This window comes from Zea mays, chromosome 3, assembly GCF_902167145.1.
Source record: "Zea mays cultivar B73 chromosome 3, Zm-B73-REFERENCE-NAM-5.0, whole genome shotgun sequence".
Classification (NCBI taxonomy): domain Eukaryota; kingdom Viridiplantae; phylum Streptophyta; class Magnoliopsida; order Poales; family Poaceae; genus Zea; species Zea mays.
Window position 1 is genome coordinate 19,761,228 of NC_050098.1, and position 143,331 is coordinate 19,904,558.

The 143,331-nt window shown below is 49.5% G+C and overlaps 5 protein-coding genes and 2 long non-coding RNA genes across 13 annotated transcripts; 4 read left to right on the plus strand and 3 right to left on the minus strand.

Annotated features, from left to right (window-relative positions):
- The first annotated feature begins 25,663 nt into the window (after positions 1-25,663).
- On the plus strand, positions 25,664-27,746 carry LOC100382383 (Protein ASPARTIC PROTEASE IN GUARD CELL 1). The gene has a single exon (NM_001175128.2). It carries the CDS (start codon positions 25,838-25,840, stop codon positions 27,356-27,358), a length of 1,521 nt encoding a protein of 506 aa, NP_001168599.2. The 5' UTR covers positions 25,664-25,837; the 3' UTR covers positions 27,359-27,746.
- Positions 27,747-33,331: 5,585 nt separating this feature from the next.
- On the plus strand, positions 33,332-48,608 carry LOC100279241 (uncharacterized). Its single transcript, NM_001152262.2, has 9 exons — positions 33,332-33,527; positions 33,667-34,734; positions 34,843-34,987; positions 35,492-35,563; positions 46,207-46,275; positions 46,658-46,726; positions 46,845-46,922; positions 47,464-47,672; positions 48,033-48,608. The coding sequence occupies exons 1-9, from the start codon at positions 33,449-33,451 to the stop codon at positions 48,146-48,148; spliced, it is 1,905 nt and encodes a 634-aa protein (NP_001145734.2). The 5' UTR covers positions 33,332-33,448; the 3' UTR covers positions 48,149-48,608.
- A 6,405-nt stretch (positions 48,609-55,013) lies between these two features.
- Positions 55,014-71,331, plus strand: LOC103649797 (MADS-box transcription factor 51). 2 transcript variants are annotated; one of them, XR_004857088.1, is made up of 5 exons: positions 55,014-55,630; positions 64,510-69,675; positions 69,922-69,977; positions 70,059-70,155; positions 70,876-71,316. XR_004857088.1 is itself a non-coding variant. In XM_008675509.4 (5 exons), the coding sequence occupies exons 1-5, from the start codon at positions 55,413-55,415 to the stop codon at positions 70,948-70,950; spliced, it is 525 nt and encodes a 174-aa protein (XP_008673731.1). In that variant the 5' UTR covers positions 55,034-55,412; the 3' UTR covers positions 70,951-71,331. The 2 variants fall into 2 exon arrangements, 1 of the variants encoding a protein (XP_008673731.1); XM_008675509.4 differs by having other exon boundaries at positions 55,034-55,630; positions 69,597-69,675; positions 70,876-71,331.
- Positions 60,476-72,028, minus strand: LOC103649796 (uncharacterized). 6 transcript variants are annotated; one of them, XR_004857091.1, is made up of 5 exons: positions 71,682-72,028; positions 69,903-70,526; positions 69,479-69,631; positions 61,174-61,232; positions 60,476-60,740 (listed from the first exon to the last, which is right to left on the minus strand). It is a non-coding gene; the product is annotated as an uncharacterized lncRNA (long non-coding RNA). The 6 variants fall into 6 exon arrangements; XR_002750267.2 differs by having other exon boundaries at positions 60,476-61,232; XR_004857089.1 differs by having other exon boundaries at positions 69,903-71,975.
- A 26,233-nt stretch (positions 72,029-98,261) lies between these two features.
- Positions 98,262-99,413, minus strand: LOC103649798 (metallothionein-like protein 2A). Its single transcript, NM_001346781.1, has 2 exons — positions 99,234-99,413; positions 98,262-98,847 (listed from the first exon to the last, which is right to left on the minus strand). The coding sequence occupies exons 1-2, from the start codon at positions 99,296-99,298 to the stop codon at positions 98,685-98,687; spliced, it is 228 nt and encodes a 75-aa protein (NP_001333710.1). The 5' UTR covers positions 99,299-99,413; the 3' UTR covers positions 98,262-98,684.
- Positions 99,414-104,511: 5,098 nt separating this feature from the next.
- Positions 104,512-105,706, minus strand: LOC111591153 (uncharacterized). The gene is made up of 3 exons (XM_023302081.1): positions 105,667-105,706; positions 105,319-105,478; positions 104,512-105,224 (listed from the first exon to the last, which is right to left on the minus strand). Exons 1-3 carry the CDS (start codon positions 105,704-105,706, stop codon positions 104,831-104,833), a joined length of 594 nt encoding a protein of 197 aa, XP_023157849.1. The 3' UTR covers positions 104,512-104,830.
- A 1,194-nt stretch (positions 105,707-106,900) lies between these two features.
- LOC103649799 (uncharacterized) lies at positions 106,901-107,790 on the plus strand. Its single transcript, XR_002268315.1, has 2 exons — positions 106,901-106,937; positions 107,012-107,790. It is a non-coding gene; the product is annotated as an uncharacterized lncRNA (long non-coding RNA).
- Positions 107,791-143,331: the final 35,541 nt, after the last annotated feature.

The following is a 143,331-nucleotide window of genomic DNA, read 5'->3' on the forward strand; positions in this document are numbered from 1 at the left end:
ACTTGTTAAAGACCCTATATGCCCTTGTGTTTGAGTCATAACCAAGTAAAAAGCCTTCTACAGTTTTAGGAGCAAATTTAGATTTTCTACCTCTTTTAATAAGAATGAAGCATTTGCTACCAAAAACTCTAAAATATGAAATGTTGGGCTTTTTACCGGTTAGGAGTTCATATGATGTCTTCTTGAGGATTCGGTGAAGATATAACCGGTTGATGGCGTAGCAGGCGGTGTTGACCGCTTCGGCCCAAAACCGGTCCGGTGTCTTGTACTCATCAAGCATGGTTCTTGCCATGTCCAATAGTGTTCGATTCTTCCTCTCCACTACACCATTTTGTTGTGGCGTGTAGGGAGAGGAGAACTCATGCTTAATGCCCTCCTCCTCAAGGAAGCCTTCAATTTGAGAGTTCTTGAACTCCGTCCCGTTGTCGCTTCTTATTTTCTTGATCCTTAAGCCGAACTCATTTTGAGCTCGTCTCAAGAATCCCTTTAAGGTCTCTTGGGTTTGAGATTTTTCCTGTAAAAAGAATACCCAAGTGAAGCGAGAATAATCATCCACAATAACTAGACAGTACTTACTCCCGCCGATGCTTATGTAAGCGATCGGGCCGAATAGATCCATGTGTAGGAGCTCCAGTGACCTGTCAGTCGTCATTATGTTCTTTTGTGGATGATGAGTGCCAACTTGCTTCCCTGCTTGGCATGCGCTACAAATCCTGTCTTTCTCAAAATGAACATTGGTTAGTCCTAAAATGTGCTCTCCCTTTAAAAGCTTATGAAGATTCTTCATCCCAACATGGGCTAGTCGGCGGTGCCAGAGCCAACCCATGTTAGTCTTAGCAATTAAACATGTGTCGAGCTCAGCTCTATCAAAATCTACTAAGTATAGCTGACCCTCTAACACACCCTTAAATGCTATTGAATCATCACTTCTTCTAAAGACAGTGACACCTATATCAGTAAAAAGACAGTTGTAGCCCATTTGACATAATTGGGAAACAGAAAGCAAGTTGTAATCTAATGAATCAACAAGAAAAACATTGGAAATGGAATGGTCAGGTGAAATAGCAATTTTACCCAAACCTTTGACCAACCCTTGATTTCCATCCCCGAATGTGATAGCTCGTTGGGGATCTTTGTTTTTCTCATATGAGGAGAACATCCTTTTCTCCCCGGTCATGTGGTTTGTGCACCCGCTGTCGAGTATCCAACTTGAGCCCCCGGATGCATAAACCTACAAAACAAATTTAGTTCTTGACTTTAGGTACCCAAACTGTTTTGGGTCCTTTGGCATTAGATACAAGAACTTTGGGTACCCAAACACAAGTCTTGGAGCCCTTGTGTTTGCCCCCAACAAATTTGGCAACTACCTTGCCGGATTTGCTAGTAAGCACATAAGATGCATCAAAAGTTTTAAATGAAATGGCATGATCATTTGATGCATCAGGAGTTTTCTTTCTAGGCAACTTGGCACGGGTTGGTTGCCTAGAGCTAGATGTCTCACCCTTATACATAAAAGCATGGTTAGGGCCAGAGTGAGACTTCCTAGAGTGAATTCTCCTAATTTTGCTCTCGGGATAACCGGCAGGGTACAAAATGTAACCTTCGTTATCCTGAGGCATGGGAGCCTTGCCTTTAACAAAGTTAGATAAGTTCTTTGGAGGGGCATTAAGTTTGACATTGTCTCCCCTTTGGAAGCCAATGCCATCCTTGATGCCAGGGCGTCTCCCATTATAGAGCATGCTTCTAGCCAATTTAAATTTTTCATTTTCTAAGTCATGCTCTCTAATCTTAGCATTTAGTTGAGCTATGTGATCATTTTGTTTTTTAATTAAGGCTAGGTGATCATGGATAGCATCAACATTAATATCTCTACATCTAGTACAAATGGAAATATGCTCAACATTAGATGTAGGGGGTTTGCAAGATTTTAGTTCAACAACCTTAGCATGCAACATGTCATTTTTAGTTCTAAGGTCGGAAATAGTAGCATTGCAAACATCAAAATCCTTAGCCTTAGCAATTAGTTTCTCATTCTCATTTCTAAGGCTAGCAATGGAAACATTTAACTCTTCAATCCTAGCAAGCAAATCAACATTATCATTTCTAGGATCAATGCAAACATGAGAATCTACCTTAGTAATTAATTTAGCATTTTCATTTCTAAGGTTGGCAATAGTGTCATGGCACATGCTTAGCTCACTAGATAATTTGTTACATTTTTCTACTTCTAGAGCATAAGCATTTTTAACCTTAACATGTTTCTTATTCTCCTTGATTAGGAAGTCCTCTTGGGAGTCCAAGAGATCATCCTTTTCATGGATGGCACTAATTAGTTCATTTAATTTTTCCTTTTGTTCCATGTTAAGGTTAGCAAAAAGAATGCGCAAGTTATCCTCCTCATTTTTATCATCATCCTCATCACTAGATGTTTCATATTTGGTGGAGGACCTTGATTTTACCTTCTTTTTGCCGTCTTTGGCCATGAGACACTTGTGGCCGACGTTGGGGAAGAGAAGGCCTTTGGTGACGGCGATGTTGGCGGCGTCCTCGTCGTCGGAGGAGTCGCTTGAGCTTTCGTCGGAGTCCCACTCCCGACAAACATGGGCATCGCCGCCCTTCTTCTTGTAATACTTCTTCTTCTCCTTTCTTCTTCCCTTCTTGTCGTCGCCCCTGTCACTGTCACTAGACATAGGACATTTTGCAATAAAGTGACCGGGCTTACCACACTTGTAGCAAACCTTCTTGGAACGAGGTTTGTAGTCCTTCCCCTTCCGTTGCTTGAGAATTTGCCGAAAGCTTTTGATGATTAGGGCCATCTCCTCGTTGTCGAGCTTGGAGGCGTCAATTGGTTGTCTACTTGGTGTAGACTCCTCCTTCTTCTCCTCCGTTGCCTTGAAGGCCACCGGTTGCGCCTCGGAGGTGGAAGGCTCGTCAAGCTCGTTGATCTTCTTGGAGCCCTTAATCATGCATTCAAAACTCACAAAATTCCCGATAACTTCCTCGGGGGTCATTAGTGGATATCTAGGATTCCCACGAATTAATTGTACTTGAGTGGGGTTAAGGAAAATAAGAGCTCTTAGAATAACCTTAACCACTTCGTGGTCATCCCATTTTGTGCTCCCGAGGTTGCGCACTTGGTTCACCAAGGTCTTGAGCCGGTTGTACATGTCTTGTGGCTCCTCCCCTTGGCGAAGACGGAAGCGACCGAGCTCCCCCTCGATCGTTTCCCGCTTGGTGATCTTGGTGAGTTCATCACCCTCGTGCGCCGTCTTGAGTAGGTCCCAAATCTCCTTGGCGTTCTTCAATCCTTGTACTTTGTTGTATTCCTCCTTGCTTAGGGAGGCAAGGAGGATGGTTGCGGCTTGGGAGTTGAAGTGCTCGATTTGGGCCACTTCGTCCGTGTCATAGTCCTCATCCCCTATTGATGGTACCTGTACACCATACTCAACAACATCCCATATTCTTTTGTGGAGAGAGGTTAGATGAAATCGCATCAAATTACTCCACATAGCATAATCTTCACCATTAAAAGTTGGTGGTTTGCCTAATGGGACGGAAAGTAAAGGTGTATGTTTAGGAATGCGAGGGTAGCGTAGGGGGATCTTACTATACTTCTTGCGCTCTTGGCGCTTAGAAGTGACGGAGGGCGCATCGGAGTCGGAGGTAGAAGTTGATGAAGTGTCGGTCTCGTAGTAGACCACCTTCCTCATCCTCTTGTGCTTATCGCCTTTCCGATGCGGCTTGTGGGAAGAAGATTTTTCCTTCTTCTCTTTGTGGTGAGAAGAAGATTTCTTCTCCTTCCCTTTGTTGGAGGAGCTCTTCTTCTTCTCCCTCCTTTTGGTGCGGGACTCTTCCGATGAAGTGCTCCCGTAGCTTGTAGTGGGCTTTTCGCCGGTCTCCATCTCCTTCTTGGCGTGATCTCCCGACATCACTTCGAGCGGTTAGGCTCTAATGAAGCACCGGGCTCTGATACCAATTGATAGTCGCCTAGAGGGGGGGGGTGAATAGGGCGAAACTGAAATTTACAAAAATAATCACAACTACAAGCCGGGTTAGCGTTAGAAATATAAACGAGTCCGCGAGAGAGGGCGCAAAACAAATCGCAAGCAAATAAGGAGAGTGACACGCGGATTTGTTTTACCGAGGTTCGGTTCTCGCAAACCTACTCCCCGTTGAGGAGGCCACAAAGGCCGGGTCTCTTTCAACCCTTCCCTCTCTCAAACGGTCCCTCGGACCGAGTGAGCTTTCCTTCTTCTCAATCAACCGGGAACAAAACTTCCCCGCAAGGGCCACCACACAATCGGTGCCTCTTGCCTCGGTTACAATCGAGTGTTTATCACAAGAGCACAAGAGAGAGAAAGAATGCGATCCAAGCGCAAGAGCTCAAAAGAACACGGCAAATCTCTCTCGCTAGTCACTAAAGGCTTGAGTGGAATTGGAGAGGATTTGATCTCTTTGTATGTGTCTAGAATTGAATGCCTAGCTCTTGTAAGTGGTTAAGAAGTGGGAAAACTTGGATGCTATGAATGGTGGGGTGGTTGGGGTATTTATAGCCCCAACCACCAAAAGTGACCGTTGCTGGCAGCCTCTGTTCGATGGCGCACCGGACAGTCCGGTGTACACCGGACAGTCCGGTGCCTCTGCCACGTCACCATTGCCGTTGGATTCCGACCGTTGGAGCTTCTGACTTGTGGGCCCGCCTGGGTGTCCGGTGCACACCGGACATGTACTGTTTGATGTCCGGTGCACCGGTATGGGCGATTCTGACTTCTGCGCGCGCTGCGCGCGCATTTAATGCACCGCAGGGAGCCGTTGGCGCCGCAGGGAGCCGTTGCTCCGCTGGCACACCGGACAGTCCGGTGCACACCGGACAGTCCGGTGAATTATAGCGGAGCGGCTGCCGCGCGAACCCGAGGCTGGCGAGTTCAGGAGGCCGAGCTTCCTTGGAGCACCGGACATGTCCGGTGCACACCGGACAGTCCGGTGAATTATAGCGCGCCGGCTTCCGAGAATTCCCGAGAGTGAAGAGTTGGAGTCTGAGTCCCCTGGTGCACCGGACAGGTACTGTTCACTGTCCGGTGGCACACCGGACAGTCCGGTGCGCCAGACCAGGGGTGCCCTCGGTTGCCCCTTTGCTCCTTTATTGAATCCAAAACTTGGTCTTTTTATTGGCTGAGTGTGAACCTTTTACACCTGTATAATCTATACACTTGGGCAAACTAGTTAGTCCAAAGATTTGTGTTGGGCAATTCAACCACCAAAATTATATAGGAACTAGGTGTAAGCCTAATTCCCTTTCAAACTTAATCAATGTCATATTACTAGACTCGGCATGTCCATTGGCCTGAGCATAATATGGAGATGCATTAAGAAACTTAATTCTATATAATTCAGCAAATTCACGTACCTCCTTTGACATAAAAGAAGTTCCTTGATATGTAGTCAAGGTCTGGGGAATGCCGAATCTATGAATAATATGCTCAGTTATGAACTCAATTACCTCCTTGTGTGTCATGTTCTTCAGAGCAACGGCTTCAGTCCATTTGGTAAAGTAGTCAGTGGCAACTAACACGAACTGATGCCCCTTTGATGATGAAGGATGAATTTCTCCTATAAAGTCTAATCCCCATCCTCTGAAAGGCCATGGCTTGATGATAGGATGTAATTCGGCTGCAGGGACCAACTGTAGATCGCTGATTTTTTGACACAATTGGCATCCTTTGTAGTACTTGAAGCAATCAGCTATCATGTTAGGCCAATAAAAACCAGACCTTCGCAACAACCACTTCATCTTTAGAGCCGACTGATGGGTACCACAAATTCCTTCATGTACTTCAGCCATGGCTAATATAGCATCATCTGGGCCCAAGCACTTAAGCAGGACGTCGTTGATTGTTCGACGGTAGAGTTCATCACTCATCAAAACATACTTGAAAGTTGTGCGCCGAATGTTCTTATCTGTCCTAATATTGGGATTTCGTAAATAATTAGTTATGGGCGTCCTCCAATCACTTGTATCAACTTTATTATCAGTCGAATCAATTAGGAGAACTTTCCTGGTAACCCCGGACGGTCCGGAGCCTTTGCTCGGACGGTCCGCAACCTGGGGAATTGGCCCTGCACCGGTTATCAGATTTTCAGTGTTGTGAAATCTCCCTCGCTTTATCCGATAACCTGATGCATCTTGTGCCAAATTGTTAGCTCTATGATTCCCAACTCTAGAGATATGCCGAATACTGAATTCGTTAAAAGAATGAATTATGCCCCAACATTTTTCAAGGTAACTATTTAGAATACCATCAAAACATTGATATTCTTCTAACACCTGTTGGACGACCAGCTGAGAATCACCAAATGCCTTCACATGTTTTGCTCCCACACAATTTAAAAGTTCCAAGTCGAACAAAAAGGGCTTCATATTCGGCTTGATTGTTAGTGCAATAAGTTTTCAATCGGCTAGAGAAGTCGAAGGAGACATTACTTGGTGAAACAAGCACAATGCCAATCCCTTTCCCTTCATTGCAAACCGATCCATCAAAATATAATGTCCAAGGAGTAATAGTGAGGTATGACATGTCTAGTTTATGAGTATCATTAATCCGATGTTCTACAATAAAATCTGCTACGACCTGACCTCTCATAGATTTCAATGGTTCATAGGCCAAGTCATATTCTATGAGTGCATAAGCCCACTTACCAATTCTACCACTCATAATTGGGTTATGCAACATGTATTTAATCACATCGGCTTGACCAGAAATAGTGTAATGACTAGACAGTAAATAACATCTACACTTGGTGCATGCATAAAACAAGCATAAGCATAACTTCTCAATAAAACTGTACCTCGTTTCAGCATCCACCAACCTCCGACTTAGATATGTCACCACATGCTCCTTTCCCTTAGTTTCTTGTGTCAAACAGCCCCAATGACCTTATCTTCAGCTGCAAAGTATAATCGGAATGGTACTCCTGCTCGTGGAGCTTTTAATACAGGAGCTGAAGACAAGTATTTTTTAATGAGATCAAATGCTTCCTGCTGCTGTGCCCCCAAGCGAATTCGGCATCATTCTTAAGCCGAAGGATAGGGGTAAAGGCATCAATCTTCCCGGCTAGGTTAGAAATAAACCTACGTAAATAATTCACCTTACTGAGAAACTTCTGCATTTCGACCTTGTCGGGGACCATAATTAGGGGTACCCTCAAGGCTCCTAATTCTCAGCTGGTAACCCCCATCAGCACAAAGCTGCAAAGGCCTGATGGGTGCGATTAAGTCAGGGATCGGTCCATTCGAGGGACTCGATCACGCCTCGCCCGAGCCTAGCCTCGGGCAAGGGCAGCCGACCCCGGAGGATCTCCGTCTCGCCCGAGGCCCCCCTCCAGCAACGAATACATTTCCGGCTCGCCCGAGGCCCTGTCTTCGCCAAGAAGCAACCCTGACCGAATCGCCGCGCCGACCGACCAAATCGCAGGAGCATTTAATGCAAAGGTGGCCTGACACCTTTATCCTGACGTGCCCCCTTCAGTCGACAGAGCCAAAGTGACCGCAGTCACTTCGCCGCTCCACTGACCGACCTGACAGAAGGACAGCGTCGCCTGTGCCGCACTGACTGCGGTGCCACTTGACAGAGTGAGGCTGACAGGCAGTCAGGCCCGGCCTCAGGCCCCATTGGAAACTCCGCTCCGCCCGACCCAGGGCTCAGACTCGGGCTAAGCCCCGGAAGACGGCGAACTCCGCTCCGCCCGACCCAGGGCTCGGACTCGGGCTAAGCCCCGGAAGACGGCGAACTCCGCTCCGCCCGACCCAGGGCTCGGACTTGGGCTCAGCCGCAGAAGACGACGAACTCCGCTTCGCCCGACCCCAGGGCTCGGACTCAGCCCTGGCCTCAGTCGACGGTCTCCGCCTCGCCCGACCCAGGGGCTCGGACTCGACCACGGCCACGGAAGACAGACTCGACCTCGACCTCGGAGGAGCCTCCACATCGCCTAACCTAGGGCACGGACCGACCACGTCGACAGGAAGCGCCATCATTACCCTACCCCAAGCTGACTCAGGCTACGGGGAACAAGACCGGCGTCCCATCTGGCTCGCTCCGCCAGATAGGCAATGATGGCGCCCCGCACGCTCCGTGACGACGGTGGCTCTCCGCCCCCTTACGAAAGCAAGAGGACGTCAGCAAGGACTCGACAGCCCCGACAGTTGTCCTTCCGCCAGGCTCCAGCGCTCCTCCGATGGCCACGACACCACATGAACCGGGTGCCAAAACCTCTCCGGCTGCCACGACGGCATGTACTTAGGGCGCTAGCTCTCCTCCGCTAGACACGTAGCACTCTGCTACACCCCCCATTGTACACCTGGATCCTCTCCTTACGCCTATAAAAGGAAGGACCAGGGCCCTCTTACAGAGGGTTGGCCGCGCGGGGACGAGGACGGGACCGGCGCTCGCGTGAGGCCGCTCGCTCCCTCTCCCGCGTGGACGCTTGTAATCCCCTACTGCAAGCGTACCCGACCTGGGCGCGGGACGAACACGAAGGCCACGAGATTTCCACCTCTCTCACGCCCGTCTCCGGCCACCTTTCTCCCCCCTTCGCGCTCGGCCTCGCGCCGACCCATCTGGGCTGGGGCACGCGGCGACATTTCACTCGTCGGCCCAGGGACCCCCCGGTCTAGAAACGCCGACAGTTGGCGCGCCAGGTAGGGGCCTGCTGCGTGTTGACGAACAGCTTCCCGTCAAGCTCCAGATGGGCAGTCTCCAGCAACCTCTCCGGCCCGGGACGGTGCTCCGTTTCGGGAGTCTTGAGTTCATGTCCTTCGACGGCAGCTACGACATGATACTCCTTCCACCGCCGTGCGACGACGACAATGGCGGCCGACAGCCCGCCCACCGGCGGCGGAATCGACGACGTCTTCCCCGCGTGGTGGAAGAACAACATTCGAGCTCACCCCGTCCTCTCCCCCGCCGACGGAGGAGGAGGCGGGGCAACCAAAGCCAAGCAGGAGGCAGCACCTCGTCGGCTGTCGAGCGAGTCGACGGCGCCAGCGCCCCAACTGGGGGTGCGTCGGGCATCGACCTCGCGTTTGAGACGAAGACGAGAGTCGTCTCCCCGCAACACGCCGATTCCGAGCAAACGGACGACGCCAGCACGCTCGCGAAAGGCTTGCTGGATGTCACCCTCGTACCTGAGACGACGGTGCAGTCAGTCCCCGACGTGACTTCATCACCGCCCGTCGACCAAGAGGTACCGACCGATTCCCATCTCGCGCCCTTTGGATTCAGCCTCGACCCGCCAAGCGGCTTCGCTTCGGCGGATGCTCTCGTAGAGGCGAGTCCAAACCCTCTGGGGTATCGTATGCGGTCACCCAGGGACCGGCTGACGGACGTCTCGACCTACGGGCCCTCGGGGTCCGAGGAAGATGACGAGCCCGATGTCTGTTGGGATTTCTCCGGACTTGGTAACCCCAGTGCCATGCGGGACTTCATGACCGCGCGTGATTACTGCCTTTCCGACTATTCCGACGGAAGCCGCAGCCTCGGCGACGAGGACTGCGACCCAAGCCACGAATGTTTCCACGTCGATCTAGGGGTCCCTCCGAAGGCAACCACCTCAGTATGCCGGAGGACGGTGATCTCCCTAGGCCGGTGCCTCGCGTTGACATCCTACGGGAGCTAGCTGTGGTCCCCGTTCAGGCGGGGGGCCATGACCCACAGCTCGAGCAAGTCCACGGGGTGCAGGCCAGGCTCGACGAGGGAGCAGGAGCGCTTCAGCCGATCCGCCGGGACGTCGGGCAGGAATGGGCGGGCCAACCTTTGGCCAGAGAAATGCGTCATCTACCCCAGGGCTTCCAACACCGCATCGCCGACGATGTCAGGATGAGGCCGCCACCCGCTTCCAATGGGGTCGGCCAGAACCTGGTTGCAGCAGCAATGCTTCTCCGTGCGATGCCAGAGCCATCAACCACCGAGGGGCGGCAAATCCAGGGAGAACTCAAGAATCTCCTGGAGGGCGCCGCGGTCCGACGGGCCGAAAGCTCCGCCTCCCGAAGGCAGAGGCACCCCTCGGAACATCGCGCCGTGACTTCCCGATTCATGCAGGAAGCCTCGGTCTACACCGGGGGCACGCGCAACACAGCACCTGCGGCCCCGGGACGCCTCGGCAACGAGCACCATCACCGCGACCGTCGGGCCCACCTCGACGAGAGGGTGCGCCGAGGCTACCGCCCCAGGCGTGGAGGACGCTACGACAGCGGGGAGGATCGGAGTCCTTCGCCCGAACCACCCGGTCCGCAGGCCTTCAGCCGGGCCATACGACGGGCGCCGTTCCTGACCCGGTTCTGACCCCCGACTACTATCACAAAGTACTCGGGGGAGACGAGACTGGAACTGTGGCTCGCGGACTACCGGCTGGCCTGCCAACTGGGTGGAACGGACGATGAAAACCTCATCATCCGCAACCTCCCCCTGTTCCTCTCCGACACCGCTCGCGCCTGGTTGGAGCACCTGCCTCCGGGGCAGATCTCCAACTGGGACAACCTGGTCCAAGCATTCGCCGGCAATTTCCAGGGTACGTACGTGCGCCCTGGAAATTCCTGGGACCTCCAAAGATGCCGACAGCAGCCGGGAGAGTCTCTCCGGGACTACATCCGGCGATTCTCGAAGCAGCGCACCGAGCTGCCCAACATCACCGACTCGGATGTCATCGGCGCGTTCCTCGCCGGCACCACCTGCCGCGACCTGGTGAGCAAGCTGGGTCGCAAGACCCCCACCAGGGCAAGCGAGCTGATGGACATCGCCTCCAAGTTCGCCTCTGGCCAGGAGGCGGTCGAGGCTATCTTCCGGAAGGACAAGCAGCCCCAGGGCCGCCCACCGGAAGATACCCCCAGGGCGTCAACTCAGCGCGGCACCAAGAAGAAGGGCAAGAAGAAGTCGCAAGCAAAACGCGACGCCGCCGACGCGGACCTTATCGCCGCCGCCGAGTACAAGAACCCTCGGAAACCCCCTGGAGGTGCCAACCTCTTCGACAAGATGCTCAAGGAGTCGTGCCCCTATCACCAGGGGCCCGTCAAGCACACCCTTGAGGAGTGCGCCATGCTTCGGCGTCACTTCCACAGGGCCGGGCCACCCGCGAAGGGTGGCAGGGCTCACGACGACGACAAGAAGGAAGATCACCAGGCAGAAGAGTTCCCCGAGGTCCGCGACTGCTTCATGATCTACGGTGGGCAAGCGGCGAACGCCTCGGCTCGGCACCGCAAGCAAGAGCGTCGGGAGGTCTGTTCGGTGAAGGTGGCGGCGCCAGTCTACCTAGACTGGTCCGACAAGCCCATCACCTTCGACCAAGCCGACCACCCCAACCACGTGCCGAGCCCGGGGAAATACCCGCTCGTTGTCGACCCCGTCATCGGCGACGTCAGGCTCACCAAGGTCCTCATGGACGGAGGCAGCAGCCTCAACATCATCTACGCCGAGACCCTCGGTATCCTGCGTGTCGATCTGTCCTCAGTCCGGGCAGGCGCTGCGCCTTTCCACGGGATCATCCCCGGGAAGCGTGTCCAGCCCCTCGGACAACTCGACCTTCCCGTCTGCTTCGGAACACCCTCCAACTTTCGAAGGGAGACCCTGACGTTCGAGGTGGTCGGGTTCTGAGGAACCTACCACGCGGTACTGGGGAGGCCATGCTACGCGAAGTTCATGGCCGTCCCCAACTACACCTACCTCAAGCTCAAGATGCCGGGCCCCAACGGGGTCATCACCGTCGGCCCCACGTACAAACACGCGTTCGAATGCGACGTGGAGTGCGTGGAGTACGCCGAGGCCCTCGCCGAGTCCGAGGCCCTCATCGCCGACCTGGAGAGCCTCTCTAAGGAGGTGCCAGACGTGAAGCGTCATGCCGGCAACTTTGAGCCAGCGGAGACGGTTAAGTCCGTCCCCCTCGACCCCAGCAGCGACGCCTCCAAGCAAGTCCGGATCGGCTCCGAGCTCGATCCCAAATAGGAAGCAGTGCTCGTCGACTTTCTCCGCGCGAACGCCGACGTCTTCGCGTGGAGTCCCTCGGACATGCCCGACATACCGAGGGATGTCGCCGAGCACTCGCTGGACATCCGAGCCGGAGCCCGACCAGTCAAGCAGCCTCTGCGCCGATTCGACGAAGAAAAGCGCAGGGCCATAGGCGAGGAGATCCACAAGCTAATGGCAGCAGGGTTCATCAAAGAGGTATTCCATCCCGAATGGCTTGCCAACCCTGTGCTTGTGAGAAAGAAAGGAGGGAAATGGCGGATGTGTGTAGACTACACTAGTCTAAACAAAGCATGTCCGAAGGTTCCCTACCCTCTGCCTCGCATCGATCAAATCGTGGATTCCACTGCTGGGTGCGAAACCCTGTCTTTCCTCGATGCCTACTCCGGGTATCACCAAATCAGGATGAAGGAGTCCGACCAGCTCGCGACTTCTTTCATCACGCCCTTCGGCATGTACTGCTATGTCACCATGCCGTTTGGCTTGAGGAATGCGGGCACGACGTACCAGCGGTGCATGAACCATGTGTTCGGCGAACACATTGGCTGGACGGTCAAGGCCTACGTCGATGACATCGTAGTCAAGACGAGGAAAGCCTCCGACCTCCTTTCCGACCTTGAAGTGACATTCCGATGTCTCAAGGCGAAAGGCGTGAAGCTCAATCCCGAAAAGTGTGTCTTCGGGGTGCCCCGAGGCATGCTCTTGGGGTTCATCGTCTCCGAGCGGGGCATCGAAGCCAACCCGGAGAAGATCGCAGCCATCACCAGCATGGGGCCCATCAAAGACTTAAAAGGCGTACAGAGGGTCATGGGATGTCTCGTGGCTCTAAGCCGCTTCATCTCACGCCTCGGCGAAAGAGGTCTGCCTCTGTACCGCCTCTTAAGGAAGGTCGAGTGCTTCACTTGGACCCCTGAGGCCGAGGAAGCCCTCGGGAACCTGAAGGTGCTCCTCACGAATGCGCCTATCTTGGTGCCCCCAGCTGCCGGAGAAGCCCTCCTGATCTACGTCGCCGCAACCACTCAGGTGGTTAGCGCCGCGATTGTGGTCGAGAGGCAAGAAGAGGGGCATGCAATGTCCGTTCAGAGGCCAGTCTACTTCGTCAGCGAGGTACTGTCCGAAACTAAGATCCGCTACCCACAAGTTCAGAAGCTGCTGTACGCGGTGATCCTGACGCGGCGGAAGCTGCGACACTACTTTGAGTCTCATCCGGTAACTGTGGTGTCATCCTTCCCCCTAGGGGAGATCATCCAGTGCTGAGAGGCCTCGGGTAGAATCACAAAGTGGGCGGTGGAAATCATGGGCGAAGCAATCTCGTTCGCCCCTCGGAAGGCCATCAAGTCCCAGGTCTTGGCGGACTTCGTGGCTGAATGGGTCGACACCCAGCTCCCAACGGCTCCGATCCAACCGGAGCTCTAGACCATGTTCTTCGACGGGTCGCTGATGAAGACAGGAGCCGGCGCAGGCCTACTCTTCATCTCGCCCCTCGGGAAGCACCTACGCTACGTGTTTCACCTCCATTTCCCGACGTCCAACAATGTGGCTGAGTACGAGGCTCTGGTCAACGGGTTGCGGATCGCCATCGAGCTAGGGGTCCGACGCCTCGACGCTCGCGATGACTCGCAACTCGTCATCGACCAAGTCATGAAGAACTCCCACTGCCGCGACCCGAAGATGGAGGCCTACTGCGATGAGGTTCGGCGCCTGGAGGACAAGTTCTACGGGCTCGAGCTCAACCACATCGCCCGGCGCTACAACGACACTGCGGACGAGCTGGCTAAAATAGCCTCGGGGCGAACAACGGTTCCCCCGGACGTCTTCTCCCGAGACCTGCATCAACCCTCCATCAAGATCGACGACACGCCCGAGCCCGAGGCACCCTCGGCCCAGCCCGAGGTACCCTCGGCTCAGTCCGAGGCATCCTCGGCACGGCCCGAGGCACCCTCAGCTCGGCCCGAGGCGCCCTCGGTTCAGCCCGAGGCACCCACGGCCCCCGAGGGTGAGGCACTGCGCGTCGAGGGGGAGCGAAGCGGGGTCACGCCTAACCAAAACTGGCAGACCCCGTACCTGCAATATCTCCACCGAGGAGAGCTACCCCTCGACCGAGCCGAGGCTCGGCGGTTGGCGCGACGCGCCAAGTCGTTCATCTTGCTGGGAGATGGGAAGGAGCTCTACCACCGCAGCCCCTCGGGCATCCTCCAGCGATGCATCTCCATCACCGAAGGTCAGGAACTCCTACGAGAGGTACACTCGGGGGCTTGCGGCCATCACGCAGTGCCTCGAGCCCTTGTCGGAAACGCTTTCCGGCAAGGATTCTACTGGCCGACGGCGGTGGCCGACACCACTAGAATTGTCCGCACCTGCGAAGGGTGTCAGTTCTACGCGAGGCAGACCCACCTGCCTGCCCAGGCTTTGCAGATGATACCCATCACCTAGCCTTTTGCTGTGTGGGGTCTGGACCTCGTCGGCCCCTTGCAGAAGGCACCCGGGGGCTACACGCACCTGTTGGTCGCCATCGACAAATTCTCCAAGTGGATCGAGGTCCGACCCCTAAACAGCATCAGGTCCGAGCAGGCGGTGGCGTTCTTCACCAACATCATCCATCGTTTCGGGGTCCCGAACTCCATCATCACCGACAACGGCACCCAGTTCACCGGTAGAAAGTTCCTGGACTTCTGCGAGGATCACCACATCCGGGTGGACTGGGCCGCCGTGGCTCACCCCATGACGAATGGGCAAGTAGAGCGTGCCAACAGCATGATTCTACAAGGACTCAAGCCTCGGATCTACAACGACCTCAACAAGTTCGGCAAGCGATGGATGAAGGAACTCCCCTCGGTGGTCTGGAGCCTGAGGACAACGCCGAGCCGAGCCACGGGCTTCATGCCGTTCTTTCTAGTCTATGGGGCCGAGGCCATCTTGCCCACAGACTTAGAATATGGTTCCCCGAGGACGAGGGCTTATGCTGACCAAAGCAACCAAGTTAATCGAGAAGACTCGCTGGACCAGCTGGAAGAGGCTCGCGACAAGGCCTTGCTGCACTCGGCGCGGTACCAGCAGTCCCTGCGACGCTACCACGCCCGAGGGGTCCGGTCCCGAGACCTCCAGGTGGGTGACCTGGTGCTTCGGCTGCGACAAGACGCCCGAGGGCGGCACAAGCTCACGCCCCCCTGGGAGGGGTCGCTCGTCATCGCCAAAGTTCTGAAGCCCGGAACGTACAAGCTGGCCAACAGTCAAGGCGAGGTCTACAGCAACGCTTGGAACATCCAACAACTACGTCGCTTCTACCCTTAAGATGTTTTCAAGTTGTTCATATACCTCGCTCCCACGCAAAGTTTAGTCATCAAGGAAGGGTCAGCTTGCCTCGGCAAAGCCCAACCCTCCCTCGAGGGCTAAAAGGGGGGAACCCCCTCTGCGTCGAATTTTTTCCTCGAAAAAAGATCCTTTCTGCCAGAATGTCTTTCGTGCTTTTCGACTACTTCGAAAATGGATCCTGAAAACGACGGAGTACACGTAAGCAGCCAAGGCTGACCGAGCCGAGGGACTCCTACGCCTCCGGGATACGGATACCTCACTCATCACCTTCTGCGATAAGTAACTCACATTAGGATAAGTGATTCCGCGGACCGAACAAGTCTCCACGTTCGAAAGCTCCTCTGCCGAAGCGATTCTTCGAGCCTTCTCGACTGCGTCGGTGGCAGAACCCTATGGACGGATAAGAGTGCGCGTAAGCGGCAAGGCCGACCGAGCCGAGGGATTCCTACGCCTCCGGGATACGGATACCTCACTCATCACCTTCCGCGAGAAGCAACTCTCGCTCACACAAACAATTCTGTTACCGACGAAAAAGTCCAGATACTCGAAACAAGAGGAAAAGAGACGCAACTTTACAACACGGCGAGGGTGTGTTTGGGCCTCGGCGGCCGCAGAAAACACACGCTACAAAATGATCCGATCCCGCAGGCTCGGATCTTGACGGTTGAAGGGAGCAGCAGCACCCTCGGCGTCAACTACACCTTCGGCGAGGTCCGACCTGGCCTTGGACGGCGACGCGGTCCGAGGATCTCCACCCTGAAGGACGACGTCATCACCACGCCCGGGCCATCGCCGCCAGGATCTTCTCCGAGAATCCGGCCCGAGCAGGCGGCTCGGCTGGTCACCCCGAGGCCTCGTCCAGCTGTCCCCCGAAGACATCAGCCCGGCCCGAGGCCTCGGAAGATCAACTCCGGTGTCGGTCCCGCAAACGGACGACCCGGCCAGGCTCCGGCCGACGAGGTTTTCTTTTCGAGCCAACTCTGCCTCTGTTCGTGCTGACACCGCTACCCCTGGCCTCGGCTCATCGAAGAGCGACCGAGGGGTTCCTTTAACTAAGCAAGAGAAACCTCGGACGACAAGGCTGACCGAGCCGAGGGACTCCTACGCCTCCAGGATACGAATACCTCACTCGTCACCTTTACACGGGGCAACTCACGCTTGGTGAAGCGGTTCAGACAACCAACATGCGAGTCTTAGTGCTCGAAAATGAGGAAAAACACGGCTCCGTGCCCAAAATTACATACATGTTCAGGCCTCGACAGCCACAATGAACAAAAACACCGGCATTCAAAGTGTCATTACAAACGGAACTCCGGTTCCGCCTCCGCAGGTACGAACAACCCCACTCGACGGGGGGGAGCCTGCGGAGCAACAGAAGACCGACGGGCGGCTCGCCGTCGCCCGCTCCGGCAGCAACAACAACGACCCCCGCTCCGGGTGGCCGAACTGCAGCCGCGATGGCCTCAGGGCGGACGCTGCTACAACCTTGCCCTCGCCTACGCCGACGCTCGAGGGGCGAGGACAAGTACAAAGAGCCGGAGTCCCGAAGCACGGATGGTGGCGGTGATCCCGTCGGCGACGGGGACTTCTCGAGCCGCCTCCACCTCGGCACCGATGACAGGGGCCGTCAGCCCTCCGGCAGATCCCCACTCAGATCCTCCCGGACGAGTGGGGCATCGACCTCCGCGTGGAGGCACCGTACCGGTGCAAAGGCAGGACCGCCCCAGAACACGAATGCCGCCCTGGCAGCGCGCGATATCTTGGGCGGTCCTCCCGTGCGCACGGCGCGACAACCGCCTTCGCGGCAGGAGGGGGCACCGGGAGCCAAGCCGGCGAGTCCAACGCGTCGAGGCTGACGACGCCCGCAGTCGGCCAGCCCCGCGTTGTCGAAGTCCGCCCCTCTCGTAGGGCCAGTGAGCGCCCTCTCCCTCGAACGATGAAGGAGAGGCTGACCCACGAAACCGCGCGGGAGGTAGAGCTCCGGCTCAGCCCGGCCTCCACCCCAGCGAGGATGATGAACATCCTTCAAGCTGAGGGTGGGACCAAGATCGCAGCCCGGCTTGCTTCTCCCCACCCAGGAGCTGGTGGTCACCGTCTCAGGTGACCACCGGCGAGGGGATGCAGCCGGGCTGACTGATGAAAATCCTTGAAGCCGAACGATGGCTGAAAGGTACCAACTCCCACGGAGTTGCGTTCACCAGCGACAAGGCGGAAGGACTGCGGGCATCCCCCATCCGGGGGCTCGGAAGGTGGAAAGACACGATGCATAAGGGAGCGCGAAGACATGGTCGCCTTTCAAGGGGGTCACCCTCCTTTTAAAGGCGACTCTCCCTACTTGCGTCCCCAGCTGTCGTGGGCTGAGTCTTCTCCAACACGCTCCAAGGTCCTCCCCCTACGGCGCGGGGGATGGGTCCCACACGTCATGCAAGCCGGCCCGGAGCAGAAGAAGCCAAACCGCCGCGCGCGGTGCATGCAACCGCCCAGCGGTTACAAGTGGCCCTCCACTTTTGCCCAGACCAGCGGGCGAAAGGGCGGGTAGCCATGCAGGCGGCATGCAACCGCGCCAAGTGGGCGCACTTCTCCGACTTCCAAGACGCCCAGCATGGAGGCCCAGGCCCACGCGTCATGCAACCGGCGCGCCGGATGCTGCGTGCGAGCAACTGCACCACCGCCCGCGCCACTACCGTGCCTCCTCGACTGCGGAACCAATACCGCGACTGGAGGCGACCCAGCGCACGACCCAGCAGCGCCAGCCTGGCGCGATGGTCAATGCGGCCAAAAATGGGCCGGCAGTAATGGCGGTGGCAGGCGGGCAGGAGCAGCAGTCACGTCGTCAGCCAAGCTTACGTCCCATCCGGGGGCAGCGAGAGAACCCTCTCTCACGGCGTGAAGACGACACGCCCGTGTTCCGTTCCTCGAACGGCCCGCGCACGCGCAACGGCCGCCCCGCGAACCACTCGCCCCGTCGCATTAACTCCGCGGCGGGACAGGCGGCGCCTCTGGCAGGGGAAGCGAGCGACGCTTCACCTTCGCCATAATGACCGCGTCGAAAAAGGTACGCCAGGTTGTTCAAATTCCGCATCCTTTTCCTTTTCCTCTTTCTCTCTCTTACAACAGGGACCGGGAAAGGGGGATACCCCGAAAAGGATCCTTCCCCGTGAAGGAACCAGGCTCCGAGCCTCCCTACTGATCAGAGGTTCGAAGGCTGGCCCCTCGGAGGGGTTCAACAGCCGCCTCAGAGCGCGTGGGCTCCACACCCACTACTGGTCAGAGGTTCGAAGGTCGGCCCCTCAGAAGGGTTCAACGACCGCCTCAGGGTACTCGGGCTCCGCGCCCACTACTGATCAGGGGTTCGAAGGCTAGCCCTCGAAGGGTTCACAGCCGCCTCAGACACAGAGCGAGGGATGACCATGGGTACGTTCGATACATAACCAAGGCTCGGGCTGCGCTCCCGAGGTACCCTAGGACATTTCCGAGACCAGCGGGAACGATCTTGTAACGGAATCCCATCAGAGGGAGGCATCGAGCCCTCGGACCCCGTCGACTGGGGACCGGGTCCGGCAGATCACCCGCAGGTACTTTTGGGTGCGTCTCTGGGCCTCTAGCCGACCCCTAGCAAATGGGGCACGGACGTCCGCTCGGATTACCCGCCAGCAGCTCACCAGAGACACCATGTTCGGCGCCCACCGAGGGCAACATGGCGCTTTCCCCCCCCCCCACCTCCTTGCGGAAAGGCGACGTAGGGGCGTATGTAAAAAAGTCGAGTCTGTCCCTGATCGTCCTCTCGCCCTATGCAGAGGCTCGGGGGCTGCTCTCGCAAACCCGGCTCCGGCCAAACCGTTGACAGCGTCAACATACCAGCCCGAGAACTTGGAACCCGACCGTGCACCCGGGCTACGGCCAGCTCGCATGAGGGAACAACCAGACCAGCCAAAGCATTGCGCGAGACATTAAGACCTCGGAGGAGTCAAACCACTCCTCCGAGGCCTCGGGGGCTACACCCGGCGGGTGCGCTCGCGCGCACCCACCGGAACAAAACGCAACCGAGAAAGGCAGGTCCCCTTGCGAAAAAGTGCGACAAAAGCCTCCAAGCGAGCGTCAACACTCCGTTCGAGGCTCGGGGGCTACTGTCGGGGACCATAATTAGGGGTACCCTCAAGGCTCCTAATTCTCAGCTGGTAACCCCCATCAGCACAAAGCTGCAAAGGCCTGATGGGTGCGATTAAGTCAGGGATCGGTCCATTCGAGGGACTCGATCACGCCTCGCCCGAGCCTAGCCTCGGGCAAGGGCAGCCGACCCCGGAGGATCTCCGTCTCGCCCGAGGCCCCCCTCCAGCAACGAATACATTTCCGGCTCGCCCGAGGCCCTGTCTTCGCCAAGAAGCAACCCTGACCGAATCGTCGTGCCGACCGACCAAATCGCAGGAGCATTTAATGCAAAGGTGGCCTGACACCTATATCCTGACGCGCGCCCTTCAGTCGACAGAGCCGAAGTGACCGCAATCACTTCGCCGCTCCACTGACCGACCTGACAGAAGGACAGCGTCGCCTGCGTCGCACCGACTGCGGTGCCACTTGACAGAGTGAGGCTGACAGGCAGTCAGGCCCGGCCTCAGGCCCCATTGGAAACTCCGCTCCGCCCGACCCAGGGCTCGGACTCGGGCTAAACCCCGGAAGACGGCGAACTCCGCTCTGCCCGACCCAGGGCTCGGACTCGGGCTAAGCCCCGGAAGACGGCGAACTCCGCTCCGCCCGACCCAGGGCTCAGACTCGGGCTAAGCCCCGGAAGACGGCGAACTCCGCTCCGTCCGACCCAGGGCTCGGACTCGGGCTAAGCCCCGGAAGACGGCGAACTCCGCTCCGCCCGACCCAGGGCTCGGACTTGGGCTCAGCCCTAGAAGACGACGAACTCCGCTTCGCCCGACCCGAGGGCTCGGACTCAGCCCTGGCCTCAGCCGACGGTCTCCGCCTCGCCTGACCCAGGGGCTCGGACTCGACCACGGCCACGGAAGACAGACTCGACCTCGACCTCGGAGGAGCCTCCACATCGCCTAACCTAGGGCGCGGACCGACCACGTCGACAGGAAGCGCCATCATTACCCTACCCCAAGCTGACTCAGGCTACGGGGAACAAGACCGGCGTCCCATCTGGCTCGCTCCGCCAGATAGGCAATGATGGCGCCCCGCACGCTCCGTGACGACGGCGGCTCTCCGCCCCCTTACGAAAGCAAGAGGACGTCAGCAAGGACTCGACAGCCCCGACAGCTGTCCTTCCGCCAGGCTCCAGCGCTCCTCCGACGGCCACGACACCACACGAACCGGGTGCCAAAACCTCTCCGGCTGCCACGACGGCATGTACTTAGGGCGCTAGCTCTCCTCCGCTAGACACGTAGCACTCTGCTACACCCCCCATTGTACACCTGGATCCTCTCCTTACGCCTATAAAAGGAAGGACCAGGGCCCTCTTACAGAGGGTTAGCCGCGCGGGGACGAGGACGGGACCGGTGCTCGCGTGAGGCCGCACGCTCCCTCTCCCGTGTGGACGCTTGTAATCCCCTACTGCAAGCGCACCCGACCTGGGCGCGGGACGAACACGAAGGTCCCACAATCCGAATAGACTTGATTCGGTCAGGGTCTATCTCTATACCATGTTCATAGATGATAAATCCTAAAAACTTACCAGCCGACACTCCAAAAGCATATTTACGTGGGTTCATTTTCAAACCATATCAATGTATTTTATCAAAGGCTTTGCGCAAATCAGCTACATGAGAACTAAACTCAGCCGATTTGACTACAATATCATCAATGTAGACTTCCACAGTGTTTCCCTACAGCTCATGGAAGATCAAATTCATAGCCCTTTGATAAGTAGCACCAACATTTATCAGGCCAAATGTCATGACAACCCATTCAAATAAACCAATGAAGCCTGGACAATAAAGGCTGTTTTAGACGCATCTTCTTCGGACATGAAAATCTGATTATATCCGGCATTACCATCAAGAAAACTAATAATTCTATTCTCTGATGCATTATTGATTAACGTGTCGGCTATGGGCATGGGATACTCATCTTTAAATTGTGAAAATCAATGCATACCCTAAGCTTACCTGACTCCTTCTTCTCCACCGGCACAATATTGGAGACCCACTCTGCATATCTGCAAGGTCTAATAAAATCAGCTTCTAGCAGCCGGTGGATTTCATCCTTGATTCGTGGGAGAAGGTCTGGACAAAATGTTCTAGCTTTCTGCTTGAAAGGTCTGAAACCGGACTTAATGGGCAGTCGATGCTCTACAATCTCTCGGCTTAATCCTGACATCTCAGTGTAATTCCAAGCAAAGCAATCCGAATATTCTTTCAATAGAGCGATCATTTCATTTCTAGGATTGGTCTCCAGGGTCTTGTTTACAAAAGTCGGCCTTGGAGTTTTACCATCTCCTATGTCAATCTCCTCCAAAGGATCGGCCGATGTAAACCCCTGTCCTAGTTTATCAATATATCTGAATTCCTCTATCATGTCTCCCACAGAGGAATCAGATGATATTTGTGTGATGGCGGACTCTCCGGTCTCGGGGGCCGGATTATCCGTAACACTGTCTTTACGCTGTGGTAGATGTTCGGTCTTAAAGTTCGAACTGTTTTCTGAAAGACCAGACCATCCAGCCTTAGAAGCCAAACTGTCTGTGACCAAATACTCATGAATTTTGTGTGTACTCATCATTTAAACTTTATTTAGGATGTAGCTGATTCTCCATCGGCTCTAGCATTACAATAATGAAAACCTTCTTATCTATACTTATGAATTGATAATCAGAAAAATATACTCCTGTGAGACATGTAGCAATCTCATAAGCCCAGAGTACAGGGGCATCGGCCACAGCGATATAGGCCGATACATCAGCATGTACTTGTTCTATATCATCGCCTACCCATTGTATTAACATTTGATGTAATGTAGAAGGTATACATTGGTTGGCATGAATCCAATATCCGCCTAGGATTAGACTATAATTTTCTTCTACATCAGCGACGAAGAATGCAGCAGCAAGGGTCTTAGTTCCCATGGTTAATTCAACGAACGTGACTCCCCTGGCTTTGATCGAACTATTAGTTCCAACACCGCTGAGGGTCATGTTGGTCTTGACAAGTTCGTCATCTTGTTTACCTAATTTTCTGTACAATGAATAAGGCATTAGATTTACAGCCGCCCCTCCATCTACCAACATTTTAGCAATCAGTATTCCATCAATGTGACCGCACACGAAGAGCGGTTTTAAATAATTTACTGATTCCTTTGGTTTAGTAAAGGCGGCTTCTTTAGGACCAAAATCAAACTGGACAACAATAGGTTCATCGTCGCCGACAATAGTACAATCGGCGGAAAATGTAATAACATTTACATCCATACCTGGGCGCTCTGGAGAAGCTTCGTAGTCGACCATGTCTTCTCCCAGTAGGTCGTCCTCCTCCATTGGTGTTGGCACATCGTCGGAGGCGTCCTGGTGTGGTGCGGACGGTCCAGACTCAGGAATCGGACGGTCCGCGCCTGGTGCAGATGGTCCAGCCTTTTTAGCTGGGTTGTCTGCCATACCTGTAGGGTGTTGCACAAGTGCTGTTTTATTTTCTATTTTTGTGGCTGTTTGCTTTTCCTCAACGACCTTTGGTCTCCATTTCTTTTTGCGGTGGCGGGTACTGTGGATGTGTGTCATTGAATATCTTTTTCGCCTCCTTTTTCTGGTTCTCTTTTGCTCTTAGGCATTATAATTTTCGCTTTTGGGACCGTGTCAATCCCGCTGAGCACCATCGAGGCATGGAGTATTTTGGATCGACTGTTTTGATGGTAGCTGTATCTTCTTTTTTGGTTGTGTTGGCCGATTCACCAAAGATCATCGGCCCTTCATTATCTTCCTGTATGATGACATCTGCAGCACCTATTTTGATGATATCCTTTTTTGTTGTTCTTTCGGTCGCTGCAGGTATATGCCCCCCTGCTGGATTGGTCGGCCTTTGAGGCCGAGCACTCCGGCAATCTTGTTGGGTCTGTGTCTGGTGACCAGATTGAGCGACGCTCAATCGGTCTTATATTGGAGGTGTCAACCTGTTGAATACAGATGTTTGGGGTGCCCCCAAGCGGGGTACTGTGGCATCCCAAATGGATATGGTGGCATGCCCCACATTTGATTTAGGACATATGGTGGAGGTAAATATGTGTATGGATATGGCATAGGTGGATAAGGGGGTGGAGGTGTCCATGTAGATATGTTAGGTCTCAATTGGACAGTATAACCTTCCATTTCTTCGGATTGGTGGGGTGGTCCAATCGGTCTTACCTCTCATGAATGGGCGAGCGAGGTTGCTTTGCTGGCCGGTCACTCGGGCCGACCTTCGTTTTCACATATTTGGATAATAATTGATCGGCATAGCCCGGATGATGATGCTCGGGACCCACGCTGCCCACGTCGTCCGCCATAAAGAAAGAATACACGCAACCAGGCGATCCTGGGCCCCACGACCGCAGATAACTTTACCTGGGTAAAACGTTTGGTTTTACCATCGCCCGGTGGCTCATTTCTGAGGAAGCCATCACTGATCGACCCCCTCTTTGGCCTATAAAATGAAGAGGTTTGCCCTAGACGAACGGACGCGCGTACGAGCAACAGACGGACCGAGACGCGAAGACGAAGGACCGACGAATAGGAGGAGAACACACCGATGACCCAGAGGCCGGAGCCCTGTCGCCCAACCAAGACTTAGTTAGGACTCCACTCTGTAACCTTTAGCTCCACCTCCACCACGACTCTCTCGCTCGCTTGTAAACACTACTTTGAGATTTAGCGTAAGTCGTCGATAACCGAATATAGAGACATTTTACATAAATCAATATAAATTTTACGTTCACCGTACGTCAGCTTGCCCTACTGCGTCAACATGCGTCGGGTGCGCAAAACTTGAAGTCTCGTGGTATGACGAGGGAGAACATGACAATATCTAGGAATGTGCACATAGAAAACTGCAGGATCCATGTACAATACAACAGACCAGGTGAGTCAGCCAGCCACCGCTATGGGGAGCTAAAGCTTGATCGAAGCACTACCTGGCTGTCTGGTGTCTGCATCAATCAATTACTATAATAACAAATCTAAATCTAGTCGTCTGACCGAAGACTCACTATGTTCTTTTCCTATTGAAATATACACATGCGAATGCACCGGTGGTCGCGTCCCTTTTTCTTTATACTCATATATCATCTCTCTCTCTCTCTCTCTTCTTTTGCTGTTGGCTTTTCCTCTTCGACTAGTGAATTGGTCTGACCGACTGAGCGCGCGACCATGTGTTCTTGTTGGCACGCAAACAAGTCGAGGAGCTTTACTTTACCGGGCTACTGGAAATCATGGCGTGGGCTACCCCTACGCATGCATTTCGCGGGAGCATGGTGTGGTTGGCCTGATCCTGCAATTTCTGCGGGATGATGCAAGACAGGTAGGTAAACGGCGGGGCGCAGCGCATCACGACACCGCGCGATCCTTGGATTTTTGTAGGCAGTGTGGCAGGCAATGCTCGAAATCAATACTACTACTACTACAAATGTAGGTAGGCAAGGCATTTGTTTCTCGTAACTGAAGGCACTTCGATCGCGTTCGTTAGCTTGGGAGCACACATGGCGCCAACGCATTTTTCAAGTGCAGAATCTCTGTGGCCCGCATTTGAAGCGTGGGATGTAATTTTTTTCTTCTTTCAGTGAATAAAGTTAAACTGGTTCGTTACGAAACTTTTGTGAAGGATTCCTGTGGGGTGGAGATATTGGACAGTGGCAGTGTGATTTTTAGCCCTCAGAAAACCGCGAACCAATCAGCAACCGCTGCGGGTTGTTTCCGCTGCCTGAGGAGCGAGCAACCTCGTTACGGTTTGAGCACTGCTAGTAACATAAAACATGCATGCAACAACAGGATCGCAGGACACATCACATGTTTACACTTAACGCGTGGTGCAGTGCAGACTGCAGAGTACGGTGTGTGTGTGGGTAATTTACGACCATGGCCGCACCACGCGACAGTAATCCTGTACAAAGATTTGTACTACTAAAATGATGATGATTCTGTAGCGTCCTAAACCCCCTACGACCGAAATGATTACTCACACCCTCCGCCTCTCCCGGTCCCGGCCAAGAGCGTGCCGTGCCCTCCTGCTCCTCTGCCGATGTGCCCCCGTCCCTGCTGCTCTGTCTGTCCCCCACCCCACCGGCGCCACCGTCACCAAACCATCCCCCTTCCTGCAGTTACACACCATAAAAGCTCCCCCGCCCCGCTCGCCGCCGCGGGGCGAAGCGGATTAATCCAGCACCGAAATGACGTGATCCCCATTCCATTCACCCTCGTCGTTCGTCACTGCACCTGCCGGCTGTGCCGCCCTTGAAAAATCCCACCACCTTCCTCGCCCTCCAGGCCTCCACTCATTCCTGCCCCCGACACTCCCACTGCCACCAGTCCTCTCACCGCCAGGCGCGGCACAATGCAGCCGCCTACCCTTCTCCCGCTAGGCGCCGTCGTGGTCGCCATCCTCCTGCTCGCCACCGCCCCGAGCCCCGCCGTCTCCCGCCACCGCCACTCGTCCGCCGCGGACACGGAGACGCTCGATGTAGCCGCCTCGCTCTCCCGCGCCCGCGCCGCGCTCTCCACCGACGCCGTCTCGCTGCACCAGTCCGCGGCCGCCGCCGCCGGGGCGAAGCGCTCCCCGCGAGCGCGGGAGGGCGGCCTCACGCTGCGGCTCCACTCCCGGGACTTCCTGCCCGAGGAGCAGGGGCGGCACGAGACGTACCGCTCGCTCGTGCTCTCCCGCCTCCGCCGCGACTCGGCGCGCGCCGCGGCGGTGTCGGCCCGCGCGACGCTGGCGGCGGACGGCGTGACCCGGCTGGACCTGCGCCCCGCGAACGGGTCGGCGGTGTTCGCGGCGTCCGCGGCGATCCAGGGCCCCGTGGTGTCCGGCGTCGGGCAGGGCAGCGGCGAGTACTTCTCCCGCGTGGGCATCGGCAGCCCCGCGCGGCAGCTGTACATGGTGCTGGACACCGGCAGCGACGTCACCTGGGTGCAGTGCCAGCCCTGCGCCGACTGCTACCAGCAGTCCGACCCGGTGTTCGACCCGTCGCTCTCCGCCTCCTACGCCGCCGTCTCCTGCGACTCCCAGCGCTGCCGGGACCTGGACACCGCGGCGTGCCGCAACGCCACGGGCGCCTGCCTCTACGAGGTGGCCTACGGCGACGGCTCCTACACCGTGGGCGACTTCGCCACCGAGACGCTCACGCTGGGGGACTCCACCCCGGTCGGCAACGTCGCCATCGGGTGCGGCCACGACAACGAGGGCCTCTTCGTCGGCGCCGCGGGGCTGCTGGCGCTGGGCGGCGGGCCGCTCTCCTTCCCGTCCCAGATCTCCGCGTCCACCTTCTCCTACTGCCTCGTGGACCGCGACTCCCCGGCCGCGTCCACGCTCCAGTTCGGCGACGGCGCCGCCGAGGCGGGCACCGTGACGGCGCCTCTCGTGCGCAGCCCGCGCACGAGCACCTTCTACTACGTGGCGCTGTCGGGCATCTCGGTGGGCGGGCAGCCGCTGTCCATCCCGGCCTCCGCCTTCGCCATGGACGCCACGTCGGGCTCGGGCGGCGTCATCGTGGACTCCGGCACCGCCGTGACGCGGCTCCAGTCCGCCGCCTACGCGGCGCTCCGCGACGCCTTCGTCCAGGGCGCGCCGTCGCTGCCCCGGACCTCCGGGGTGTCGCTGTTCGACACGTGCTACGACCTGTCGGACCGGACGAGCGTGGAGGTGCCCGCGGTGTCGCTGCGGTTCGAGGGCGGCGGCGCGCTGCGGCTGCCGGCGAAGAACTACCTGATCCCCGTGGACGGAGCCGGCACCTACTGCCTGGCGTTCGCGCCGACGAACGCGGCCGTGTCCATCATCGGGAACGTGCAGCAGCAGGGCACCCGCGTCAGCTTCGACACCGCCAGGGGCGCCGTCGGCTTCACCCCCAACAAGTGCTAGCCTAGCCTAGCCTAAGCCTGCCTTCTGGCTAACCGTGCCCTGTTAGCCACGGTTGTCAGTAGTAATGACAAGCCGGTGTTTAATTAGCGGGAGAATGATTAGATGGGGTAATTAAGCGGTGGGCCCTGCCGGGTCTGGGGAGGAGCGAAAGGCAAAGGCGAGGACAGATGATGCCATTGCCATGCCAGCCTGTGTCCGGCGCGATGGGTCCAGCTCCAGCAGTGTTTCTCTCTTTCTCTCGAGTATGCGTGCGTGGAGCCTTGTCATGACGAATTAGATCGTGGGGGCTCCCAAGTTAAGAGTATTTATTTTTATTTTATTTGCTATGTCAAGAAAATGGAAGTTTCCATCCAGCGGAAAAGATCACACATGCATGCTTTTCCCTCCCTCTGGGCCGTGCATGTACACCACTGGGTTGGCACAGGACAGCAATTGGTAGAGCGAAGCGGTGTCGTCGGCGGCGCCTCTTCTCATGGGACCCTGGTAAACTTTGCTAGGCACCGGCCGGGATTGCGTCAGGCTGGCTGTTGCTTTTAACCTCCTTCCTACTAGCACGGCTTTACGCCACGCAACTTCACTCGTGCTTTCCTCCACAAACATCGCCGGAACTGATAGAGAGTATTCGCTGCCAAGTGCGAACTTCGCACAGAATTCTTTTTATATAAAATCAGAAGTTACCGCCCGAACTAGCAGGGAGGAAGTGGATGAGATCGAAGGAGGCCCTGCGCTGCCGCTGCTGGCTGCTGCGTCCGGTCAGTGTCCCGCCCTGAGCAGGGGGGGCCCTCTCGGTTTCCTTTCATTTAATGGTGGTTGGTAGCCGTTACTGTTGGGGCAGCAGACCAGCAGTCTTGAATGCACCTGCTGCATGTGAGCCGAGCCCTCAGCGTCCCAGATGCCGTGGGGCTGGGGGGGAGCTGGGCTTTCCACTCCCCAAAGGATCAAAGAGACACGTCGTCTCGTCGAGAACTCACGGGTGCCGTGGCTGGCTAGCCGCCACGTGTCATTCTAACGATCCGATACCGTTGGTTTTCTGCTAGTACTGGATCCTTTTTTTTATGCCAAATTAAACTGCCTGCAAAATTCGTGCGTTCCAAACGGACTCCTGTAGTTATATAAGTTATTGTAACAACGTTAAACCTTGCATGTACTAATCGTTTGAGAGTAAAGTAATAATAGTATTCGTCAGCCACCACTTTGTTACGAGCAGACTAATCCCGCGCCGCTCACACAAGGCGCAGTCGCAGTCGCAATCGCAATCGCACGCAAATATAGGATTACTGCCGAGCAGCAGCACGTTCTGGTGAGGAGAAAAAACTGCAGCGCCAACCGCCAAGGAGGGTAGGTGGCACGTCGCTAGCAACAATCTTGTTGAGCGCAAATAATTAGTGGTCACGCGCTCGCTCTTGCGGTCGATGATGTCGCGCATCCCGTATTCCCGGCCCAACCGCCTACTAGTACGTACGTACGTACGTACGTACTGTACGCATGCAAAGAAAATGACAGCGCGCGAGAATTTCGAAACAAACAAATCTTTTAAAGAAACGCCCATGCATGCATGTGGAGTTGTGGACTGTGCCCGTGTGCCGACCGACGACGTGCCGTGCGGTGTTATCAAGAAGCAGTGCCCAAACTGATCCACGGGTCGATTCTGGTGGTAGGCAAATTGTGGCAACAGTTTCCGTTAGTGCCCCCCATCCCTCTTGTTGTGACGCTCCTGCAGTCCCGTGACGCTGCTGCTGCGTCCCAGTGACTGGGACCCATTAATTTTCGTTCCAGTTCCAAGAAAACGGTGACTTTTGTTTGGACGGAGACGGAGAGAGAGAGGGTAGGTCGGCGTCGCTAGGTGGAACACGCGCGCAGTTACTCTCTGACGGCGAGATAAATAAACCGGCTTCAGGGCAAAAAAATAACAAATATAATCCTCACAAACGGATGTTAAATATGTAACCGAAAAACGACGCTCCGTTGTGGGACCGACGATGCAATTACAGAAGGGTGGTGCTGCATCATGACGCGGCCGCCACGGCCATATATGGCCGCCGCTTGGTTACGTTTGCAGCACGCCGTGTATCTAGCGAAGGACGATGGAGCAGGAGAAAGCGAGAAGCACAGCGGCGGCACGCCGGCACTCCCCCCCCCGCCACTGGCCACACTGCATGCACGCACCCAGCTGGCCTGGCCAGGTCCCCATCGTGCTCGATGTCCTTGTTCTCGAGTCCACCACACGCCGGGGGTCGGAAGTCGGAACGGCTCTCTGGAAGGTCCGTCGACAGTCCACCGACACACACCACCAAACAGCATGTCCGGTCCCCACCCCGTCCGGTCCGTCGAGGGGCAGGCCAGCTTTGCTTGCTCAGTTGCTCGCTCCTGCCTTTTCTGATTTTCTTCCCCTCCCCTCCGCCCGTTGCTTTCGGGTGGGGAAAAAAAAAAGAGAAACCTTTCGACTCTCGTGTCCAGGGCTGAGCACGAGCTCCGAGGCCCCAAGTCCGGCGGCCGAAGACGCGGGCGCCGGCGGGGTGGAGGAAAAGGAGGAAGGGGTCGCGCACGCCCCCAGCTTGGTGTTCCTCGCTCGCACAGCTGCGTCTGCGTTGCATCGCGCTGGTGTGGTGGCTGGACGCTTCTCGAGTCTCGATGCTTCACTGCTACTGCTGGTTGTGCAGGCACCATTTCGCCATAGAGGGGCCGGGGCCGGACTCCCCCGCCCAGCCCAACAGGGAACAGGCCCAGGCGGATGTTTCTTCACGGGCCGACTGGCCTGATTTGCTGAGTGGTATGGTAGCAACTAGAGACATGATGACTATATCATGCTTTGTGGCCCAGGCTAGTAATAACTCCCGTGCTCGATAAACCGAGCAGAATTTCGTTCGGCAACGGCAGTCTATTTGAAGGGCCAGTTTTTTCCCTCAAAAAAAAAACGAGACAACGTGTGCAGGAATTATTAGACGATCTTTTTGGTAAGCGAAAGAGAGTGGGAACCGAAATTGTGTTCTGGATAATATGGATGGCTGTGAGTCGTTTTTCTCTCCCTGCCTGCGAGTCCCGGGCTTCATCTCATACGGGAAGTTGATGTGGTATTCATAAATCATAAGGCCCGTCTGCTCTGATGAGTCCTTGGATCGACATGGCAATGCGGCCAGTCCTGTTGTGGAAGGCAGCCAGCCTGGAACAAGTGCGAAACGGAGGAGTTACTACTGTACTGTACTTGGTAGTACTGTACACACGAGTGCATACCCGGCAGGTCATGGCAGACACTTTCCGCGTCTTCGCCGCCCGTGACTGTACGGCGCGCCAAGGATTGCTGTTAGTGTTAGATCCTTCGCTATTTTTTATTTGCTGCTCATTTCTCAAACCTGTCTCGTTGTCTGCTACTAATCTAAGTTTATTTATTTTGGTCCTCACTCGATGGCACGCACGTAGGAGAAGCTCTTTCCCTTTTTTTTTCCCAACATTTCAATCGAACATGGTCCATCACGTGATTAATGGTAATATATGACGTGGTTGCAAAATCCATGTCCATGTCCGCGTAGCTACACTGTCATCTCTAAACCACGGGTTGCTCCTAGGGATGGCAACACATAATTTCCCGTCGGGTTTTAGCTCCTCAAACCTGTCCCAGTGACGAAAAAATTCCCCCGTGGGGATCCCCACGAACGCTTGCGGGGGACATTTGTTCCACATCCTCGTTCCCCGTGGGGATAAATCCCCGTCGGAGATCCCCATCCACGCTTTAATTATAATTAAATCGTACTTCATTTGTTATTAATGTAAAACATTGTCACTTATACACACCGTTAGATGTAAAAATCATTATGTGCGCATTAAAATCAATGTATTTATACAACGGGTGATCTCTTGGCAAGTTAATTCTTTATTTTTATCATTAACTATTACATAAAAATATTGTCACATGTAAGTTTAACGGGTCCCCACGGGGAACGGGGATAGAGAATGTTTCTTCATCCCCGTCCCCATTTACCCGTCGGAGGAGAATTTTCCCCGTTTATATCTCCGTGGGGGAGAAACTTCCCCGTCCCCATCCTCTAATAGAGGAATTCCCGGTAGGGAATCGGTGATCGGGTCTCATTGCCATCTCTCTTGCTCTCGTCCAATCCACGTTTTTTTGGGCTGAGTATTGTACTCTCAGGTCTCAGCTGGGACGGAGTTCTTGGCTGCCTGATGATCAACCTGCACATAAACCATCAGTATACTATACCTTTGGCGCGGCCTTCAAACGTCTGGTACAAGGTAGGCCTTGCTTGCGGTCGCGCAGAACCTGAGGCCCGCTCCAGCGAGAGCTCCTAAAGCCTCCTGTACTCTAAATATAGAGGATTAAACGGTTCTCTACGCTCTCCAACAGCGTCCTCTAAACGGTTCTCTAAATTTAGAGGACAATACTGGATTATCTATATATAGATTTTCTCTAAACAGTTCTCTATACATTTGAATACTTTAAATAACCGATTTAGCAAAACTAAAATATGTACAATACATTTAAGAAATACATTTAAAAGTATGACAAATACGTATGTACAAAAAGTAAAAAATAAAAAATTGTCTCTAATATAGTTATTTGCGTATAGAGGACGTTGTTAGAGAGAAAGGGGATATAGAGGATGAAATATTTTAGAGGAGACTGTAAAAGACGAATATAGAGGATTGATATAGACGACGTTGGCATGAATGCACGTCACGGGTCGGCGAAGTCCTCTAGGACACAATTTGCTCGGTGTGACGCCCTGAAGTCAGACTTGGGAGAAAGAAGTGGGCACACTTGAGTGAAGGCTTAAGCTAGTAAGCCCCGTTTGATTCGTTTAGTTTGAGGCTAAAGTTTAGTTAAGAGATTAAAATTTAGTCTCTATATTTTGTAGTTATAGGGACTAAAAGTACTCAAAACATATTAAATGAACCATAAGATGATTAAAATATTCTTAAACATTCTTCCACAGTTAGTGCAACTGAAATAATATAGGGGTAAAAGTAGAATTTATATGATCTAGTTTCTTTTAGTCACTTCTCAAGGACTAGAGACTAAAACAATTTACTTCCTACTTTAATCCTTAGAGACTAAATGAGACTGGTGGCCGGTGGGGTTGGTTTGGTTGACGCTTGACGCGCGGCACGAACAAGAACATCTCCCCCGCATCACTGCGCACGTCGCGGCTAATTCTCGGACGCGGCGAAGGCGAACGGTCCGAGAGGGCAAAAGAAAGCAGTAGTAACGCGCCAGCCGCTGCTCTGCTTCGGCTGCTGGGTTATTACTATGAGTCTATGACTATGACTGCCAAGTGCCAACCACGGACACTACTGTGTTTTTTGACTGTTTGGGTGCGGGCGTCACGGTTGTGGACCGGTGGTTTGTGGTTCTCGTGACACGGCCGACGTCGAGATCTACTTGCGTTGCGTTGCGTTGCGTGGGCCAAATCCCTCGTGTGTCCGTCGCCGCTCCAATTATTTCGGCTAATCGCTCTGTCCCCCACCCACATCCACCGCAACCGCAAGCCCAGCTGTTATTATACGGTGAAAGATGCTGATGGCAGTGATTCTTCACCACCTCCGCTTCCGCTTGGTATTTTCTTGTTTTTATTTTTTTATTTTTACAGCACTCTGCTCACCAGCTCACGTGAGCTCTCCATGCATGCAAAGCAATGCAAAAAGCTGGCTGATTACACTTGATCCTGATCCAGCCAGAGAGCTGAGACCGGGGACGGGAGGAGAGGATCGACAAGGGAGAGCGAGCGGGCTGATTAGCGCATCAAAAAAAGCTGGCTCAGATTCGCGACACCCATGGTTCTTCAATGTCACCGCATCGCCTCCCTGTCTGTCCGCTTCCGCCGCGCCCGATTCCTTCCCCGATCCCGCACGGCCGTCCGATCACGGATCATCGTACGGGTACGGCGTACGCCATCAGGTTCCAGCGTTCTTCCCCCCGCTTCACCTTGTCCCCTTCCCTTCCCCACCACTATTCCTCCACCACCTCCATCCGCCACTCTAAAGTCTCCAAGCTTCCCCACTCCACCGCAGCGAAGAAATTTCTCTACCCCCGCAACCCCCCTAAAATCCTCGTCGCTACGACAGGGGATCCCTCCCCCAATGCGGCTGCTCCCGCTCCTCCTGCTCCTCCTCGCCGGCGCCGGCGCCCGCGCCTCCGACGACCCCTTCCTCTCCGGCGGTAGGCGCTCCCTAGCTCGGCCCCTCCTCCCCCTTACATAATACAAGTTTTTTCGTTCGATTCGCGGCTGCAATGCAGACGGCGCGAGCGAGTGCTAACGCCGTGTGGTCTCCTCCGTCTCTCCCCGGGCCGGGCGCAGCGGCGAACCACAGCTACAACATCGACTGCGGCGGCGCGGCGGACTTCACCTCGGCCTTGGGGCGCCGGTGGCTCGCCGACCGGTTCTTCTCCGCGGGCGGGGCCGCCGGCATGGTGGCGGAGCCGCACCGCTTCCCGCAGCCGCAGGAGCGCACGCTCCGCTTCTTCCCGCCCTCCTCGGCCGGCAAGTCCTCCTGCTACTCGCTCCCGCTTCCCCCCGGCCGCTACTACCTCCGCCTCTTCTCCGTCTACGACAACTACGACTCCAAGCTGCGCACGCCCTCCTTCGACGTCTCCGCCGCCGCCACGCTCGTGCTCTCCTTCCGCTCGCCCTGGCCCGAGCCCGCCGCGCGCTACGGGGCCTACTCCGACCTCATCTTCCCCTCCGCCACCGAGCCCGCCTCCGACCTCTGCTTCTACTCGCTCTCCACCGACGCGCCCGCCGTCGCCTCCATCGAGGTCTCCCCCGTCCACCCGCTCGCCTACGACGGCGCCACCACCGGCGCCGACCTCGTCCTCGTCAACTACGGCCGCGTCACCTGCGGGAACAGCCTCTTCGGCCCCGGATTCACCAGGGACGCCGACGCCTTCTCGCGGGTGTGGCAGGCGGACGTCGATTTCCGGAACAACGACCTCAGCTACGACGCCATCACTGCGGGCGGGAGGAAGGTCTTTGGCAGCAACCAGCCGCCCAACTACTTCCCCACCAAGCTGTACGAGTCGGCGGTCACCACGGGCGGTGACGCCGCCAATGAGATCGAGTACCTCATGCCGGTCGACACGAGGCTGTCCTACATGGTCTGGCTCCATTTCGCCGAGATCGATGCTGGGATCGGCTCACCTGGCCAGAGGGTGTTCGACGTAGTGCTGGCTGGGGAGAACGTCACGAGGATCGACATCTTCAAGCAGGTCGGAGGCTTCACGGCGTTCAAGTGGACCTACATTGTCAAGAATCTGACAAGCTCGACGTTGAGCGTCAGGCTTGTGCCAGTGGTGGGACGGCCGATTCTGTGCGGCCTTGAGAATTATGCGATGGTGCCACTTGAGATGAGGACAGTGCCGAGCCAAGGTGATCAATTCTGAAGATTTTTGGCTGGACTGCTCAATATATTAGGAGCCTACAAAATTGCCCCCTACTACCTCTGCCCCTCTCAGCTTCTTGCATTGGTTTTTGCAGTGGCTGCAATGAAGGCGTTGAAGGAGTCGCTGAAAATTCCTGCCAGGATGGGTTGGAATGGTGACCCTTGTGCACCGAGGGCATGGGATGCATGGGAGGGAGTTACTTGCCATCGCGGTGACAAAGGGCTTGTGATAACACAACTGTAAGTACCATTCTTCTCCGGATGCTGTTTTTATTTGCAATGTGCTTTATTATGAGCATTTCTGCTTGTCATCTAGGGGTTATTGGGTTTCCATTCTGGTCACAAAACTGCACTAACGTGACAGTGAGCATTTTTCATAGAATACATTGGATTGACTGGAAAGGAGATGTTTAACAGACAAGCACATATAGAAAAAAAAACTCTAATACTCTATCTACTTGAACTTTAGTATTTGTTAGTTGCACGTTGCACTGAAATGTCTAACTGCATAATTGTTAATTTGGTTGCTTGAGTTACAGGTCTTTCGGTTATTTAATTTGAGTGCTTGTAGCTGCCAGTGTCTTGTCTATAATATAATAAATTATGTACATCGGATTATTGGTATCAGTATGTGAGGTTGAATGGAAGGGCCTGTGGACTATTTTACTTGATACAGTATTCTGGGTTGAAAGGTTCAAATGCTTGCGGTTATAACTTGTATGATGTTGCTGTTGCCCTCTATAGGGATCTGGCGAGTCAAGGACTAAAAGGTTACATCACCGATGAAATAAGTCATCTTAAAGACTTGGTAAGCTTGTAAGTATCATTCCACACACCAGTTGAAAACAATTTTGACCCATGTCATCCTTGATTTTTAGTTTTTTGTGCCTATGTATAATCTTGGCTTTCTGTTGATAACATAGCTTACATGCGGTTTTCGATTACGTGCATCTTAGCTTAGCTCTGTTAGGAGTCTTTCTATATAAGAGAAAATTAAATAAATAAATTGTCATCTTTGTATAGCAGTTTGTGTCATCTTAGTTTAGCATTGTTATGAAAAATCTGACAAAGAATAGTAGTGCAGAACATCACCCGTGGAAGTGAATAAAAATTGAAAATGTAAGTTAGATAAAATCAAGTGCACCTAGCTACAACATGAAAGTTTATCAAGCAGTTGTAGTCTGTAGACCACTAAAAATAGCAATCATTGACATGGACATGCATGATAACTGTTGGGGACTTGTTCTCAAATGCTATGAATTAAGAACAAGGCAACATAGAATGTTAAATGATACTGTCCTTCGTCCGCGAAGCATTATTCCTTTGAGGATAATGGATCTTAGACGAAGGTTGATAAGCGTCTTATTACGAAGTTGAACCTTCGTAATAAACTTTCAATAAACGTTGTAGAATAATGTAAAATAAAAGGTAAGAATGAATAAATGATTCACAGATGCATTATATAATATTCACTTAATATATTGAATCATAAAATACAATGATACCTATGCCTTGACAAAGGTTGTATTCCGAGAAATGCGATTGCAAATGTCAGAAAAATGCGTGAACAGTAACGGAATACTGTTCACTATTTATAGGCACAGGACGCAGCCTGTGAGGAATTACAAGTATGCCCCTTATAAGAACTTACAACGTTGACTCAGACCTTTATGGACTAAAAGGTCATTCTATCTTTAAGTCGGTTTGTAATGCCGAAGCTCTGCGAAAAGGCACCTTCGGCTATCTTGTGCGAACAGCTTCATCCGAGGATCACTTCTTTCTATAAGACCTTCGGCGACGAAGCATAGACCCAACAGTAGCCCCTTTCGCGGTGCTAGATCGTTTTTCGTAACGAGCTTGATCCGTGAAAAAAGTTTCTTAAGCTTCAGAGCGCCGAAGGTCTCAAAAAACACCTTCCCTGAGCTCGTTGTCGAGAAACGATTGGATTTCCCTGCGCGCAGCGGCCCCACCTTGCAGAGTTACTGTTCGGTCACTGCGGTCCACCGTACAGCGAGTGCGAGCGGGTGTCCGCCTGGTGCAAAACTCCTGGCACTTCACCTTCTTACCTGCGGCACTATATAAACAGACGAGTAGGTGTGAAGTTACCACAACATTTACTGCTATTTGCACTGTTTTGCTGCCAAAATTTTTAACCATCGCCGAAGCTTGTTTGTCAGATTTGAACGAAGCTCCATCTTGAAGCCTGCTTCGGAGAAAAAAGTATCAAAGTTTCACAAGTTCATAATTAAATGGCCAGAGTTCGCTCTACAGCTAGGGTTGAGCGTGAGGGGGACGAAACTGAAGCTTCGGAGACTGTGCCCATCTCCGAAGCGATGCAGCGCTCCGGACTGGTGACTGCGGAAGAAATGCCTGCTGCCGAAGCAAACCCGACAGCTGCCGAAGGAGAAGGGAACATTGCAGAAACCGACTCCGAAGATGACTACCGTATTGCCATGCCCAGCAAACCCAGCCACCTAGACTTCGGAAAATCGACTGTTTCAAAGGTTGATCTCGCCAAGATGGTGAAAGCAGGTTTTTTCAGTGAAGATCAGAAGAAGCTACTTCGCTTCGGGGGAGAAGAGACCACCCCGAAGCCAGAGAAGGACGAGGTTGTCATCTTCAAAAGCTTTTTAAAGGCTGGGCTAAGATTCCCTGTTCACGAGATTGTTGCGGAGATATTGAAGAGGTTTGGCATCTACCTTCACCAGTTAACTCCTAACGCTATCGTTAGGCTTAGCGTTTATATTTGGGCCCTCCGAAGCCAAGCAGTGGAGCCTTTTGCTGACAGTTTCTGTCGAGTTCATGAATTGCATTATCAAACAAAGGCCAGAAAAGATGGGCTTCATGAAAACTTCGGTTGCTACAATTTTGCCTACCGGAAAACCGCAAAGTTTCCTGTAATCAGCTACCGAAGCAAATGGCCGGCAGGCTGGAAATCAGAATGGTTCTATGTCAAGGTTGATGAGGACAAGGAGAAGCTTGTGCAAAGTCCACTCGAGCTAACTTTCGGAGAAACCCGACCCCACTGCAACATGACACCAGAGGGTCAAACTCAACGGGCAATGGATGAATTCAGAATCATTGCAGAGCATATTGGTACCAGGGATCTGGTTCAAGAATTCTTAGCATTCAAAGTCTTCCCTACTCTGAAAAAATGGGAAATGCCAAAGTTAAAGGGGGAGAAGAAGGAAGGGGATCTTGTCCGGCTTCCTTACCACTTCAAATTCAAGAAATATTTTAAGAAGCCCTGCCAAGAGTGGCTGGATACAGTTGAGGTGATGTGTAATGAAATTCTTGGAAATTATTCGAAAAAAGAAGATCAACTGATGACAGCAGCCTTCGGCACCCGTCCGAAGCGAAGGCTGAACCGAGTGCTTGATGCACTGGGTTTCGAATATCCTGACTATGCGCAGCTGAACAAGGGTGCTGAGGGCCAGAGAAGAAAAAGAGCGGCCGAAGCTTTAAACAAGGATGAAGAACAACCACCAAAAAAGAAGAAAATTGTCAAGAGAAAAATATCAACTCCAAAGCGAAAACTATCCGAAGAAGAGGGGACCCCCACACCACCTTCTACTAGCGACGTGGAGGAAATTCTAAAGGTAATGACTGAACCCATGCCCACGAAGCTAAGTCCATTAGGGCCTCGACTGACGAAGCTTTTTCAAAAGGTGGCGGAGCCGGAAAAAACGAAGATAGCCAAAGCGAAAAGGCAAAGAATTATTGCCGTAACAGAAGTTATTGACAAGACGCCACCGAGGGCGTCAATTCAGAAAACACCAGCTGTTGAGGGCACAGAAAATGTCGAAGTCGCACCTTCGGAGATCGCGGCTACCGAAGCCGCTACAGCCGAAGATGTAAACTTAGAATCTACTATTGAAGACATCAACAAAATTTTAACAGACATGGCTGCAGAAGAAGCTGCCACCACTGCTGAAGAAACCATGGCCACAGTGCCTGGGAAAGGGAAAGAAATAGCCGAAGACACTTCGGACGACGAAGCCTACTCATTTCAAAATTTAGTCGGGCAAAAACTGTCGAAGGCCGAAAAAGAAGAGCTTAAGGAATACGCCAAATCTTGCGGATACAAGCCAGGAGCTCTTCTATTTGGAGGCATTGATGATGAAAAACTGGGCTGCATCCGGGACTCAGCTGGGGCTAAGGTCATCGGTACTCTATCAAAGAGTATCGGTTTTCCGAAACTAGAGACAGACATCAGCCGCTACCGACGACAGCATATCGTCGGCAGCTTATTTTATTCCAATTTCAAGGTAAACAATCTTTTCTCTGTTCCTTATTGCTTTGGATAATGAAAATGTTACTAACGAAAACTGTTTTTGTGCAGAGCATGCTACTGAGCAAAGCTCTGAAGATGCAGCAGGATTTGGAGGACAAAAAACACGAAGCTATAATTGGAAATTTAGAGAGCAAAATAAAAGAACAATCAGCCATCATCGAAAAGAAAGACTTCGAACTTCAATCAACCGAAGGCTTGCTGGCAGAGACCGAAGCTAAAATATCAGAATTGAATTCGAAGCTTATCGGTCAATCAAAACAGTTTGAACAAGAAAAGCTAGAGCTTAATTCTAAACTTGAAGCCGAAGTCCAAGCCAACTCAAATTTGAAGAAATCATTAACAAGCCTTCAGGATAAATGTTTGAATTTTAGCAACAATTGTATCCAACAACTAAAGAAGATCTTTTACTCAGTTGGAGCCAGCAGCGGGAAATTTACCCCTTCGGATGAAGATTTACCAAAAGCCTTCGATCATATCGAAGCTGAAATTGAAGAACTTGACGAAGTTATAGCTGGGCACGGTGACTTCTGTGCCTGGGTAGCTTCTCGGGGTACTGCTGCAGCATTCCTGAAGGCTGGCTGCGAGCATGGAAAGATTGTCAACAGGCCCAACTTCGCCCTGTCTCCATCAATTCTCGACGACATTCCTGACCTCGCCCGGAGCATCTCAAATAGATTCATAAAAATGATATGGACAAAAGGCGGGCGAGAGAAGGCTGGGGACGAAGCTCGAAGTCATCTTGAACCAGTAAGAAATCATACTTTGTACTTACCTTCTCCTTCACACTTGATTTTTACTCGGGATACCTTGATTCATGTAGGATGACGAAGCTGAAGGTGATACTTAAAGGATATGCCGCCGAAGCAGAAACCTGACGAAGATTAATAGGAGTAGACTAGAAAAAACTCAGGAGAATTTGTAACAACTTTTCGTAAATACAATTAATCTATTCTCAAGGAACTTTGTTCATACCTTGTAATATATTCTTACCCTTTTATTGAGACGCTTTGATGTGGACGAAATCAGTATTTTGAGCCGAAGGCGAAAAAACACCTTCCCTTCTTTTCGTACACAACGAAGCATAAAAGACCATTTCTTCTTTTTGCCAAAGCTTTTCTTTTTTGTACATGACGAAACATAAAAGACCGCTTCTTCCTCTTGCCGAAGCTTTTTCTTTTTTGTACATAACGGAACATAAAAGACCACTTCTTCCTTTTGCCGAAGCAACCACTTAGGAACACAAATGCTATGAATGAATGCTTATGAATGCAAATGCTATGATGTAATGTGCGAATGAATGTCCAAAGCATATAACCGAAGCCACACTCAACCATTATTTCCTTGGAATCAACCACACATCAGCTCTGCATTCCCTTAGGAACGACTTTGGAGCTTCCTCGTCTTTTACTTAGACGGTATAAACTCTGCATTCCCTTAGGAACGTCTTTGGAGTTTCTTCGCCTTTTACTTAGGCGGTATAAGCTCTGCATTCCCTTAGGAACGTCTTTGGAGCTTCTTCGTCTTTTACTTAGACGGTACCAGCGTTGACTTTTCGCTGAGAGCTCTGCATCCCCTTAGGGACGTCTTTGGAGCTTCTTCTCTTTTTTCTTTTTCAGTTTCTGCACTCGATGGTGCGTTCTCAGCTGTTACATTTACATTTTTTGGGGGATTTTGCTCTTATAAGACTAAAAAAGGAAATTACACATGATGGCCCCATTAAAAACCTTTCTCCCCCTTCGGAAAGGAAAAGGGTGCCATGAAAAAGAAAAGAAAAAACATAAAAAATTACATCATGTTATACATAGTATCGCCGAAGCTCATCCGCATTCCAAGACCTTGGAATTTCGTTGCCATCCATGTCCTTCAATCTGTACGATCCAGGCCTTGACGAAGATACTACTAAGAATGGTCCTTCCCATTTCAACTGTAGCTTACCCACTGTATCTGGGTTAGCCACTCTCCGAAGCACCAAGTGTCCCGGCTCAATATTTTTTAGCCAGACTTTTCTATCTCGCCATTTAACTGTTTCAGCCTGATATTTATTGATATTCTCCACGGCCTGAAGCCTGATCCCTTCTAAAGCATCCTTTTCCACAAGGCAAGCATCTTCGGGACCTGATTCTGCCGAAGCTACTACTCTTATTGATCCAGCTTTGGCTTCCTCCGGAGTTATTGCTTCGTCACCGAATAATAATTTGAATGGGGTAAAGCCTGTAGACCTTGATGTTGTTGTATTGTGGCTCCACACCACTTTGATTAACTGATCTGGCCACTTTCCCCTGGGTTGATTGAAGATTAACTTCATTATTCCTGTCATTATAATGCCGTTGGCCCTTTCAACGAGCCCATTTGACTCCGGATGCCTGACTGATGCAAAATGGATCTTCGTTCCAATTTGATCACAGAAATTTCTGAAAGCTTCGGAGTCAAACTGCGTTCCATTATCTACAGTGATTGCCTTCGGTACCCCGAAGCGACAGACAATATTCTGCCAGAAAAACTTTTGGACAGTGGCCGAAGTTATTGTGGCCAATGGCTTCGCCTCAATCCACTTGGAAAAATACTCCACAGCCACTATAACATATTTTAGATTCCCTTGAGCCGGTGGTAATGGACCCAACAAGTCAAGGCCCCACCTTTGCAATGGCCAGATGGGTTGTATCAGCTGTGTCAAAGACGAAGGTTGTTTTTGATCTCTTGCACATTTCTGACAACCTTCGCACTTTTGCACTAACTCCGCCGCATCCGAAGCTGCCTTCGGCCAATAAAACCCTTGGCGGAAGACTTTCCCAAGTAACGACCTAGATCCAATGTGGGATCCACACAGGCCTGCATGTATTTCTTTCATCAACTCTATACCTTCGGCTCTAGATAGACACTTGAGAAGCGGAGCGCAAACTCCATGCTTGTATAACTCCCCTTCTATCATGATATACGGACGAGCTCTTGCCTCTATCCTTTTATTATAAGCTTCGTCATCTGATAAGAGGTTACCCTGAAGGTAAGAGATGATGTCAGTTCTCCAATCTTCGCTGTAGACAGGAGATATGTTGAGGACCGCTCTTTCGAGGAGCTCCACTGAAGGTGCCTTTATTGTTTCGAAGAATACATCCGAAGGTAACGGCAGCCCCTGTGCTGCAGACTTGGCTAGCAAATCAGCATGCTCATTTTGTCCTCGAGGGATATTCTTGACAGAGAATCCTTCGAAGGAGGCTTCGATCCTTCGGACCATGTCTAGATATTTTTCAAGCTTCGGATCTTTAGCCTTGCAACTTTTGTCAACATGACCCGAAACCACCTGGGAATCAGTTTTAAGTATGGCTCTTCTGATTCCCATTGCTTTTAACTTTCGAAGACCTAGAATCAATGCTTTGTACTCAGCAATGTTGTTTGTGCAATTAAAATCAAGCTTTGCTGCATAACAAGTTTTGACTTTGGAAGGTGAAACCAACACAGCAGCCGCTCCTGCTCCGAAGGTTCCCCAAGATCCATCACAAAACACTGTCCAGGCTTCGTTGTCTTTATTTGTTTCCTCCTCCTGAGCCCCTGGCGTCCAATCGGCAATAAAGTCTGCCAGTGCCTGTGACTGAATCGAAGATCTATGAACATATTCAATACAAAATTCATTGAGCTCTGCAGCCCATTTTCCAATCCTTCCAGTAGCTTCTCGGTTCCTCATAATATCCTTCAGAGGTTGCGAAGAAGGAACAATTATGTTGTAAGCTTGGAAATAGTGCCGAAGCTTCCTGGAGGCCATCAAGACAGCATACAGTATCTTTTCCAACTCTGTATAATTTTTCTTTGATAAACTAAGGACTTCGGAAACAAAATATATTGGGGCCTGCCTTCTGACTTGACCATCAAGCTTCTCTTGGACAAGCGCTGCACTTACCGCTGAGTGCGAAGCTGCCACATATAATAATAAAGGAGCCCCTGGCATTGGTGGAGTCAGTGTTGTTAGATCTATCAAATACTGTTTCAGTTCTTCGAAAGCCTTCTGCTGGATTGGTCCCCATTGAAAGACTTCGGCCGACTTCAGCACTTCGAAGAATGGTAAATTTCTCTCTGCTGATCTGGATATGAATCTATTGAGAGATGCCAATCTTCCTGTCAATCTTTGAGCCCCCTTCTTTGTAGTTGGTGGCTCCATCCGAAGTATAGCTTCAATTTTACTTGGATTGGCTTCAATTCCCTTTGTTGAAACCAAGCATCCAAGAAATTTCCCCTTCTTCACTCCGAAGACACATTTTTCTGGATTTAACTTTAAGCCGGCTTGCCTGAAACTGGCAAAGGTCTCCTGCAAATCAACAATATGATTTTCCTGCTTCGTGCTTTTTACAATAATGTCATCTACATAAGTCAACACATTTCTGCCAATCTGAGACTGGAGGACCTTCGCAGTCATTCTGCTAAAACTTCCCCCAGCATTTTTGAGCCCCTCAGGCATTCGAAGATAGCAATACGTGCCACTTGGGGTTATGAAGCTAGTCTTCGGCTCATCTTCCTTCTTCATCCAAATTTGATGATAGCCTGAGTAACAGTCCAGGAGACTCATAAGCTCTGAAGAAGCTGCTGCATCGACTAAAGAGTCTATTCTTGGCAGCGGGAATTCATCCTTCGGACAAGCCTTGTTGAGATCTGTGAAATCGATACACATTCTCCACTTGCCATTGGCCTTCTTCACCATAACAGTGTTAGCTAGCCACTCTGGATACTTTACTTCTCTGATAACTCCCGCACCGAGGAGTCTTTTTACTTCATTGCGAGCCCCTTCGGCCTTATCATCCGACATCTTCCGAAGCCTCTGCTTCCTGGGTCTGAAAGATGGGTCAACATTGAGCGAATGTTCAATAACATCCCTATTAACTCCGCAGAGATCATTGGCTGACCATGCAAAAACATCTTTGTTGTTGAACAAAAACCTTATTAAGGTTTTCTCCTGCTCTTCAGATAACTGAGAACCCAACAACACCTTCTGCTCTGCTATATCTTCACATAAGAGCATGGGCTTCGGCTGATCTGCTGAAGCTGCTTTCTCCCTTCTAAACTTGTACTGCTCACAAGCCTCAGCTTCATCTATGTTATGAATTGCTTTTGAGTCAGTCCAGTTTCCTTCGGCCCTTCTGGCAGCTTCCTGACTTCCATGAACAGCGATGGATCCCTGATCCGAAGGTATCTTCATGCAAAGATAAGCAGGATGAAGAATTGCTTCGAAGGCATTGAGGGTACCACGACCAATAATTGCATTATAGGGGTATTCCATGTCAACAATATCGAACACAACCTGTTCGGTTCTGGTGTTGTTGACGAATCCGAAGGTTACTGACATGGTGATCTTGCCCAGTGCTACAATCTGTCTTCCTCCGAAGCCACAAAGAGGATGTGTAGCATCATGAATCTTATCTTCTGGCTCTTGCATTTGTCTGAAGGCTTTAGCAAATATGATGTCAGCTGCACTGCCTGTATCAACCAAGACATTGTGAACCAGAAATCCTTTGATAACACAAGAGATAACCATGGCATCGTTGTGTGGGTAATCTTTGAGCTGAAGGTCCTCTTGAGAGAAGGTAATAGGAATGTGAGACCATCTTGATTTGATGAAGGGTCCTTGCACCCCAACATGTTGTACTCTTCTCTGTGCCTCCTTCTTCTGCTTCTTGTTAGCTGGCTCTGAGGACGAGCCACCTGTGATCGGAAGCACCAGCTTCGGGTCCGAAGCAACTCCAGCTTGGTTGTTGAACGAAGCCATCAGCTCAAAAAGTGGAAGTGAGTTCACCGGAGGTGGGCGCCAATGTTGGGGACTTGTTCTCAAATGCTATGAATTAAGAACAAGGCAACATAGAATGTTAAATGATACTGTCCTTCGTCCGCGAAGCATTATTCCTTTGAGGATAATGGATCTTAGACGAAGGTTGATAAGCGTCTTATTACGAAGTTGAACCTTCGTAATAAACTTTCAATAAACGTTGTAGAATAATGTAAAATAAAAGGTAAGAATGAATAAATGATTCACAGATGCATTATATAATATTCACTTAATATATTGAATCATAAAATACAATGATACCTATGCCTTGACAAAGGTTGTATTCCGAGAAATGCGATTGCAAATGTCAGAAAAATGCGTGAACAGTAACGGAATACTGTTCACTATTTATAGGCACAGGACGCAGCCTGTGAGGAATTACAAGTATGCCCCTTATAAGAACTTACAACGTTGACTCAGACCTTTATGGACTAAAAGGTCATTCTATCTTTAAGTCGGTTTGTAATGCCGAAGCTCTGCGAAAAGGCACCTTCGGCTATCTTGTGCGAACAGCTTCATCCGAGGATCACTTCTTTCTATAAGACCTTCGGCGACGAAGCATAGACCCAACAATAACATGACTGGAATGACCTAAATGGCTATGATACCGTTCATGTGTGCTAGGTTGCTACGACTCTTAAAATGGAAAGATGTTTCTCAGCAAAAGTAATGTACCATTTCATGTGGATCAAGAATGTTAGGCAGTAGGGCTTGTGCACAAAATTGAATGCCTATGAAGCTTCCATTGGGGTCTGATTACTATATCTACCTATGGGAATAGATTCATAGTATCTCTCCATCTCATAAAGTTTTCACTGGACTCAGCTCCCTGGCCCTCACAATTGATTAATCATATCTCAGCTGATTAAGCTCGTTGATTGTCTTATTTTTTCTGTTAGGATAAACTATATTTATAAAGTCTTCCTCTATGAACAGTAAAAAAAATCCATTAATACTTTATAGTCCTGCCAACAGATTCTAGTTCATATGTACACTGTATTCATTCTTTTTGTCCACTTTGCTTTGAATGGTCTATTTATATATATTCATTTTTACAAACGGCAAGTACAAATGCTAAAGGATATGTTGAAATGTAAGTTATTTTGTGAATCTGTCATGCTGCCTTCTTGTTTTTGATGGATCTGCTTCGCAGTAGGTTACATTCAATATTTATTATTATATAAACAATAAACTATTACGTTTTTAACAATTCCATGTTTTCAACTTTTCATACATACTCATACATTTTCCATGAATTCTTTCATGTCTATGGAAATGCCCTTTTGGCTTATTTCTGTATTTAACAGTTTCCAGGCATCCAGCCATGCCTGTTAATGTGGTTATCTTCTTTTTGGACAGGAATTTGAGCTATAATTCACTGACTGGAAGCTTACCACCTGGTTTAGGTCAACCTTCACTTGTGTCACTGTAAGTACACGAATTATACCACTTTATAAGATGAAGGTGTGCTTTCGCTTCAGTTAACATTCTTCTGCAACATGTTTAAGATCCATGTTGCTGAAACAACTGGACAATGGCTGCTCAACATAAGACATTTTAAGATCATGATTTGTTACACTTAACCAACTTTATAAAAGTAAATAGAATATTAAATTAGTAAATGTGATTAATAGCTGTGCATGTTTTCCTGTGATTATTCTCTTGTATTTACTATTTCAGCTTATGTTTAAAATTTTAAATTCACTAATTCATATTTATCTATGATCTTGCAAACCTTGTGCTTATACAAAACCTAGTGCTCTTATACATCATAAGCTTGTTTGATATGATTGTTTCATTGGGTTCTTAGGGATATTTCATCAAATGAGTTTACTGGAAGCATTCCTGGAACCATAGGTTCATCCAAGTTACAGACTGCGTAAGTGCATTTTCAAGCTACTGTTTGAATTTGTTTATAACCTCTTTCAGCAGTTCTTTAGTAATATATGAGTATGCATGTACCAGTATAGACTTACTAGCTAATATTTCTCGTGCAGATTACTAAACAACAATCAACTCGATGGGCAAGTTCCAGAAAGACTTTACTCAATTGGCGTGCATGGTGGCGTGATAGAGTAATATATCCTTACTTAGTCTTGTAAACGAAACTTCAACTTCTTACTTGTGATGTCAGATATGGTTAGAAAGATTTACTATGCTCAGATGATAATCGTCATTATTTATTAGCCTATTTTATGCTAGCTCCTGAACAGGTCGAAGAATGAAGGGTTTAGGTTCTATCATGTTGAGTAATGTAATTATTATGGTATTATCAGAGTAGAGTAGACCAAATCTTCAAAATCATGTGCTTAGCAAAATAGGTCTGACTGTGATATTCTAGTCCTGAAAAAAAGGAACTGATGTGTGATAAAAGAATTTATTTCATAGGAACAGATGGACAAGGCTTTGTTTACTTTATCTGAGGATGAGTGATTAACTAAACTGTGCAGCTTTATTTTCAATATATTTACTATTCTTGGCACTTTTCTCCAAATAGGGAGTTTAGGAGTGCAGAGAGTTAGCAGATAGATAATGTACTGTGCTAGTTAGTACATGATTGACATATACTTGTGGTATTTGTTTTCCGTCTTTTACTAACATGTATTCTTTTGGCAGCCTCTCAGGTAATAAAGGTTTGTGTGGCGTGCCTACCTTACCTGCTTGTGCATTATTCTGGGAGAAAGGAGGGTTGAACAAAACTGGCAAAATTGCACTTGGAGCATCGTTTGGGTTTGTTCTGCTCGTCATACTTATAGTGGTCTACATACTGTGCATCAGAAGGGGGCCATATGACTATGATTTTGACTTCCCTCAAGATTTGACCTGTAAGTATGATTTAACTAACTTCCCTCCTTTTAATATTTGCTCTAAAACTTCATATGTGACTGAACTTGCCAAGTTATCTGTAAGTAGCCCCTCCGATTTTTTATATTTGACGTTTCTTAGTACAAAATTGAACTAACCAGCGTCAAATAAAAAAATGGAGGTAGTATTATTTACATTGCAGCAAAGGCAGTTCATTTCTCTTGTTAACCATTATCTTGGTTGCTATTTAGTTTATAGGAACTTCTTGCTGTAAGAAAGAAAACCATTCAGTTCTAGCTTGGCTCATATATATTTTTATGTATCTTCACTAAATCGTGACTTGATGGCACTGTCTGAGACTTGCTAAATTCTGGCTACAGCCATATCAGCAATATCAGCGAAAAGGAATAGGTACCAGAGGGCAAAATCCGTGATGCTTGCTGAGATGGAGGCACATAACCCGGATGGTTTCTACACAAACGGGAGCCCTCACTAAATGGCATGCTCAGAAGTTGGTCGCCCTGATGGCCATATTCTTTGAGGAAGCACTCACCGTGGTCTTGCATCTTCACTCAGGTTCCATGCCATGGCAGGTCCGCAGGTATATATGTTTTGAATCAATTTTGCACGTGTCACCAGCATGGCGGCCTTGCATTTTCACTCAGGTTCCATACCATACCATGGCAGTTACACTCACAGTTTGAGATATTCGAAATGTAGTTCGTGTAGCGCATATGTGCTTGTATCCTGTAATATGGGGGCATATGAGGCAGTCATTTAGTAGTTCGTGTAGCGCACCGATTCTTTTTTACTTTTGACCGAGGGGTCTCCAGATAGTTTAGCTTACGCTTGTGCTCAATGAATCATGTCAAGGCTTTCTATTGATTTTTTTTTTGTATAGAACCTGACATGGTGTTACTAACCGACTTTGGGCAGTGAGAGGTTCATTAGGTTGCATATCTTACTTGGCCCGTTTGCCTGTGAATGGTTCTTGAGTGGGCTGAGTCTTCTCTGCAGGGCCGGCTGCCGCAGAGGATTTGTTTCATCTCTTGAGTGCAGGTGTGGCCGTGTGGGTTGCCAATAATTGGTTTCAGACCGAACTGATGCCTGACTTCCATCGACGTTGCATTTTATATCATTTCGTAATATTAGCCATGAACATTCCTTCTTTTATCAAAAAAACACTTCTGGTCTTTGTAGCAACTAACAGGCAAATTACATTAATCTCACTAGTCAAATATATCCAGCCAATAATATGTTGTTCTGTCTGCATACCAACAAACTAATTGCTCACGAGATCCCGCCCACTGTGGATGGAAGCGTGCCGGGAGATGTTTAAAAGACAAATGCGTCTTGTTTGTCACCGAGTTAAGTCGGAGATAGGTGATAGAATTAGAAGTTAGATTCAACACTCTATACCGTAGTGGTTTAGTACTCACCTTGTAAATTGTTCATACTTTGTCAAGAAATAATAAAAATACTGTAGGTATCTCCTACAGTAACTTACCTAAAAAAAACTAATTGCTCCATGTTGTTAGGCTGTCCGTAGCCGCGTTCGCTAGGTTGCCCCCTCCCCTTGATCTGATGGCTACAGGAGCCCCCCACGGCTGCAAGGCCAGCGTGAGGTCGTCGTCCCTCTATTCACTACTCATTTGTACGGTGCTTTTTTAATAGGTGAAGAAAAAATGTTAATAGATGATAAATAGGGTTAGATAATGATATTTTATAGTTGTAGTGAGGTATAAGGGAAGAATATAGGAGAAACCGCTGCGGGAGATAAAAAATAGGGGATAAAATATTGATGATATGGCACAAAAAGTGATATAAGGAAAGAAATTTAGGAGGAACCGCTACAGACATTCTTAGAAACTGAAGTATAAGGGTAGGTCGTAGTAGTTCATCCCTCCTCCCTGCGATCTTGCCACCCCTAGCCTCCCCCTCTCCCCTCCCCAATGTCACCGCTGCCTCCTCTTTACGGGCTTGTTCGGTTATTCTTGTCCTCATGTGGATTGGATTGGATTGAAAAAAATATATGAAAGATTTTGATTTATTCGGGATTTAAATCCATCCAATCCTACCCAATCCACATAGATTGAGAGGAAAACGAACAAGTCCTACTCGTGCTGCCGTCCCTGTCAATTTACTCGTGCTGTCGTCCCTGTCAACCTCTCTGCTCTATGGACCATGTTGAGCTATATGCTAATAGATAACAGAAAAGAACATTTGATGGGCCACTTGTATTCTCTTCTCTCTCTCTCTCGACAAAATCAGCATTTCAAGTTAGTGAATCTCTACAGGCTTTGACCCATCAACTTGTCCGTGTACCCCTCGGCCTACCGCCTGTCAGGAAATTGTATCGGCAAGCTCGGTTTATTTGATTTGGAGGACATGCAGCATCTTTGATTATATTTACTATAACATATGCATTTGTCTCAAGAAAAAAAGTGAATCAAAACGGTAAGTTAGGAGATTTGACTGCGCAGGAGGTGCAACAAACGTAGAATATGGTCTTTTTGAACCCAAGATGGCTCCCAATTTCCCAACGCACTTGTAGTAGCTGCATGAGCACGGAAGAAGAAAAAACTAACCATCCTTTTTTAATAAAAAAACTAGTGTCTGAAGCGCGCCCCACGCGCAAGCCTAATGTTTCTGAAGTATATTTAGAATTATGATTTTGGCAATAAATATTATAGATAATATATGTAGCATATTTCATTTAATATATGTGATTGGATTATTGGAGGTTTTCACATTTTTGTAGGTAATGAAGAACACTGAACAACACTGCGAATATAAGGAAGCATTGTTAGTAGAGAGAGCCAATAGCACTGAATGACAGAAAAATAGTAATGCATTGAAATCCTGCGATGAAGAATCTTTGTAAAGGATGAATCCTTGGTGGTTACCATGCTTTGGAACGTCAAAAAAAATAAATCTTTGAACACTCTTCATGACGTCACTCTCAGTAGCAAAACCATAGCTAGAAATTGATTACTTTCATTTTTTTTGGAATAACATAAGGAAAGCTATTCAAGTATGAAGCAATTCCTTCAGATAACGCTTCAAATTACTAATGACAATGCTAAGTCTCACATTTAGGTTATGCATGCAAAAAATCTGAACTTTCTGAAAACTCACACAACAGCCAAGGACACTATTGTTCTCTTGGCAAGAATCATGGCACGCCACTTTCAGTAACAAAACCAGAAATATAAACCGATTACTTCATTTTTGAAATAACACAGGGAAAACAATTCAAGTATGAAACAATTTATTCAGATAACACTTGAAATTACTAATGCCAACGCTAAGTTTCATATTTAGGCTAGGCATGCACTCCACAATCTCAAGAGTTCAAATGGATCCTCTATTTTATAATGTTTGCAACATCTATATGATGACATGATCTGCACAGCTAAAAATACTGATATATTAGAAACAATTTTTTCACTAAGGTAATGACATATCATAGCTCGCCAAGTACTTTGCAACATGACAGAACAAAAAAATTTAATTGAACCAGACTTGCAGGAAGAAGGGGTGCTCCGGGTGCGGCACGAGCGCGAGCTTATATAGGACACAATTCCCTTACAATTGAGCAAAATAAATTTAGTGAACTGTACGAAACCTGAGACGTCGCCATCCAACGAACACGAATCAAACTATGAGCGGATGCAAGTGGATACCAATCAAACTGGTAAAGAAATTTTAAAAACTGATCAAACAAAAAACTAAGGAAATGATAAGTGTGGATGATGTACCTGCTGACCCATTATAGCCACGACCACATTCTTCTCCGCCGTTGCCTTTCGACGGTGGGTAGCCCCAGGGCCGCAAACCGGCGATATGGCGCGGGCAGAAAAAAAAAACAGATCAAACAGAAACACAAAGGAAAAGGATAAGCATGGGTGCTGGACCTGCTGACTCATTGCCGCCACGATCCGCGATCCCTTTCTTCTCCGTAGCTATCTTTCGGCGGCGCTTGGCCCCAAGATGTCGTTTGCGAAATTCAGAGAGTGTAGTCGAAGCAACAGGTAACTTTGAGACCCATCCAACGAACACGAATCAAACTGTGAGAGGATGCAAGTGGATACCAATCAAACTGATAAAGAAATTTTAAAAATTGATCAAACAAAAACACAAACGAAATGATAAGTGTGGATGATGTATCTGCTGACCCATTACAGCCACGACCACATTCTTCTCCGCCGCTGCCTTTCGATGGCGGGTAGCCCCGGGGCCGCAAACCGATGATATGGCGTGGGCAGAAAAAAAAACAGATCAAATAGAAACACAAAGGAAGGATAAGCATGGGTGCCTGCTGACTCGTTGCTGCCGCGATCCCCTTCTTCTCCGTAGCTATCTTTCGGCGACGCTTGGCCCCAAGATGCCGCTTCCACTTCCAGTTGGGTCCGGATCTCCCTCGGTGCGAGACTCGTCCATCTTGGGTGTAGTCCGCATGACGAGGGCAGCGTCCCTCCGCGCAACGTCTTCCTCCACATGAACCTCCATGGCGGTGGCAGCTAGCGATGTACATTATTCTACTCTTCCCCGTAGATACAAATTGTACTGATTTTATCTACGTATATACATATAGCTTCAGTTTAAGGTTATTAATTTTATGCTCAATACTTTACACCACTGTTGGGTTTACCTGCTCCGCACGATAGCCAGTAGCCACCCTCGCCTCTCTCCAGTGCTGCCATGGGCCTCCATCGCAGTGTTCTCCCACGCGTGCGAGCAGTCGGAAAAACAGTCGCGACCTTGTCTCCCACGCATCGGGCAGTCGGAGCCTCGCTCGCACGCGGGCCTCTACAGTCGTCGTTGCCTTCCATGTGCGCGGGCATCGGAGATGCCGTTGCCTTGCTTGCACGCCAGCACCCGGCTGTTGAAGCATCCCTTCATCTCGGGACGCGTAGTGCGTATGGGAGACATGGCCAATGGGAGCGAACTATCGCCTTGCAACGCTGAGTAGCAGAGCCGCGTCGCTGCATCAGTGAAGGTACCACTCGCCTCGCGGCGCTGGGAAAAAGAGACGCGCCGTCGTACGCGAGATGGACGCAGGCGCGTGCTCGAGAGATGGACGCAGGCGCGTGCTCGAGACAGGCACTATTAAATGGGTCGTGCCTCGGGCCGGACGCCACTACTATACTTAAAGCACCAGTTTCAACGGTCGTCATGCGTCATCTTTTTTAAAAAAGACCCTACATTTCTTCCAAATCAACTCAACATAAAATATTAAAAAGCAGTGCAGGAGATAGGGTATGTTAAAAAGCGATGCATGAGATGGGGTTTGAACCCACACCTTGATGGAAGAAGGGTGGAAGACACTGAGCGAAACTGTCTAATCAGAAGAACAGCATGCTTAGGTGTTTATAATATTGAATATAAATTGTACATATGTATATATGATTTTTTGTAAAATAAAAAAATAATCGTGTCGGGTCGGACCAGCGCTACGGACTGAGGCTACAACCCAAACACCGCATGACGCTCGTGCAGGGTTGGCCCAGGCACTATTACATGGGTCGTGCCTCGGGCAGGCTCGCTAGACACGGCCCATTTGGCCATCTATACCTCTGCACAATAATTATGATAATTATGGTCCTCGCCTCAGTTGCCATCACCTCGTTCGCCGTTCTACTTCTTTTCTCTCTCCCCTCATGCCTCCACCTCCGCGCCATCCCATTCTCGGTAGAGGCGTAGGAGGAAGCCCTGACACCGACTCGCGTAGTGGCTATTGCACGTCAACGAGGACGTTTCACATCATGCGCGCACCATCGTTTTCACCGTCGTTGGACGTCCTGTTGGTCTTCCCATCCTTCACCCTATTCTTCCTCCCCAACCTGCTGCCCCACCCACGATCGCAGCCGCGAGCCGACCGACGCTCGTCGACGCGTGTACGGGGCGAGTCGGTCATGCTTCTGGCCTTTCTCTATGTGTGTCGTTGAGGAGGACATGGTGGCGCCTGCCACGCTTAGGTTATCTTAGCGATAAGGAGTCTAGGTCTGAGATATTGGACAACTATGACCCGTAGCGTGGCAGCAGTCGGCATATGCTACGGAGTTGGTGGTGGTGTTGTGTCGTTTCGGCGGGTCCAGGGCTGGGAAGACACTCACATTCTCTCGCCCTTCTCGGACTGTCGCCTGGTGCGGGTGCCTCTTGGTTTGGAGCTGCTCTGGCTGAGCTTCTTTTTCCGCTTGCGTGCTCTCTCCCTATATATCTAGCGGTATACTACCTATGTCGGCTCCAGATGCCCAGGTCTTCGTCGTGTCCTTCTCCGGCAACGAACAGGTATGCCCACCTCTTCCCTTCCCCTCCTGCTCTACGAAACCTTGGAAGTGGGGGAGGCAAGGGATGAGTGTCTCGGATTTGCTGCCTATGATACCCGTGCGTTCATAAAAAAATATTATGCAAAGAGCGGAGACAACCAATAAAAAATCTTGAGATCTTTTTTATGGATAATTTACGTGTGTATTGTTGTGAGCCGTCGCAAGTCGCAACAAACGGGTAACCGACTAGTTATTATTAAAATTATACTTAGATCAATTAGTAAATATGTGTTATCATATTAAACTTATATTATATTAATTAATAAAATATTTTAACCCCCTCAATCTCTTTGCTCCGAAACAAGCCGCGTGAAGGAACTAAATTTTTTGAGACAAATATGGTGACAAGTTTAAATGTAATACTATATACATAAGTGTATCTCTCACCAATTTCTTGAGTCCTTTTAGGCAGTGTTTGGTTGAAGAGCCAAGTAGAACGGAACCGTTCTATTCCTATTTATAGGAACGAAGCCGCTCTGTTCTATGTTTGGTAATTTGGAACGGAGCGGCTCTGTTTTTTGTTTGGTTGCAGAGTGAACAAAACGGAGCATGACTGTGAGAGCGGGATGGGAACGGAGCGGCTCCGTCCGGTTGATTTTTTGGAGCGGAATGATTCTGGATCTGAGGAGAATATTCCCTAATTGGAGTCATTCCGTTCTAGTTACTTTGTAACCAAATAGCAAAAAAACTAGAACAGAACGATTCCATTCTACTTGGCTCTTCAACCAAACACTTCATAACATAAAATTTATAAGATTTTACGTTTTATTTGGTCTAACATGATTATTATTTTAGATGAAGAGGATAATATTGATATTATATCTTTAAATAGATTTAATATTAATACCGACATTCGATAGGCCAAACACCTCCCCGCAACTTACCGACATGAGGAAGGATCTGGAGAGTCGAGTGTGTCCTCTCTCGTTTTTTCACCAGAAGAAAAATGGTCGAGAGCGTCCTTATCCGCGCAGCTTCGAACCGCCATAGGACGGCGAGATATTTGCGGCGTGGGCGCGCGTGAAGAGCGAGTGGCTCGGGGCGCGAGTGCCGTGTGGACAGCCGCGCTCACGCGCGGGCGTGGGGCATGTCGCACACCTGCCCTCACGGCTCACGCTCATGACGAGCCAGCCAGCCAGGAGCCAGCCAAACCGCCTCCACGCCGCGTTTTCCCGATCTGGAAATTTACCACGAGAGCGTCGTGACTGCCACAAACATACGAGCACTGGGCACTGGTGAATGAACGAGAGTGACCTGACCCCCGTGCGGCCGTCCGCCGTCACCGACCGAGCGCCGGGTCCCACCACTCCCCGTCCCCAACCCCTCGCGCTCGCTCCAGCCTCCAGCAACCGCGCTCCCTGTTCCTTTCCTTCCCAGGCGGCCAGGCCCAGCAGCGTGAAGTGAGGCCAGCTAGCCTATTATCAGCCTATGGCGGCTCGGATTGGAGCGGACGGGAAGGCGATGGCACGCCGCGGCCGCGTGGAGCTGCGGCGGATCGAGGACCGGGTGAGCCGGCAGGTGCGCTTCTCCAAGCGCCGCTCGGGGCTCTTCAAGAAGGCCTTCGAGCTCTCCCTGCTCTGCGACGCCGAGGTCGCCCTCATCGTCTTCTCCCCCGCCGGCAAGCTCTACGAGTACGCCTCCACCAGGTAATAATAATTCCAATTCTCCCTCCCGCCCCGGCCTCGATCGCTCCCCTTCCTGTTCCATCCGATTTGTTGTTGCTTGTTGTGTGCTCATACCATCCTGACTGACTATTAGCAAGAGCAGTTCGTCGGCCTCCCTCGATCCCCCCTTGTCCTGTCCCGCCGCCTCGCCATGCGCTAGCTTCCAGACTGTCTCCCGCCGAGTTGCACTTGCGCGTTGCGCCACACCTTGCATGAGAGAGACTGGGAGCATGACCTGACCCCTGCCTGTCCCTGTGCGTCCACCTGTTCCGGATCTTGCCCTAGCCGTATCCGTATGCCTGCTACAGCTCCGGGCTCCGGCCGGCCGCACGGGTGTGCTGTGCTCTGCCTTCTCGCCGCTTCAGAATAGATAGTGGCCTCGCCAGCCCTGTCGCTTCTCGCCATGCGCACGTGCTTTGCGTGCGGGTGGAAGTGGGCTCGTTTGGCTTGCTACTTCTTCTAGTGCTGCGACTATTTTTTGTTTTGTTTTGTTTATTTATTACTGATTGCTCTGGCTGATGTTGGGTTGGGAGAGAGGGATTTCTCGCCGCTGCCGTCACGTACGGAGAGTTGGTTGGTTTGGACGATTATTAGTCATCACGACAAGACCGCCCTTGACTACCTTTTCCCTCAGTGCCTGGCACTGCACAACTGCTGCAGTGCTGCTCCTCGATGCCGATGCTAATCCAATCTTGCAATCCATACATATTTCCTTAAACGGAAGGTCTATACATATTTCTCAAAATGAAAGGATCCCTTGACACCTTATTAAGGGAGTGTCTTAATAAGGGGTGTTTAGGCTGTCCGCAACATATCTCCTAAGATTGGCGATTTGCATGGTAGATTACAACGTTTGGTCGTTTGCAGAGTAAAGTTTGTCTTAGAGCATCTATAAAAGCTCCTCAAAAGTCTATAAATTAAGTTCTTCATGAAAAACACAAAAAACTTGTCTTCGACGGTTTCTCTAAAGTGCTCCAACTTCTTTATAGTCATTAAAACTCTCATTTGTAGCTACAAACGGGGGCTTTTTGGGCTTCCTAGAAAACACAAACGTGCCACGCCCACACAACCTCACAATCCGCTACCACCCACGCAACCTCGTCGTCTACCTCCGTGAGCGCATCCTCCCCATCTGCGCAACCTCGTCGTCCGTTGCTGGCAACGCGCCCACACTATCCTGCTTCTACCATCTCACAACCCGCTATTGAACCTCCGTTGTCGATCAGATCTCTGCTATCGCTCGGTCTCGCCGTTGGTAGTCTCTCACCGGCCACGTCCGCCCACGTACAACCAACAACCTTTGATGGTGGTATATGTTTGGTCGTTGGACAGATGTCAAAGTCGTGGAAGAAGAAAATACACAAGTGAAACATATCAATGTGGGTCCAAGAGTGGCTTGGCCTAGTTATGAGAATGGTTGGAGAAATGGTTAAAATCTACCCTAATAATTTTTGAGATACTCCTAAAAACTAGTTTTTAATAGTTATTTGTTGGAGAGCGGTTAGAGATGCTCTTAGTATGGCCCTTAAAATCTGTTTTTAATAGTTATTTGTTGGAGAGCGGTTAGAGATGCTCTTAGTATGGCTCTGAAAGAATCATGATGCCCAAGAGGGGGTGAATTGGGCTTTTTTCTAAAAATTCAACAACAATTAAACCCTGAGCAAATATTTAAACCCTAAGCTAGAGCCCAACTTCACCTAACTACTAGCAATAAGAGAATACTACTAGAAAGATAACAATCCTAAGACATCACTTCAACTACTTGCTAAACAATTGAATAAAGTAAAATGCTTGAATTAAATGCGGAAAGTAAAACAAGGTTGAGAAGACTCCTCCAATATTTTGTCGAGGTATCGAAGAGTCGGCACTCTTTCCTAGTCATCGTTGGAGCACCCGCGCAAGGGTATCGCTCCCCCTTGGTCAAGAACTAAGTACTCACTATGAGGTGATCCTTTGCCACTCCGGCGCGGTGGATCCCTCACGACCGCTTACAATCTTTGAGTCGGGTCACCAACAAATCATCCGAGGTGATCACCGTGCTCCAAACGCTACCAAGCCATCTAGGTGATACCGATCACCAAGAGTAACAAGCAATAGACTTTCACTTTACCAAGAGAAGCTTAATGCATGTGGTGTGTGCTCTAGGTGGCTCTCACTTGCACTAATGAGGTCCTGACGTGGAATTAAGATTTTCTAGTCACCTCACTAGTCTTTGTTGTGCTTGCAATGTTGTAGCAATATGTGGTCATCAATGTGGGCAGCAAGACACTCAATAAGGTAGGTGGACGGGGTATAAATAGCCCCACTCACCAAACTAGTCGTTACCTGGCTGTTCTGCGTATGGGCGCACCGGACAGTCCGTGTGCCACCGGTGCGCCAACGGTCGTCTCCAACGGCTAGTTCTGACAGCTAGCAGTTGGGCTGATGGCACAACGGACAGTGAACAGTACCTGTCCGGTGCACACCGGACAGTCCGGTGTGGCGGCTAAAATTCTTTTTCTCCACTCGTTGCTCTCGGATTTTCTCGGGGACAGAATCACTGCCCCCGGGGCTGACTGGCACCACTGTCAGGGGGTGCACCGGACAGTCTGGTGCACATCGGACAGTCTGGTGCCCCTAAGACAGAAACCCTAACTTCGTTTTTCCTTTTGTTTTTCAAAACCGTTTTTGTTCTAACTCGTGAGTGTGTTATAGAGTGACACCTAACACTAGATGTAAGTGTGAATATGCACCAACACTACACTAGAATTCTCTTGGTCAAACTACTCATCCACAACCTCTCTTTATAGTACGGCTAAAACAAAATAGAAGACCTAATTCTATACCGAGTGTCTACAACTCCTTCAACACTCGGAATATGAAGACTTTCATCTTTTGATTCGTCGTTTCAGTTGTCGCTTCAAGTTCTCATCTCAGGGATTGTTTTCACCATTGTAGTACAACTTTCTGTAATGCGACCTAACTTACCATTTGCTCTGCAAAACACACGCTAGTCACATATAATATTACGTTGTCATTAATCACTAAAACCAACCAGGGGCCTAGATGCTTTCAGGCTCCAAGGCAACACCTTATATTATGAGACTAGAATAAAAAAGTGGTTGCATCTCATATACTTGGACGACGAGAGTTATTAGAATTCCGATATCCATGTCTACCTATTATTAAACATTTTAAGTTATTATTAGATTTTTTAGATAAAGGAATAAATATTCGGCTTCATCTTTCAACTAAGAAAATTAGACCAATTATCACAAAATTTTAGATCAAAATTCTAATTTATTCAACTCAAAACATAATTCTATATTGTTCAGCATCCAAAAGAAGTAATAAAAAATGTTCGGCAGAGAAGAAGACCCCCAACAGCGGGTATTTTAGCACACAATAAACTTGAATCCATCTAGAAATAGCACAAAAATATCACATTAGAAGGATCGATAATCATTTTACTACTAAAGCACATATCATTCCTAGTTTTCCAAGTGGCCCAAAGTACAACCAGTACAACCCCACATCCAAACATCACCAAATCATCATGTTTTTACTAATTTTCTACCTAGTCCCCAAACAAGGAATCAGAATTATTCACAAGGTTACCTAATACGCTATTTGTTATGATAATGGAGTCCTTAATGTTCCATCGGGTTCATGATAACTTCTGTTTTGGTGGAACGTGGTACTACGACTCTTATGGTGATCAACCGTGTCACTAATCCGGTTGATCTCGTTAAGAAGGCTAATCCATGTCAGTGAATCGAAAACACAAGAAAGAACTTGAAAGTACACAGCTCAACAAAAATGCTAACAATATATGTATGACTAAGATCACAAAAGTGGGGTTTTATAACCCTATAATGACAATTATTCAAAGATAATTTTTAAAAGCAAAACTTGAGTCCTAACATGAGTAGTGGCTACTAATTATATATCCTAAGGCTATCACACCCCTTGAACGTGTCCCCTAATGGGCTCTAAGACAACACATGCCTAGCCAACCAAAAAATTGTGACACAACACTAACATATTTTGAATGCTGACTTATTTCGATAATTTCATTAATTCCGGTGGAAATTAGACCTTAGATCAAAATTATTAGTTAGCTTATGAAAATATATTTCTATTCATATATTGATCATAAAAAATGGATTATGTATGTCGTGTATGTCTCGCACATCTGTTTTACTACAGGATGGTCCTAAAGGTCCACTCAGACTCAAACTCGAGTTGGACTAATGCCTTTAATTGGTCTTGGGCGTTCTTTTTGATCTTCACCTCCACACCTTCAATTACTTCATGACCCTCTCTAATGTTATCAAGCACGATAACATAATTAGATAATCTATTCCCAAAATTATCGAAAGGATCACTTACCTTTGAAAATTTAATCATCACATTTGTGCTCAAGTCATTGGACCTTATATAACGATCGGATGATTAGTAGGCGCATCTGAAGGTGTGATGTCCTTATCATCCTTCCTCAATTGAAATGGAGTCATTCTTGACTCAATTCTTCATCTAAATATGGCTTTAAATCTGCAACGTTAAAGATGGACTAACCCTAGACATAGATTCTTCTTTAGAGGTACTTTTAATCCTATTCCCCTACTTTAGCACCACTGCTCAGTTCTACCCCTCTAGTAGTAATGGATGAGGCGTTTTTAATACTAGAGAGGTGCAAAACTGATCTATGACGCTAAGCTAGGAGCATATATTTAAAAGTCCCTACCTCTACAAGTGAATGATTTCTTGAAAGACTTTGTTAGCAATGTGAATGTCATCGTCGCTTTTATGATAGGGAATAAAAGTTATCACTTCAGATAAATGATCAACCACCACAAAAATACTATCCCCCCTATTAGTTCTTTGCAATTCCAAAACAAAGTTCATATATATATATCCACCCAAGAAATAGAAGAAATGAACCAACATATACAAACCATATGGGTTCAACCGCGATTTAGCTATTTGACATGTCGTGTATCAAGCTACGAACCTCTCTACATCTTGCCTCATCCTTGGATAGAAGAAGTATGTGACCAACACTTTATCTTCTTGACATTAAAATGTTCCATCAATCCACCTCCATGTGCCTCTTGCAACAACAAAAGACGAACATAAACAAGTAGAATGCATTATCGGTTAGCTCTAAACAAAAACTCACCATGCATCACAAATTTGTTCTATATACATCTCTTTATATATATTTTTTGTCACATCCTTAAGTTCATTATTATTAACATATTGTACTTTAATATTTTAAGCCTAATTATAGAACAATCAAATTGGAACAACATAGTATATTATCTGGACAAAGCATCAACAATAATATTATCTTTTTCTTTCTTATGTTTGATCACATAAGAAAATGATTCAATAAATTCAACCCACATAGGCATGTGTACGTTTCAGTTTATTTTGACTTAGTTATTAGAGTAATTAGGAAATTCTGCATACAGTTCTTCGCCATACATAGAATAATTAAGAATGTCTATTTAATTTCTCACTAAAGTAAGCAACGAGCTTACCTTGCATCAATACACCACTAATGCAAACTCCATTAGCATCACATTGATGCTCAAAAGTCCTACAAAATTAGGAAGTTGTTGTAATAATGTGTTGGTAAGCATGTTCTTTCAAAGAGCAAAGGACACTTCTTGTTCTTTTGCTCAGTGAAACATGATGTCCTTTTTGTCAATTCATTTAGCAAGGCTATAATAGTGCTTTAATCCTTCACAAAGTAATAATAAAATCATATAAGTCCATAGAAGCTTCACACTTTTATCACGGTTGTGGGCGTTGACCGACTCTTTATAGCACACATGTTATCTTCATCTACTTTACTTCCGTGTGAGGTCACAACATAGCCAAAAAAAGATACTTATTCGATATAAAAATGTACTTCACAAGGTTACCAAATAGATGTGTAGCATATAAAACATTAAAAACATAGATGAGTAAAATGTTTTGTTAAAGATTTAGTGTATATCAATATATCACAAAATAGACTACCACAAATTTACAAATAAAAAACATAAAACCTCATCCATTAATCTCATAGAAGTGATTTGTGCACTAGTTAACCCAAAAGATATTACTAATCACTCATATGGAAGCACTTATAGAGTGTTTGGTTTGAGGAATCAAACCATCTAAATTAAGGTGGTCCATCATGGGTTCATTCCTCAGATTTGGTGGGATGACTTCATTCCTCATATTAGTACTAACTAACTATGTAACTATGAGAAAAGAGATGGTGATGGATTAACTCATTCTATTCCACAAACCAAACAAAAATAGTGAGGAGTGAGAAGATGATGGACTAGCTCATTCCTCAAACCAAACACCCCATTAGTTATGCCATATTTTTTGGACCAAAATAACTAAAACACCCTATTTTTGAACCTAAGTAACTAAAACAACACAAGAACTAAGACTGTTATATACATATTTGTGGTCTAAAATATCTTGGACTTGGTGTTGAATCTCTTTAGTCTCATCAGGATTGGCAAATCAAGCTCGCTCGAGAAGTTAATTTGGTGCTTAGTCCCTTGAATGAGTGGAAGTCCTAGAGTTATCTAAGTGAAGAACATTTATTTCTACAAAAGGTTAATGATAGAAGGTGGTTAAGTGCTACCTATATCATAAGTGAAAAATAGCACATCTTTGTATATCAGCGCATAGCACACATCATGAATCTCTACAACTTCTTTGGAGAAGTAAAATTGATGAATAGCAAGAGCAACATAATTAAGGCATAAGACAACACGCTAACATAGCTCACTTTGACCTTCTATATATATTCTTCTAGATATTGTTCCTCTTCTCTACTTTGTCTTTCTCTATTTTTAGGATATTGTTGTTTATAGGAATTTTGACTTCCATTTCTTTATGTTTTTCTTGCCTTAGAAGCACAAAACAAGTAACCATAGAAAATTTAAGTTTAAACAAGTAAAATGCGTGGCATGTGGAATTTTTAGAAGAAACATTCAAAGTTGAGGAGATTATTGTTTAGAGCTTGGAAAGATGTTCTTCTAAGCTATTTTTTATAAAACTAAATTTGCCGGACCCATCGAATTATGTTCACACTTCACAAAATTGCCACCATTAGTGGAAAGATATTGCTAAGTAGACTAGGTGGTTTCGGTTAAAAGCCGTGTTTTGATGGAGTGACGCGAGAAACCAGAAAAATCTCGCTAAACAGCCTGCAGCGCAGATGATTCTCGTCGCCGCGGCTTCGACTCAACCACGGGATTTGTACTGAGAACAGAAAATCCCGTATCACAAGTAAAATCATGATTTTCTCGATCGCTGCTCATGTCAATCACGCATATGTGAGCTGCGAAAACAAATACACCCTAAGCCTATAGGTGCTAAGTAGTGAGGTGATGGTGCCGCCCTGCAACATGGTGTCGATGTATCCCAGAAGAGATGCTAGATTTTGTTGTCAAATAGCCTTTCCGCGACCTAGAGTGAAGTGGGGTTGATGGCCCTCCCCGTCACCTCGTACAACAATGACTAACCATTGTTGTCCATTGGGAAGGGATGCATCAACACCAAGCTTGCAAAGATCCAGAAGCAAAGTGTATCATCGGTTCTCGAACTTGATACGATGTGTTATTTAGGTCCCTGAACTCAGGAAACTAGAAAAATAGACCCTAGTGCAAAATCATTCAGATCTGGATTTGCTCAAACCATATGGCGATGTGACGTGCTACATCAAATCCTTCCCACACGCATCATGTGCCTGCTGATACACAAGTCCCCAAATTTGGCATGTTATGTCACTTAAGTCTCTGAACTTGTGTCCCCAAACTTTCATTAGTGAGCTCTAAAGTAGCATGCCACGTTGGCATCTAGTTTGAGCAAAATCGATTTTAGATAAATTTGCATGAGTCGACCAACTTTTCGACCTATTTTTCTAGTTTTCTAGGTTCTGATACCCAAGTGACACATTGTGTCAAATTTGAAAATCGCTGATACATTTTACTCAAGATCCAACCATAGGGACACTCGGTCCGGCCACCATGTCATAAAACCTTGCCACATACCCTCCAAATTTGTCACCAGAGGAGGGGACCACCGCCACAAAGTTAGCAAGAGCCTTTAAATATTATTCTTATCTCTCATGTTTGGTATCTATGTCTATACCACTATATAATTGACTAGTTTAAACTTTGCAAAACCAATCCAACCAAATCACCCCCACACCCGTAAGTTTCGCTAAATCCACCAAACAGTTGCACCTAGACTTAACATATCATGGTTTAGATCACTATATAAACCCGTCTTTTTTACCCAAATCCAATGGACAATATTATTTGAATCATCCATCATACCCTGCGACCCTGCCGCCCCCAGCCTCTCCCCTCACATTCTCGTCACCCCTCCCCTTCACTCGTGCCGCCGCAATAGTAGTAGTGGGTCTAAATTCCATAACTATAAGGTAGCATTCGAAAATTATAACTTGACAAGTCCTTAGAGTGACATATTTTTAAACCATTTTTATCTAACTCTTATTTTAATTTGAAATTAATAGTTTAAAAGTTTATATTTTAGTTTGGCTAGGCCATTTGTTATGGTTGAAGATACGTATATTTTCTGTAATTTAATCTTTTTTTAATATAACTAAAGTTAACGCCTGCTATATTTTTTGCTACTAACCAACAATTGTTAATTGTTATGTATTTGTGATTCATAATTATATGAATTTAATATATATGTGATTATATGTCTAATTTAATTGTGATTGATATGTACTTTTTGTCTGATATATTGGTTTGAAAACAGTCATAGACATTCTATTTGCATGGCGCCCCGCCATCCTCTATAACCTCCACATTCTATGACCTACATGAAACTAGGCAAAAGGCGTGGTGCGTCACTTATCCATTCAAACACAGGAATTTGTTGCAATCACGGGATTGTAGAAGAAAACTACAAGATGTGATGATGCTGATGCTACATAAGTCATGCTAAAATGTCTCGTTTATTGAAGTATTGTATCTCAAATATATTATTTTTTAATTTCTTTATCTTGTAGTTTATATTTGAGATTTTATTATTATATTTAGTCACTGCACACTCTCATTAAAAGAGTAACGACCTTTTTGGTGACTAAAGATGCTTATGAAGAAGGGAGATTGCTATTAAAGATTTATGTATTACATTGAGCCCTTATACGATTTATATAGAGTACATGACATAAGAGACAAGGCAACCCATAGATACATGTGGCAATTCGAGACACAATATCTAGACTATCAAATATACTCTAACACTCCACAATCATAGAGGGAGCATGGTAGACGTTTAGACTATAGAAGTCTATATGGACTAAAATCCCCCATAGTCGTGACGTTGTCGGAGTGCAGATGCAACGACTTGGAGAAGAAACCGACGAGAAGCTGATGTAGACGATAGTTCTCTGTGTCGATGTTGAGGTAGCCTAGTACAAGGATGAACAGTTGTGGTCGATAATCTTGCAAAGGATAGTTGTGGTCGATGAAAGCTATCGAGGTCACTAAGAAGTAGGAGCCACACAAGTCGTGTGCTTGATGTGTTGTGGTGATGGTGGCGAATAGAAGGAAGCACCATAGACAAAGATGGTGATGCAGTCAAGGCAGTCAATGGAGAAGGTCGATGGCGAAGTCGACATTGTCGAATCAACGTGGCTGAGGCATGTGTGAGGTTTACTAGCTAAGCCCAAAAACACACCGGGGATGAAGGTACGCACCAGTGTTGCTAGCAAAAGACATACTAGGTAGAGGACCCCAACCATACGTCAGTGTCTAAAGTGACTAGCAGAGAAGGCCTCCGCGATAGTTGCAATGTGTAGAAGAACAACGAGGAAGCATGTGTCAATGCACCAATGGTTGTCGGTGTGGATGAAGTAGACGAGGACAGAGGACGACACTGGCAACGAGATTGTGATGGACGAAGTCAAAGAAGTAGATGGTTGACACATCTAGGGACCCAGAGTGGCAGTGGTGAGATCTGCATTGCGCAAGGAGTCATGGTGGTGCTAGAGTGTTGCAACAGTGGTGCTTAAAGAAGATGACGAAGAGCATGAACGGTCCAGGTATACCATGTGAGAGAGGCGCACAACGACGTAGTCGACGGTGATGTAGGGGCAATACAAGGATGAAAATAGGCGACGATGGCGCAAAACCCGACCAATTAGGAAGAAAAAGGGACCCACAACAACAACAAATTTTGTTACATCACCAAGTACCCACAAATAGTCCATTCTCCTAACTCAACTCACCCTCCTTATCCTCGATCAGAAGACTGAAAGAGGGAGAAAGAGATAAACCACGATCACAAAGGCTCGACTTGGCTAACAGGGAGAGGCACATAGCCTAGCACAACCAACATCCTCTTTTTCTTTGGCAGGGGTCTTAATGGCTTTGTTGCTTTTCTCCTCAAATAAATCTCCAAAGATCGCATCCATTGGATTCACTATGCAGGGGAGGCTAGGCAATGCCTCTTTGAGCTTGTCGCCTGATGTATCCTCCTAGGCGGGCTTTTTCTCGACCTACTTCGACATAGAATCAAAGTTAACAAGGTCGACCCCGAAAGGACTTAAAAATACCATGATGTTTGTTTTGTCATTACCTCAATTTTCTGAGCGTTCAGAACAAGACTCTTCAACAACAGCTCGTACATGTTCTTCAGTGGTAGGGGTCTTTGCAATGCCAGCAGGCTTCTCTGAGGCAACCTTAGAGGCCTCGACCTAGACCTTCTACTTCTCACCTTCATGGTGTTTCCTTTCAAAGCGCTTGGGTGCTAGCAACTTTTCCTTTGCCACAATCTCACTACCCTTGTATTTTGCCTTTGGCTTCAAGGACTTTGTCGGAGGGCCCCCTCTAGCCTCCTTTTCACTAATCACTCAACCCCTATCTATAATTCTTACTTTGCATTTCCTCTGCAATCTAGCATCATGATCGACAATGAGGTTGGGGTAGTCTAGATATTCTAAGTCATATGCTTTGATCACACGATTATGTATTCTCTTTATTGCCACTCACTATCGCACTAAGTAGATGATCTCTTTCACAATATAGTTGCATAAAACTTTGTTAGCAACTGTCTCCACCATAATGAGCCACTCATTGCTCGGCTTTATGAAGATGCTGAAGGGATTGAATTTATAAGGTAACTGAATCATCTCTCGAGCTTCAATCTCCTTCGTGTTGTCCTCATCTTTTGGCTTAGGTATCTCCTAGCCAACTTTCATAGGAAATACATGGTAGGCAATATGCTCTTGAATTCGTCTCTTAGCACCCTAGGGGTCAAGGGTGACAAAGCCCATGGGCTCACACGGCCTCTCCAGAATCGTCACCACGACAACACGTGGATGTCGTCTGCCCCACAACCATCACCATGATTGCATGCACAAAGGACAAAGGCATGATCCAACCGGTAGGAGAGCCCAACAACCACCATGACATGTAGAGAAACCAGCGAGCCTCTGATTTGTTGAAGCTTGACAATACAATAACGACGATGAACGCGACAAATCAGAAGGATTAGTCATGCATCCTAACTACGAGAGCGCAACTCTTGATGGAGATCAATTTCCTCGAGGCAGCGCGACGACGACAGCAGAAGGGGAAGCCTAAGTCATAGCCTAAACTCGTTATACCATGTTAGGGGGGTTTGCCATCAAGGATTGATGTATTGCATTAAGCCCTTAGGCAGTTTATATAGAGCACATGAGTAAGAGACAAGGCAAATCATGGATATATATGACAGTAGACGAGACACAATATCTAGACTACCAAATATACTTTTAACAACTTCTAACAACTAAATATAAAATATCTAAAATATTTGTTGAGAAGTTAACATATGAGAGAGAACCTATAACTGTGCAACTAATATAAGAAAAATAACATAAACATATAACAATGGGAAAATTATGACACGCTAATAAGTCACAAACAAAAATAACAACTAATTATGAAATTGACATGTAGTTGAGTATTTATACAATGATATATATAATATCGAAAGTGCTTTCGATAATATTATGTTAGTTGATCAACCGTGCTCATAACTTGGTTGGAGATAAATCATAAATTCACATTCTTTGTCACAATTTATTACAAGTTTCTATTGTCCAAAATATTATGGTTTAAACAATTCAATTTCTATAGTGCATGGGCATGATGCCTAAAAGCTTACTAGACTCTCTTCTCTTATCATTTTTTCCTAGAGCATATCTTTTGTTGCCCTAAAAGGTAAAAACCTATCACTTGGGGGTCGCTCTCAAGTTTTGAATGTATACTCCACTTATTTCATTTGTTCGATGTCCTCTCAGCTTTCATTCTCAACTGAGCATATTTAGCCTTCAAGGAAGGGAAAGAAAAAGAGGAGACAAGAAAAACTTGGCTATCAACTTCACTTATATATCAATGGAAGAAAACCAACTTCTATTGGGCAGGGCCATGTGCATCAACTAGACTCTAGCACCCCCAACACAAAACCTGTCATGAAAAAAAGGCGTGCCCATACTGTGTCTAGTAGATTCAGAACATTTGAAGATGGAAACTTCTTGTTGGGAGTGTGTGGAAGAAAACTTAGAAAGCTAAATCCAACTCGGGAAACATGGGGAAATTAATTACAAATATTTAGAAAGAGTGCAAAAAGCCCAACCAAACATTTAGCTAACGACTGCGCCTTCTTAGAACCCACCCTACACGCCCTGAAACTTCTTGGCTTTTCCACATGGAGCATATAGAGCTAGTCACTTTGACTTCTCTAGTACCTAATCATAACTTCAGAACCTAGACAGCCTAGATGGTTGTCTCGGTATGTAGTGGTCCAAACTCTACAGTCAGATACAAGGAACATCACATTACATTAATAAATATGATAGGGCATATATGGTAGAGAAAAGTCTATTATTCAAACAGTTAACTTGGACATCTGGAATCTAGATGACATCATATCGAGAACTCTCAAAGGTATACATTATCTTTCATTCATTCTTCAACTGAATAGATTTGAAGCCCATGAATGCATATTTTTTCTAATCTGTATCACCCATCGGAAGTCCATGTTTTTCCTTTAAAATCCTTGTCCATAGAAAGTCTATTTTTATTGCCTTTTTGGTTTGATCCTAGACCTTCATATAAATATCCGAACCTTTTTTCCCAGTGATCTACTTCTAAATACACACCCTTTATTTTTGAAATTATGATAACAAACCCACATACCAGATTTATCCGCATTATGATTCAAGGGAAGAAAAGGTAAAAGAATATAAATAAGGAGTTCGTAAACAAAAAATGTCCTAGGTATTTACATTTACTTGTGTAATTGCTTGATACAAGCATTTCATTGGTTATCCACTTGCGTATATGACTAGTAGCTCCTCTTTGATACAACATGTCATTTTAGGACAAAATTTGGTCAAACCTTGAAAACTACGAAGATCAATAACTTTTAAATCTTTAGGTTTGGATACATGATATATTTGCATATTTGTATAATAAAATAGTTATAAAATCTTGAAAATATATTCTAGATGATATTGGTGGTCCAAGATATGCATCAAAGACCATGTAAAGTTAGATGTGACAGATAGGTTGTATCATGGCTCAGTTCTGATGTTTTTATATGATCAAGAATATAGCAACGAAAACTCTTAAAACATCTAGAGAAACAGTGGTCCGAAACCTTTATGAGAACTAAGTAGAGTAGAATAGTAGTATGGAATGTGATGGACCAGGGCATGAACTCAATATCATGAGGAAAAAGGACATCATACTAATAAACTGTATTTGACTGTAAGATTCAGGATGTAATTCATAATAATATACTCACCTCCAATAAAACTGCCTGCATTTTTGTTCCACGTGAGGTGAATATATAGATGTTGATTGTCCAAGAGTACATTATGCAAGGAGCTAATATCATATTCATTTTTTTTCTCCTTTTTCAGCATAGAGGATACATATAACCGCTATCAGCAATTTTCTGGAGAAGGAAGGAATATAAATGACGATCGAAATAGAAACGATGTAAAGATCTTGATGTAGCTTTTACAACGCATATGATGCAGCCTACAGCTTCGCTGCTTTTTTTATCATAGTTTTAGAAAGAATGTTTTTACATACTGTGCCAGTTGCCGGCACCAACCAAAATGCTATGTTTTTCACACTATGCAGAACAGAATGTCCTGTTTGTACAGTATGTAGAATACCAGAGCAAATATATAATATTGAAATTTACGATAAATATAGCTTACTAGGGTGTTTTTGGTACAGAACAAGGATGAAGCTTCTTCAGATTTGCAGTTGATGCTGAGCAAGATTGCGACCTGGTACACACCCAGAACTCAGGATTTCCACCCACTCTGGTTTCCCATTTTTGATAAATAATCACAATTTCTTCAAACCGGCAGGTCTCCCCAGAGCAATGCTGACGAATCAGATGTAGATGAGCTGGAGAAGCTGGAAAATCTTCTGAGAAATGCTTTGAAGGATACGAGATCCAGGAAGGTACGGTATATTTTTTTTTCTTGAAATCTGAACGGTAAAGCCCACAAGCAGGACCTTGATTGGTTGCGCCTTATTCAAGTTCAGTTCAGTCCAAACTCCAAACTGTGTTGTTTGGTTAATGACAACCAAATACAATAGGGAGTGCAGAATACCAAATTTCTTTGGATGCTGCTAGTGTTTTGTTATTTCCTTTGGATGTTGCTAGCTTCTACCTTTGCGCTCTGCGTAAATTTGCTACTTTGCCTGGAAGTACTGCTGGAACGGGCAAGTACTGTTGGACAAGCTGCTACTGAACAACTGTGAGCAATGTAACCTCAGCGCAGAAATGTCAGGCCTTGCATGAAAATTAAACCCTCGTGAGAGAGCTTGATCTGTTAGGCACAAGTGGTGTAAAAAGTTAGGAACCATAGCAGGATGCCATATATATCTTACCTGTTTATTTTCTGAATAAGCTTTCAGTGATCACTGACCAGTCGGCTAGATTGCTATTTAGGCCCTGTTTCAATCTCGCGAGATAAACTTTAGCAGCTTTTTTTAGCTACTTTTAGCCATTTGTAATCTAAACAGGAGAGCTAATGGTGGTAATTGAAACTAAACTTTAGCACTTTAATTCATATAGTTAAAGTTTAGCAGGAAGCTAAAGTTTATCCCGTGAGATTGAAACGGGGCGCCAAATGCAGTTGAGTGCTATGCTAATTCCTACTATGGTATGGCGATCAGATTCAGATGTTGGCGAAACAAAACAGCGGAGCTAGTACAAGCGGCCAGAAAAGTCCGGAGCAAGGAACGGCGTGAGCACGGATCTGTCCAGCGTCCACCTACCTGGGATTGCTCTTGCTTCCCCTTGCCGATGGATGCTTGTACTGATTATGACCTTGTGGGTTGCGAGACCCTGTGCTAGCTTTGGGCCTGCCAACCTGCAGTGTCCCTGGAGGGGACGGAGCTAGTGTATGTAGTTTGATGTTCCCTTTGTGTGTTGTGATATGCAGCCTACCTAATGGCCAGAGCTTGGTGCTGCAAATCCTGCAGCTGATCTGGTTGCGTTTCATGCTTGACAGTATATACAGCATACTACTGTGTTTTAGTTCCTACAGACACTTGCTCAGATGAAACAACTGGGCTAGGAAAATCTATCGAGCAAAATGATGGTATTGCATAATAGTTCTTGGGTGTTCACTAGGTTTGTGAAACGTGGTGCCTTGACCTGGTATGTGATTTGTGCGATGATGTCGTCTATCCATGCTGGAGTGGAGTTCATGCCAGCGCGTGGTTTATATGTAGAAGTAGAAGTAGCAGCTGGCTGTCGACATGCCGAGCCACTTTGCTGTTGTTTTTGCATACCCACTGGTCTTGCCTGAACATGTCTGGTTTTCTGAAGATGTACACGACCATAACTGAATGAAGCAGTAAAAGCTGCATGTAGGTAACAACTGGGTACAAAAAGAGATGCATTTTCATATGGACGAACAAATAATGGATCGTCGGAGATGGGCCGGGTTTGGGGGGAATCGAAGAACCTCACTCACCTGCAACTACGTGCAGCGAGGCCGTGGGCGGCGAGCCGGAGAATTTTAAACCACCACAGCCGCGTCGAAGTGGCCGGCCGGGTGGCCGGCGGCGACGCGCCTAAACGCGCGCGGCAGAGTCGTCGTCGTTCGTCGATGAAAACCCACGGCCACGCGACGGCAATGCAAAACGATGGCCCTACGGCCCTATTTATCCTTCGCCGCCGCCGCCGCCGCCGCCAGCACGACACCGCACCGCTCTCGTGTCCAGGGCCCACTGCGCGCTTGGCTCCTCTCACGTCGCATCGGCAGGTGGCGGGCGCACCCCACGAAGGGACACGTCCTTCTACTCATGCGGCGAGCGAGCGGTGCTGGGCCTGCTGGCCGCCTCGGGTTCTTTCTTTCGTAGAGGGGTTCGATCGATGTGCAGCAGCACATGACATGCACGATCGCACACAATTACGGTCTTATCCGTGACAAAGCCATAATTTTATCCGGCTCCAAGAATACCACGGTTTATAAAACATTGTTTCGATAGTTTACAATTAGATAGCTAATTATTTTTTTATTAGACCAATTAATATAATGTCTTTAAATTATCTGTATAATTAATTATTTGATTAAACTAATTCATATGATATATTGAAAAAAATGTTTGCCCAATTAATATGATGGAGTCTGTTGCAACAATAAGTTGTATACACGGTAGACACAATATTTATACTGGTTTGGAAATAACATTCATATATCCTATCTTCGGCAGCTTGCAGTACGGCGCGTTTAGTGATCAATGCTCATAGTAGGGTTACAAGCGGGCGAAAGAGGAAGGTGAAAGGGAAATAGGCTTACACCTTTTCCTAATAGATTTTGGTGGTTAAATTATCCAACACAAATATTTGGACTAACTAGTTTGCTCTAGATTATAAGTTTTACAGGTGCCAAAGGTTCACAATAGACCAATAAAATGATCAAGAAAAGGTTCAAACAAAGAGAGCCAAAGACAACCGAAGTGTGCCCTGGTCTGGCACACCGGACTGTCCGGTGTGCCACCGGACTGTCCGGTGTGCCAAGGAACTCAGCTCCAAACTCGTCACCTTCGGGAAAATCAGAGGCCGCTCCGCTATAATTCACCAGACTGTCCGGTAAGGCACCGGACAGTGTCCGGTGACACACCTGACTGTCCGATGTGCCAGCGGAGCAACGGCTAATTCAAGCGCCAACGGTCGACTGCAACGCATTTAATGCGCGTCTGCGCGCGCAGAGGTCAGAGCGCGCGCAGTTGGCGCACCGGACAGTCTACAGGACCTGTCTGGTGCACCACCGGACAGCCCAGAGGCCCCACCAGTCAAAGCTCCAACGGTCGAACCCTAACGGTCGGGTGATGTGGCTAGCGCACCGGACTGTCCGGTGCGCCATGCGGCAGCAGCCTCCACCAAACGGCTAGTTTGGTGGTTGGGGCTATAAATACCCCAACCACCCACCATTCATTGCATCCAAGTTTTCCACCTTCCAACACATTACAAGAGCTATAGCATTCAATTCTAGACACAACCAAAGAGATCAAATCCTCTCCCAAGTCCGGAATCACTCCAAATCAAATAGTGACTAGAGAGAGCGACATTTGTGTTCTTTTGGGCTCTTGCGCTTGGATTGCTTCTTTTCTTTCTCATTATTTCTTGTGACAAACTCAATTGTAACCAAGACAAGAGACACCAATTGTGTGGTGGTCCTTGCGGGGACTTAGTGTCCCGTGTGATTGAGAAGAGAAGCTCACTCGGTCTAAGTGACCGTTTGAGAGAGGGAAAGGGTTGAAAGAGACCCGGTCTTTGTGACCACCTCAACGAGGAGTAGGTTTGCAAGAACCGAACCTTGGTAAAACAAATCCTTGTGTCTCACTCTTTATTTGCTTGCGATTTGTTTTTCACCCTCTCTCTCGGACTCGCTTATATTTCTAACGCTAACCCGGCTTATAGTTGTGATTAACTTTGTAAATTTCAGTTTCGCCCTAATCACCCCCCTCTAGGCGACTTTCAATTGGTATCAGAGGCCGGTGCTTCATTAGAGCCTAACCGCTCGAAGTGATGTCGGGAGATCACGCCAAGAAGGAGATGGTGACCGGTGACAAGCCCGCTACAAGCCACAGGAAGGCTCCATCGGGAGAGTCCCGCAACAAAGGGAAGGGGAAGGAATTCTCTTCCCTCAAGTCGCATCGGAGTGGCGACAAGAAAAAAAGATGAGGAAAGTGGTCTACTATGAGATCGATTCTTCATCGCCATCCACCTCCGGCTCCGACGCGCCATCCATAACTTCTAAGCGCCATGAGCGCAAGAAGTATAGTAAGATTCCCCTACGCTACCCTCGTATTTCAAAGCGTACTCCTTTACTTTTCGTTCCACTAGGCAAACCACCGGTTTTGACGGTGAATATTATAATATATGGAGTGACAAAATGATGATCTAACCTAACTCCACACGAGCATTTGGAACGTTGTTGAGTTTGGTGTATAGGTACCATCCATAGGGGATGAAGACTATGATTCAGATGAAGTGGCCCAAATTCATCACTTCAACTCCCAAGCCACTACTATACTCCTCGCCTCTCTAAGTCGAGAGGAGTATAATAAGGTGCAAGGGTTGAAGAGCGCAAAGGAAATTTGGGACGTGCTCAAGACCGCGCACGAAGGAGACGAGGTGACCAAGATCACCAAGCGGAAGACGATCGAGGGGGAGCTCGGCCGCTTCATGCTTCACCAAGGAGAGGATCCGCAAGCCATGTACAACCGCTTGAAGACCTTGGTGAACCAAGTGCGCAACCTCGGGAGCACCAAATGGGATGACCATGAGATGGTCAAGGTTATTCTAAGATCCCTCGTTTTTCTTAACCCTACGCAAGTTCAATTAATTCGAGGTGATCCTAGATACAAGCTAATGTCTCCAAGGAGGTTATAGGAAAATTTGTGAGCTTTGAGCTAATGATTAAAGGCTCAAAGAAAATCATCGAGCAAGGCACATCCTCCATGCCCGAGACACAACCCGTCGCATTCAAGGCAACGGAGGAGAAGAAGGAAGAGTCTACATCAAGTAGGCTCCCCATCGACGCCTCAAAGCTCGACAATGAGGAGATGGCTTTAATCATCAAAAGCTTTCGACAAATCCTCAAACAAAGGAGGGGGAAGGATTACAAGCCCCGCTCCAAGAAGGTTTGCTACAAGTGTGGTAAGCCCGGTCACTTTAGAGCAAAATGTCCTATTTCTAGTGACAGTGACAGGGGCGACGACAAGAAAGGGAGAAGAAAGGAAAAGAAGAGGTACCACAAGAAGAAGGGCGGCGATGCCCATGTTTGCCGGGAGTGGGACTCCAACGAGAGCTCCACCGACTCTTCCTTCGACGAGAACGCCGCCAACATCGCCGTCAACAAGGGACTTCTCTTCCCCAACGTCGGCCACAAGTGCCTCATGGCAAAGGACGGCAAAAAGAAGAAGGTTAAATCTAAATCCTCCACCAAATATGTCACTTCTAGTGATGAGGCTAATTCTAGTGATGATGAGGATGATTTATTTACTCTTTTTGCAAATCTTAACATGCAACAAAAGGAGAAGTTAAATGAATTAATTAGCATCATTCATGATAAGGATGAACTCTTGGATAGCCAAGAGGACTTCCTAATTAAGGAGAACAAAAAGCATGTTAAGGTTAAGAATGCTTATGCTCTAGAGATGGAAAAATGTGAAAAATTAACTAATGAGCTAAGCACTTGCCATGATTTGATTGCCAACCTTAGAAATGAAAATGCTAGATTAATTACTAAGGTTGATTCAAATGTTTGTGATGATTCTTATGCCAATCTTAGAAATGATCATGCTATTTCTATTGCTAAGATTGAAAAATTGAATGCTTCTCTTGCTAGCCTTAGGATTAAAATGAGGAATTGATTGCTAAGGCTAAAGGCTTAGATGTTTGCAATGCTACCATTTCCGATCTTAGAAGTGAAAATGACATTTTACATGCTAAGATTGTTGAACTAAAAACTTGCAAACCCTCTACATCTACCGTTGAGCATGTTTCTATTTGTACTAGATGTAGAGATGTTGACATTGATGCTATTCATGATCATATGGCTTTAATTAAACAACAAAATGATCATATAGCAAAATTAGATGCTAAAATTGCCGAGCATGAGCTAGATAATGAAAAATTTAAATTTGCTCGTAGTATGCTTTATAGTGGGAGACGCCCTGGCATCAAGGATGGTATTGGCTTCCAAAAGGGGGACAATGTCAAACTTAATGCCCCTCCTAAAAGATTATCTAACTTTGTTAAGGGCAAGGCTCCCATGCCTCAGGATAACAAGGGCTACATTTTGTACCCTGCCGGTTATCCCGAGCATAAGATTAGGAGAATTCATTCTAGGAAGTCTCACTCTGGTCCTAATCATGCTTTTATGTATAAGAGTGAGACATATAGTTCTAGGCAATCAACCCATGCTAAATTGCCTAAGAAGAAAACTCCTAGTGCATCAAATGAAACTAGCATTTTATTTAAAACTTTTGATGCATCATATGTTTTGACTAATAAATCCGGTAAAGTAGTTGCCAAATATGTTAGGGGCAAACACAAGAGTTCCAAGACTTATGTTTGGGTACCCAAAGTTCTTGTATCTAATGTCAAAGGACCCAAAACTATTTGGGTACCTAAAATCAAGAACTAAATTTGTTTTGTAGGTTTATGCATCTGGGGGCTCAAGTTGGATCATCGATAGCGGGTGCACAAACCACATGACTAGGGAGAAAAGAATGTTCTCCTCCTACGAGAAAAACCAAGATCCCCAACGAGCTATCACATTCGGGGATGGAAACCAAGGTTTGGTCAAAGGATTGGGTAAAATTGCTATATCACCTAACCATTCTATTTCCAATGTTTTTATTGTAGATTCTTTAGATTACAATTTGCTTTCCGTATCTCAATTATGTAAAATGGGCTACAACTGTCTTTTTACGGATACAGGTGTTACTGTCTTTAGAAAAAGTGATGATTCAGTAGCTTTTAAGGGAGTATTAGAGGGTCAGCTATACCTAGTTGATTTCAATAGAGCTGAACTCGATACTTGCTTAATCGCTAAGACTAACATGGGTTGGCTCTAGCATCGCCGACTAGCCCATGTTGGGATGAAGAATCTTCACAAGCTTCTAAAGGGAGAGCACATATTGGGACTAACAAATGTGCATTTTGAGAAAGATAGGATATGTAGCGCATGCCAAGCTGGGAAGTAAGTTGGTGTTCATCATCCACATAAGAACATCTTGACGACTGACAGGCCACTCGAGCTCCTCCACATGGACCTATTCGGCCTGATCGCTTACATAAGCATCGGCGGGAGTAAGTACTGTCTTGTTATTGTGGATGACTATTCTTGCTTCACTTGGGTATTCTTTTTACAGGAAAAATCTCAAACCCAAGAGACCTTAAAGGGATTCTTGAGACGGGCTCAAAATGAGTTCGGCTTGAGGATCAAGAAAATTAGAAGCGATAATGGGACGGAGTTCAAGAATTCACAAATTGAAGGCTTCCTTGAGGAGGAGCGCATCAAGCATGAGTTCTCTTCTCCCTACACACCACAACAAAATGGTGTAGTGGAGAGGAAGAATAGAACTCTACTGGACATGGCAAGAACCATGCTTGATGAGTACAAGACTTTGGATCAGTTTTGTGCCGAGGCGGTCAACACCGCTTGCTATGCCATCAACCGGTTGTATCTACACCGAATCCTCAAGAAGACATCATACGAACTCCTCACCGGTAAAAAGCCCAATGTTTCATATTTTAGAGTCTTTGGTAGCAAATGTTTTATTCTTGTTAAAAGAGGTAGAAAATCCAAATTTGCTCGTAAGGCTGTAGAAGGCTTTTTACTAGGATATGATTCAAACACAAGGGCATATATAGTCTTTAACAAGTCCACTGGACTTGTTGAAGTTTCTTGTGACATTGTGTTTGATGAGACTAACGGCTCTCAAGTAGAGCAAGTTGATCTTGATGAATTAGATGATGAAGAGGCTCCATGCGTCGCGCTAAGGAACATGTCCATTAGGGATGTGTGTCCTAAGGAAATCGAAGAGCCCATTCAAGCACAAGATCAACCATCCTCCTCCATGCAAGCATATCCACCAACTCAAGATGAGGATGAGGCTCAAGATGATGAAGAAGAAGATCAAGAAGATGAGTCACCTCAAGAAGATGGCAATGATCAAGGGGGAGATGCAATTGATCAAAGGAGGATGAGCAAGTTCCAAGGCCGCCACACCCAAGAGTCCACCAAGCAATCCAACGAGATCACCCCGTGAACACCATCCTCGGCGACATTCATAAGGGGGTAACCACTAGATCTCGTGTTGCACATTTTTGTGAGCATTACTCTTTTGTTTCCTCTATTGAGCCACACCGGGTAGAGGAAGCACTCCAAGATTCGGATTGGGTGATGGCGATCCAAGAGGAGCTCAACAACTTCACGAGGAATGAGGTTTGGCATTTAGTTCCACGTCCTAACCAAAATGTTGTAGGAACCAAGTGGGTCTTCCGCAACAAGCAAGACGAGCATGGTATGGTGACAAGGAACAAAGCCCGACTTGTGGCCAAGGGATATTCATAAGTCGAAGGTTTGGATTTCGGTGAAACCTATGCACCCGTAGCTAGGCTTGAGTCAATTCGCATTTTACTTGCCTATGCTACTTGTCGGCGTTTCGACCCTGGGGGTCCCTGGACCGATGAGTAAATTGTCGCTGCGTGTCCCTGCCCAGATGGGTTGGCGCGGGATGGAACATAAGATGAGGGACAAGCCTTGTATTATCCTGCACCAGGGGTGCCGCTCGCAGTAGGGGTTACAAGCGCGTCGCGTGAGGGAGATAGAGAGGGGGACATAGAGTTCGTCCGCCGCTTCCCTCGCGCGAACCTCCCTCAGGGTGGCCCTGGACTTCCCTTTTATAGAGGCAAGGAGAGAGTCTAGGTGTACAACGGGGGGCGTAGCTATGCGCTAACGTGTCCGGCAGTGGAGTGCCTAAGCCCTGTGTACATGCCAATGTGGCCGTTGGGGGAGAGCTTAGGCGTTGTACATGTGATGGCGTGGTCGCCGGAGGAGCGCCTGAGTCCTGTAGGAGCGCAGCTGGCAGCGCGGCGAGGACCCTGCTGACATCTCCTTGCTGTCGTAAGGGGCTGAGAGCCACCAGCGTCATGGCGCACGCGGGGCACCATAATTACCCGTTGCCGGGGTAAGCCAGATGGGACGTCGGTCTTGTTCCTTGTAGCCTGAGCAGGCTAGGAATAGGGGAATGATGCATCCCCTATCAGCACGGTCAGTCTGAGCCCAGGGTCGGTCGAGGCGGAGACTTCTCTTGAGGTCGAGGCCGGGGTCGGGCGAGGACGCGATTCCCCCCGAGACTAGGGTCGAGGCCGAGTCCGGGGGTCGGGCGAGGCGGAGACCTCCTCCCGAGGCTGGAGCCTGAGGTCGGGCGAGGCGGAGACCTCCTCCTGAGGCTGGAGCGTGAGGTCGGGCGAGGCGGAGCTTCCTGTTGCGCCCGAGGCTTGAGCTCGGTGGTTGATCGTGACTTGTTGTCAGTCGTTGCCGGGGTGGCTGACACAGCAGTCGAAGCGGAGCGAGCGACGCTGTTTTCCTGTCATATCGGACAGTAAAGAGGAGGGGCGAAGTGACTGCGGTCATTTCGGCCTTGCCGACTGAGGCACATGTGTCAGGATACGGCGTCAGGCATCCCCCGCATTTAATGCGCCTGCGAAGCGGTCAGTTGGTGAGGCGGTATGGACAAGGTTGCTTCACAATGAAGCCTGCCTGAGCCGGGCCTCGGGAGAGCCGAGGGGACACCTGCCGTCTGAGGAGGCCCTCGGGCGAGGCGTGAATTCGTCTGGGACTACTGTTCTAACCCGAGGCTGGGTTCGGGTGAGATCACGTCCTTCGGGTAGACGAAGTCTTGGCTTGAACCGCACCCGTCAGTTGGTCTGAGGGTGTTAACCAGCCGTGATTAGGAGCGTTGGGGGTACCCCTAATTATGGTACTCGACAGTAGCCCCCGAGCCTCAAAGGGAGTGATGGTACTCGCTTGGAGGCTTTTGTCGCATTTTTGGTGAGGGGACCAACCTTTCTCGGTTTTTGCCTTGTTCTGGTGGGTGCGCGCGAGCGCACCCGCCGGGTGTAGCCCTGGAGGCCTCAGAGGAGTGGTTTGACTCCTCTGAGGTCTGAATGCTTTTCGTGGTGCTTCAGCCGGTCTGATCGTTCCCTCATGCGGCCCGGCAGTAGCCCGGGTGTGTGGTCGGGTTCCAAGTTATCAGGCTGGTTTGTTGACGCTCTCAACAGTTTTGGCCGTAGCCGGGTGCGAGAGCAGCCCCCGAGCCTCTGCACGGAGCGAGAGGACGATCAAGGACTTTCCCGACTTTTATTATACGCCCCTGCGTCGCCTTTCCGCAAGGAGGAGGGGGGAAAGCGCCATGTTGCCCTCGGAGGGTGCCGAACATGGTGTTTCCAGTGAACTGCTAATGGGTGATCCGAGTGGACGCCCGTGCCCCGTTCGTTAGGGGTCGGCTGTGGCCCGGAGGCGCGCTCCAAAAGTACATGCGGGTGATTCGCCGGACCCAGACCCCTTCGACAGGGTCCGAGGGCTCGATGCCTCCCTCCGGTGGGATTCCGTTACAAATTGTTCCCACCAGTCTCGAAAATGTCCTAGGGTACCCCGGGAGCGTAGCCCGAGCCTTGGTTATGTATCGAACGTACCCAGAGTCATCCCTCACTCTGCATGCTCTAGGGCGACTGTCGAACCCTTCCGAGGGGCCAGCCTACGAACCCCTGATCAGTAGTGGGCACGGAGCTCGGGCGCTCTGGGGCGGCTATCGAACCCTTCCGAGGGGCCAGCCTTCGAACCCCTGATCAGTAATGGGCTTAAAGTCCGAGTGCTCTGGGGCGGCTATCGAAACCCTTCTGAGGGGCCAGCCTTCGAACCCCTGATCAGTAGGAGGGCTTGGGGCCCGCTTCCTTCGCTGGGAAGGATCCTTTCCACAACGTCCCCTTTCCCGGTCCCTGTGGCAAGAGAGAGAGAGGAGGGGAAGGATATGAATTTTAAATAAAGTGGCACACCTTTTTTGACGCGGTCATTATGGCGAAGGCGAAGCGACGCCCGCCTCGCCTGCCAAAGGTGTTGCCTGCTCCGTCGGGGAGTTAATGTGACGGGACGGGCGATTCGCGTGGCGCCTGTTGCGCGTGCGAGCCGTTCGAGGAACGGGCGCTTCGTCTCTGGGTTTGGACTTCGCGGCTGGTTCGGGCGAAGTGTTGAACGGGTCTTGCCCGGGCCTTTATATACCCCAAAGAGAGACCAGTTGCGGCTCTTTACTCTGCTGCTCGCCTCCTGCTTTGGTTTTCGCAACCTAAGGGAATAGCCAGAGAAAGAAAATCGCGTACTTTGTCTGCTCCGCCGCCACCCCCTTCGTTTGGCGATGGCCGACTAGGTGACCGTCGTTCCGCCGGACGACCCGTGGCCTTTTTCCATCGTCACGGTGGACGATCTGGAGGCCCTTGTCGCCGACGGTTTGCTCCGTCCCCTCTCCGATGACCCGCAGCCGGAGTGGATGGTCTCTCCGAGCGGGGCTGACCCGACCCTGCCACCGGGGTATGTGCTGAGCTTCGTCTCCTTCCATGAGCGGGGGTTCGGAGTGCCAGCAAGCCGTTTCATGCGGGCGCTCCTGCATTACTACGGGGTGGAGCTACACAACCTCAACCCCAACTCCATCGCGCAAGCGGCCATCTTCGCGGCGGTTTGCGAAGGCTTTTTGGGGATTGACCCCCACTAGGATCTGTGGACCCATCTCTTCTCCGCGAAGCTTTTTGCCTTGACGACGGGGGAGAAGAAGGTTCGTATGGCGGTGCGAGCCGGCGGCTGCACCCTCCAGTTGAGGCAAGCGCGCGCAGCAGTACATCCCCGCCATCCTTGTGTCTTCGAACAAGGGGTGGTAGTGCCGGTGGTTTTACCTCCGGAATGACGATGGAAGGCTTCCGTCGTTTTCTCAACGAGTGGTGACTGCTCTCGGCAGCAATTGGCGCTATGGGGCCGCGTGCGAGAGACAGGAGAAACTCCAGCCCCTTCTAGAGGCCTTGCAGGAGTTACGAGATGGGGGGCTCACCGCCGCGGGGGTGGTTGCCGCCATTCATCGCCGGAGGGTGCTCCCCTTGGCAGAGCGGTGGTTGCCGCTTTCGGAGATGATGCCGGGAGTCGACTTGGAGGGTTTGCAGATGTCCTCGGTCCCCCTCTCTGCTGACGACCTTCGCAGGCGGGTAGCGGGCATAGTGGGGAGGCTAGACGCCGGCGCCCTTACCCAGCCCTTGATGCATCCCGAGCGTGGGTGCGTGTCCTTGGTGAGTGTCCGCTCCTTCTACTATTTTGTGTCAGGTTTCCTTTGATTCTCTCAGTTGGGATTTCCGCTCGTCTCCAGGAGCTGAGGTGTTACAAGCCTTCCCTGCCACCGGTCCCGGAGGACGCGGTGGACCGAGCCGCGCGGAGGGTCGCTGCAGAGAAGAAGAAGGAGAAGAAGGACGCGAAAAAGGCTTGGGCCCGCGAGCGGATGCGGGCTCGGGACGCCTTGGAGAGGCGCCGTCGGAGGCAGGAGAGGGACGCGCTCCCGAGGGAGCCGTCGCCGGAAACGCCTGACGACGACGATGATGGCGAAGACGACGACATGGCGGCCCGCCTTGGCCTCAGCCCGGATCTGAGGCTGGGCCAGGGGTCGCCGAGCTAGCCCCCGAGTGGGCTGGCGCCGTCGGTGTCTGGGGCCGGGACATCAGGGTCCCGGTCCGAAGAGCAGGGGCAAGCTGAGGGGGTACTTGACCCCTTGGCCGAGGTTGTTGAGGTGACCCCGGGGAGTCAGGCCGTCCCGCCTGTCCCCCACGAGCAGTCGCCCATGCCGGCCGTACAGGAGGTTGATCTTCGGGCCATTGTGATGTCACGCGGGTAGGCCGCCCCTTCGGCGCCCCGGGCGCTCGAAATGGGAGCGGCGCCGAAGCCGGCAGCGGGGCGAACCTTGGCGGCGCCTGCAGGGACCGAGGCCCGAGGGGCCTCCCCGCAGGCACGATTGGCCTTGGTCCAGAGCGGGTAAGTATCCGAGGATACCTATGTCTTGGCTCCTTCTTCGTGTGTCCTGATCCTGCTTTACCTTTTCCTCCCAGTAAACGGAGGCACGGTTCGGCCGATCTGGCTCCCAGGAAGGCCCTTAAGATGGCGCCGGCTTCTGCAGCCAGTGCCGCACCGCGCCACGCTGGTCGGCCGACCTCCGCACCAGATGTCCCCAAGCGGGGGGCCCAGGCGGCGCGAGTTGCCATGGGGCGAGCTCCCCAGGCTGACCCCTCCGTCGAGGCGGCCGTCGTGCCGGGGAGACTGCTGACGCGGCTGCGGCCTTGAGCCCACCTGACGTGTTGTCGGCGCCGGCACCAGCTTCTGCCGAGGCTGTTGCCGTTCTACCCGTGGAGCCACCCGTCGTCGCTGATGCTAAGATGGTTGAGGTGCCGCTGCCCGAGGTCGCTGATCGGGAGCCCGCCTCCTTAGCCGAGGGGGTACCCAATGCATCGACTGCCGGGGGTCCCGACGCCTTGGAGGAGGGGGTGCAGAGCCATGACCCGTCTTGGGGAGCGGCAACCTCATCCCCGCGCGGCGCGATCCCAATGAGCGGCGCGCGCAGGCGCTCCGGTTCTGGACCCGCGGCGCCCCGAAACCCCTCTTCGTCCTTGACGATGAGCGGGAGGGGCAGTCTTGGGATGAGCTCCGTGAGTATGCCGAGGCGGTGATGGGGTCGCTTCGGTCGACCATGGAGATCTTTTCCAGGGACGTTCCTAGGATCCTCCAGGTAAGGATTTCAGGCATACCTTTCGCATGGCCAGGGCATTCTTTGTGATGCCCTGCTTCCTTTTCTCAGGATCTGACGAATCTGAGCACCGCCAAGTCGTCGTTCATCCGCCGAGAGGCCGACGTCTGGGGTTCGCTGCGGTTCTTGAGGGTCGCGCTTACCGAGGCTACCGAACGCCTCGCCCAACGGAGCGCCGAGGCAGCGGACCTTCGGTTGCTCTATTACGAGCTGGGGGTGGAGGCAGCGGCGGCACGCGCAGAGGCGCAACAGCGGCAGCTGGAGCTTGACCAGGTCATCGGCGAGCGGGACCAATCTCGAAACCAGGCCGCCGAGGCCGAAAACCGGGCTGAGGCCCTTGGGGGCCGCTAGCCGAGGTGTCCGCTCGGGCCGGAGCCCTGGCGGAGGACCTGGCCGCGGCCATCGGGTCTGCCCAGTCCGCCCAAGCCGCAGCCTCGGAGCAGCGTGCTCGGGCTGAAGGTATGTTTTGGCCGCTTTGTGACTTCGATCTTCATTCTCCAACTCGTGTCTGAAGAATTCTGTTTGGCTGTTTGTAGAGTTTGAGTCAGCCCTCAACGAGTCCGCCAAGGCACTTGCCCGGGCGACTGAGCGAGAGGAAGCCGACCACGTGGCCATGTCTGAAGCTATCTTGGCCTTCTGCCAGGTCTTTGGTCTTGACGACGTCCCCTCAGGAAGCTCCCCCCAGAGTCGCCTGTAGGCCTTGGGCGGCCATGTGCGCAGCAGACTCCGCGAGGCGCTGCATCACGGCGTTAGGCAGGCCATCACCGTGCTCGCTTCCCACTACGATGTGGATCTGGAGCGGGTCAGCGAGGGGTACTGTCTACCCGACGAAGATGAAGCTGCCCTGGCCAAAGTTCAGAGGCTTGACGCGGCTGTCGCGGGCCCAAGCGCAGTGCTGGCGTCCTCCTTCGAGGTGGAGATCCTTCCGCTTGCGTCGTCGTCCAAGGCCAAGGCGGATCTCGCCGAGGGCGGAGACGGCACCGAGGGTGGAGACGAAGCCGAGGGTGCCGCTCCTCCCCCGGGCGATGCCTGATTCTGCCGGAGCAGTTTGTTTGGAACATGCATGTGTCTTTCGCGGCCGCCGAGGCCTAGACACTTTGTCGTCGTGTTATAAAGCTGCATTTCTTTTCCCCTTGTTTCGAGTATCCGGACTCGTTCGTCAGTAGCAGAATTGCTTATCCGAGTAAGAGTTATTTTTCGCGGAAGGTGACGAGTGAGGTATCCGTATCCCGGAGGCGTAGGAGTCCCTCGGCTCGGTCGGCCTTGCCTCTTACATGCACTCTTATTCGTTTTGCGGGGTTCTGTTACCGATATAGTCAGGAAACACGAAAGTCGTTTTGGTGGAACACTTTTCCGAGGAAAATTTTGACGCGGAGGGGGTTCCCCCCTTCTAGCCCCCGAGGGAGGGTCGGGCTTTGCTGAGGCAAGGCCGACCCTTCCTTGATGGTTAGACTTGGCGTACATAAACAAGGTACATGAACGACTTAAAACATCTTAAGGGTAGAAGCGACGTAGCTGTTGGATGTTCCAAGCGTTGTTGTAGACTTCGCCTTGGTCGTTGGCCAGCTTGTATGTTCCGGGCTTCAAGATCTTGGCAATGATGAAGGGCCCTTCCCAGGGAGGAGTGAGCTTGTGGCGCCCTCGGGCGTCCTATCGCAGGCGAAGCACCAAGTCTCCCACTTGGAAGCCTCGGGCCCGAACGCTTCGGGCGTGGTAGCGCCGCAGCGACTGCTGGTACCGTGTCGAATGTAGTAAGGCGACGACTCGAGCCTCCTCGAGTTGGTCCAGCACGTCTTCTCGGCTGGTCTGGTTGCTTCGGTCGTCGTACGCCTTGGTCCTCGGGGAGCCATATTCTAAATCCATGGGGAGGACGGCCTCGGCCCCATAGATTCGAAAGAACGACGTAAAACCCGTGGCGCAGCTCGGCGTCGTCCTCAGACTCCATACTACCGAGGGTAGCTCTTTCATCCACCGCTTGCCGAACTTGTTGAGGTCGTTGTAGATCCTTGGTTTGAGCCCCTGTAGAATCATACCGTTGGCACGCTCCACCTGCCCATTCGTCATGGGATGAGCTACGGCGGCCCAGTCCACACGGATGTGGTGGTCGTCGCAGAAGTCCAGGAACTTTTTTCTGGTGAACTGCGTGCCATTGTCGGTGATGATTGAGTTTGGGACCCCGAACCGATGAATAATGTTGGTGAAGAATGCCACCGCCTGCTCGGACCTGATGCTGTTTAGGGGTCGGACCTCGATCCACTTGGAGAATTTGTCGATAGCGACCAGCAGGTGCGTGAAGCCCCCGGGTGCCTTCTGCAAGGGACCAACGAGGTCCATACCCCACACAGCAAATGGCCAAGTGATGGGTATCGTCTGCAAGGCCTGAGCGGGCAGATGCATCTGCTTTGCGTAGAATTGACACCCCCGGCAGGAGCGCACAATCCTAGTGGCGTCAGCCACCGCGGTTGGCCAGTAGAAACCTTGTCGGAAGGCATTCCCCACGAGGGCTCGAGGCGCTGCATGGTGGCTGCAAGCCCCGGAGTGTATTTCTCGCAATAGCTCTTGTCCTTGGGCGATAGATATGCATCGTTGAAGGATGCCCGAGGGGCTGCGGTGGTAGAACTCTTTTTCATCACCCAGCAGGACAAATGACTTGCCACGCCGAGCCAACCACCGAGCTTTGGTCTTGTCGATGGGAAGCTCTCCTCGGAGGAGATATTCCAGGTACAGGGTCTACCAGTTCGGATCTGACGTGACCTCATTCTGTTCCTCTTCGATGGGCAAGGCCTCTTCCTCGATGGCCGAGGGTGCCTCGGGCTGGGCCGAGGCTTCCTCAGGCTCGGGCGCGTCGTCGATCTTGACAGATGGTTGAAGTAGGCCTCTAGAGAAGACATCGGGGGGAACTGTCATTCGCCCCGAGGCTATTTTCGCCAGCTCGTCCGTAGTCTCGTTGTACCGTCGGGCGATGTGGTTGAGCTCCAGCCCGTAGAACTTGTTCTCCAGGCGCCAGACTTCGTCGCAGTAGGCTTCCATCCTCCGGTCACGGCAGTGGGAGTTCTTCATAACTTGGTTAATGATAAGCTGCGAGTCGCCTCGAGCGTCGAGGCGTCGGACCCCTAGCTCGACGGCGATGCGTAGCCCGTTAACCAGTGCTTCGTACTCGGCCACGTTGTTTGACGCCGGAAAATGGAGGCGAATGACGTAGCGAAGATGCTTTCTGAGGGGTGAAACGAAGAGCAGGCCAGCACCCGCTCCTGTTTTCATGAGTGACCCATCGAAGTACATGGTCCAGAGCTCGGGCTAGATTGGACTTGTCGGTAACTGGGTGTCAGTCCACTCAGCCAGGAAGTCTGCCAAAACCTGGGATTTTATGGCCTTCCGAGGAGCGAATGATAGCGTTTCGCCCATAAGCTCCACCGCCCCACTTTGCTATCCTACCCGAGGCCTCGTGGAACTGGATGATCTCCCCCAGGGGGAAGGATGACACCACAGTTACCGGATGAGACTCGAAGTAGTGTCGCAACTTTCGCCGTGTCAGGATCACTGCGTAGAGCAGCTTCTGGATCTATGGGTAGCGAGCTTTTGTCTCGGAAAGTACTTCACTGATGAAGTAGACTAGCCTCTGGATGGGCAGTGCATGCCCTTCTTCTTGTCTCTCGACTACGATCGCAGCGCTGACCACCTGAGTTGTCACGGCTACGTAGATCAAGAGGGCTTCTCCTGCGGCGGGAGGCACCAGGATGGGTGTTTTCGTAAGGAGCGCCTTAAGGTTTTCGAGGGCTTCCTCGGCCTCGGGGGTCCAAGTGAAGCACTCGGCCTTCCTTAAGAGGCGGTACAGAGGCAAGCCTTTCTCGCCAAGGCGTGAGATGAAGCGGCTTAGAGCCACAAGGCATCCCATGACCCTCTGTACTCCTTTCAAATCTTTGATCGGTCCCATGCTGGTGATGGCCGCGATTTTCTCCGGGTTGGCCTAGATGCCCTGCTCGGAGACGATGAACCCAAGGAGCATGCCTCGGGGGACTCCAAAGACACACTTCTTGGGATTGAGTTTCACGCCTTTCGCTCTCAAACACTTGAATGTCGTTTCAAGGTCAGAGAGGAGGTCGGAGGCTCTCTTCGTCTTGATAACGATGTCGTCGATGTAAGCCTCGACCGTTCTGCTGATGTGTTCTCCGAACACGTGTTTCATGCACCTCTGGTAAGTGGCGCCTGCATTCCTCAACCCGAATGGCATTGTGGTGTAACAGTACATGCCAAAAGGTGTGATGAAAGAAGTCGCGAGCCGGTCGGACTCCTTCATATTGATTTGGTGATAGCCTGAGTAGGCATCGAGGAATGACAGGGTTTCGCACCCAGCTGTGGAGTCCACGATTTGATCGATGTGAGGTAGAGGGTAGGGAACTTTTGGATATGCTTTGTTTAGACCAGTGTAGTCTACACACATCCTCCATTTCCCATCCTTCTTCCTTACAAGAACAGGGTTAGCTAACCATTCGGGATGGAATACCTCTTTGATGAACCCTGCCGCGAGTAGCTTGTGGATCTCCTCGCCTATGGCCCTGCGCTTTTCCTCGTCGAAACGACGCAGGGTTTGCTTCACGGGTCGAGCTCCAGCTCTGATGTCAAGTGAGTGCTCGGCGACATCCCTCGGTATGCCGGACATGTCCGAGGGACTCCACGCAAAGACTTTGGCGTTTGCGCGGAGAAAGTCGACGAGCACTGCTTCCTATTTGGGGTCGAGCTCGGAGCCGATCCGAACTTGCTTGCTGGCGTCGTTGCTGCGGTCGAGAGAGACGGACTTGACCGCCTCAACTGGTTCGAAGTTGCCGGCGTGCCGCTTCTTGTCGGGCGCCTCCTTGGAGAGGCATTCAAGGTCGGCGATGAGGGCCTCGGACTCGGCGAGAGCCTCGGCGTACTCCACGCACTCCACGTCGCATTCGTACGCGTGGCGGTACGTGGATCCGACAGTGATGATCCCATTCAGGCCCGGCATCTTGAGCTTGAGGTAGGTGTAGTTGGGGACGGCCATGAACTTGGCGTAGCATGGTCTTCCCAACACCGCATGGTAGGTTCCTCGGAACCCGACGACCTCAAAGGTGAGAGCTTCCTTTCGAAAGTTTGAGGGGGTTCTGAAGCAGACGGGTAAGTCGATCCGTCCGAGGGGTTGGATTCGCTTCTCGGGCGCGATCCCGTGGAAGGGTGCCGCACCGGCCTGGACTTCGGACCAATCAACCCCTAAGAGTTCTAGGGTCTCGGCGTAGATGATGTTAAGGCTGCTGCCTTCATCCGTGAGGACCTTGGAGAGCCTAACGTTGCCGATGATCGGATCGACGACGAGCGGGTACCTTCCCGGGCTCGGCACAAAGTCAGGGTGGTCGCCTTGGTCGAAGGTGATAGGCTTGTCGGACCAGTCTAGGTAGACTGGCGCCGCCACCTTCACCGAGCAGACTTCCCGGCGCTCCTGCTTGCGGTGCCAAGCCGAGGCGTTCTCTGCCTGCCCGCCGTAGATCATGAAGTAGTTGTGGACTTCCAGGAATCCCTCTTCCTTGCCGCCCTCCTTCTTGTCGTTGTCATGGCCCTTGCCATCCTCCGCCGGGGGCCCGATCTTATGGAAGTGGCGTCGGAGCATGACACATTCTTTGAGGGTGTGCTTGACGGGCCCCTGGTGATAGGGGCATGGCTCTTTGAGCATCTTTTCGAACGCTCCGGCCCCTCCAGGTGGTTTCCGAGGGTTCCTGTGCTCAGCCGCAGCGACGAGATTCACGTCTGCGGCGTCACGCTTTGTTCGCGACTTGTTTTTGGCCTTCTTCTTCGTTCCCTGCTGGGCGGACGCCTCAGGGGTGTCTGTCTTCGGCTCCTCTTGAGGCTGCTTGTCCTTTCGAAAGATGGCTTCGACCGCCTCTGGACCCGAGGCGAACTTGGTGGCGACGTCCATCAGTTCGCTTGAGCGGGTGGGAGTCTTGCGCCCCAGTTTGCTCACCAGGTCCCGGCAAGTGGTGCCGGCAAGGAAAGCCCCGATGACATCCGAGTCGGTAACGTTGGGCAGCTCGGTGCGCTGCTTCAAAAACCACCGGATGTACTCTCGGAGGGACTCCCCTGGCTGCTGGCGGCAGCTTCGGAGGTCCCACGAGTTCCCAGGGCGCACGTACGTGCCTTGGAAGTTCCCCGCGAAAGCTTTGACCAGATTGTCCCAGTCGAAGATCTGCGCAGGAGGCAGATGCTCCAGCCAGGCTCGGGCGGCGTCGGAGAGGAAAAGGGGTAGATTACGGATGATGAGGTTGTCATCATCCACCCCTCCCAACTGGCAGGCCAGTCGGTAGTCCGCGAGCCACAGCTCCGGGCTCGTCTCCCCCGAGTACTTGGTGATAGTAGTCAGGGCTCAAAAACGGGCAGGGAACGGTGCTCGTCGTATGGCCCGACTGAAGACTCGCGGGCCGGGTGGTTCGGGCGAAGGACTGCGGTCCTCCTCGTTGTTGCAGCGTCCCCCGTGCCTAGGATGGTAGCCTCGACGCACCTTCTCGTCGAAGCGGGCTCGATGGTCGAGATGGTGGTGCTCGTTGCCAAGGCGTTCCTGGGCGGTGGGCGCCTCGTCCTGTGTACGCTCGAGATGGACCGAGGCTTCCTGAATGCGCCGGGAGGACACCGCGTGATGCTCCGAGGGGTTAGCTCGCCTGCAGGAGGCGGAGCTCTCGGCTCATCAAACCGCTGCGCCTTCTAGAAGATTCTTGAGTTCGCTCTGGATGCGTCGTCCCTTGATGGTGGATGGCTCCGGCATGGCCCGAAGTAGCATCACCACTGCAATGAGGTCTTGGCCGGACCCGCTGACGGCCGAAGGCGGCGCTGCCCTGGCATTGTCGACGATGCGGTGCCGGATGTCTTGGGCCCGATGATAGGCTTCTCTGGCGAGTGATTGGCCTGCCCACTCCTGTTCGATGTTCTGTCGGAGCTGTACAAGCCGGCCTGCTTCCCCGTCGACCCGGGCCTGCACCTCACGGATTTGCTCGAGCTGTATGTCCTGACCCCCCGCAGGGACTGGGACAACAGCTAGCTCCCGTGGGATGTCAATGCGAGATGAGGGTCCAGGGGGATCGTCAACCTCTGGCATACCGAGGTGGTTGCCTTCGTTGTGATCTCCCAGATCGACGTGGAAACATTCGCGACTTGGGCCGTAACCCTCGTCATCAAGGTCATGGCCATCGTTAGAACAACCGGAGAGGCAGTGGTCACATGCGGACATGAAGCCCCGCATGGCACCGGGGTCATCGAGGGCAGAGAAATCCCAACCTGAGTCGGGGTCATCCTCTTCCTCAGAACACGCCGGTCCAAAGGTCGAGACGTCTGTCAGTCGGTCCCAGGTTGACCACATGTGGTACCCCGGAAGGTTTGGATACGCCTTTACGAAGGCGCTCACCATAGCGGGGTCACTAGGTGGATCGAAGCTGAACCGAAAAGGTATGGGATGGAAAACAGACGGTACCTCTTGGTCGTTGGACGGTGGTGAAGTCGTGTCGGGGGCGGTGGACACCGTTATCTTAGGTACGAGGGTAACGCCCAACAGGCCCTTCGCGATGGTGCTGGCATCATCAGTCCACTTGGGGCTGACACGTCGCGAAGAAGTGACACCCGCCGTCGCCTCAGGTGCGAGGGCAATGTCCGACATGTCCCGCGGGGGAGTGCCGGCGTTGTCGACTTGCTCTGGTGTGACAGCCGACAAGGTGCCGCCTCCTGCGTGGCCATGGTTGCCCCGTCTCCGCCTCCTCCGACGAGGAGGGTGGCGGGGACGACCGGAGTGCTCCTCTTCTGCCGTGGGGAGATGCTGTCGTAGAGCTCGCCGCCGCCGGGCGAGTCGAAGACCGTCGTTGTCGTCACGTCGCGAGGGGAGGAGTACCATGTCGTAGCTGCCGTCGAGGGACATGAACTCAAGACTCCCGAAGCGGAGCACCATCCCGGGCTGGAGAGGTTGCTAAAGACTCCCCATCTGGATCTCAATGGGAAGGTGTTCGTTAACACACAGCAGGCCCCTACCTGGCGCGCCAACTGTCAGTGTTTCGACCCCAGGGGGTCCCTGGACCGACGAGTAAATTGTCGCTGCGTGTCCCTGCCCAGATGGGTTGGCGCGGGATGGAACACAAGATGAGGGACAAGCCTTGTATTATCCTGCACCAGGGGTGCCGCTCGAAGTAGGGGTTACAAGCGCGTCACGTGAGGGAGAGAGAGAGGGGGGGGCATAGAGCTCGTCCGCCGCTTCCCTCGCGCGAACCTCCCTCAGGGTGGCCCTGGACTTCCCTTTTATAGAGGCAAGGAGAGAGTCCAGGTGTACAACGGGGGGGCGTAGCTATGAGCTAACGTGTCCGGCAGTGGAGTGCCTAAGCCCTGTGTACATACCAACGTGGTCGTTGGGGGAGATCTTGGGCATTGTACATGTGATGGCATGGCCGCCGGAGAAGCGCCTGAGTCCTGTAGGAGCGCAGCTGGCAGCGCAGCGAGGACCCTGCTGACGCCTCCTTGCTGTCGTAAGGGGCTGAGAGCCACCGACGTCATGGCGCACGCGGGGCACCATCATTACCCGTCGCCGGGGTAAGCCAGATGGGACGTCGGTCTTGTTCCTTGTAGCCTGAGCAGGCTAGGAATAGGGGAATGATGCATCCCCTATTAGCACGGTCAGTTCGAGCCCAGGGTCGGTCGAGGCGTAGACTTCTCTTGAGGCCGAGGTCGAGGTTGGGCGAGGACGTGATTCCCCCCAAGACCGGGGTCGAGGCCGAGTCCGGGGGTCGGGCGAGGCGGAGACCTCCTCCCGAGGCTGGAGCCTGAGGTCGGACGAGGCGGAGACCTCCTCCTGAGGCCGGAGCATGAGGTCGGCCGAGGCGGAGCTTCCTGTTACGCCCGAGGCTTGAGCTCGGTGGTTGATCGTGACTTGTTGTTAGTCGTTGCCGGGGTGGCTGACACGGCAGTCGGAGCGGAGCGAGCGACGCTATTTTCCTGTCATATCGGACAGTAAAGAGGAGGGGCGAAGTGACTGCGGTCACTTCGGCCTGGCCGACTGAGGCACGTGTGTCAGGATACGGCGTCAGGCATCCCCCGCATTTAATGCGCCTGCGAAGCGGTCGGTTGGTGAGGCGGTATGGCCAAGGTTGCTTCACAATGAAGCCTGCCCGAACCGGGCCTCGGGAGAGCCGAGGGGACGCCTGCCGTCTGAGGAGGCCCTCGGGTGAGGCTTGAATTCGTCTGGGACCACTATTCTAACCCGAGGCTGGGTTCGGGTGAGATCACGTCCTTCGGGTAGACGAAGTCTTGGCTTGAACCGCACCCGTCAGTTGGTCTGAGGGTGTTAACCAGCCGTGATTAGGAGCGTTGGGGGTACCCCTTATTATGGTACCTGACACTACTTACCATGGCTTCAAGCTTTAACAAATGGACGTGAAAAGTGCCTTCCTCAATGGACCAATCAAGGAAGAGGTTTATGTTGAGCAACCTCCCGGCTTTGAAGACAGTGAGTACCCTAACCATGTTTGTAGACTCTCTAAGGCGCTTTATGGGCTCAAGCAAGCCCCAAGAGCATGGTATGAATGCCTAAGAGATTTTCTTATTGCTAATGGATTCAAAGTCGGAAAAGCCGATCCTACTTTATTTACTAAAACTCTTGCAAATGATTTGTTTGTATGCCAAATTTATGTTGATGATATTATATTTGGGTCTACTAACGAATCTACATGTGAGGAATTTAGTAGGATCATGACACAAAAATTCGAGATATCGATGATGGGGGGGTTGAAGTATTTTCTAGGATTCCAAGTCAAGCAACTCCAAGAAGGCACCTTCATTAGCCAAACGAAGTACATTCAAGACATTCTAACCAAGTTTGGGATGAAGGATGCCAAGCCCATCAAGACACCCATGGGAACAAATGGGCATCTCGACCTCGACACGGGAGGTAAATCCGTAGATCAAAAGGTATACCGGTCGATGATAGGTTCCTTACTCTATTTATGTGCTTCACGACCGGATATTATGCTTTCCGTATGCATGTGTGCAAGATTCCAAGCCGATCCTAAGGAAGCTCACCTTAGGGCCGTAAAATGAATCTTGAGATATTTAGTTTATACTCGTAAGTTTGGCCTTTGGTACCCTAGGGGATCCACATTTGATTTAATTGGTTATTCCGATGTCGATTGGGCAGGGTGCAAAATCAATAGAAAGAGCACATCGGGGACATGCCAGTTCTTGGGAAGATCTCTTGTGTCTTGGGCTTCAAAGAAGCAAAATTCTGTGGCTCTTTCAACCGCCGAAGCCGAGTATATTGTCGCAGGCCATTGTTGCGCGCAATTTCTTTGGATGAGGCAAACCCTTAGGGACTACGGTTACAAATTAACCAAAGTTCCTCTTATATGTGATAATGAGAGTGCAATCCCATGGCGGATAATCCCGTTGAGCATAGCCGCACTAAACACATAGCCATTCGGTATCATTTTCTAAGGGATCACCAACAAAAGGGAGATATCGAGATTGCATATGTTAGCACCAAAGAACAATTAGCCGATATCTTTACCAAGCCATTGGATGAACAAACCTTTACCAAACTTAGGCATGAGCTAAATATTCTTGATTCTAGGAATTTTTATTGATGTTTTGCACACATAGCTCATATATATACCTTTGATCATCTCTTTCATATGCTATGACTAATGTGTTCTCTCAAGTCCATTTCATGCTAAGTCATAGATTGAAAGGGAAAAGGAGTCTTCAGCGCAGACAAGGCTTCCACTCCGCTCCATCGAATCATTCATCCTTCGCCGTCGCTCCGCACTAGCTCTCCAACCTTGGTATAATCTTCACTCCTTTACTTCCGTCCAAAGGGGGAGAGAGTAGTTTAAAAGGGCTTATATTTCACTCAAATATCCATTTTTGGCGGTTCATGCCAAAGGGCGAGAGAGTATTAGCCCAAAGCAAAAGGACCGCACCACCACCAATTTCAAAAATGTAGTCTTTTATTTGGTATTAAAAGAAGTTTTTCAATTGGTATCTTATTTTGATATAATTTCAAATTGGTATACCCTCTTCAAAATTAATATCTAAAAGGGGAGTTTTGTCTAGTCAAAGGAAAAGCATTTGAGACAGGGGGAGAAAATTTTAAATCTTGAAAATGCTTTCTTCAATCTTATTCATTTACCTTTGACTATTTGCAAAAAGACTTTGAAAAGAATTTACAAAACATTTTGCAAAACAAAACATGTGGTGCAAGCGTGGTCCAAAATGTTAATAAGAAGAAAAGCCATCCATGCGCATCTAGTAAGTAATATTTATTGGTTTCATTCCAAGCAACCTTTGCACTTGCATTATGCAAACTAGTTCAATTCTGCACTTCTATATTATGCTTTGGTTTGTGTTGGCATCAATCACCAAAAAGGGGGAGATTGAAAGGAAAATAGGCTTACACCTTTTCCTAATAGATTTTGGTGGTTAAATTGCCCAACACAAATATTTGGACTAACTAGTTTGCTCTAGATTATAAGTTTTACAGGTGCCAAAGGTTCACAATAGACCAATAAAATGACCAAGAAAGGGTTCAAACAAAGAGAGCCAAAGACAACCGAAGTGTGCCCTGGTCTGGTGCATCGGACTGTCCGGTGCACCACCGGACAGTGTCCGGTGCACCAGGGAACTCAGCTCCAAACTCATCACCTTCGGAAAAATCAGAGGCCACTCCGCTATAATTCACCGGACTGTCCGGTGAGGCACCGGACTGTGTCCGATGACACACCGGACTGTCCAGTGTGCCAGCGGAGCAACGGCTAATTCAAGCGCCAACGGTCGACTGCAACGCATTTAATGCGTGCCTGCACGCGCAGAGGTCAGAGCACGCGCAGTTGGCGCACCGGACAGTCTACAAGACCTGTCCGGTGCACCACCGGACAGCCTAGAGGCCCTACCAGTCAGAGCTCCAACGGTCGAACCCTAACGGCCGGGTGACGTGGCTGGCGCACCGGACAGTGTCGGTGGCGCACCGGACTGTCTGGTGCGCCATGCGTCAGCAGCCTCCACCAAACGGCTAGTTTGGTGGTTGGGGCTATAAATACCCCAACCACCCCACCATTCATTGCATCCAAGTTTTCCACCTTCCAACACATTACAAGAGATATAGCATTCAATTCAGACACAACCAAAGAGATCAAATCCTCTCCCAAGTCCGGAATCACTCCAAATCAAATAGTGACTAGAGAGAGCGACATTTGTGTTCTTTTGGGCTCTTGCGCTTGGATTGCTTCTTTTCTTTCTCATTCTTTCTTGTGACAAACTCAATTGTAACCAAGGCAAGAGACACCAATTGTGTGGTGGTCCTTGCGGGGACTTAGTGTCCCGTGTGATTGAGAAGAGAAGCTCACTCGGTCTAAGTGACCGTTTGAGAGAGGGAAAGGGTTGAAAGAGACCCGGTCTTTGTGACCACCTCAACGGGGAGTAGGTTTGCAAGAACCAAACCTCGGTAAAACAAATCCTTGTGTCTCACTCTTTATTTGCTTGCGATTTGTTTTTCACCCTCTCTCTCGGACTCGCTTATATTTCTAATGCTAACCCGGCTTGTAGTTGTGATTAACTTTGTAAATTTCAGTTTCGCCCTATTCACCCCCCCTCTAGGCGACTTTCAGAAGGAAAGGCTCCCAAGTCTCTTATTGCGGAGGAGGTGGAGGTAAGGGCTACACGGTGGAGTCCTAACTAAGTCTTGCCTTAGCGGTGGGGCTCTCGCCTCTGTGTTCTCATCGGTGCGCCCTCCTTCCTCCGGTCGGTCAATCGTCTCTGTGTCTGGGTGTCCGTCCGTGCATCTCTGTTCGTCCCTCTCTTCGTCTGGGGACGACCTCCTCCTTTTATAGGCTAAGGAGGGGGGCGACCAGCGGTTGCTTCCTTAAGGAGTCATCGGGCGATGGTAAAACCGAGTGTTCTATCCTCATGAAGCCACGTGCGCTTGTGAGCCTCAGGGTCGCCTTACTGTCTCATATTCTTTATAGCGGACGACACAGACATCATAGGGCTCGAGCACCATCATTCGTCGACCCCTACCCTTCGTAGCCTGGGCCTCGACACGGCTTATCTTATTGTGCCCTGCAGGCGGTCTGCCCCCCGTCGGGCTTTCCACATCTCCAGGCTCCAGCGCGCGTCATCACCAACCTCTACATGCACCGGGACCGCACGAATCCCATTCCGGCACCACCCGCATAGTCTCATATGCTGCTTCCCAAGGGTGTTGTTCATCTAGTGACCAACCAGTAGTAAATGGCGACGTGCGCTAAGCATGGCTTTCACATTCTGGCGCTATTCCATGTTGCGCAACTCTCCCAGGTGCTCAATACCTATCGTGGTGGTCTCATTGATCTGAGCTAGCGCGCCGCCATGGAGAAAGGGCATGCCGGCCTTCTACAGAACCACGCCTGGGATCTCGCGCCTCTGTCACCTCAAGCCAACGTGGTGATAGACAGATGGGTCTTCAAGCATAAGTTCAATGCCAATGTGACACTAGAGCAGTACAAGGCATGTTGGGTTCTTTGAGGTTTAACCTAGCGTCCTAGTGTGGATTTCTTTAAGACATTCGGTCATGTGGTGAAGTCAGCTACGGTTCGCACAGTCCTCTCTGTGGCTCTACCCTAGAGGTGGCCCATGCACCAGCTTGATATGAAGAATGCTTTTCTGCATGGCACTATGTCTGAGACCGTGTACTGCATTCAACCATCCCGCACATACCGATCTTGTTTGTCGATTGAACAAGTCCCTCTATGGGTTGAAGCAGGCTCGTCGTGCATGGTTTAGCCAATTTGCTATATATTTGCTCTCCCTCGGTTTTGTTGAGGACCAGTCTAACATGTCACTCTTCGTATTTTATCGTGGATCCGACACTACTTATTTGTTGCTCTATGTCGACGACACTGTCGTCCCTGCTTACTCGACTGCCCTCCTGTGTCGGATCATCTCAGCCCTGCAACAGGAGTTCTCAATTAAGGATCTTGGTGTGATACATCACTTTCTTGGTACACATGTTCAGCCCTGAAGCGATGGTCTCTCTTCATTAGTATTCATTCGCCCCTTCGTCCGAGAAGGGGTTGCTGTCAGTGATCTACGTGCCATGTATGTGCCAAACAACGACATCACAATATACGGACATTTTCACCAAGGGTCCATTTTCACCAAGGGTCTCTCTTCATTAGTATTCATTATCACAATATACGGACATTTTCACCAAGGGTCTCTCTTCATTAGTATTCATTGAGAGGTGTTAGCATGGGCTATAGTAGACATGAGCCTTAAGTTTTAGGTAGTGCGACTGCACAAACATGTTGCCTTGTGCGCTCTCCTGGTTTAATTATTTGGTTGTAATAGCTAAGGATTTCTATGATTGGATTATCTAGGATTGTTTCCTATTGTATAGGATAGTTTCCCATTGTCCAGGATGTGAACATCCTTGTTGTTTATATGTACTCGAATCTTTGCTCTCTCATTAATCATTCGCCATTTTCACTGTTTTTTCAAGCTCTACTGACGTGTAGGTATTGCAACTTTACCAACGCGTACGTGCGTTTGCAACTTCTGCAAACTGTCATCTGTGCACAGTGTGGTATGTGCGAGGTCTATCCACACCGCATACGTGTACGGTTTAGACACGCTATGTATAGACTATAGAGGATAGCATAGATGGATTAGATAGATAGATGACACAGCACAAACAAATTAAAGTCGCAGACAGATCGAACAGGGGCATGGCCCGATGCTGTAGTGCACACTCGGCCCACACAGCACAACACAACACAACACAGTCTGACTGCTAGATGAGCCCCAGGAAGGACAGGACAGGACAGGACAGGGCACGACACGACACGGCGCCAACATCTCGGTACAATTATTCGTTCCCCCATCAGTACCACCACTAGAACAAGGCGATGGAGCAGATAGAGCAAGGCATGCTATGCCATGGGCATGGCCCATGGCACGCGGCTGACTGTCTAACTGACTCGAACAAAACACAGCAAACGACACTGCTAGAATATTATATACTAGCTAGAGCTTATTAATTAGCTAGAGAGATAAAGAGTCCTTCCGACCCCATCAGGGCCTGCAGACCCTGCAGCGTCATCGCCGCCGCCGTCGTCTCACTTGCAGGTGCAGGGGTCGCAGGTGCAGTTGGCGCCGCACTTGCACCCGCCATTCTCAGCTCCGGCGGCCGCCTCGAACCCGCCCTTGGATGGTGCAACACCCATGATGACAGTCTGGGTGGTGGTCACCTGCTCTGCCATGTCCGGGTACATCTTGCACCTGCATACAGAGAGACAGATCGATGAGCACGACGGGGGAAAAAACCATACATACCATACCCACCTATGTGCATGCAATTGCATTGCATGCATACTCCCTCCAAAATCAAAGATCCTACCACACAGCAGGTTGATAAAATCATGACATACTCTTATCTTATCTATCTATCTATCCCCGCAGTATTTTTTTAAAAAAAAACAATATCTAAAAGATAACAACACAACATTTCTACGCAAGAACGAGGAACAGCCTGCCGGCAGCACAGGTCCGACCGTGTGAATATTGAAGGCGCTACTAGACGGAAACGGAGCCATGGAACAGCAGATCCGACTGCGAGGGAGGAACGCAACGGAACGGAACGGCAGTGCAGTGCGGTGCAGGCTTACCCTCCGCAGCCGCTGCCGCACTTGCAGCCGGCGCCGCACCCGCAGTTGCCTCCGCAGCACGACATCCTTCTTCCTCGCGATTCCACTCACAGAAGAAACTGGGATACAACAATCAGGAACTCAGATGCAAATGCAACCTGTCCTGCCCTGCTCCGTCGGTGGAGGCCTCCGCCTCCATTTATAGCGGACATGCAGGCGCGGGCCACCTGGGGTCCTGGGCCGTCCACGCGCCGCGGGTGCCCTCGTGACGTGGGGCCGCCTCGGCCTGTGACTCGCCGTGCGGTACGGTCGCGTCGCAGACGACTGCACGGCTCTGCCCGTAGCCGTCCATCTGCCGTGACACGCGGGGACAAGTGCGGCTCTGAGACTGAGAGATTGCACCTACCCTATCCTATTGCTAATTGCTATGCGGTGGACTGCGCTGGCGCCTGCCCGTGTGATCCGGAATTTCGGTGCGGTGGCGTCTACCCTCTACCGCTTGCGTTTGCATGCCGCCATGCCGGGTATACTATAGATTGCCAAACGGCTTATCGCCCACGCCACTCGCACTAACACTGTTACACTATTAGTAATCATGTCATATCGTACTAGTTAACTTTAAGAGTTTAAAATATAATTTTAAAACTCGAACATTTATATAAGTTTAGTATGTTTAAAACCATAACGAATTATAATTCACAATCGTGCCGTATTCGTACCGTACCAGCCCATCATGCCGAGGTGGCGGCTCAAACACGGCACTAGACCAGTGTCGTGCCGACACTGACACTATATAAACCATGCTCGTGTCGTGCCGAAGCACTACGAGCCATACCGTGCTTAGTGCCGACCCATTTAGCACTGCCCACCTGTCCATCTATAGGTATACATGTTCATAGTGTTTTGGTAATTGACGACCATCACAACCAATTAAGATGACTAGTTTGCTAAGTTATGATTTTAGGTACTCAGAAAATACTTCAAGGAATATCATCCCTCGAACTTGGCTATGTATTATTATTATTATTCATAATTGGTGTAGACTCTTCGGTTAGATTTAAATTATTATAGCTTCATAAAATCTAACAATTGATAATCTTTTCTTTTCTTGACTGATTTCATGATTTATATGTCCTCTCAATGAACATGAGAGGTACTTTTCACACTATTACATAAATATAACAGATAGTTACACAACGTAATCAAATGCTGCGAAAGGAACTTCATGCTGGGTTAGGGCTCTGTGTTTGTGCGAGTTATGATGCTATCAATTTAGGGTGTGTTTGGTTTATGGACTGAAGTGGTCCATCTTTTTCTCACTTTACTTTTTTTATTTAATTTGTGGAATAAAATGAGTTGAGCTATCACCACTCCACTCATCATAAGCTAATAATTACTATACACATGAGGAATGAGTTGACTCCACCAAGATTTATGAGATTAACTCATGTTGTATCACCTCATAAAGCATAAGATGAGTCCACAAACCAAACACACCATTATTGTTTTGCTTACATGTGTGAATGTGCCTTGTATGGACTCTTACTAGTTAAGAATTTATGGCGCTTAGTTCTCTTGTCAAAAAATGATTTTGTATTTCGTTCCTATTTAGCACAGCTTAAGAGACCATGCTTCAATTCAAAGATGGATTTGTTGGGAAGCTTATGAGCTCTCTAAGGGCATGTATAGTGGTGTTTAATGTAGAGTCTTTTGAGTTGTATAAAGAGAGCATTTGCAAAAAATGGTAGAGTCGTCTCTCCGTGAAGAGACGTCTCTGGTTTGTAACCCAAGTAGTAACGGATGCCTCATTTCCACTTTAAGAATTCGATGCCTGTTCTATCGATGTTGTACAAACGCATTTACTTCTGTATTTAGTAATAGGCTACATTTATAGACCCTCTATTATATAATAGAGTCTCTTAGTTGTCTCTTATGCTTGGAAAACCGTTTTGGTGTCTCTCTATTATACATGCCCTAAGGCCTAAGGCCATTTTCAATAGAAGTTTTATTGCACGGTTTTCAAAAGTGACACATCGGCTTTTGTCTATAAAACCGTGTATCTTGAGTTTCATCTGGATGAAACTCTCTCTCCTCTTCATCTTTTTCATTATAAATATTGTGACATGTCATTAAATATGGTAATATGTCATCTTATTTAATGATAATGAAACTATGATAAAACTCGATCAAAAGTGTACGTGTTTGGCCGCTGGCCGGAGTAAGGGCATGTATAGTGGTGTTTAATGTGGAGGCTCTTAAGGCGTTTAAGGGGTGTATTTGTAAAAAAATCTTAGAGCCGTCTCTCCGTGAAGAGACGTCTCTGGCTCGTAAACCAAGTAGTAACAGACGCCTCACTTCCTACTGTACGAATTTGTCGTCTGTTCTATCGATCTGCTGTTGTACAAATGCATTTAATTCTATATTTATTAATAGACTACATTTATAGACACTCCATTGTATAATATAGTCTCTTAGTTGTCTCTTGTGCTTGGAGAACCGTTTTGGTGTCTCTCCACTTTACATGCCCTAAGCTTAGAAAGCATAAACCATAAAGCACAGAAAACAAGATGGCACTAGTAATGCCCGGAGTCCGGAGATATTCTCTTGGGCCGTCTGACCTCACGGAAGCGTTGGAGGGGACGGCCCACCAGAGCTCGAGAAGTCTGCACAAGGGGAGGAGCTCGATCGTCGAGCTTGAGGAACACGTGAGAAAGGCACCGTTGGTTCTAGGGGAGGAGCACATAGAGAACCTAGCGGCACGGCAGCTATAGGTGCACCTTCGTCACATCTCGGACACAACGAGGATAGCGGAGCTTGGTGAGAACGGATCCTCTCGAGAGGAGCATATGAGGCGGGCTAGCTGGTGGAGAAAGAGGTCGTGCCGGAGGGAGCAAAAGAAGTTAAAGTTTCGTTTGATTCACGAAATATAATATAAAATATAGCGGTAATGATTTATACTCGAGTATACTACGATAATAAGTTTGAATAGACCAATATCAATTTTTAGTGTAATATCTGATTACGAATAGAATTAAATAAACATGATTAACGTTAGATTACAAATATGTGAAGCAAACGGTACCTTAGATGTTGTTTGGTTGAGATGTTAAGGAAATAAAAATGGGATCGCTTTGTTGTTGTTGGTCACTTGCTTTTGATTACTAAAAGGTATAAAAAATAAGGCAGCACAAGTTAGAAGATAGAAACCTTCTCCCTTCTTTTATCTCTCATTCGAAGAGATAAATTTAGGGAGAAGATACAAACAAAGGGTGTACATAAGGTAAAAGATATAAGAATGCAACGAAAGAAAGACGAAGTGTGTTACTCTTCTCATATGACTTAGCATTTTTCATTCTAGTCTTGTACTTATGAGACAAATATACAATCATACATTCGGCTTTACATAAGAACAAGCTCGAAGGTACTTCGAAGGCTAAGGAAAACGAAGCTTAGGGTCTTCAAAAGGTGAATCTATGCACCATATATTTATAGGGAAGTTGTACAGCTTCGTATGAAATTACAAAAAGCCCACAAAGTTTACAAACATGGTTTACAAATAATACATGGGCATCATTGTATTCTCTCTTTCGTTCTTGTTGCACAAGTTTTCAACTTCTTCTCCTTCGTCGCTTGGCGCGCGCTCGAAGCCCTCTCCGTGCCGAGGCTGGCGACCTCGGCTCGTACCCTCGTTGCAAGCGCGTATAACCGAAGCCAGCTCCTTTACGCGCTGCTCCGGCCGAATGCCACCTTCATCCATCCTATCTGAAAACACACTTTTGCGGTAATGGTTACTAGTTATAATTGGGTTGGACAGTCGTACATATTACTACTGAAAACAACTCAACCAAATTAAAAAGCATTCATATCCATTACTCCATGTAAACAGATTGCGTTACATTTAAGCGAACCAAACACTGATGTGATTTCACGTTACAATGTGAACCACGGCAGGAGGAAATCGGGTTTTTTTTTGTCACCAGACTTTATCTAGGATCTATCCTAGACAAGATTCTTTGAGTGATTAGGCTCCTGCATCGATCTCTTTCGAAAACAAAACTCCATACCGAGGATATCCTTAGCAACTACTACCACCCGTTATTAAATATTTGTCATCCGCTAGTTTATTTTTAAACTAAAATATGATTTATAAAAGAGAACGGAGGGAGCAGTAGATTTGTGCTCATGCCGATTCTTATCTCCCCTCTTTTTTCTCCTCTTGTTTGCTTGTATTATATATATCCTTTCCTACAAACACAAGACGGTTGTTCTTGGGACGGCCGACGGCACACGCACTTGCACAGTTGCTCTCGAAACAAAAGGTGAGGACAGACAGACAAAAAGATTGTGGGCGGTATCTCAACCTAGTGCCTAGTTTCGTCCCGTCCCTTCCCGTTTAACCACCGTATCAACCACTCTCGTGATTTCTCTTTCTATAACACTGTGCATCGAAACTGAAAGGAGCCATCACGATGATGGGACGAATTGGACACCATTATCGACCGGACGCGCGTGGCAGGAGGACACCCTCCCGTCCTCCCCGCCCCCAAACAGTCGCCTCGCACTCTAGCTGAATAGACGGCTGATGAACTCTATGCATGAACAGCAAAGACAACACGCGCAGGCCTAGCCTAGGAGAAGGTATTCGTCGTAAATAAAAAAAAATAAGACAGTGATGATCTCTATGCATCTGGATCCCTCCCTTGCAATTGCAACTGCAACTGCAAGCGATCTGTGTCACATTGAGGGCTTGTTCGGTTATTTCCAATACACATGGATTGAATGAGATTGGAAAAAATTGAGAAGAAGTTTGACTTGTTTGGGAATCAAACCCATTCAATCCCACTCAATCCACATGGATTGAGAGCTAACCGAACAAGCCCTGAGCTGGAATCACGCTCGCGTCACGTGCCTGCCGGCTGCCGCGGGCTGTTCCGGCGAAGCGATCTGGGCAGCGAGCCACCAACGGCCAGGCGCGCAGTCAGGGTCCGGGACGGGCCGGGCCGGGACCGGGCGGCGGGAACCACAGCCACCCAACCCAAAAGCCAGCCCCATTCGCGGGGAGGGGACACACACACCTCGCGTCGCGCGCGGCGCAGCAGCAGGAACCGTCGGGCCGCGCCCGTGACCGCCCCACCACCACCACAATCATAGCCGCGGCGGATGAGAAAGCGGGCGGCTGGCGTCGGGCGCGTTCGTCGGTTCGCCAGCGCCAGCGCGCGCGGGTCGGGCGGCTGAGCGCGACGTTTTTTTTTCCGTTGCGCTGGACGCGGACGGGACATCCAGTTGGCCGGTTGCTGGCGGTTCCACCCGGACGGCGGGCGGTCACTGTGCCTGCCCGGGGCGGGCTGCTTCATCCGTAACCCACCGGCCGGCCACCTGTTATTACACGATCGCGCATCTAGAGCCCGCCATGGCCAACATGTATATCTGGCGCGCGCGCAGCTAGCTACGACGGGTCGGGATCGCGACGCCGATGGCCGGCCGCCGACCACCGATCGAGGGCGTTCGCTTCAAGCGACTGGCGACGATCGGTGGTGGACGGTAAGTCCTCGTCCGTCCGTCGTGTGCGCCTGTCACGGGAACGGGAACGGGACGGGTCGGCACGTACCTACGTCGGTCTAACGTGCGAGGGAGTGGAGTGGACCGGTGGTGATGGATCGATAGATACATAGTGCCCGTTTGGTTGAGCTTTTGGGGGGATTCTGGCCGCCAGAAGCTGAAGCGGCTACCAAACGCCCAGCTTCTCCTGCCGCTTCTCCGCGCCGCGCTTGGATGAGAAGTCGCCCGCCCACGCGACGCCAGAAGCGGGGCTCAGATCGCTTCCGCGGAAAGCCAAACCTCATTTCGCTAGGGTTTCGCAATCGCGCCCGTGACGCGTCCCCGTCCCAACTCGCCGCCGCAGGTCTCCTCCCCTTCGCATCTCCCGCAACCGCCATCATTCGCGACGCCCGCGGCAGAGTTCGTGTCCCCCATCGCATCTCCCGCCGCCGCGCTCGTCGTCTTCGCAGAGGTAAGCTTTGTTCCTCTCATCCATGGCGAACTTGACTTGTAGCTCCTCCGCCGTGTCGGTGATTCGATGCATTCGTGACCCTTCCGTTCTCTAGGGGGGTGACCGCGGCTCCGCAACCTCTTGGAGAAATCCCACAGGCATCTTGAAGTCGCGACTCGTCCCGCCATCTCATCTTTCGTCTTCGCAGGTATGTTCGTCTCCTCCAACCCGGCCCTCTCCTCGTTTGTATATCTCTCGTATGTCCTGATTACGGCCCCTGTATTGACTCGTAGCAACGTGATGAACACATGGTGTTCAACGAATGTTGGTTACGGTTTAGGGATTGAACTCTACGTTCACTTATAATTTTGTTTCTTAGCAGCCGACCCAATATACATTTCAATAAGAGCAGTGTAGTTCATTCAGACCATGTCAAGTTTTTGTTGGTACATCATAACGGATTACCATTGACGTAGTAACGTATTTGTTCTTCAGATTTCTGCATCAACTCGGGTTATTCGTCTGAGGATCGAAAATCAACTTCCGGCAAGGTAATAATGTGAATCTCACAATTCTTGTTCTGGGTCCAAGGGCATATATGTGTTATAGCAGCAGTGTATTTGGTCATGCTTTATTTGAACGCTTGTCCATGTACTGATTAAGGATTACGTTCACGTTATTGGGTCATCCGTGCAGTGTGTTAGTACTCTTATTACTACACATGTGCCTATTAAATTGTGGTACTTGTCCCCTCCTTTGTTAGCAGCCAAGGCAGAAGACATGTGTCCACGCCAAATTTTTGTACATACTCCCCATGTCTGGTATACTAACGACCTAATAAATCCACATCAGATGGATTCAGCAGACTCCATAGCCGACAAGGCAATTGGAAGGATGCAAGAGATTTCGGACAAGATATTTTCCGTAGCGAGGGAAACAATCCGTCCTGGACGCGGGTTGACCTCATTTGATGCTACCAAACTTCGTGTAGCTTTGGAGGAGATAGCTTGCATGCTGGAGCAAGACTCTCTGGTGTTGCAAGAGCAATTGGATATCGTGAACAACGTAAACATCCCGGTTGACAGCAGCTACGAACCTTCTACCTTGTTTAAGGTAGAAGGGACTGAACCTTGGAGTTAGGTGTTTCAATAACAGGGATGAAGTCCCTGTGCTTTTGTGTACTACGGGCGTAGGGAAACAGGGAAGCTGTAAATGTGTTCCCTGTCATTTTGTTTCCAGTACCAGTTTATTTAGGTTGTCGTTGTGTAATTAAGCAAATTGCAATCTTAGTACTTATGGTATTATCTTAACATAACATTAGTATATATGGCCAGTATTTTGTTCATCTTATTTGTTGTTTTTAACCCGATAGCACTACTACGTATGTTCAAAACTATATACTTGTTATGCACTAGATGGAGAAGTCCGGCAAAGTGATTGCAAAGTGGGATACTAGAGCAACAAAAATTTACACAGAAATTTGTGTAGAAGAGGTCAATGCTCGGAACAGGCCACAACAATTTCTAAATGCAGAAGGGTATGCTAACCTCATAAGGAAGTTTAAGGAACGCACTGGTCGCACTTACACCAGGGAGCAAATGAAGAATAGGTGGGATTCGTTGAAGAAAATGTTCACCCAGTGGAAAACTCTTAATGAGAGGGCTACAGGTCTTGGTCGAGACCCTCATACTGGTTCTATCAGTGCGCCAGATGAGTGGTGGGCCAAGCAAAATGAAGTAAGTTCCTATTTTGTTTCGTAGACTAACTTTAGTATTGGCCATCTAAAAGTAGGAACTACGAATTGGTGCAGGCAATGCCAGGTTGTATTATGTTCAAAACAGCCCCCCTAGAGAATGAGGACGAGCTAAAGGTTATGTTTGGACCCATTGTCTGCACAAATGAAAGAACCCTGGTTCCTGGCGTGGAGGATGCTAATTCATCTTCTGATGATCATTTGGAATACACTTTAGGTGGGGGTGAAAACAGCACACCTGACCCCTGCACAAATGCTACTGGGAAGCGTAAGATGCGCCATGATTCCCCAAAACCAAAGAAGAAAAAAGATTCGAGGGAAGAGTACATGAAAAGACTTGTCGAGGCTTTTGAGTCCCGCTCATTGACCACAAACAAGTCCATTACTTCTTCTGACAATGACCCGGTTCGATTAGAAATTAAAAACCAGTTGCTACAAGTCAAGGAAGATGGATCACCTGAAGGGAGCGAACTACATTTGTTTGCGACGCATCTTCTGATTCATAAGAAGTATAGAGATGTTTTTGCAAACTTGGAGACAAAAGAAGGAAGAATCGCTTGGCTTCGCAATGCTTACGAGTTAGAAACTAAAAAGAGCTCTTAGCTGGTGGACGTCCGACAACAGAGTCGTACATGTTTGCTGCTAGTTGTGTCTGCTTAATGAGTCCACCTACATGTTGCTGGTCCGACAACTCAGGCTTATATGTTCAGTATGTTAGTTGTGTCTGCTTAATGAGTCATGCTGTCTCAGTTTTCGTTACTATCATTTTCGCTTGAAAACAATTTTCCACAAAATCGAGTTGAACATGTATGAGAATAATCAGAGTTGTAATCGCTTGTGCCCTATGTCAATCTGTGAACTTTTAATATGCCTGTAAACTGTTCGTCTTCTTTAATATGTGTTTTTTAAACTGTGGTTGCATATGAAATTGTGGCTCTTGCTTGTCTGCATGCAGATGTGTGACCCTTATGAACACACATCTGATGATGAAATGGATGCACACACATCTGATGATCAAATGGATGCACACACATCTAATGACGAAACAGATGCAGAAATGTTTGTTGCTCTTTATGCTGTTGACATTTGGGGCAGGCATTTTAGTCGGGCTCCTAGAAGAACATTGGTCGAATCTGGTATTCAATGGGTTCAAAGAACGTTGGAGATTAGTAACGACTGTTTTGACATGTTTCGGATGCGAAGAACTGTTTTTCGTCGATTGCATGACACGTTGGTACAAAATTATGGGCTGCTTCCAAGCAGGGGTGTGAGTACTATGGAAGCTCTTGGCATATTCTTGTGGGCATGCGGGGGACCACAATCGTTTAGGCAGATCAGAAATAAATTTGGTCACTCATTGGAAACAATTAGCCGCAAGTATACTGATGTCCTTAATGCACTTTATAAGATGTCATCTGACACAATCAAGCCAAAAGACGCACAGTTTGTCGAGATTCATCATCGTTTGCGAGAGGCTAGGTTTTGGCCACACTTCAAGGATTGCATAGGCGCAATAGATGGTAGTCACTTCCCAGCGGCAGTCCCGGCTTCAGAACAAGCGAAATATATTGGCCGACACGGTTACACGTCGCAGAATGTAATGGCCGTATGTGACTTCGATATGAGGTTCACATTTGTGGTGACAGGATGGCCAGGTTCCGTACATGACACAAGAGTACTACAGGATACTTTAATAACTTATGCGGACAGGTTCCCCCATCCACCGGAAGGTATATAAATATTTTGTTCATTAGTATGATACAATACTATTTAATGTCATATGTACGTAACATTTGTATTTTGAGTTTGTGCAGGTAAATACTATCTTGTCGATTCGGGTTATCCAAATAGAAAGGGGTACCTTGCACCTTATAAGGGTCAGAAGTACCACATTACGGAATGGCAAAATGCGAGGCAACCTATTGGGAGTAAAGAAGTTTTCAACTATGCGCACTCATCCCTACGAAATGTTATTGAGCGATCATTTGGGGTGCTCAAAATGAAGTGGAGAATTCTATTAAGTCTCCCTTCATTTTCGCTTGAGAAACAATCGAAGATAATTATTGCATGTATGACACTGCATAACTTCATTAGAGATAGTGCTCTACACGATAGAGATTTTGATGAAGTAGGACCTAATAGCCTAAGTCATGATGTACCTTCAGGTGAGAGTAGTACTAGCACATCTGATGAGTTAGACATGAGTGCTTTTCAAGATGCAATTGCAAATGCATTAGTGTCGTAGTTACCTTAGTGCAATTGTAACGGTACTTATGATGCAATGAACTCCACTAATTAGTTTGTAATGAACTTTATCTGTGTTATGGGTTTCATTGTATCGTTTGTTTGAACAGAATCTGCAACATGAGAATCTGTATCCAAACACGTAAATTCTGACGAACAGCTTTTCTGCACAGCTGGCGAACCAAACAACTAAATTCTAACCACCAGCTTTTCCCAACAGCCAGCTTTTCCCCACAGCCAGCTTTTCAGATAAGCTGGCCAGAAAAAAGCCGAATCAAACACGCCCATAGATGTTCCTCTTCTTCTCCTTCCGGCGTCCAGCCGCGTCGCTTTTCCCGTAGTGCTTGGCTTTGACCCAGGGCGATCCGCGACGGTTCTGATTCGTTTCGTTGCGCTCGTGACAAATACACAGCTTTTGGTTAGTGCATGCGTGCAAGCATTCGTTCGGTACATCGGGCATCAGGCGTGAGGCCAAGAGACGACAAATCCACGACCAAAAGAAAAAAATGGGAATAAATAAGAACTTGTCTGCCCGGTCCGCTGCATCCCTTTGGTCTTTCCTGCTCCATCGTTAGGCTGTCTACACTCATTCAGCCCTAAATTTTTACCCTAAAAAGAATATTCTATCTTGGTCAGCGAGATTCTCTACTCTATACTACAATCTTCCGCAGTCATATTTACTCTATATCTTAACTCTATACCTACTACCATATATTATATCATTTCTTTTAATACTATTTTATCCACGTCCACCAACCTTCTGCTGATCCCACACGGAAAGGACGGAGAGAGATTATCGAGTAGCAGTTGCATGGACGCTGGAAATGGAGTTCTTCGTTCCCTCCCTAAACATACAGTAGTAGAAGCAGTTTATCGTTGCAGCATTTCTTTTACTGCATATGCAGCTCTATGTTCGTAGCGCACCCCTTTCGAGTCCGCCGGTGCGGACAGTCTTAGCCCCCCCCCCCCCCCCCAAAAAAAATTGTTTCTTCCCCCAGCGCCAGGCCCCTGTCATGCCGCTGTATCCTATCGGGACACGTCAGCAAGTGATATCGTTCTTTTTTTGGGGGGGGGGGGGGGATGCTTCTGCTGCGTCACACGAGCTGACCAATCAACTAGCGCCAGGCAGTTCGCGACGTTTCTTCGGGTTTAGCAAACGGATGTTTATTTTATATATACGGCGGCGACCCATCCATCCATCCATCATGATGGGTTCATAACATTAATGTAGGACGACTACTGTGGTCTCTCTACCCTCCTCTTCCGATCCATGGCCTTAAACTAAACAAAGCGTACCTCGCCTGAAGGCCCAAGACTAGTTCAGTTCAGCTAGCTTAGCGATTATCGTACGCTTTTGCCACGCAAGGATGACTCGTTTTTTCTTTTTGGTTTCCCCAGCTGGCCGCTAGTATGTACTACATTATTCTGTATACGCGGTACCTAACTTATGTCACGTTATTATCATATTATACCATATCGTACCGTCGCATAGCTAGCTCAATTGGACTATATCTTCGGCAAAAAAAAACCCATGAATATAGACATACATAATGGAGTATTGTTTAAGCGATTAAACAAGGTTTAAATATAGATATTGAAATAAATAGTCCGCTCTGACCTCTCCACTACACGGCGGCTGGAAAAACTCAGTTTCCATTATACCTTGTTCAGCAGTTCACTTATATGGTCGTCCAAAATACAGTTTTACACTATTTTACATTGTAGATTGTAATATTCACAGATTAAACTTTGAATATCAGTATTGTTGGCCACTTGTTTTCAATTGTTATATAAAAATAAAAACAAAGGAACACAATTGTTCACCCATACATATATAATGATCTTTGGACGAAGGTAATAGTGAGTGTATGTTTTCACCCTCAAATAACCTTTCTTCATTTCTTCAAAGTTTATGTGCCGGTGATAATCCATAGCAGAATGAAAGTATTTATAGAATGAAAGTATTTATGTTTAGTAAATTAAGAGCAAGTGGTAAAGGATAAGCCCTCTATTGTATATTTTTATATCTATAAGATTACACTTTCAACAATACAACAAATAGTTACATTAATACCTTCGGTTCCGCACAAAGGAGGACACGAAGATAACTTCGGAAAGTGAGTAATTGAGATGGCACTATTATGCTTTCTCTAATGACCCCCGCTCAAAAGGTGAACAATAAGGTGCACTATTCATCTATTTATAGTCCTAGGACACAGCTCAGGTGAAATTACAATTGTATCCTTGACCTCTATTCATTCATTCTAATGTAAATACCGGGGGGGGGGGTAAAGGTGTCCTTCTACTCCTCTTGAATTGATTCGTTGTGAGAGACCTTCGGAATTAGCTTACACCGAAGTTATGGTCATAATGATTGCCAAAGCCTTAGCGCATCTCTCATGTCCTTCGCTTCAACATTTACCTTTGGCATTTAGTCATGCAGTACGCTTGTTAAATTAAACAGAATAGTTAGTTTGTTTTGAGGACTTTCAGGGAAAGGAGACCCCAACAAGTATAGGAACGAGTAAATCGCCATGACTCGATCGATTTTGTGTTCACGTTGATTTTAGACGGTTTATATAAAGTAATTATCGTAGAAACGGACTGAAAAGCTAAGTTTCTAGCAATCTCCAACAACTTCTAGTGACCAGAAGCAAAAAAAGTTTGAATGAAACAAAGAGCGACTTTGTCTCACCGACCGATCGATCTGATTTTGATTGCCCCCGCAAATCCAACGGTTTCAAATTCTCAAAGAGGTGAAAGCCGTCCAATAGCAGGCCTTGGCTCGTGCATCTGTATTTTCCAGCATTCCCTGGGCGGGTTTCCGTTGGTCCGCTCTCCGCTGAGACTATAGGCAACCGTTGTGCACGCGAGTCTTAAGGTCTCTTCTAGATCATAATTAATCTAACTGTAGTGCTATATTTAGCACTTAAAATCATCCCACCATCTCGCACAGCCTCATGTTGCATATTTAGTGACCCTCATGTTACATAAGTTGTTGAGAGGTTTAAGTGCTAAATATGTAAATACGGTTGCACGCTTGATATAAAGATTACATGTATAACAGTTGTTGTTGTTGGAATCATCTCCAATAATATCCTCTATATCCCTCATTTACAGACTTGTCTCAAAGTTTCTCTCGTCTATGTCACATTTGTTTGCAACGACATCCCATAATATCCATCTTCTATACGTTAAATACCCATATTAGGAATATATTTTGCTCTAGATTTCTATATGTAAATATTTATCATATTGCCATTTTTTTATACATATAGTTTTGCTTAACCCATTGTATAAAGTGTAAAAATGGATAGAAAATAGGAGAGAGAGTCCCTATAGAGAGAGGATGGAGATGTGTCATCTATATTTAGATGACGCTTCAGATGACACTATTGGAGTGTATAGATGACAAAATCTTCTGTAAATATAGGATATATGACCCTTTATGGTGCCTCATTGGAGACAACCTGATTTGAAGAAGAGAGCATATGAGCAAGCATGACAGAACCGTTTGTGGTCGTTCTCGGTGTCAAATGCAGCGGATCATGTCACAAATTTGAGCTAGCGTGGACGTACCAACCGCAAGCGATGCCAATCTAGTGCGCTTGAAAGAAAAGGAATGCATCGAGCCATAGAGGCCTTCCCATGTTTTACTTCAAGGATATGACTTCACTTGTATTTCATCAAACCCTAAATCATTAGTAGGCTAGATGTCAGACCGAAAAAGCATAACTGATATTGAGAAACTCTCATAAAACTATATCCATTGTTCATATGTTACGAAGAAACACTAGTCAAGCCTAAAAAGTTGCACATCACTCATTTTATGTGGCATACCTAACTTATCTGATAAGCCAACGCTATGGACTTGTCTGTAGGCCTTTAATGTAGGGTCCAACCTCTAGGGAAAACTACCCATGGTGGGCTCAAGCATATCCTTCTATCTTGTGTTAGGATTACACTGTTGTATGAAGTCCCTTGTTTTTCACGTGAGGCTTCGGGTATCAAAGGACTTAGGGACTGGCATTTCTCGTGATGATAGGTCAGAGGCCTTAGTGACCTAGGCCCTCGAGGACTACTAGAGAGCCCCGAGCACCTATATGCTTCATAGTGTCCTAGGGCACTAGAGGCCTAGAGTTAGATCACAAGCTCTTTAGGGCACGAGGGGCCCAAGAACATAGATTATTCCAACCAATGACATTTCGCGAGAACTAGAGGCCTTGGAGGCCTTAGCGGTTCCTTGTGAGAATTTGTGTAATTACTTCTTCAGGGTGCTCCGACATCAAGTTACTCGGTGCCCGAGGTGGTCTCGGGACATTAGACTCTCTCCAACAATTCCCCCTATACATATCATATTATTTGTACTTTCTAATATATATTACTACCTCCCCTAACAGATTCTCCCCTACATATAGTTTGTCTCCAATAAATCCCTATACGCTATATAACTCAGTTAAGCAACACATATTTATCATTTTTATTTTTATTTAAAAATCATACAATGTTTGTGGTACCATAGTACATATTCTTATCATGTTACATGGCTTAATTAGAATTAAAAACATATTAATTAACGTATAGGGGAAGTATAGTGCTCCTCTATTTATACAGGAATATTCTTGTGTCTTCCTATATATAGCGAGAGTCATTATAGACCAAATGTCCTTAAAGCCTCTCCTATGCTGGTTGAGGCTCCTTTAAGGAGGGATGTTGGAGTAAGCCTTAGACCCTGACAGCGGTGGTCCCAGCAAGCGAGCCCCACAATAACTTCCTGTACTGGAATTTTGAATGCATCTTAACGGCTACCGGAGATATAGATTTCCCAAGCGTTGACAAATCCAATTTCATTTTAAATCTATTAAGAATTAACCTAGTTTGGTGTGTACAACTTTTGTAACTTATAGATAGAAGAACTACATAACATTGTTGCATTTGGACTACTCTAGGACTTACCGTATAAAAGCTTTAGTAATCGAGGGTCATTTTGTGGTGGCTCAGTCCAAAGCTAGCAAGCAGTTCTCAGCTAGAACAACAACAACAATCAATCAAACAATAGACAAGGCATAACAAGGAAAATAAATGGAGTGAAGTACACCACATATCCCTAGACAAGAAATTTAGGGACATATGGTGTACTTCACTTAGACTTCCTTCAACAGCTCCTACCGACCTCTCCCTCCCCTTTCCTTGTAGTTGTTTGGGAGGGGGATTTTTTTGCTGTAAGGGTACATGCCAATCTATCCTCTACGTGCTACAGCAGTGGCGGATAGGACTCGGCAAAATAAACCGAAACGGAATTAACCAAAACCAAAATTGAATTAACACTTATAAAATTTGATTCCATGTTTCAGAAAACCAAAATAGCTAAAATATCCAACAACTATGTGTCGCTGAGATGCATATGTTGCATGGGATATGTTGGCACACAAGATTGGACAGATTGACAAACGATGACATACGTGACCGCTGAGATGTGTAGAGGACCGAGTGTCGCTGAGATGCATATGTTGCGTTGGATATGTGGGCACACAAGATTGGACCGAGAATGATTACATACGCAATCGGTTAGGAATAGGGCTAATTGAAGAAAAGCTTATTCAACACCGGTTGAGATGGTTTGGGCATGTCCACTGAAGACCCCAAGAGGCATCGGTGCACAGAGGCATCACAAGACGGGACAATAATGTGAAGAGAGGCAGATATCACACCTGGTTTTGGAAGGCAAACCGAATGCGAACCATGTACGTGCTAGGATCAGAACTCACGTACACAACGATTACATAAATGACTCATCATAGCGCAATGCTTCGAATAATAATAAAGAATAAGTAATAATATTACAGACTAGAGTCATTTACATAACATAGATCAAAGTGCACATAATAGAAACGTAGCCAACGTAAATAAACCCACCACAAATAGCTGACTGGTGGAGGCCACTAGCCTAATACTCGAACTCGTTGAAGTCCTAGAACTTCTAGAGATCCGCCTCGACGCCTTCTTCTTTACCTGAGCATAGGTTGCACCAAAGGCAAACTGGTGTTTTATGAAAGAAAAGGGTGAGTACACATCAACGTACTCAGCAAATGTCCCGTTTGACTGAGGTGGACTAGCTTTATGTGGAGTTAGACTCAAAGCATATTGCTTTTACTTTATCAAATTTTATTCATTTATATTAGCCAAGTTTTATCATCAATCCCAAGTTATTATCCCAAAGAGTACCTCCTCATAGAGGAAATACCAAAATCCATAGTTAGAAGCATCATTAATAGAACCATCATCATCATCTGTAATCAATTCAATAGATAGAACCATAATATCTCGAACCATCTGTAACTCTAATAAAAGGTGATCCGAAGGCCGCTCTTAACCGTGAGCACGACTAATATATCATTTTTATAACACTCTGCGGAGGTTGCACACTTTACCCATGAGTCGTGATTCCCTTTCTGCCCGAGGAGCGCTACTCCCCATTGATAATTCCTACAAGGTCTAGGAGGGTATCTGAAAGGGAAATGTGCCCTAGGGCCATTTCTATAATTGTTTTGGTGATTAGATGCCCAACACAAATGCTTTGAACTCTTATGTGCTAAACGAGCAAGAAGTACAAATCAAAGACAAGATATGTTTCTAGACTTAGTAAATTGTTTTGTGAGTACTAACATATTTATCAAAGTGCTAGAAACAGTGCCAAGACAAGAAGATTCGAATTGGAAAAAGGTTGGTTGTGTATAGCTGTCGGGGACCGTAATTAGGGGTACCCCCAAGGCTCCTAATCTCAGCTGGTAACCCCCATCAGCACAAAGCTGCAAAGGCCTGATGGACGCAATTCCGGTTAAGGCTCCGCCCACTCGAGGGACTCGATCTCGCCTCGCCCGAGCCCCGCCTCGAGCAGGAACGGAAGACCAAGGCGGATTCACGCCTCGCCCGAGGGTATCCTCAAGCAATGGGCACACCTTCGACTCGCCCAAGGCCTGGCTCGGGCAGGCTTCACGGAGAAGCAACCTTGGCCAGATCGCCTCGCCCGCCGACCGGATCGCAGGAGCATTCAATGCAAGGATCGCCTGACACCTGATCCTGACGCGCGCTTTCCAGTCGACAAGGCCGAAGTGACCGCAGTCACTTCGCCCCTCCACTGACTGACCTGACAGGAAAACAGCGCCGCCTGCGCTGCTCCGACTGCTGTGCCACCCGCCAGGGTGAGGCTGACAGCAACCAAGTCCAGCCTCGGGAGCCATAGGAATCTCCGCCTCACCCGACCCCAGCGCTCGGACTCGACCTCAACTCGGACGACGATCTCCACCTCGCCCGACCCTAGGGCTCGGACTCGACCTCAACTCGGACGACGATCTCCGCCTCGCCCGACCCTCGGGCTCGGACTCGACCTCAACTCGGACGACGATCTCCGCCTCGCCCGACCCTAGGGCTCGGACTCGACCTCGACTCGGACGACGATCTCCGCCTCGCCCGACCCCAGGGCTTGGACTCGTCCTCGACTCCGGAAGAAGGTCTCCGCCTCGCCCGACCCCAGGGCTCGGACTCGACCTCGACCTCGGAGGAGTCGCCACCTCGCTCGGGCTGACCACGCCACAAGGGGAGGCCATCATTACCCTACCCCTAGCTAGCCCAGGCTACGGGGAACAAGATCGGCGTCCCATCTGGCTCGCCCCGGTAAAACAAGTAATGATGGCACCCCGCGTGCTCCATGACAATGGTGGTTCTCAGCCCCCTACGGAAGCAAGGATACATCAGCAAGGATCCGACAGCCCTGACAACTGTGCTTCTACAGGGCTCAAGCACTCCTCCGACGGCCACGACGCTACATGAACAGGGCTCCAACACCTCTCCGACAACCACGTCGGCACGTACATAGGGCTCTAGCTCCTCTCTGCTAGACACGTTAGCACACTGCTACACCCCCCGTTGTACACCTGGGCCCTCTCCTTACGTCTATAAAAGGAAGGTCTAGGACTCTCATACGAGAAAGGTGGCAGCGCGGGAGAACGGGCAGCCTCACGCCCCCTGTCTCTCTCTCTCCCTCGCGAACGCTTGTAACCCCCTACTGCAAGCGCATCCGCCCTGGGCGCAGGACAACACGAGGCCACGGGTTTCCCCTTACTGTTTCCCCCCTTTGTGTCTCCGTCTCGCGCCGACCCATCTGGGCTGGTACACGCAACGACAATTTACTTGTCGGTCCAGGGACCCCCCCGGGGTCGAAACGCCGACAGTTGGCGCGCCAGGTAGGGGCCTGCTGCGTGTTGACAAACAGCTTCCCGTCAAGCTCCAGATGGGGAGTCTCCAGCAACCTCTTCAACCTGGGACGAAGCTCCGTTTCGGGAGTCTCGAGTTCATGTCCCTCGACGGCAGCTACGACATGATATTCCTTCCTCCGCCGCGTGACAACGACAATGGCGGCCGTCAGCCCGCCCACCGGTGGCGGAATCGACGACGTCTTCCCCACGTGGTGGAAGAGCGACATTCGGGTCTGTCCCGTCACCTTCCCCGCCGACAGAGGAGGAGACGGGGCAGGCATGGCCAAGCAGGAGGCGGCACCTCGTCGGCTATCGAGCGAGTCAACGGCGCCAGCGCCCCAACGGGGGATACGTCGGGCGTTGACCTCGAGCCTGAGATGAAGACGAGCGTCGTTTCCCCGCAACGCGCCAACCCCAAGCATACGACAGGCGACGCCAGCACGCTCGTGAAGGACTTGCTGGGCATCAGCCTTGTACCTAAGATAACGGTGCAGTCCGTCCCCGACGCGACTCCGTCACCGTCCATCGATCAAGAGGTACCGTCCATTTCCCGTCCAGTGCCTTTTAGATTCAGCTTCGACCCACCAAGCGACCCCGCTTCGGTGGACGCTTTCATAAGGGCATATCCAAACCTCCCGGGGTACCACATGTGGTCAACCTGGGACAGATTGACGGCCGTCTCGACCTACGGGCCCTCGGGTTCCGAGGAAGACGACGAGCCCGACTCTGGTTGGGATTTCTCTGGGCTCGGTAACTCTAGTGCCATGCGGGACTTCATGACCGCATGTGACTACTGCCTCTCCGATTGCTCCGATGATAGCCACAGCCTCGGCGACGAGGACTGTGGCCCAAGTCACGAATGTTTCCACGTCGATCTAGAGGGTCTCGGCGAAGGCAACCACCTTGGTATGCCAGAGGACGGCGATCCCTCTAGGCCTACGCCTCGCGTTGACATCCTTCGGGAGCTAGCTGTGGTCCTAGTCCCTGCGGGGGGTCAGGACACACAGTTCAAGCAAATCCGCGAGATGCAGGCTAGGCTCGACGAGGAAACAAGACAACTTGTGCAGCTCCGGCAGAACATCGGGCAGGAGCGGGCAGGCCGAGCACCAGCCGGAGAAGTGTGTCATCTGGCCTAAGATGTCCAGCGCCGCATCGCTGACGATGCCAGGGCAAGGCTGCCCCCGGCTTCCAGTGGGGTCGGCCAGAACCTGGCTGCAGCAGCAATACTGCTCCGAGCGATGCCAGAACCATCCACCACCGAGGGGCGGTGTATCCAGGGAGAACTCAGGAATCTCCTGGAGGATGCCGCGGTCCGATAGGCCGAAAGCTCTGCCTCCCGAAGGCAGGGATACCCCCCGGAGCATCGTGCCACGACTTCCCGATTCATGCGGGAGGCCTCGGCCCACACCAGGCGCACGCGGGACACAGTGCCTGCGGCCCCGGGCCGCCTCGGCAACGAGCACCATCACCGCGACCGTCGAGCCCACCTCGACGAGAGGGTGCACAGAGACTACCACCCCAGGCGTGGGGGACGCTACGACAGCGGGGAGGATCGGAGCCCTTCGCCCGAACCACTCGGTCCGCAAGCTTTCAGCCGGGCCATACGACGGGCGCCGTTCCCGACCCGGTTCCGGGCCCCGACTACCATCACCAAGTACTCGGGGGACACGAGGCTTGAACTGTGGCTCGCGGACTACTGACTGGCCTGCCAGCTGGGTGGAACGGACGATGACAACCTCATCATCCGCAACCTCCCCCTGTTCCTCTCCGACGTCGCCCGAGCCTGGCTGGAGCATCTGCCTCCTGCGCAGATCTCCAACTGGGACGACCTGGTCAAAGCCTTCGCCGGCAACTTCCAGGGCACATACGTGTGCCCTGGGAACTCCTGGGATCTCCGAAGCTGCCGCCAGCAGCCGGGAGAATCCCTGCGGGACTACATCCGGCGATTCTCGAAGCAGCGCACCGAGCTGCCCAACATCACCGACTCAGATGTCATCGGCGCGTTCCTCGCCGGCACCACTTGCCGTGACCTAGTGGGCAAGCTGGGCCGCAAGACTCCCACCAGGGCGAGCGAGCTGATGGACATTGCCACCAAGTTCGCCTCCGGCCAGGAGGCAGTCGAGGCCATCTTCCGAAAGGACAAGCAGCCTCAAGGGCGCCAGCCGGACGACGTCCCCGAGGCGTCTGCTCAGCGCGGCGCGAGGAAGAAGGGCAAGAAGAAGTCGCAAGCGAAACGCGATGCCACCGACGCAGACCTTGTCGCCGCCGCCGAGCACAAGAACCCTCGAAAACCTCCCGGAGGCGCCAACTTGTTCGACAAGATGCTCAAGGAGTCGTGCCCCTATCATCAGGGTCCCGTCAAGCACACCCTTGAGGAGTGCGTCATGCTTCGGCGCTACTTCCACAAGGCCGGGCCACCGGCGGAAGGTGGTAGGGCCCCCGACAACGACAAGAGGAAAGCTTACAAGGCAGAGGAGTTTCCCGAGGTCCATGACTGCTTCATGATCTACGGTGGGCGGGTGGTGAACGCCTCGGCTCGGCACCGCAAGCAAGAGCGCCGGGAGGTCTGCTCGGTAAAGGTGGCGGCGCCAGTCTATCTAGACTGGTCCGACAAGCCCATCACCTTCGACCGAGACGACCACCTCGACCGCGTGCCGAGCCTGGGGAAGTACCCGCTCGTTGTGGATCCCGTCATCGGCAACGTCAGGCTTACCAAGGTCCTCATGGACGGAGGCAGCAGCCTCAACGTCATCTACGTCGACACCCTCGGGCTCTTGCAGATCGATCTGTGCTCGATCCGGGCCGGCGTGGCGCCCTTTCATGGGATCATTCCCGGGAAGCACGTCCAGCCCCTTAGACAACTCGATCTACCCGTCTGTTTTGGGACTCCCTCCAACTTACGAAAGGAAACCCTCACGTTCGAGGTGGTCGGGTTCCGAGGAACCTACCACGCAGTGCTGGGGAGACCATGTTACGCCAAGTTCATGGCCGTCCCCAACTACACCTACCTCAAGCTCAAGATGCTGGGCCCCAACGGGGTCATCACCGTCGGCCCCACGTACCGACACGCGTACGAATGCGACGTGGAGTGCGTGGAGTACACCGAGGCCCTCGCCGAATCCGAGGCCCTCATCGCCGACATGGAAAACCTCTCCAAGGAGGTGCCAGATGCGAAGCGCCACGCCGACAACTTCGAACCAGCAGAGGCGGTTAAGTCCGTCCCTCTCGACCCCAGCAACGACGCCTCCAAGCAGATCTGGATCGGCTCCGAGCTCGACCCCAAATAGGAAGCAGTGCTCGTCAACTTTCTCCGCGCGAACGCCGAGGTTTTTGTGTGGAGTCCCTCAGACATGCCTGGCATACCGAGGGAAGTCGCCGAGCACTCACTGGATATCCGAGCTAGAGCCCGACCCGTGAAGCAGCCTCTGCGCCGATTCGACGAAGAAAAGCGCAGAGCCATAGGCGAGGAGATCCACAAGCTGATGGCTGCAGGGTTCATCAAAGAGGTATTCCACCCCGAATGGCTAGTCAACCCTGTGCTTGTGAAAAAGAAAGGTGGGAAATGGCGGATGTGTGTAGACTACACCGGTCTAAACAAAGCATGTCCAAAAGTTCCCTACCCTCTGCCTCGCATCGATCAAATCGTGGATTCCACTGCTGGGTGCGAAACCCTGTCTTTCCTCGATGCCTACTCTGGGTATCACCAAATCAGGATGAAAGAGTCCGACCAGCTCGTGACTTCTTTCATCACACCCTTTGGCATGTACTGCTACGTTACCATGCCATTCAGTTTGAGGAATGCGGGTGCGACATACCAAAGGTGCATGAACCACGTGTTCGGAGAACACATTGGTCGAACGGTCGAGGCCTACGTCGATGACATCGTAGTCAAGACGAGGAAAGCCTCCGACCTCCTCTCTGACCTTGAAACGACATTCAAGTGTCTCAAAGCGAAAGGCGTAAAACTCAATCCCGAGAAGTGTGTCTTCGGAGTCCCCCGAGGCATGCTCCTGGGTTTCATCGTCTCCAAGCGGGGCATCGAGGCCAACCCGAAGAAAATCGCGGCCATCGCCAACATGGGGCCTATCAAGGACTTGAAAGGAGTACAAAGGGTCATGGGATGCCTTGCGGCTCTGAGCCGCTTCATCTCACGCCTCGGCGAAAGAGGCCTACCCCTGTATCGCCTCTTAAGGAAGAGCGAGCGCTTTACTTGGACCCCCGAGGCCGAGGAAGCCCTCGGAAACTTGAAGGCGCTCCTTACAATCGCGCCTATCCTGGTGCCCCCCGCTGCCGGAGAAGCCCTCTTGATCTACGTCACCGCCACCACTCAGGTGGTCAGCGTCGCGATCGTGGTCGAGAGACGAGAAGAAGGGCACACACTGCCCATCCAGAGGCCGGTTTACTTCATCAGTGAGGTACTGTCCGAGACCAAGATCCGCTACCCACAAATTCAGAAGCTGTTGTACGCGGTGATTCTGACACGGCGAAAGTTGCGACACTACTTCGAGTCCCATCCGGTGACTGTGGTGTCATCCTTCCCCCTAGGGGAGATCATCCAGTGCCGAGAGGCCTCGGGTAGGGTTGCAAAGTGGGCGGTGGAAATCATGGGCGAGACAATCTCGTTCGCCCCTCGGAAGGCCATCAAGTCCCAAGTCTTGGCGGACTTTGTGGCTGAATGGGTCGACACCCAGCTTCCCACAGCTCCGATCCAACCGAACTGGACCATGTTTTCGACGGGTCGCTGATGAAAACAGGAGCGGGCGTGGGCCTGTTCTTCATCTCACCCCTCGGGAAGCACCTCCGCTACGTGCTGTGCCTCCATTTCCCGGCGTCCAGCAACGTGGCCGAGTATGAGGCTCTGGTTAACAGGTTGCGCATCGCCATCGAGCTAGGGGTCCGACGCCTTGACGCTCGTGGCGACTCGCAGCTTGTCATCGACCAAGTCATGAAGAACTCCCACTGTCGCGACCCGAAGATGGAAGCCTACTACGACGAGGTTCGGCGCCTGGAGGACAAGTTCTACGGGCTCGAGCTTAACCACGTCGCTCGACGATACAACGAGACTGCGGACGAGCTGGCTAAGATAGCCTCGGGGCGGACAATGGTTCCTCCGGACGTCTTCTCCCGATACCTACATCAACCCTCCGTCAAGACCAACGACACGCCTGAGCCCGAGAAGGCCTCAGCTCTGCCCGAGGCGCCCTCGGCCTAGCCCGAGGTGCCCTCGGCTCAGCCAGAGGTAGCCTCGGCCCCGCCCGAGGCACCCTCGGCCCCCGAGGGTGAGGCACTGCGCGTCGAGGAAGAGCGGAATGGGGTCACGCCTAATCGAGACTGGCAGACCCCATACCTGCAATATCTCCATCGAGGAGAGCTACCCCTCGACAGAGCCGAAGCTCGGCGACTAGCGCGGCGCGCCAAGTCGTTCGTCTTGCTGGGTGACGAAAAGGAGCTCTACCACCGCAGCCCCTCAGGCATCCTCCAACGATGCATATCCATCGCCGAAGGTCAGGAGTTATTGCAAGAAATACACTCGGGGGCTTACGGTCACCACGCAGCACCTCGGGCCCTCATGGGAAACACCTTCTGATAGGGTTTCTACTGGCCGACCGCGGTGGCCGACGCCACTAGTATTGTACGCACCTGCCAAGGGTGTCAATTCTACGCAAAACAGACCCACCTGCCCGCTCAGGCTCTGCAAACAATACCCATCACCTGGCCGTTTGCTGTATGGGGTCTGGACCTCGTCGATCCCTTGCAGAAGGCGCCCGGGGGCTTCATGCACCTGCTGGTCGCCATCGACAAATTCTCCAAGTGGATTGAGGTCCGACCCCTAAACAGCATCAGATCCGAACAGGCGGTGGCGTTCTTCACCAACATCATCCATCGCTTCGGGGTCCCAAACTCCATCATCACCGACAACGGCACCCAGTTCACCGGAAGAAAGTTCCTGGACTTCTGTGAGGACCACCACATCTGGGTGGACTGGGCAGGTAGAGCGTGCCAACGACATGATTCTACAGGGGCTCAAGCCGAGGATCTACAACGACCTCAACAAGTTCGGCTGGCGGTGGGTGAAGGAACTCCCCTCGGTGGTCTGGAGTCTGAGGACGACGCCACGCCGAGCCATGGGCTTCACGCCGTTTTTTTCTAGTCTATGGGGCCGAGGCTATCTTGCCCACAGACTTAGAACACGGCTCCCCGAGGACAAGGGCATACGACGCCCGAAGCAACCAGACAAACTGAGAAGACTCACTTGACCAGCTGGAAGAGGCTCGGGACATGGCCTTACTACACTCTGAGCGGTATCAGCAGTCCCTGCGACGCTACCACGCCCGAGGGGTTCGGTCTCGAGACCTCCAGGTGGGCGACTTGGTGCTTCGGCTACGACAAGACGCCCGAGGGCGCCACAAGCTCACGCCTCCCTAGGAAGGGCCGTTCATCATCGCCAAGATTCTAAAGCCTGGAACATACAAGCTGGCCAACAGTCAAGGCGAGGTCTACAACAACGCTTGGAACATCCGACAGCTACGTTGCTTCTACCCTTAAGATGTTTTCAAGTCGTCCATGTACCTTGTTTACATACACAAGCAAAGTCTAACGTTCAAGGAAGGGTCAGCCTTGCCTCGGCAAAGCCCGACCCTCCCTCGGGGGCTAGAAGGGGGGAACCCCCTCTGTGTCAAAATTTTCCTCGGAAAAAATCTTTCTGCTAGAACATCTTTCGTGCTTTTCGACTACTTCGATAGTGGAGTCCTGAAAACGACGGAGTACACGTAAGCAGGCAAGGCCGACCGAGCCGAGGGACTCCTATGCCTCCGGGATACGGATACCTCACTCATCACCTTCTGCGATAAGTAACTCACGCTCGGATAAGGGATTCCGCTATCCGAGCAAGTCTTAACGCTCGAAAACTTCTGCTGAAACGATTTTTCATGCTGTCTCGACTATATCGATAACAGAATCCTACGGACGAGTAAGAGTACACGTAAGCAGGCAAGGCCGACCGAGCCGAGGGACTCCTACGCCTCCGGGATACGGATACCTCACTCATCACCTTCTACGATAAGTAACTCATGCTCGGATAAACGATTCTGTTACCGACGAACAAGTCCTGATACTCGAAACAAGGGGAAAAGAAACGCAGCTTTACAACACGACGACGGTATGTTTTGGCCTCGGCGGCCGCAAGAAACATACGCACGCTACAGACAAACTGTTCCTGCAGGTTCAGACGTCAGCAGGGGGAGCAGCAACACCCTCGGCATCGACTCCACCCTCGGCGGAATCCGACCCAGCCTCGAACAAGCAACATGGTCAGAGGATCTCCACCTCGAAGGAAGATGTCAACACCGCACCAGCGAGCGCTGGCCGCCCCAAAGCGCACCGGCAGGTCCTCACTCCCGTCCTCACCACGAAAGCGAGGACAGAGGACGGAATGTTGCACCCTGGCTAGGCAGCAACAGTTCGCCTTCCCCGGCTTGGCTGGAGGGCGCCTCCTCCGCAGAGCTGGAGGATGGTTTCCACCCCCAAAAGCTGGAGGGAGAAGGTGACCCACGAACCCGTGTGGGACGCCAGCCCACGCCGAGGTAGAGCTCCGGCTCAGCTCGCCCTCCGCCCCAGCTCGGATCACGAAAATCTTGAAGCTGAGGGCGGGGTGGAGGCCACAGCACGACTTGCTTCTCCCCACCATCGAACTGGTAGTCACCATCTTGGGTGACCACCGGCAAGGGGATGCAGCCGGGCTGTCTGACGAAAATCCTTGAAGCCGAGCGTGGCCGAAAGGTACCAACCTCCACAAGGTTGCGCTCCTTCCACAACAAGACAAAAGCGACGCAAGCGCTCCCCATCTAGGGGGCTCGGAAGGTGGAAGGACGCGATGCATGAAGGGAGTGCGAAGACATGGTTGCCATCCATGGGGGTCACCCTCCTTTTAAAGGCGACTCTCCCCACTTGCGTCTTCAGCCGTCGCGGACGGAGTCTTCACCAACACGCTCCAAGGTCTTCCCCCTACGACACGGGGGGTGGGTCCCACGCGTCATGCAAGCTGCCCCAGGACAGAAGAAGCCAAACCGCCGTGCGCGGAGCGTGTAACTGCCCAGCGGTTACAAGCATTCCTCCGTCTCCGCCCAAACCAGCGGGTGAAAGGGCGGACCGCCATGCAGGCGGCATGCAACTGCACCAAGGGGGTGCACCCTTTCGACTTCGACGCATCCAGCATGGAGGCCCAGGCCCACACGTCATGGAACCGGCGCACCGGTTACTACGTGCAAAAAACTGCAGCGCCACTTGCGCCAGCGCTGCGCCTTCTCGACTACGGAACCGGTGCCGCGACTCGAGGCAACCCTGCACACGGCCCAGCAGTGCCAACCAGGCACACCGGTCACGGGTCAGTCAGCCGCGGGAGAAGGCGCGACGGTCAACATGGCCAAAAGTGGACCGGTAGTAATGGCGGTGGCAGACGGGCGGAAGCAGCAGTCAAATCGTCTACAGGCTCACGTCCCCTCCTGGAACAGCGAGAGAGCTCTCTCCCACGGCGTGAAGATGACGCGCCCATGTCCCGTTCCTCAAACGGCTCGCGCATGCACAACGGCTGCCCCGTGAATCACTCGTCCCATCGCATTAACTCTGCGGCAGGACAGGCGACACCTTTGGCAGGCGAAGCGGGCGACGCTTCACCTCTGCCATAATGACCGCGTCAAAAAAGGTGCGCCACGTCGTTCAATTTCGTATTCTTTTCCTCTTCCCCTTTCTCTCTCTTGCTACAGGGACCGGGAAAGGGGATACTCCGGAAGGGATCCTTCTCCGCGAAGGAAGCGGGCCCCGAGCCCCCCTACTGATCAGAGGTTCGAAGGCTGGCCCTTCGGAAGGGTTCGATAGCCGCCTCAGAGCACTCGGGCTCTACGCCCACTACTGGTCTGAGGTTCGAAGGCTAGCCCCTCGAAAGGGTTCGACAGCCGCCTCAGGCCACTCGGGCTCCGTGCCCACTACTGATCAGGGGTTCGTAGGCTGGCCCCCCGACGGGTTCGACAGTCGCCCCAGAGCACGTAGGATGACTCTGGGTACGTTCGATACATAACCAAGGCTCGGGCTACGCTCCCGAGGTACCCTAGGACATTTCCGAGACCAGCAGGAACGATTCTGTAACGGAATCCCATCAGAGGGAGGCCTCGAGCCCTCGAACCCTATCGAACGGGACCGGGTCTGGCAAATCACCTGCAGGTACTTTTGGAGCGCGCCTCCAGGCCACTAGCCGACCCTTATCGAACGGGGCACGGGCGTCCACTCGGATCACCCGTTAGCAACTCACTGGAGACACCATGTTCGGCGCCCACCGAGGGCAACATGGCGCTTTCCCCCTCCTCCTTGTGGAAAGGCGACGCAGGGGCGTATGAAAAAAGTCGAGTCTGCCCTTGACCGTCCTCTCGCCCTGTGCAGAGGCTTGGGGGCTGCTCTCGCAAACCCGGCCCCGGCCAAACCGTTGACAGCGTCAACATACCAGCCCGAGAACTCAGAACGTGACTATGCACCCGGGCAACGACCAGTTCGCATGAGGGAACAACCAAACCGGCTGAGCCATCATGAAAGGCATTAAGACCTCGAAGGAGTCAAACCACTCCTCCGAGGCCTCGGGGGCTACACCCGGCGGGTGCGCTCGCGCGCACCCACTGGAACAAAATGCAACAAGAAAGGCCGATCCCCTTGCAAAAAAGTGCGACAAAGCCTCCAAGCGAGTACCCACACTCCCTTTGAGGCTCGGGGGCTACTGTCGAGGACCGTAATTAGGGGTACCCCCAAGGCTCCTAATCTCAGCTGGTAACCCCCATCAGCACAAAGCTGCAAAGGCCTGATGGGCGCAATTCTGGTTAAGGCTCCGCCCACTCAAGGGACTCGATCTCGCCTCGCCCGAGCCCCGCCTCAGGTAGGAACGGAAGACCAAGGCGGATTCACGCCTCGCCCAAGGGTCTCCTCAAGCAACGAGCGCACCTTCGACTCGCCCAAGGCCCGGCTCGGGCAGGCTTCACGGAGAAGCAACCTTGGCCAGATCGCCTCGCCCGCCGACCGGATCACAGGAGCATTCAATGCAAGGATCGCCTGACACCTGATCCTGACGCGCGCTTTCCAGTTGATAAGGCCGAAGTGACCGCAGTCACTTTGCCCCTCCACTGACTGACGTGACAGGAAAACAGCGCCACCTGCGCTGCTCCGACTGCTGTGCCACCCGCCAGGGTGAAGCTAATAGCAACCAAGTCCAGCCTCGGGCGCCATAGGAATCTCCGCCTCGCCCGACCCCAGGGCTCAGACTCGACCTCAACTCGGACGACGATCTCTGCCTCGCCCGACCCCAGGGCTCGGACTCGACCTCAACTCGGACGACGATCTCCGCCTCGCCCGACCCTCGGGCTCGGACTTGACCTCAACTCGGACGACGATCTCTGCCTCGCCCGACCCCAGGGCTCGGACTCAACCTTGACTCGGACGACGATCTCCGCCTCGCCCGACCCCAGGGCTCGGACTCGACCTCGACTCCGGAAGAAGGTCTCCGCCTCGCCCGACCCCAGGGCTCGGACTTGACCTCGACCTCGGAGGAGTCGCCACCTCGCTCGGGCCGACCACGCCACAAGGGGAGGCCATCATTACCCTACCCCTAGCTAGCCCAGGCTAGGGGAACAAGACCGGCGTCCCATCTGGCTCGCCGCGGTAAAACAAGTAATGATGGCACCCCGCGTGCTCCATGACAATGGTGGTTCTCAGCCCCCTACGGAAGCAAGGATACGTCAGCAAGGATCCGACAGCTCCGACAGCTGTGCTTCTACAGGGCTCAAGCACTCCTCCGACGACCACGACGCTACATGAACAGGGCTCCAACACCTCTCCGACAGCCACGTCGGCACGTACATAGGGCTCTAGCTCCTCTCTGCTAGACACGTTAGCACACTGCTACACCCCTCGTTGTACACCTGGGCCCTCTCCTTACGTCTATAAAAGGAAGGTCCAGGGCTCTCATACGAGAAAGGTGGCCGCGCGGGAGAACGGGCAGCCTCACGCCCCCTGTCTCTCTCTCTCCCTCGCGAACGCTTGTAACCCCCTACTGCAAGTGCATCCGCCCTAGGCGCAGGACAACACGAGGCCGCGGGTTTCCCCTTTCTGTTCCACCCCCTTTGTGTCTCCGTCTCGCGCCGACCCATCTGGGCTGGGACACGCAGCGACAATTTACTCGTCGGTCCAGGGACCCCCCGGGGTCGAAACGCCGACAATAGCCAACACCAACTCGGGCCTAGCGCACCGGACAGTGTCCTGTGCCCCAGGCGAGCCGACGGTGAACCTGCTACTCTCGGGTGTGACGCGGCTATAAATCACCGGATCGTCCAGTGGTGCACCGGACTGTCCGGTGAGTCGTCGGCGATGAACTCGTCGCTCTCGGGAAAAGAAAAAGGAGACGTGGCTATAATTCACCGGACTGTCCGGTGGTGCAACGGACTGTCCGGTGAGCCAACGATGCCAGCAGCCAATGGTCGCCCGCGCGATCAACACGCGACATGTGGCTCGCTTCAATGGTCGGCTGGGTGCACCGGACTGTCTGGTGTGCACTGGACAGTGTCCGGTGAGCCAACCAATCCCTAGGAGCAACGGTCGGCTGCTTCCGATATGAAAGGAGATCGCACACCGGACATGAACAGTGGCTGTCTGGTGGTGCACCGGACTGTCCGGTGCACCACTCGACAGAAGGCAAGAATGACCTTTCAAATTGATCTCCAATGGATCCTAGCTACCTTGGGGCTATAAAAGGGACCCCCTAGGCGCATGGAGCATAACACCAAGCTTTAAAGAAACATTCTAAGACTCCTAGACTCCATCTCCACACATTTGATTCGCTGTGTTAGTGATTTGAGCTCTGTTTGAGTTGCGGACTCCCTGTGCTGTGTTTCGAGCTCAAGTCTTGGCTTGTGTGCGTGGTTGTGCTGCGGATTTGAGTCTTGCGTGTGTTGCTCTCCCATCCTTACTCTTGTGCTTTCTTTGTGATCATAACTTTGTAAGGGCGAGAGGCTCCAACCTATGGAGATTCCTTGCAAATGGGAAGAGTACTCTAGGATAAAACATCGTGGTATTCAAGTTGATCATTGGATCACTTGAAAGGGGTTGAGTGTAATCCTCGTCCATTGGGACGCCACAACATGGAAGTAGGCAAGTGTTACTTGGCCGAACCACGAGATAAAAATCGTGTGTCTCGTGTGTTGCTTCTTGTGGTTGTTTTGTTGGCACGAGCGTGTTCCATATCCACTTGATTTCTGAAATGGAAATATGGTCAAACCTTTTCCAATATGAATTTTGGTGGTTGAATTGCCCAACACAAATTATTGGACTAACTAGTTTGCTCTAGAATATATGTTCTACAGGTGCCAAAGGTTCACAACAAACCAATACAAAGATAAAAGAAAGGGTTCAAAACAAAGGAGCAAAGTATACCGAAGGCAGCCCTGGTTTGGCAAACAGGACTGTCCGGTGCACCAGGGAACCGAACTCCAAACTTGCCACCTTCAGGAATTCTGGGAGCCGCTCCGCTATAATTCACCAGACTGTCCAATGTAGCACTGGACTGTCCGGTGTGCCAACGGAGCAACGGCTACTTCGCACCAACGGTCGTCTGCAACAAGCATTAAATGCGCACCTGCGCGCACAGGTCAGAGCAGCACCAGAAGGCGCACCGGACAGTCTACAGGATCTGTCTGGTGCACCACCGGACTATCCAGTGGCCCCAATTGTCAGAGCTCCAACGGTCGGAACCCAACGGCCTGTGACGTGGTTGGCGCACCGGACAGTGTCCGGTGGCGCACCGGACTGTCCGGTGCGCCATACGACAGAAGCCCTCACCAACGGTTCTTTTGGTGGTTGGGGCTATAAATACCCCCCAACCACCACACTTCAATGCATCCAAGTTTTCAGCCTTCAAACCTCATACAAGAGCTATAGCATTCAATACAAGACACAAACAAAGAGATCAAATCCTCTCCCAAGTCCGGAATCACTCCAAACAAATTAGTGACTAGAGAGAGAGACTTTTGTGTTCTTTTGAGCTCTTGCGCTTGGATTGCTTTTCTTCTTCCTCATTCTTGTTCCCATAACACTTGTAATCAAAACAAGAGACACCAATTGTGTGGTGGTCCTTGTAGTGGACTTAGTGTCCCATTTGATTGAGAAGAGAAGCTCACTCGGTCTAAGTGACCGTTTGAGAGAGGGAATGGGTTGAAACAGACCCAGTCTTTGTGACCACCTCAACAGGGAGTAGGTTTGCAAGAACCGAACCTCAGTAAAACAAATCACCGTGTCATCCATTCTTATTTGCTTGTGATTTGTTTTCACCCTCTCTTTTGGACTCGCTTATATTTCTAACGCTAACCCCGGCTTGTAGTTGTGCTTAAGTTTATAATTTTCAGATTCCGCCTATTCACCCCCTCTAGGCGAATTTCAATTGGTATCGGAGCCCGGTGCTTCATTAGAGCCTAACCGCTCGAAGTGATGTCGGGGGATCACGCCAAGAAGGAGATAGTGACCGGCGAGAAGCCCGTTACAAGCCACGGGAAGGCTCCATCGGGAGAGTCCTGCAACAAGGGGAAGGAGAAGGAATCCCCTTCACAGAAGTCGCATCGGAGTGGCAAAAAGAAAAAGAAAATGAGGAAGGTGGTCTACTACGAGACCAACTCTTCATCGCCATCCACCTCCGGCTCCGACGCGCCGTCCGTAACTTCTAAGCACCATGAGCGCAAGAAGTTTAGTAAGATTCCCTTACACTACCCTCGCATTTCTAAACATACTCCATTACTTTCTGTTCCATTAGGCAAACCACCGGTTTTTGACGGTGAAGATTATAACATGTGGAGTGATAAAATGAGGCATCACCTAACCTCACTCCACACTAGCATTTGGAACATTGTTGAGTTTGGTGTACAGGTACCATCCGTAGGGGATGAAGACTATGATTCGGACGAAGTTGCCCAAATCCGGCACTTCAACTCACAAGCCACCACTATACTCCTCGCCTCTCTAAGTCGAGAGGAGCATAACAAGGTGCAAGGGTTGAAGAGTGCCAAGGAAATTTGGGACGTGCTCAAAACGGCGCACGAAGGAGATGAGGTGACGAAGATCACCAAGAGGGAAACGATCGAGGGGGAGCTCGGTCGCTTTATGCTCAACCAAGGTGAAGACCCACAAGCCATGTACAACCGGCTAAAGACTTTGGTGAACCAAGTGCGCAACCTCGGGAGCACCAAATGGGATGACCATGAGATGGTCAAGGTTATTCTTAGATCACTCGTATTTCTTAACCCTACTCAAGTTCAATTGATTCATGGTGATCTAAGATATAAACTAATGTCTCCCGAGGAAGTGATAGACAAATTTGTGAGCTTTGAATTGATGATCAAAGACTCCAAGAAGATCATCGAGCAAGACGCCTCCTCCTCCGTACCCGAAGCACAACCCGTTGCATTCAAAGCAACGGAGGAGAAGAAAGAAGATTCTACTCCAAGTAGAATTCCCATCGACGCCTCCAAGCTCGACAATGAGGAAATGACGCTCATCATCAAGAGCTTCCGCCAAATCCTCAAGCAAAGGAGGGGGAAAGATTACAAGCCCCGCTCCAAGAAAGTGTGCTACAAGTGTGGTAAGCCCGGTCATTTTATTGCAAAATGTCCATTATCTAGTGATAGTGACAGGGGCGATGACAAGAAGGGAAAGAGGAGAGAAAAGAAGAGGTACTACAAGAAGAAGGGCGACGATGCCCATGTTTGCCGGGAGTGGGACTCCGACGAGAGCTCCACCGACTCCTCCGACGAGGACGCCGCCAACATCGCCGTCAACAAAGGGCTCCTCTTCCCCAACGTCGGCCACAAATGCCTCATGGCAAAGGACGACAAGAAGAAGAAGGTAAAATCCAAATCCTCCACTAAGTATGCAACATCTAGTGATGAAGCTAATTCTAGTGATGATGAGGATGATTTGTTTACTCTCTTTGCCAACTTAAACATGCAACAAAAGGAAAAATTAAATGAATTGATTAGCGCTATTCATGAGAAGGATGAACTCTTGGATAGCCAAGAGAATTTCCTAATTAAAGAAAACAAAAAGCATGTTAAAGTTAAAAATGCTTATGCTCAGGAGGTAGAGAAAAATGAAAAATTAACTAGTGAGCTAAGCACTTGCCATAACATTGTTTCCAACCTTAGAAATGAAAATGCAAAATTAATTGCTAAGGTTGAAAAGTTTGATTTTTGTGATGATTCAATTGTTAGTCTTAGAAATGATAATGCCAATTTAATCGCTAAGATTGACAAATTGAATGCTTCTCTTTCTAGCCTTAGAAATGAGAATGAAAAATTGATTGCTAAGGCTAAGGATTTAGATGTTTGCAATGCTTTTATTTCCAATCTTAGAGATGAGAATGATATTTTGCATGCTAAGATTGTTGAGTTAAATACTTGCAAACCTTCTACATCTACCGTTAAGCATGCTTCTATTTGCACTAGATGTAGAGATGTTAATGTAGATGCTATTCATGATCACCTTGCTTTAATTAAACAACAAAATGATCACATAGCTACATTTACTGCTAAAATCAATGAGCATGACTTGGAGAATGAGAAATTTAAATTTGCTAGAAGTATGCTCTATAGTGGGAGACGCCCTAGCATTAAGGATGGCATTGGCTTCCAACAGGGAGACAATGTCAAGCTTAATGCCCCACCTAAAAGATTGTCTAATTTTGTTAAGGGAAAGGATCCCATGGCTCAGGATAACGAGGGTTACATTTTATACCCTGCCGGTTATCCCGAACACAAAATTAGGAGAATTCACTCTAGGAAGTCTCACTCTGGCCCTAATCATGCTTTTATGTATAAGAGTGAGGCTTCTAGTTCTAGGCAATCAACCCATGCTAAATTGCCTAAGAAGAAAACTCCTAAAGCATCAAATAATCATAATGTTCCATTCAAAACTTTTGATGCTTCTTATGTGCTTACTAACAAATCTGGCAAGGTAGTTGCCAAATATGTTGGGGGCAAACACAAGGGGTCAAAGACTTGTGTTTGGGTACCCAAAGTTCTTGTATCTAATGTCAAAGGACCCAAAACTGTTTGGGTACCTAAAATCAAGAACTAAACTTTTTTTATAGGTTTATGCATCCGGGGGCTCAAGTTGGATCATCGACAGCGGGAGCACAAACCATATGACTGGGGAGAAAAGAATGTTCTCCTCCTACAAGAAAAACCAAGATCCCCAAAGAGCGATCACATTCGGGGATGAAAATCAAGGGTTGGTCAAAGGATTGGGTAAAATTGCTATATCACCTGACCACTCTATTTCCAATGTTTTTCTTGTAGATTCTTTAGATTACAACTTGCTTTCTGTTTCTCAATTGTGCAAAATGGGTTACAACTGTCTTTTTACGGATACAGGTGTCACTGTCTTTAGAAGAAGTGATGATTCAGTAGCTTTTAAGGGAGTATTAGAGGGTCAGCTATACTTAGTTAATTTTAATAGAGCTGAACTTGATACTTGCTTAATCACTAAGACTAACATGGGTTGGCTCTGGCATCGCCGACTAGCCCACATTGGAATGAAGAATCTTCACAAGCTTCTAAAGGGAGAGCACATTTTGGGACTAACAATTGTTCATTTTGAGAAAGACAGGATTTGTAGCGTATGCCAAGCAGGGAAGCAAGTTGGTGTTCATCATCCACATAAGAACATCATGACGACTGACAGGCCACTTGAGCTCCTCCACATGGACCTATTCGGCCCGATAGCTTACATAAGCATCGGCGGGAGTAAGTATTGTCTTGTTATTGTGGATGATTATTCTCGCTTCACTTGGGTATTCTTTTTGCAGGATAAATCTCAAACCCAAGAGATTTTGAAAGGATTCTTGAGACGGGCTCAAAATGAGTTCGGCTTAAGGATCAAGAAAATAAGAAGCAACAACGGAACTGAGTTCAAGAACTCACAAATAGAAGGCTTTCTTGAGGAGGAGGGCATCAAGCATGAGTTCTCTTCTCCCTACACGCCACAACAAAATGGTGTAGTACAAGACTTCAGATTAGTTTTGGGCCGAGGCGGTCAACACCGCTTGCTACGCCATCAACCGGTTATATCTACACCGAATCCTCAAGAAGACATCTTATGAACTCCTCACCGGTAAAAAGCCCAATGTTTCATATTTTAGAGTCTTTGGTAGCAAATGCTTTATTCTTGTTAAAAGAGGTAGAAAATCTAAATTTGCTTCTAAGGCTGTAGAAGGCTTTTTACTAGGATATGATTCAAACACAAGGGCATATAGAGTCTTTAATAAGTCCACTGAACTAGTTGAAGTTTCTTGTGACATTGTGTTTGATGAGACTAACGGCTCTCAAGTAGAGCAAGTTGATCTTGATGAATTAGATGATGAAGAGGCTCTGTGCATCGCGCTAAGGAACATGTCCATTGGGGATGTGTGCCCTAAGGAATCTGAAGAGCCTCCACAAGCACAAGATCAACCATCTTCCTCTATGCAATCATCCCCTCCAACTCAAGATGAGGACGAGGATCAAGACGATAATGAAGAAGATCAAGAAGATGAGCCACCTCAAGAGGACGACAATGATCAAGGGGGAGATACAAATGATCAAGACAAGGAGGATGAACAAGATCCAAGGCCGCCACACCCAAGAGTCAATCAAGCAATCCAACGAGATCACCCCGTGAACACCATCCTCGGCGATATTCATAAGCGGGTAACCACTCGATCTCGTGTTGCTCACTTCTGTGAACATTACTCGTTTGTCTCCTCTATTGAGCCACACAGGGTAGAGGAAGCACTTCAAGATTCGGATTGGGTGTTGGCAATGCAAGAGGAGCTCAACAATTTCACAAGGAATGAGGTATGGCATTTGGTTCAACGTCCTAACCAAAATGTTGTAGGAACCAAGTGGGTCTTTCACAACAAACAAGATGAGCATGGTGTGGTGACAAGGAACAAAGCCCGACTTGTGGCCAAGGGGTATTCACAAGTCGAAGGTTTGGATTTTGGTGAAACCTATGCACCCATAGCTAGGCTTGAGTCAGTTCGTATATTACTTGCCTATGCTACTTACCATGGCTTTAAGTTATATCAAATGGACGTGAAGAGTGCCTTCCTCAATGGACCAATCAAGGAAGAGGTCTATGTTGAGCAACCTCCCGGCTTTGAAGATAGTGAGTATCCTAACCATGTCTATAAACTCTCTAAGGCGCTTTATGGGCTCAAGCAAGCCCCAAGAGCATGGTATGAATGCCTAAGAGATTTTCTTATCACTAATGGCTTCAAAGTCGGAAAGGCCGATCTTACTTTATTCACTAAAACTATAGCAAATGATTTGTTTGTATGCCAAATTTATGTTGATGATATCATATTTGGGTCTACTAACAAATCTATATGTGAAGAGTTTAGTAGGATCATGATTCAAAAATTCGAGATGTCTATGATGGGGGAGTTGAAGTATTTTCTAGGATTTCAAGTGAAGCAACTCCAAGAGGGCACCTTCATTTGCCAAACAAAGTACATTCAAGACATTCTCACCAAGTTTGGAATGAAGGATGCCAAGCCCATCAAGACACCCATTGGAACCAATGGGCATCTCGACCGCGACACAGGAGGTAAATCCGTAGATCAAAAGGTATACCGATCGATGATAGGATCTTTACTCTATTTATGTGCATCTCGACCAGACATTATGCTTTCTGTATGCATATGTGCAAGGTTCCAAGCCGACCCTAAGGAAGTTCACCTTAGGGCCGTGAAGCGAATCATGAGATATTTAGTTAATACACCTAACTTTGGTCTTTGGTACCCCAAGGGATCCTCGTTTGGTTTATTAGGATATTCTGATGCTGATTGGGCAGGGTGTAAGATTGATAGGAAGAGCACATCAGGGACTTGTCAGTTTTTGGGGAGATCCCTGGTGTCTTAGGTTCAAAGAAACAAAACTCAGTAGCTCTTTCTACCGCTGAAGCCGAGTATATTGCCGCAGGCCATTGTTGCGCGCAATTAATTTGGATGAGGCAAACCCTTAGGGACTATGGCTACAAGTTTAGCAAAGTCCCTCTCCTATGTGATAATGGGAGTGCAATCCGCATGGCGGATAATCCCGTTGAACACAGCCACACTAAGCACATAGCCATTCGGTATCACTTTCTGAGAGATCACTAACAAAAGGGGGATATCGAGATAGCCTATATAAACACCAAAGATCAATTAGCCGATATCTTTACCAAGCCTTTAGATGAGCAATCCTTTACCAAACTTAGGAATGAGTTAAATATTCTTGATTCTAGGAACTTTGATTGATTCTTTGCACACATAGCTCATTTATATACCTTTGATCATATCTCTCTTATGTCTATGACTAATGTGTTTTCAAGTGTATTATTATGCTTAGTCATAGATATTGAAAGGGAAATAGAGTATTCGGCAAAGAAGGCGCTTCCACTCAACTCCATCGATATTTGCCGGTACTCCACATCGTTCTCCACTTTGGTATAATCTTCACTCATATCTATTTGCTTGCCATTGGGGAGAAAAGTAAAAGGGCTTATATTTCACTCACAAGTATCCGTTTTTGGCGATTCATGCCAAAGGGGGAGAAAATATGAGCCCAAAGCAAAAGGACCGCACCACCACCAAATTTAAAAATGAAGTTTTTCAAATTGATATCTTTATTGTGTTCAAAAGGGGGAGAAAGTAGTATCTTCAAAACTTGCAAAACCCTCTTGAACACTAAGAGGAGAATTTTATTTAGGGGGAGCTTTGTTTAAGTCAAAGGAAAAGCATTTGAAACAGGGGGAGAAAATTTCAAATCTTGAAAATGCTTCTTCCAATCTTATTCATATACCTTTGACTATTTGCAAAGTGATTTTGAAAAGAATTTTACAAAGGATTTGCAAAAACAAAACCCGTGGTGCAAATGTGGTCCAAAATTTTAAATAAGAAGAAAACCATCCATGCACATCTATTGAAATAAGTTTATTGGTTTCAATTCCAAGCAACATTTGCACTTACCTCAAGCAAACTAGTTCAATTCAGCACTTTTATATTTGCTTTGGTTTGTGTTGGCATCAATCACCAAAAAGGGGGAGATTGAAAGGGAAATAGGGTCAAACCTTTTCCAATATGAATTTTGGTGGTTGAATTGCCCAACACAAATTATTGGACTAACTAGTTTGCTCTAGAATATATGTTCTACAGGTGCCAAAGGTTCACAACAAACCAATACAAAGATAAAAGAAAGGGTTCAAAACAAAGGAGCAAAGTATACCGAAGGCAGCCCTGGTCTGGCGCACCGGACTGTCCGGTGTGCCACCGGACAGTGTCCGGTGCACCAGGGAACCGCACTCCAAACTTGCCACCTTCGGGAATTCTGGGAGCCGCTCCGCTATAATTCACTGGACTGTCCGGTGTAGCACCGGACTGTCCGGTGTGCCAGCGGAGCAACGACTACTTCGCGCCAACGGTCGTCTGCAACAAGCATTAAATGCACGCCTGCGCGCGCAGAGGTCAGAGCAGCACCAGAAGGCGCACCGGACTGTCCGGTGGCTCCAATTGTTAGAGCTCCAACGGTCGGAACCCAATGGCCTGGTGACGTGGCTGGCGCACCGGACAGTGTCCGGTGCGCCATACGACAGAAGCCCTCACCAACGGTTCTTTTCGTGGTTGGGGCTATAAATACCCCCCAACCACCACACATCAATGCATCCAAGTTTTCGGCCTTCAAACCTCATACAAGAGCTATAGCATTCAATACAAGACACAAACAAAGAGATCAAATCCTCTCCCAAGTCCAGAATCACTCCAAACAAATTAGTGACTAGAGAGAGAGACTTTTGTGTTCTTTTGGCTCTTGCGCTTGGATTGCTTTTCTTCTTCCTCATTCTTGTTCCCATAACACTTGTAATCAAAACAAGAGACACCAATTGTGTGGTGGTCCTTGTAGTGGACTTAGTGTCCCATTTGATTGAGAAGAGAAGCTCACTCGGTCTAAGTGACCGTTTGAGAGAGGGAAAGGGTTGAAAGAGACCCGGTCTTTGTGACCACCTCAACAGGGAGTAGGTTTGCAAGAACCGAACCTCGGTAAAACAAATCACCGTGTCATCCATTCTTATTTGCTTGTGATTTGTTTTCGCCCTCTCTTTTGGACTCGCTTATATTTCTAACGCTAACCCCGGCTTGTAGTTGTGCTTAAGTTTATAATTTTCAGATTCCACCTATTCACCCCCCTGTAGGCGACTTTCAATTTCACTAGCACCTTAACAATCAAGGTTGTGGCTATTTAGTGCTTGATTTTACAGGATCACCTATTCACCCCCCTCTAGGTGCTCTCAATTGGTATCAGAGCCATACTCTTCATCTAAGGGACTAACCGCCCAAAGAGATGTATCCTAAGGGAAAGGGGATGGTGGTCAACAACAAGGATAAGGAGTCCCTCTTCAACGAGCCAAGAGATGACAAGCCCACTGACTCAGGCTCGAGTCACGAAAAGGGGGACGGGAAGAAGAAGAGACGCATCAAGAAGATCATCTACTACGACAGCGATGCATCTTCTTCACCAAGGGACGACGACGACGACTCCTCGTCCAATAAAAAGACGGTTAATCAAAACTATTCTTTTGATTATTCTCGTATTCTGTATAATTCAAATGCCCATTTGTTTTCTATTCCTCTTGGAAAACCCCCACACTTCGATGGAGAGGATTACTCATTTTGGAGTCATAAAATGCGTAGTCACCTATTTTCTCTTCATCCTAGCATTTGGGAAATTGTGGAAAATGGGATGCATTTTGATAGTACAGATAATCCTATTTTTATAAATGAACAAATCCATAAAAATGCCCAAGCTACTACTGTTTTGCTAGCATCTCTTTGCAGGGATGAGTACAATAAAGTGAGTGGCTTGGACAACGCCAAACAGATCTGGGACACCCTCAAGATATCACATGAGGGAAATGATGCCACCATGATCATCAAGATGGAACTGGTGGAGGGCGAGCTGGGGAGGTTCGCGATGATCAGGGGAGAGGATCTAACTCAGACCTACAACAGGCTCAAGACCCTGGTCAACAAGATCCGAAACTACGGAAGCACAAGATGGACGGATCATGATGTCGTCCGACTCATGCTCAGGTCATTTACTGTAATTGACTCCATCTTGTCAACCTTATTCGTGAAAACCCCAGGTACACCAAGATGACGCCCGAGGAGATCCCGTGTGGCGGCATGGGGACGTCAAAAGGAAAGGGATGGAGTTTTTCTCGCTTTTGGCGTAGCAGGCCTCCCTTTGGGAGGCCCGCGCGACGGGCAAATTTGTGAGCGGGCGCATGATGGTGAAGGAGGCGCGATACGTGGACGATGCGCTAAATGGTCCACTGTCCACCTACGAGCCGCAACTCGTTGCTCTCAAAACAACAAGCAGCAAGGAGGCGCTACCAAGCAAGGTAGCACAAGTGGAGGCTGCCGGGCTCAATGAGGAAGAAATGACACTTATCATCAAGCGTTTCAAGACTACACTCAAAAGACGCAAAGAGTACCCCAACAAGAATAAATCAAGGGGAAAGCGCTCCTGCTTCAAATGCAGTAAGACTGGTCATTTCATAGCACAATGCCTCGATAATGATAATGACCAGGGACAAGAAAAGAGCGGGAAGAGGGAAAAGAAGAAGAACTACAGGAAGGCGAAGGGTGAGGCGCACCTTGGAAAGGAATAGGATTCTGACTAGTCTTCATCTGACTCTGACGATGAAGGTTTGGCTGCCTTAGCTTTCGACAAATCTTCGCTCTTCCCCAACGAACGCCATACTTGCCTTATGGCTAAGGAGAAGAAGGTACACATTCGAGATACCCCCAAGTACTCTTCTTCTAGTGATGAGGAATCATCTGATGATGAAGTAGATTACACTGACTTGTTTAAAGGACTAGATAGAGCTAAGGTAGACAAAATTAATGAATTAATTGATACTCTAAATGAAAAGGATAGATTGTTAGAAAAGCAAAAGGACATTTTGTATGAGAAACATGACAAGTTTGTTAATGTTCAAAAATCTCTTGCTTTAGAAATTAAAAGAAATGAAATGCTATCCTCTGAGTTGTGTGCTTGTCATGAATCTGTCTCTAGTATAAAAGATTTAAATGTTGAATTAAATGCTAAACTAGAGGAAGCAAATGCAACTAGATCATGTGTAGAACATGTAATTATTTGCAATAGATGTAAGGACTTTGATGTTAATGCCTATAATGAACATCTTATTTCTATTGCTAAATTAAACGATGAGGTGGCAAGTCTTAATGCTCAACTTAAGACTTGCAAAGTTGAATTTGATAAATTAAAATTTGCTAGGGATGCCTACACTGTTGGTAGACACCCCTCAATTAAGGATGGACTTGGTTTTCGAAAGAAAACCAAGAACTTAACAAGCCAAAGGACTCCCGTTCTCAACAAGGAGAAAGGGAAGGCCCCTATGGCTAGTAATCCTCAAAGGAACCATGCCTTTATTTATGATAGGAAAATTGCTAGTCGTTCTCATTAAAATAGGAGTTATGATCATGCTGCTTATAATGATTCACATGCTATGATTGCCTCTAGTTCCACCTCTGTTCATGGTAGAAGTAGGCCTAGGAGAAATCATGTTGTGTCTCATGCGCCTAGGAGAATGTGCAATGGACCTTCTACTATTTATCATGCTTGCAATACTTCTTTTGTACTTTCATGTAATTAAGAATGCAAAAGTAGTTGCTTGGAAGTTGGGATCCAAATGCAAGGGAGACAAGACTTGTATTTGGGTTCCAAAAGTTATTGTGACTAACCTTGCAGGACCCAACAAGAGTTGGGTACCTAAAACCCAAGCTTAAATTGCCTTGCAGGTTTATGCATCTGGGGGCTCAAGCTGGATTATCGACAGCGGATGCACGAACCATATGACGGGGGAGAAGAAAATGTTCACCTCCTATGTCAAGAACAAGGACTCCCAGGATTCAATCATCTTTGGAGATGGGAACCAAGGCTTTAAAGGATTGGGAAAAATAGCCATCACATCCGAGCATTCTATCTCCAATGTGTTTTTAGTTGAATCGCTCGGGTACAACTTATTGTCTATAAGTCAATTATGTAACATGGGTTATAATTGTTTATTCACAAATGTAGATGTATCTGTCTTTAGAAGGAGTGATGGTTCATTAGCTTTTAAGGGTGTATTAGACGGCTGAGAGCACCTAGAGGGGGGGTGAATAGGTGATCCTGTAAAAACTTGAAACTTAAAGCCACAAAACTTGATTAGGAGTTAGCACAATAAAGTCAAGTGGCTAAGGAGAGCTCTTGTGAAGCACAATAGACACAGTGAGAACAAGCACAAGAGACACGAGGATATATCCCGTGGTTCGGCCAAGTACAACACTTGCCTACTCCACGTTGTGGCGTCCCAATGGACGAGAGTTGCACTCAACTCCTCTCAAGTGATCCAATGATCAACTTGAATACCACGGTGTTCTTCTTTTCTTTACTCTTTCCCGTTTGCGAGGAATCTCCACAACTTGGAGTCTCTCGCCCTTACAATAAGGATCAAAGTGAAAGCACTAGAGTAAGGGAGGGAAGCAACACACACAAATCCACAGCAATACGCACACACACGACCAAGACTCGAGCTCAAATGAATATCACAAGGTTCTCACTAGAACGGAGCTCAAATCACTAAGAATGTCAAACGAGTGCGAAAAGACGGAGTGTGAATGATCAAGAATGCTCAAAGTATGCTTGGTGTGCTCCTCCATGTGCCTAGGGGTCCCTTTTATAGCCCCAAGGCAGCTAGGAGCCGTTGAGAGCAATCCAGGAAGGCAATTCTTTCCTTCTGTCGGTTGGTGCACCGGACAGTCCGGTGCACCACCGGACACTGTCCGGTGCTGATTTCTTTCCTATTTTGGCGCAGCTGACTGTTGAAGATTTGGTGGCTCGGCCACGCGTCACGCGCGGATTGCGCGGCCGACCGTTGGCGCGCCCGACCGTTGGCTCACCAGACAGTCCGGTGAATTATAGTCGTACGCTGTTGACTTGACTCCCGAGAGCGGCGACTTTGCCGCAGCCGACTCACCGGACAGTCCGGTGCACCACCGGATAGTCCGATGATTTATAGTCGTACGCCACCGTCGAGACCCGAGAGCAGCCAGTTGACCAGACGCCATCCTGGCGCACCAGACACTGTCCGGTGCACCACCGGACAGTCCGGTGTACCCAGACTGAGCAGAGTCTTGGCTGCTCGAGTCAAGTCTTTTCAATTGTATTTTCTCTGATTCTAGCACTTAGACAAATATGTTAGTACACAAAAACCAATGTACTAAGTCTAGAATCATACCTTAGTGTTGATTTTCACTTCATCCACCATTTGGCATAGTTTCACACTTAAACCATTTGTGTTGGCACTTGATCACGAAAATACTTAGAAATGGCCCAAGGGCACATTTCCCTTTCAATCTCCCCCTTTTTGGTGATTTATGCCAACACAACAAAAAGCAACTAAAGGAAGTGCAACATCAATGCAAATGAGAACACAAATTTGTTTTGATTCAAATCTGGCATATTTGGATCATTCTTTGCCACCACTTGGTTTGTTTTTGCAAATCAAACTCAATTTCCTATCTCTAAGTCAAACACACTTGTTGAGGCATAGAGAGAGGTATTCCAAGAGAAATTGATCAAGAATTCAAAACCCCCCCTTTTTCCCATAATCAAACATTCTCCCCACAAGAGACCAACTTTTGACAATAAGAGACAATAAGAGTATTTTGACAAACCAAAGCTCTAATTCTATTATTTTCAAAATTCCCAAGTGGTAGCT

Bases quoted from the DNA above. Each gene is read 5' to 3' on its own strand.
- LOC100382383 (NM_001175128.2), top strand. From the start codon at position 25,838: ATGCAGCCGCCTACCCTTCTCCCGCTAGGCGCCGTCGTGGTCGCCATC.
- LOC100279241 (NM_001152262.2), top strand. From the start codon at position 33,449: ATGCGGCTGCTCCCGCTCCTCCTGCTCCTCCTCGCCGGCGCCGGCGCC. The intron at 35,564-46,206 runs GTAAGTATCATT...CTTTTTGGACAG, and splicing joins CTTAAAGACTTGGTAAGCTT to GAATTTGAGCTATAATTCAC. The intron at 46,923-47,463 runs GTAATATATCCT...TTCTTTTGGCAG, and splicing joins GTGCATGGTGGCGTGATAGA to CCTCTCAGGTAATAAAGGTT.
- LOC103649797 (XM_008675509.4), top strand. From the start codon at position 55,413: ATGGCGGCTCGGATTGGAGCGGACGGGAAGGCGATGGCACGCCGCGGC. The intron at 55,631-69,596 runs GTAATAATAATT...CTCCTTTTTCAG, and splicing joins TACGAGTACGCCTCCACCAG to CATAGAGGATACATATAACC. The intron at 69,978-70,058 runs GTACACACCCAG...TCAAACCGGCAG, and splicing joins CTGAGCAAGATTGCGACCTG to GTCTCCCCAGAGCAATGCTG.
- LOC103649798 (NM_001346781.1), bottom strand. From the start codon at position 99,298: ATGTCGTGCTGCGGAGGCAACTGCGGGTGCGGCGCCGGCTGCAAGTGC. The intron at 98,848-99,233 runs GTAAGCCTGCAC...CTCTGTATGCAG, and splicing joins TGCGGCAGCGGCTGCGGAGG to GTGCAAGATGTACCCGGACA.
- LOC111591153 (XM_023302081.1), bottom strand. From the start codon at position 105,706: ATGCAGAAATCTGAAGAACAAATACGTTACTACGTCAATG. The intron at 105,479-105,666 runs GTAATCCGTTAT...GAGTCAATACAG, and splicing joins AATACGTTACTACGTCAATG to GGGCCGTAATCAGGACATAC. The intron at 105,225-105,318 runs CCCTAGAGAACG...GGAACAAAGCTT, and splicing joins TTGCGGAGCCGCGGTCACCC to ACCTCTGCGAAGACGACGAG.